The sequence below is a fragment of the Ictalurus furcatus genome, chromosome 3 (assembly GCF_023375685.1).
Source record: "Ictalurus furcatus strain D&B chromosome 3, Billie_1.0, whole genome shotgun sequence".
NCBI lineage: Eukaryota > Metazoa > Chordata > Actinopteri > Siluriformes > Ictaluridae > Ictalurus > Ictalurus furcatus.
This window is the reverse complement of record NC_071257.1, coordinates 30,437,892-30,561,180: the sequence shown is the minus strand read 5'-3', so window position 1 is coordinate 30,561,180 and position 123,289 is coordinate 30,437,892. Positions and strand designations below refer to the sequence as shown.

Here is a 123,289-nt window from a genome sequence, read left to right as displayed (position 1 = left end):
TTTTACTTAAATGGAAATTCTCTCCTGAAATATATTGATCCATGAGTGAATGCATTAAAACAAGGAAGCATTTTTTCACCTTCTCTTACTCTAGGTATAAATATATTTAAAGCATTTGTTTGTTGACCACCACAAACTATTTAAGCACATGTATCCACATATAGGAACTTGATACCTAAATATCATTCTATGATTCATTACCCATCTTCAATAAGGAAAATTGGCCCATTATTACATGTGTGGTGTATGAGGTTCAAAGCCAAACACAATCTGTTTAAAGCTTATTCTAAAAATGTCAAAAACATAACCAAATCGCTTGCTAAAAAGCATCACCATTGTTTATCAGTGGGAAACATTCACCCTCAAAGAAAAAGAGTACGGGCCAATTAAATCTTTTTCCCTCAGAGATGAGAATGTGGTCAACAGTGAAATGCGTGAAATGATCTTGTCAAATGTTTTCTCAACTAGTTGGCTGAAAGTTGATGGTGTAGAGTATAAAGCTGGACTGCAGTGCAGTGGGAGAGGACATGCCAGTCTTTGGTCAAATAAGTCACATACTTTTGGTTGAAGATCACTTTTTTTTATTGACAAACAAGCTATTCATAGAGAATTTTGATGACGATCATCATGTTTTCAGAGTATTACGAAGTGAGGAAAGGTAGATCCATCCATCCATCCATCTTCTATACCGCTTATCCTTTTCAGGGTCATGGGGAAACCTGGAGCCTATCCCAGGGAGCATTGGGCACAAGGCGGAGTACACCCTGGACAGGGTGCCAATCCATCGCAGGGCACAATCACATACATATTGCGAGGAAAGGTGTATAATAAAAATGTCTGAGCTTAGATTTCATAAACCGTTTGATATTCAGAGCGCATACAACATTTCAGATGAAAGTTTGTACATTATACCTTCATTCACACTGTTTTAATTGTATGTATAATAACTGCTAGGGTGAAAAGGCAAAAAAAAATTTTTTTGAAAAATAATAATAAAGAAGTGTGCATTATAGCTGACACCTTGATGAACACTTTACAGTTGGTTATATGACTGTAAGTCATTCCCTTCAAATGCTATTGAAGTTAGAATCGTGTTTAACAATTTCGTATGTAACTTTAGAGACGGTCCCTTAATTTCCGCATTTCTGCGAATATCGAACGTCCAACTTCAAACCAACTTTATTCCAGAACCAGTCTGCTCTCATTCAGTCTAATACTGTCAGACGTCCTGCAGGGGGCGCTGTGGAGACTACTACGTTTATATTCAAATTATTATAATAGAAATTATTATTTTGTATTAGTGTTAGTATTGTTTTATAATTAACGCAAATTAAAAACGTAAAATAATTATGTTTTTAAATAATGATTAATATATATCATTATACTTTAACTGCATTGTTTTATTTTATGGAAACAATATTGGTAAATATAAGTAATTTTAATATTATACGGCAATAAAAATATAATATAATATAATGTAATAAAATAATATCCGGGGTTGGGGGTTCGATTCCCGTCTCCGCCCTGTGTGCGTGGAGTTTGCATTTTCTCCCTGTACTTCGAGGGCTGCCTCCAGGTACTCTGGTTTCCTCCCCATGTCTAAAGGGGAGACATGAACTGTAGACTGATTGGCAGTTCCATATTATCCATAGTGTGTGTGTGATTGTGCTCTGCGATGGGTTGGCATCTCGGCTTGTGTCCCGAATACCTTAGGATAGGCTCCAGGCTCCCCTGTGACCCAGTGTAGGATAAGCGGTATGGAAAATGGATGGATGAATCATATCATGGATCATATCATATGGGTGGCACAGTGGTGCAGTGCATTGCCGCCTCACAGCTCCAGGGTCCTCTGGTTGATCCTGAGCTTGGTTTACTGTCTGGGTGGAGTTTTGCATGTTCTCCCCATGTACATCTGGGTTTCCTATCGGTTATCCAGGTTCTGTCCAAAAACATGTAGGTAGACGGATTGGCTACACTGAATTACTCCCAGGTTAGAATGAGTGTATGTACGTGTGTGTGTGTGTGTGTGTGTGTGTGTGTGGGGGGGGGGGGGGGGGGGGGGGGGGGGGGGGATAGTCTCCAAATTCACTGTGACCCTAAACCAGGACAAAGTGCTTACTGAAGAACTAATGAATGAATAATGCAATAGGATCTAATATAAGAATCAACTTATTAAATGATAAATTATATTTAAAAAAATAAAGCATAATAATTAGTCAAGTATTATTCTACTTATTATCCTATAATATTTTTATTTGCATTTACCAACATCCCAAATCGTTCAAATAGCATAAAAAAAACCTTTTCACTGATTTACTGTAAGTCAGAGAAATCCTAGAATCTAGCCCCTTAATTTAAAGAGGCCTTGCATGCTAAAATAATATTAAATGATTGTGCATGGGTTTCATTGGCTGCTAAATATTTTTCCAGTGCAGTGATTGGAAGATAGTCGGTTGTCCCGCCTCTGTGGGTGTGGCTAATCGTTGGCGCATACAGTAGCTCGAGCTCTTCTCGCCATTTGAGTTTGTACATAACGGCGATTAACATTGTGTGCTCCGGATTGAGCGTGTAGGTGAGTTTATTTATTCTTTATTTGATTCGGGATTTAACAGGAAGGATGTGATTATAGGAAAACCGTGTGTGTAGCGTTAAAGCTGATATCTGTTGTGGTATTTTTTTTTTAAACCATGTTCGGTGTTTATTAGTATCAGGTGAAAGAGCTCAGCCATTAGTGTAGCAGGAGATTATTACAGTTTTATTAGCTGCTGAATTTAAATACTGGGATATTTCTGCTCTTTTAAATTGTACTTAAGTATCTGGTACGTTAATAAACACGGGTTAGAACAGAAACAGTGGTAGTGGTTTATGGGAAAAATAATAATAAACGAGTTTGCTAATAGCTTAGCTGTAGCCGGAGTGTTGCGTCATGCGGTTTGTTATTGTGTCTCCTTCAGATATAAAGACGCTCTCTTTTTAATTTGTTTAACATTTTATCATGTTTTATCAGGAATATTTAGCATTGGTTGTGTGAATACTACTACTACTACTACTACTAATAATAATAATAATAATGGTGTTGTGGTTAGAGGTGAATGAAGGGGTTGGATAGAAGAAGGCGGGGCAGCTCCTGGCCTCCTATAGAGAGAAGAGGCGGTGTACTGTACATACACACACACACACACACACACACCCCTCTCTCACTGTGCTGCGAGTTTGCGTCAGCCACACAAAGTTTTTCCAGTTGACACATGAAAGAAATGTCTCTCTACATGGCCAAAAGTTTGTGGACACCTCACCATCACACTCATTTACATATACTGTGTATAGGTTCTTTCAGAGTGCCACAAGGTCGGGACCGAACATCTCTATGCTGTGTGTGTGTGTGTATATATATATATATATATATATATATATATATATATATATATATATATATATATATATATATAATATATTTCCCTTCAGTGGTACAAAGAGGTCCAAACCTGTTCCCTTACCGTTGTGCACAAAGCGAGCCCCATGAAGACATGGTTTGCCAAGGTTGGAGTAGAAGATCTCGAGTGTTCTTCACACAACCCTGACCTTAACCCCACTGAACTCATTTGGGATGTCATGCAGTGCACCCCAGTACCTGACCTCAGTAATGCTCTTGAATGAATGAATGAATGAATGAACGCGAATCCCCACAGCCATGCTCCATAGATCTAGCTGAAAGTCTTCACAGAAGTGTGGAGGTTATGATGACGTTCAGATCTGGAATGGGATGTTTAATAAGCACATGTGAGTGTTACGGTCAGGTGTCCACGAACTTTTGGCCATTTATTTATTTATTTATTTATTTATCTATCCTTTATTTAACTAGGAGGATCCCATCGAGATATCACAATCTCTTTTTCCAGGGAGACCTGGTCAAGACGGAGGCACGTAGAGTTTCACACAGAGATAATCATACAAAACAGTACCCACCGATAGAAAACAATTCATAAGAGTCAAATCAAGAAAAGCACTTACAAGACTCCTTTAACACCGTTTGCAAAAGCCGTTTAAAAGTACTCTGAGGTGGTAGTATCTCTAGGTTAGCTATATTTTGCGGATAGTTCCAGGCCTAGGGAGCATAAAAAGAAAAAGCATGTTTGCCAGATTCTGAGAATACCTTTGGAACTTTTAACCGAATGTGTGATTGTGATCTAGTACAGTAACCATTTGTATAAAAAGTGAAGAGATTAGAAAAATAAAAGGGCAATTTACCTAGAAGTGCCTTAGCAATGAACATATACATATGCAGTTTCCTTTTATGATGCACAAATGTCCATGCCAATGATTTGTGTGTATGTATGTGTGTGTATATATATATATATATATATATATATATATATATATATATATATATATATATATATATATATATATATATATATATAAAAAATGTATTTATTTTAGGGGTGTCACGAGAACCGATACTTCGGTACCAAGTCGGTACCAACATTCTTAAAACGTGACGGTACTTGTTTTTCTGCAGTAGCGTAGGTACCGTTATTAATGAAGGTTCCGAGGTTGCAAGTCTTCCGGAACTGAAGGGAGCAACAAATACGCGCAAGTGTTTTAGTCAGTCCACAAGTGGTAAAGAAGAAGAAAAACGCCAACAAGCACACGGGAAAAACTACAGACGTTTAGCTCCGCCCTGACTCGTTAAGAGGCAGAGAGAGGAAAGCTCGTTGAGAGGAAAGGTAGCGTCGGTTTCCGGTGTGTAACCGATGCTATCGTTCATTTCAAACAAAGCGAGGAAACACCTGGAATTTGGCGAAGTATCTGAAAGACGGTCCTATATTATACTTGTTTGAGGCAGCTGGCATTGTGGCCATGAAACCAGCTAACGTTATGCTCCATGTAATGTTTGCGATAGCCAGTTATTTGTTAACGACACTAACGCATTGCAGTGTTATGAACTACCTCCAAATGGTCCACCATGCATCGCCATTCAGCCGTGTCCTGTCAGCAACATGTAACCTAATGTCACTAATAATTATTCAAATGTTCATGCTTTTAATAAATCTTTTTGGCCTGCCACCATATCAGTGAATTTAAACTAATGCTTGCATTCAGAGTATAAGGGGGGTGTGTGTTTGAGTGTGTGTGCGCGCGTTTAGGAGTGCACCTTAGCACTTGTTATTAGCACGTAGCACTGTTTTATTAGTCATTGTCAGACAGTGTTTGATAACTAAAATATCCCTCTCTCTCTCTCTCTCTCTATTTTTTGCCAGTATTAGCCAGAGGAGGATGTCCTCCAGAAGTTTTTAATAAAATGTTTTATTTTTATTTAAAAAAAAATTTTAAACCACACCGTGGTATCGACTTTGCTATTGAGTACTGTGTACTTTTGGTGGTATCGGTACCGACTACTAGATTTTTGGTATCGTGACATCCCTTTTATATATATATATATATATCTCATGGTACTCGAAGACATGGTGTCTACAGCTCCAAAGTCCCAGATTCGGTCCTGGACAATGTCTGTGTGGAGTTTCTATGCATGTTCATGCATGCCCATGTGGGACTCCTCCAGGTTTCCTCTCACCTTTCAGAAATGTGGCGGTCGGTAGATTGGTTTCTCTCGATTCCTGGGATAGGTTTAAGACCCACCATGACCCTGATCGTGATAAAGCGGTTACTGAAAAGTGAGTCATACTTTAAGACGTTTCCAAGGCTTTAGAGCTCTTTAGCTGTGTTCTGATTTTGTGTGTTGACATATTTCCTTCTGAAATAGGACGTCAGAGTAACGTCGTGTTGAAGCGCTCGACGGATTTACAAAGCCAACGAGTGAAGAGGAAAAAATTAACCAGAGTTTTTTACTCAGACTTAATCACGGTGAAGCCCTGAGGGCGTATGAAGAAGAAATTGAAGAGTACCATGTTGATAAATCTCTGTCAAGAAGTCATGTAAACGGAACCTCGTACGAATTCCTCCCTGTTGAAAGGGAATGAAATCCATCCGTTATAGTTCATGGTTTTCGCTGAGCATTTTAAAAACACCCACGCCATAATAACGAACATAAAAATTCATGATGAAATCTTTGTATTTCTCTGCGCACAGCTTGTGTATGTGACCGAAAGTTCAAATCCCTTAATCGTGTCTTTCTTAGAAAGGTGTTATTGAGTCTGTATTTATCACATTGTCATTATAAGCTGAAAGAGAGAGGGGCTGAGGTGGAAAGGTGGTGTGCTTGGCCAAAAAATAAATAAATAAAATAACTAGTATGGCAGTGTGCAGGGCTTATCCAAAAGGGCAGCAATGCCTTGTTGTTCTTTGTGTTTGATAGCGGTCATGTGAGATAAAGTTAGGAACATAGCAGAGGTATCAGTGTCACTTGTTTACAAGTAGCAGGTTAAAGGGTTTTCAGTGTAGTCACGCCGGCTGTACAGAGAAACGGAGGTTGCTGTGGTATGATTTGGGGCCAGAGGAAAGAGGTTGGGAAATGTTTGTGGAGTCGTAGCCAGACACTAAAGGAATGAGAACCAGTGGAGTAAGGAACTGAGGAGAAGGTAATAGACAGGAATGCATTTTGACACTAACTAACGTCAGTACGTTTACATGGACAACAATAATCCGATATTAACCGATTAAGACGATACTCTGATTAAGAAACTAGCATATAAACAGTGATTATTGATGACCTTAATCCGACTAAAGTCATACTCGAAGTAAACACAAATCGAATTATGATGTGTGGAGTATTCCTGTTTCCGTCACATTATCGACGTGTATTACAGACATGTACACACCTTAATCATACTATCAACGTCGTGTGAGAGTTTTCACCGCATTTTGCGACAGGACACGTACACACACGGCAGCGCTCAACTGTTTGATGGCAAACAAGAGAGCATGGCTGCGTCCCAAACCATGTACTTACCTGCTATATAGTAGGAGAAATACATGCATCTGAGCTACTATATAGACGGTAAGTACGCGGTTTCAGACGCAGCCCACGGCTTCAAGCAGTCATCTATTTGCACGTATAGCACGACAAATAATTAACTGCACTTGAAGCGTTCGTAAAAATTAAAAATAAAAACACTCAAAACTGTATACGGTACCATAATGAAGACCAACTGTATGTCGATACGTGAAATTCTGGAGGGAACGTCGGACGGCGTGGCGCGGTGACGTAATGACGTGTGCCGTTAATCGATCTATGTTCTATAACATGTAAAACATGAACATGAAAGGAATATTCTAAAAGCAACTCGTGTAAACACCTTAATCACAATATTGTCTTATTCAGAATAAGGTCAATAATTAGATTACTGCTGTCCATGTAAACGTAGTCACTGATATTTTTCACCTTGCTGATGGCTTTTAAGGCTTTAGCTCAGTGAAGTAAAGTGAAGCATGGTGAAGTGTACAGGTTGCATCATTTGTGTGCCAAGAACATGCCATAAGTCTCATTTAGGCTTGCATTTATATATAAGCATATTGAAGAAGTGAATGCCAGTTGTTACTTTAAAGAGTCTGGAGTTCTTACTGAGGACTAGATATCGGTGATATGGCCTTCAGAAAAATATTCAGAACGATATTTTCTAACAATATGTAAAACACTTTGAAAACATTTACGTCAAAACTCTAGGTTACTGATAAGAAGGTCGGGGGTTCAAGCCCTTGAGCAAGACCCTTAACCCTCTCTTCTCCAGGGGGGCCGTATCATGGCTGACCCTGTGCTCTGACCCCAGCTTCCTAACAAGCTGGGATATGCGAAAAAAGAATTTCACTGTGTTGTTATGTTTACGTGACAAATAAAGGCTTCTTCAGTAATTTCATTCTACTGCTTGTTTTGGCTTTTTCTGTCCTATGGTGTTTAACTCACGAAAGGTTAAGCTATGCTTGTCTGGGTTAATTTGTTGTTTAATGTTGACTGACATTCATGTTGGAGTTTGACCTTCTAGCTGAACCTCCTCCAGTTAACAATAATGTAACTTGTCCTTCAAAGATGAATTTATCCTCAGTGTGTATCCTCAGGGACTACTAGAAGTGTCTCTGAAAAATAAAAACTGCACATTTTTTTTTATCTAAAAATCATCAGACCTCCCTTTCAGGCCTGTATGCCTGGCTCAGTTCATTTGTTTACATCTTTTTAAACTGTAGGGTTTTTTTTTTCTTTTTCAGGAAGCTCGTGGATTTTTTCAGGAGACCGTGAGCTACGTTCTGCTGCCGCGTCTGGATCACTAGTATTTAAAAGAGCTTATTTGGACCGTTCCTTATTTCACAGTCTGTTCCTGAGCTATGTCCATGGCGGTTCTCGTGCAGCTGGCCTCGCATGGCGGGTCGCGCGTGTGCCGCAGGATGGTTCTAAACAGAGTTCGTTTTATTCAGGACAAGCTGGTGCGATCGCTGCACAGCCCGTCAGGCACCCGTGCCAGCAATTCGCGCTTTGACCCGGACAGCAGTGGACGCCCCACCACCTGGGACTCGTTCGGCATTTGGGACAATCGCATCGACGAGCCGATTCTGCTGCCATCCAGCATCCGCTACGGCAAACTCATCCCCAAAGTCAGCTTGTCCAAGGTGGGCTACGCTTCGCAGATCGGCCAGCGCAAAGAGAACGAGGACCGTTATCAGGTGTCACAAATGACCAATGACATCCTTTATTTCGCGGTGTTCGATGGCCACAGCGGCGCTCAGGCTGCTGACTTTTGCCATAAGTACATGGAGCAGTATATTAAGTGAGTGTTCCCACTGAGGTATCAGACACAAATCTCAAAACTCTGTTCCCTGCCTGTGATTGAATATTTTAGAGCTGCAACAACTAATCTATACAAACATCAGGTCGTGCTTCAGTGCCACAGAAAACTCCGCTTTATGAAGTTTGTTCTTCGCGGTGTTTATTATAGAATGCTCACTTCCTCAGTCATTTGACTATTACGCCTCAGTCTGATGGTGACTGAGGTCATGTTGGGAATAAAAGGTAACGCTGACAGAAACAGTAAACTGAAGAAAGTCATTGTCGTTGACTCCGGATGTCTGCTAAAGCTAGCGGCGTCACATTGTCATGTGCCGTCGACTGGGAAGCGGCTTATACTTCCGGTTAGTAAAATAAACGCTAGTTTTTGAGATGATATTACCGTTCTAAAATACATACACTAGATGGTAGACTACATAGTGCATAGTGTAAGTGTACAGTACGTCATTTGGGACACTACTTTAGTATTTACTCTCCAATGTGTGTTTTCGGAACAGAAGTAACGTACTGAGTAAATGTACCCCATGCCTAGGGCAGACCGACTAATCGATAATGAGATTCGTTGACAACGATTTTCATAATCGATTATTATCAATTAGTTGTTATAGCTCTAATACAGACCTGAATAACCTCTTTTCAGTAGATCAGTCATTGTTTTTTTATATATATATATATATATATATATATATATATATATATATATATATATATATATATATATATATATATATATAAACAAAGTAAGTATGTATATATGTGTGTGTGTGTGTGTGTGTGTGTGTGTGTGTGTGTATGTATGACCTGAAGCACTGTGTTGATGTAGACTCATAGTACTGTGTTTAATTCACTTGTTTACAGAGAGCTCGTGGTAAAAGAGGACAACCTAGAGGTCGTCCTGACAAACGCGTTTCTAAACGTGGACAAAGCATTAGAGAAGCACCTTAACTTCAGTGCAGATGGTAGGTAACCTCACTGCTGTTTAATCTGCTGGAGTGGGATTTCAGGTTGAGAGATTAGTGTGGATAGTGTAGTTAACCAGTTTAGGTCTCCTGCTTAATACTGTGCTATATAGATGCACCTCGTTATGCCGTAGGAGTTCATTTACTACATTTACAGTCAGTTTCATAAATGTTTGGACACAGATGAAGTTTTTTTTTATTTATTTTAACTGTCTACCACAGTATATAGAAGTTAAAATTAAATAATGAAGAAAATTGCAGACTTTCAGATTTAATTTGGGGGTATGTACATCCAAATCAGGTGAACACTATAGAAATTACCATGCTTTATATATGTTGTTTTTTTTTTTAAGAACTATTGCTTGGACAGTTGGCTTTTCAGCTGTTTCCATGGCTATGGGTATGTTATTCCTTCATTATTTCACCTACAAGTAAGCAGAAAACATCAGGGAGACAGCAAAAACATCATTAGGTGTTGCCAATCTGGTACATTCTTTTAAAAGAAAGAATGCACTAGTGAGCTCAGGAACACCAAAAGGCCCGGATGACCACAGAAAACAGTTGTGGTGAATGAGAGAAGAATTATTTCCCGTTTGAAGAAAACTTCCTTCATAACAGTTGGCTATATCAAGAACACCCTCCAGGAGGTAGGCATATCTGTGTCAAAGCCAACAATCAAATGAAGAGTTCACCCGAGTAAATACTGAGAGTTTAACACAAGCTCTAAACAAGCCTCAAAAAAGGAAGGCCAGATTAGAAAACAAAACAACATACAATATACCATTCTGGAACAACACCCTATGAACAGATCAGATAAAGATCAACTTGTCCCAGAATGATGGGAAGAGAAGTGTATGGAGAAGGGAAGGAACTGCTCATGATCCAAAGCATACCACCTCATCTTATGGCATGGGTGTGTACGGCTGCCGAAGGAATTGGTTCCCTTTTGTGTATTGATGCTGTGACTGCTGACAAAAGCAGCAGAGCAAACTCTACCGTGTATAGGGCTATATTATCTGCTCAGATTTAGTTAAATGCTTCAAAACTCATTGGATGGCGCTTCACAGTGCAATACGATGACCCGAAGCAGAGTTTGAAAGCAACCCGAGACATATTTAAGGCAAAAAAGTGAAATGTCCCGCAATGGCCAAGACCTGAACCCAGTTGAGCATGCAATTCACAAATAGCCCGAGATAAGCAGTAAAGGCCTGAAAGAACATCACTCGGGCAGAAACCCAGTGTCTGGTGATGTCTATGGGTTCCAGACTTCAGGCAGGGATTGACTGCAAAGGATTTGTAACAAGTATTTAAAATAACAATTTAATTTCTGGTTGAGAGTTTATCTAATTACTTTTGGTCCCATAAAATGGAGGACAACATAAATAAAGTGCAGTAACTCCTACACCGTTCACCCAGTTCGGATGTAAATACCCTCAAAGCTGAAAGTCTTTAATCAATAAACAATCATTATTGAATTGCAACTCCTGTATACGGTAGACAGCTGAAATAACACCTTGTAAGTGTCCATATATTTATGGACCTGGCTGTAGATTCCCTGACGCGATGGCCGAAGAAATTTCGTGACCCTAATAATGTAGTGTGTACTGTATATGTCAATGTATCTAGTGTCTATTTATATGTGACTTGCCTAAAAATCTCCATAAAAGTATTTTTATATTGAGTTTAACATGGCATTTTTAAAATTCTGATTAGACAACAACAACAAAAAGCCACCTATACTTCTACCCTAATCAAGAAATCCAAATTTGCATATTAAAACATGATGGTAACGACATCTGGCAAAGCATACTGTTACAGGATGATAATAATGTCATATTCAAGTTAAGTATTTATTATTATTATTATTATTATTAAAATGAGTAATAAATATTAAAGTTATGGGAAATATTTTCCCATAACAGCATGTGTTGTTTGGAAGTCTTTTATTTCTCTTATACCACAGCAAATTGTGATGATTTTTAATGAATACAAAAGTGGACACTGTGTGTGTGTGTGTGTGTGTGTGTGTATATATATACACACATATAATCTGTTCATAGTTAGTATAGTCATTTAATTATGTGGAACATCAACAAGTTATTACCTGTTATCACTTGTGATATGGCAGCTGTAAACAGTTTACACCTTCTGTTGGTCGTCTCCCCCCAACCCCCAGTCTTGAAATTGAAAAATTTGCAGCTTATTCATTGTTACAGAGAAACTGTAAAGCCCTCTATACTGAGGACTCTCCTGTATATGACAGCTTAAGAAGAACGTAAGGGAACAGCTTTACCACTGACACTGGAGACTCCTTCCATAAAATCGAAATAAACCTTTGTATATCAGCCAGAACTACAATACCGTTGTTAAACCTTCTGACCAATCAGATTTGAGAATTCAACAGCGCTGTGGTATAAGACTTATAAAAAACACCTGAACGCCGTCATGTGTTCAACTCCGATTTCTTCACTGACCAATTCAGTGGCAATTTTCAACCAGTCTCACTTGGAGTAATTCCCACCAGAAGGGTTTAATGAATGAATGCACTAGTTTTATAGTTAAACAGTAGTTGAATTGGTACACCCTGAAAAGAAATAAAAAAGCCTGCTCAGTGATGCATAGGCAAAGCTTCTGCTTTTGCTGTTTGGGTTCACACTGTTGTCCTTTCTCACAAATGCTGTGAAGGCTATGTTTAGAATAGTGTATATATAGTGTAGAATAGTGTACTGTGTGGCCCGATCATGGCCTTGGTGCCTGCAATGTACAACCTTGCCCTTTGTGTGTGTGTGCGTGTTATGACAGCTTCGGACCCAGCTAAGAACCCATAAGAGCGGCAGCTCCGCGCTACCTTTTTGGAAGGCGAGGAGCTAGATTGGTCCAGCGGGTCCTTGCGTGGGCTTCTGGAAGGTTCCTCAACTTTCTCTCCCTTTCTTTCTGAATCTCTCTCTTCCTCCAAGTCTCTCCTAGCTACTTCCTTTTTGTCCACACATAACTGGAAAACACAAAAACGACTAAAGCGCTGACTAAAGATGTGTTAAGGGTTTGTTGTGTTTGTCAACACACAATGGATACTGAAGAAAGAAACTGCACTTACTTGTTAGTTTATTAGATACATTTAGGCTATACAATAGATATAAAAAGTCTACACACCCCTCTTAGAATTGCAGGTTTTTGTGAGAAAACATCTGAAATCATGTCAGACCTTTATTTTTTCCCACTTTGGATGCGAAATAGAAACCATCGAAACTCAAATGAAAAGCAAATAGAAACGGTTTAGGCAGGAAAAAAGAAAAAATTGAAATAACCTGGTTGCACACCCGTTTATAATGGGGCATGTGACCGTGCTCCGAATTAACCAATCACATTCAAACACATGTTCAAAATCAGAAGTAATTATCATACACCTGTCATCAATGAAGTGATCCTGATTAACCCCAAATAAAGGTCAGCTGTTTCTGTACGATTTTCTAAACATCTTGGGTTCATCTGAGTGCTGAAGACATGGGACACAAAGAGCTTATAAAGCCTGTATGGGATCTCATTGTTGGGTTTGAAATTAAAAGGTGAACATGAGTCAATAGATCGGATCAGCTTTCATTTCCTGATATTTACATGTAGAACATGGCACCTTTTTGTTTGAACCCATCCATTTTTTTTTTAAGTCATCAGAAATATCAGGAAACGTGACTGACCGGTGTTTCTTGTTGCCCAAGTGTGCGCTGTTCGATTGATTGTTTACTACTGTTTACTATTGTCTACTCTTGGTTTGAGCCCTGGGTTTCTCCTGTGATGACTGCATTTGTTGTTAAAAAGGATAAACCGACATGAAGTCCAGAGAGCTGTCTATGGTAGAAAAGCAAGTGATTCTGAAGCTGAGAAAAGAAGGAAAATCAATCCGAGTACAAGCGTTGGGCATAACCAATACTGTAGTTTTAAATGTGTCAAAATCTTGGATCTTTTAATGGGACCATTCAGACCTTTCACATTCCAACTTAGGAATCTGATCGAGCTTCGGGTATTTTCCATCAATTTAGATTAATACAGAATGGAGTACAGAGAGGTTGATATCAATAGGAAAGGGGGGGGGGGGACACAGCATCCCTCCCCGCCTCCCACCCCACCCTCTCCACTCTGAACATCAGTTAACTTCTCTCCATTCCCAAACAATGTAGGCAGAACCCTACAACACTGGAACATCCGATACTTGTAAACCATACCTATTCTTGTTGTGTGAAGTCACTCCCGAGCATAAAAGGTGCCACACTGACCATGTATCTCAGACAACCTATAGATTCACATGGAAACTGATATAGTTGCCCATACCTGCGTAGTTTTACAGTCACATTACAGGTATTAATAAATTGGTTAACTGTCATGTAGGCAGATTAAGATGGAGGATACCGTTCATTAAACCATAGTTGCGCTTCTTGGGGACAGTCGAATTGCAGCCGAATCACCGAGGTCTATCCGAAGGCAAGCAGGGTATCTTAGAGAAAACCGCACATTTCTCTCACGCAAGCTGTTTGTCACCGCAGCGAAGGCCGTCCTCCCCTTAGCGACGCTAGAGTTGATGTCAGGAAAGATGAAGACCTTACGGCCCTGATGGAAAAGTCGATTCCAATTCCCGCGTCGAACAACTTTTTCTCTGTCATGAAAGTAGTGAAACCGCACAATCATCACTCTGGGCCTTTGATTCTCTCGCTCCTCTGAGGGCGCTGGGTCAATACGGTGCGCTCTATCCAGCAATGGAGCGGTCGGAAAGATTTCTGAGCGGATGACATCCCAGAAAAATTTTGACATAAACGTTACCGGATCACTCCCTTCTTCTCGTTCCGGAATACCGACGACCCGGGGATTGCAGCGCCGTGAGCGGGACTCCAGGTCCTCCATTTTATCGGTGAGTTGTTTGTTAGCCGAAGTTAGCTTTAGCACCGTCTGTTCCAGTGCTACAATGCGGCCACTGTAATTATTCAGGTGCTGGTCAAGCACGCCCTTGTGATTCAATGCCCGATTTAAAACTCTCAAAAGCCGCAACAACCGGTAGCTTGTCGCCATGACTCGTCATGCTCGGTGAAGATTTAGGTTTCCGTAGTCTTTCAGAAGCCATAAGTCCTTTCTGGTTATAATTGTAGACCGAGTAATTAAAAATGAACGCACCAAATGTCTTAGAAAAGATTCAGGTTGCCTGAAAAGCACAATTAAGAGATAAAATGCTCGGGAGCTCACTCCACGCGTGCCTTCTCACTCACATGCTCAGCCGGACTCCCGGGCAAAACCAATACTAACAATTTGGAATGTCCTGAAAAAGAAAGAAACCACTGGTGTACTAACAATTAGCCATCCAGCAGGTCGGCCAAGGAAAACAACAGCAGCTGATGACAAACACCAACTGTGAAGAAAAACCCCAAAACAACAGTCAGTGTCATCACCAACAACCTCCACAGGGCAGGCGTGAATGTATCACAATCCACCATTTGACTAAGACTTCAAGAGCAGAAATATTGAGGCCATACCACAAGATGCAAACCACTCATCAGCAGTAAGAATCAGAAAGCCAGACTGGAATTTGCAAAGAAATAGAGAGATGACTTACACGTTTAGTAACAGAGATTAACGTCTATGAAAGTGATGGAAAGACTAAACTGTGGCGAAAGAAAGGATCTGCTCATGATCCAAAATATACAAGCTCATCTGTGAAACATGGTGGAGGTAGTGTCATGGCTTGGGCTTGCATGGCTGCTTCTGGAACAGCCTCACTAGTCTTTATTGATGATGTACCTCATGATGGTAGCAGCAGAATGAATTCAGAGGTTTACAGAAATAATCTGTCTGACAATTTACAGAGAAATTCACCCAGTCTAATTGGGAGGAACTTTATCATGCAGGGGGAAGAAATGTAAGGTTTTAGATTGGACAAAGTCAGTCACCAGACCGTGACCCAGTTGAGCAGCATTTCACTTCCTGAAGAGAAGACTGAAGGGAGAAAATGCCCGAAACACACAACAACTGAAGAAATATGCAACAGTTTGGTGATGTCAGTGAGTCACCAGCTTGCTGGAGTTATAGCGCTCTGTTACTATTATTTTGCTCAGCTTAAAATTGGATGCTCAGGAAATCAGGAAATGAGAGTGATCGTCTCATATTCATCTTATGATCTCAAACCCAAATGTTTTCGGTGTATAACAAAAACAAAAGAATTGGCCTGCTGTTCTAATACTTTCTAATACGTACGTACACACCCATACGTATGGACACCCCTCCTAACTATTGAGATCAGGTATTTCAGCCACACCCATTGCTAACAAGTGCATAAAAACCAGCACGTAGCCAGTTCCCTACCGAAACCTCAAAAAGTGCAAATGTTTATATTAAAACAAACCCCACTGCCCTTGAAAGTGCATTAGCCTGTAAGACTTCGTCAGCTAATAGCTCACCTTACATAATTTATGCCGTATTATGTTGAACTTGTTTCACTACTCATTGCTTTTTTTTTTTTCCATCACGCTTACAAGGTCACTTATTGTGTTAGGTAAAGAGCAGGAAATTTAAATAGATCATTTTCTACTACAGCTGCCACGTTTATTGATCGAGTAAGAAACTCTCATTTGTCCTCTCAAACCCTCGTTCCTCTGCAGTTTGGCATGCTATACTTGCATTCATGTTCTTTTCTTTCTCTCTCATTCATTTGCTCTACCAAAGATACTGTTTTATCCTGCATGTGTAATGTTTTTTTTTTTTTTTCCCCCCCATCCTCTCTTTTGGAAGTATCCCTGAACACTTCCTCTCTAGTATTTTTCTATGGAGTTCATCAAAGCTGTGTGTGAGCGAGAGTAGCGACCTGTGTGAATACAACAGTGTGTGTAAATACAACAGTGTTGTTGATGTGTGTTTGTATGTGTCTACACTGCAGTAACACTCAGTGAGTGCATGGTTTTTTACATCATGCCGTGTTCAGTGCAACGTTATTGTGTGTCCCACCGTCTCGGGTTTAACTCTTGGGCTCTCTCTTTGGTGCGTTACAGCCTCTGTGCTAAGCGCAGGCACTACGGCTACGGTGGCGCTGCTGCGGGACGGCATCGAACTGGTGGTGGCCAGCGTGGGAGACAGTCGTGCCATGCTCTGCCGGAAGGGCAAAGCACTTAAACTCACCGTGGACCACACACCTGAGAGGAAGGATGAGAAAGAGAGGTGAGGGATGGCCACCGATGCCACATGCGAAAGTTCATTCCATTATAAAGGCAATTTTTATTCACCTTTTTAATAGTATATACAGTGCTGCACTCTTATAAACAAATCCACCATTTCCCCACTTACAACTTGTGTCTAAGATCTGTAAAACCTGTAAATAGCCTAACATTAAACAGTGACACGTAGACCTATAGTACAAATCAATTTAACCTAATATCAAACATGACAGTTTTTCCTAATCTACCCTATCACTCTGTGTATATTAGGGGTGTAGCACAATTCCTGTATATGTTTAGTGTTGCAAATATCCATATTTGCACCTCCTATACATACATGCACTTGTATTTGTTTCAAACACACTATATTACTATATGAATAATTTATTTGGTAGGTGGAGCTAAAACAGTTTATACCCAAGTCTCACACTTGCGTCAGTGAATAAGATCATTTGGATACTGTATGTGCCTATGAACTACTGCTGCAGCCATGAGACTATCCTGTGCTCATCCCAGGACTCTTGCATATCTCAGGAGTCACCTAATTTCAATTAGGCTACACCGTTACTATCCTACAGACTATTGCGTCTTAGCTGCTGAAATAACGTGTTTATTTGTTTTTACTTGACTAAGCAGATGCAATTTAGGAGGGTGCATCTTGTACTTGAAAATACAATAATATTCTGTTTAAATATTTTACTACTTGTCCTGATTTGCATTTTGTAATAACACAACATCTCCTGATGAAGAAGCCTTTCAGTGCTTTTTATGATTATTATAGTAACTTTTTTGAATGATTGCCCATGTGTGGTAGGATCCGTAAGAGTGGAGGTTTCGTGACGTGGAACAGTCTGGGCCAACCTCACGTAAACGGGCGACTGGCCATGACGCGGAGCATCGGAGACTTTGACCTGAAAAACGCCGGCGTCATCGCGAAACCAGAGACCAAGCGGATTTCAGTGAGTGAAATTTACTGCAGAAATCGTTTAATGATGAAATGCATCAGCTGAAGTGCGTGTTTAACTGAGCGACTGTACTGCTCTGTGCAGTTACATCACGTACACGACGCCTTCCTCGCACTCACCACAGACGGCATCAACTTCATCATGAACAGCCAGGAGATCTGTGACGTCATCAACCAGTGCCACGACCCAAAAGAGGCAGCACAGCGTCTCTCTGAACAGGTACGGGCCTGAGGACAGAGAGAGGAATCAGTGTTCACAGCACTGTCTGTTCATCTAATGCATTACTTCTCACTTGAGCCAGATTTGGTATGTGACAGTAGCTGCCATGAAAAACCTAGAAAAACCTTCACAGATGTCACCTCTGATCGGTTACTAAACAGAGTAAGATGCATTTACCATTTTAGGGACACATTTACCATATCTATTGTAAATGGAAGATTTAATCATGCGTTCATCCTTAGTAAGTGCTTTATCTTGGTCATGAAAACTGGGGTTTAATTGATGAAGTTCATATTTTTGGAAACACTAAGTTCATTACAAAATATTACTGGTGGCGACAATAACTGAGCAGGCGAGATTGGTCAGAATTCCTTACTGAATGGGGTGTTTTGGTCAGTATTCCTTCTAGAGCTAGTGGGTTTGGTCAGTATTCCTCCTCGGGTGGGTGGAATTGGTCGGAATTCCTCCTGGAGCACGCAGGATCGGTCGGACTTCCTTCGGGAGTGGGCGGGATTCCTTTGGGAGGGGGCAGGATCGTCGGAGTTCCTCCTGGAGCGGGCGGGAGCAGTCGGAGTTCCTTCGGGAGTGGGCAGGATTCCTTCGGGAGCGGGCGGGATCGGTCGGGAGCGGTCGGAGTTCCTTCTGGAGCGGGCGGGAGCAGTCAGAATTCCTTCAGGAGCGATCAGAATTCCTTCGGGAGCGGGCGGGTGCGGTTGGAGTTCCTTCAGGAGTGGGCGGAATTCCTTCGGGAGCGGGCGAGATTGGTCAGAGTCGTCATAGTAGACTAGCTGCTGAGTTGATATCCCTACAGCAATGAGTAACGAGTGTGTTAATCAACTTGCCTATGCAACCCCTAAGGCCACTATAAGTTAATACTAGTCTCTCCATTAATTGTTTACAAATAAATTCAAAGTAATATTTTCTTTCTTATCTTATTCATACCTTATCAGATATTTCTGCTGAAGCCAGATTTTCTATGGTGTCTGAATTTTTCGGACATTTAAGACACTAAAAAGCTTTTTCAATGTTTGTATTATGTTTTAGTCACACAGCTTTCTCAAACTAACTGTTACTGGAAACACCAGATATCTAATGTTGTATCAACACCATGGCTTCCCCCCTCTCCCTCTCTCTCTCTCAGGCCTTGCAGTACGGTGCAGAGGACAACAGCACGGTCATCGTGGTGCCGTTCGGCGCGTGGGGTAAACACAAGAGCTCAGACGCGAGCTTCTCCTTCAGCCGCAGCTTTGTGTCCAGCGGCCGCTGGGCATGAGTGACTAAAGGACAGACTGAAAGGGAGAGAGGGAGGAGGAGGAGGAGATGGGGGTGTTTGAACAAATCGGTGGACCAGGTGGGAGGAGGATCCCAGAGTTCAACAATTCGAGGGTGTTATGGGAACAGAAAGAAAAGACTAACGTTTAGACAAGGACCCGGTTCATAACTTCGTAGTTCTGATGAGAGACATTGAAGCAATTTGTGTGAACAATACCGTATTAGGAATATTCCAGTGTACAGCAGATCTGCTTCCCTGAAGAAAAGCAGCGCTTTAGTGTCCAGTATGTGCACCCTAATCAGTGTTTCTAAAACCGAACAAGACCAGTAACGGCACGTGGCCCGTCGTTTGCCGTATCAACGGTTGTCTAGTTTTACCTCGGAATATTGTAAAGTGTGTATATTTTATAACTGTGAATAGAAGGTAGTTTTTTGACTTGCAAGCATGTTTGATGGGTCAAGTACACTTGCACTTTGTCACGCTGATTCTCGGTAGCTCTCGCTTCCATGGCTTAAAGTGCTTCTCTGTCATTTCGAAGCTTCGATTGTCCGGACATATTAGACGCGCTAGTGGCCGTGACCTTGAGTTATTTTTTTTATAAATGAGTTATGTCAGTAGCACTACTCTGTACAAACCTGTTACAGCATTCCTTCAATAATAAGATTTTGTTTTTTAAAGAGCCCAGCTATAACACTGTACTAGGATACTAGTAAACCAAACAAAAACGTAGATGCTCCTGTATCTGCATCACAGCCGTTAAATTCACGTAGACCCCTCCGTGACGTTTTATTCACACTGAACATTTCTTGCTGAGCGAATAGGTACAAACAGCGTGATGTTGCACTTATCCAGAGGCAGCTGCTAAACGTTTGATCATCTTAAAGGTGCAGGCAGCTGTTTTTGGTTTTTTGGGGGTTTTTTTTTAAGCATTTCATATTCTCACATTTCCGCAGCTGTCACTTTGTTATCCGTTAGTCGGAGCTCGAAGTGCTTGATGTACGCAAACACGACGGTGAAATGAAAAAGATCATTTTTAATTTAAAAAAAAATCCCCAACTTCCACCAGGATTCAGATGTTTTAGCCAAGATTGAGTGCACATGTGGTTTTGGGGGCGTGGTTTTGCAGGCAACTTGGGTAGCTCCTGCTACCTTCTGACAGAATCGCTCAACTTTTCAAAACTGTTCCGTCTCACAATAAAGTTAATCTGGACCACTGTTAGCACAACGTTCTACTCATCTAGTGCCTTTTTGTTTCAATGGTTAACTTTCCCCATGCAAGCACAGTGATTTGATAGTTTAAAACACTAATATAGACTCGTTGCAATACTTTGGCTTGAGCTCATACACAAACACTTTTGTAAGAGAATGGTCCTCATAAGCGTATTTGGTACAGGTTTGTTTTTTACTGTATGTTTTGTATATAATAATATTTATATATTTTGATGTTCAAGAAATATATATATATATATATATATATATATATATATATGTATATATATATATATATAATATATACACACACTGTTGTATAGATGTGAAGATGTGTCTGACTTTATTAAATTGTAATAGACTGTAACAGTGACTCAGTTCTGGATTGGGACCCTCTTATATGTTTTGGTACAAAAAAAAAAAAGCTTCACCCCGGAATCTGCATACACAATATTTTACAAACAGATATTTATTTTTGGTGTCCATTTTTTTTTTGTTGTTGTTTTCTTATATACAGGTCATTTATGATGTCTAGAAATAGACGACGAATGCGAATGGATTTGATGTTTAATCCAAAACTGACCAGCTACCTTCTGCCAAAACACAGTCTGAGCTGGACAGACTAACCAACTGATTAGTTACTTTTCAGTTTGCTTATTATGTCACTAAAACGATCAATACATGTTTTAGATTGCTCAAGAGGTGCACCAGAAAAGGGCTCAATCTCTTGTTAGGAGATCGTGAGCTGGAATCCAGAGGCTGACGTGGCCTCTCTGTGGCCAGGTGTCCAAGAGAGCACAGTTGGATGGTGTAAATCAGAAGGACACTAGTCAGTCAGTCATGGGCATCTGTGAGCTCATGCATGCAGAAGAGGGCGGATAGCGCTTTCCTCCTCTGAATGTGTTGCGCTGCCCTGTGACCCAGCAGTTCAGAAGGAATCTTGGAGGAAGCATGTGTTTGTGTTTCACCTTCCCCGGGTTGTAGCTGTTCTATGATAGGGAAGAGCTGGCTAGTGACTGCGAATTGGACAAGACCAATTAGGTAGAAAGGAGCGGGGGGGGGGGGGGCATCAGTATCAGAAAGTTCAAACTTCATAAGTGTTTCCTTTCTACAAATACTTAGCAGCCAGCACAGACGGTCTACCAGTGTTTTGGCAGCTGGTAGCTTTTCAGACCAAGCTTGTTTGTTATGTCTTCGTGTTTTTCCACCATTTTACTGTTCCTGCTTCCTCTCGGAGCCCTCGGTACTAAACATACATCCGCTCTATACATTTAATGCACAGTCTAACTGGTAGAGAGAGTGTTTAATGCGATGCCCGCTCTACTATTGATTTTGGGAAGCTTCGTCCAGTTCCGATCGATCTCAAACCCTTTCGATTTTAACTGATTGTTTTAGATCAGGGGGAAATGTGTGGAAATCAACTCATCATCCCTACAAGTGATGTATCACTCTGTCATCGTTATCATCACTCCATGTTCTGTTGAAATAAAATATGAACATTTGAAGAAAAGTGTGAGACAGTCACTGTGCCTTTTACTGTTCTGCTGTTGTATGGACGTGTTTCTTACTTATACTGCAAAAACTGTGTTTGTGCAGCTTTATTTACTTGTGAATAAAGTTTCAGCAGAAACAGGAATGTAACATTTATTGCTGACTTTAAGTGTTTTTAAAAATTTATTTCACATTTTAGTTCAATTCCGTTTTATTTGTATATGACCGTGGGTCATTCCGGTTTGGGTCCAGCAGGGTGCGCTGTTGCAGACTTTAATCTGTTAATATGACCACATTAAAGCAGGCTCCAAATCCTGCAGAAACTCATTTCTCTCTATAGTGAGCAGTTCAGTGTTTGTTTAAACTGAGGAATTAACCAGAGTCTCTGTTTTGTAAGAAACATTAATCATCTGTGTCTAATAAAGTGAAATATTCAGTGAAATTTTGCTTCACGTAGTGTTAATGAGCTCAAAACTCGACGTCAGAGGTTATTTAATCGGTTTCATAACTTCCTGTGTGGGAGGCGTGAAAATGAAGATGGCGTGGTTCCTTCCTCGTGAACTTTATTTACATTCCTTTAACCGGTTGTATGTGTACATAAAGCAAGAATGGACCACGCCAAGCACTCACACGCATAAGTCTTCAGACATTCCAACCCGTCCTTAAACTGTCAGCTGTTGTGATGATGATGATGATGATGCCAGGATAATGAAGAAGAGACTGCGATTACAGGTTCCAGGTGTGTACATCTTTTTCTTCTGTAACTTGATGTTTCTAGAGGTCTCTAGATGGAGATTAATTTTTGAGATTTATGAAGGGGGGGGGCGGAAAAACTGATATACACACTCAGGCTTGCTTTTATTACTGATCATTTGTAGACTGACTTTTTTTTTTAATTATATTTGTTACATAAGCATAACTTGTGAAGTCTGTATAATTAGTGTATATCTGTATATGGGTCAAAGACTGAAATATCTATTTTTAGTACAAAGATTAATTCTGTACATTTATTACTCTTTCTACTTTTATTCTTTTGGAGAAATAATGTTAGACTGGTAATGCAGATCATTATTCTGATATTATTTTGCTTTGGAGAACTTATTGTTTCTACTGTTAATATAGATTTTATCATATAAATTTCTATATTTAATATAGATTTTTTTTTCCTTTTATAGCATCTTAATCTTAGACCAGTGGTGGCTCAGCGATTAAGGCCCCCGACCTGTTCAAGCCCCAGAGCCTTAATCATTGAGCCACCACTGCTGGCCACTGTTGGGCCCTTGAGCAAAGCCCTTAACCCTATCTGCTCCAGAGGTGCATTATCATTGCTGACCCTGTGCTCATTGTGCTGTAATGTATAGGTGACAAATAAAGGCAGGGAAAAAGACGGCAGGGAAATGGGAGCGGCATGATATTTAGACACATTAATAGTTTTCTACAAAATTAACAGATTTAAAAAGTATTTGGAGTCATTTGATCTTTCTTGCTTTTTTATATACAGCATATAAAAAAAACTTATACCCTCTAAAATGGATTCAAATAATTTCTTTAAATTTAAATCATGTTAATAATATGAATAATTTTGTTTGAGTACTTTAACACTGTTTAGATAGATAGCCAGACGGATTGTGTAATTGGGGTATAACAATGTGGTCTGTAATGCTGAATAGTTCTACACAACTTGCTTGAGCTGTAACACATGAAATATCTGAACAGGCTAGGGGCAGATTTCTGAGAAAGCAGGTTGTGAAAAACCCTCGAGTGACTGCAAAAGACCTGCAGCGAGACTTGGTGGCAACAGCACTGAGGTTTCAGTGAGCACAGTAAGGTGTGGATTATACATAATACATTATTATTATTATTATTGTTATTATAAAACAAAAATAAAATAGCTCAATAACTAAATATTTTACTTACTTTTATACAAAATTTATGCCAAGGAATATTAAATAATGAAAAAAAAAAAAAGGTAATCGCAGTGGTACAAAGTGGGCTTGTGATGGTAACTTGCATATGTCAAAAGCAGAGTACATGCTGCTCACCTCCAAATAGAAGAGTGATGTCAATCTCTTCCAATCGTCATTAATACTGATGACAATCAACGTTGTTTAATGTGGAATGCGGTCTGTGGTTTGCATGATTTCCTCCCTCTGCAGGCTCTTCATATATAAGTGCTTCTGTTCAGAGTCGCCAGAGTTCATTAACACAGCCTGCAGGAGCCACCTGGGATTAGCTGAAGTGTTCACAGATCAAAGCAAGAAACACTGAAGGAAGGTGAGCACGATTTATTCTCTCCTCTTTTAATTCTTTTATATCCGTTGGGTCTGTGATTATATTTTTATTCGTTTTAGCATCACTCCACTGGCTATGAAATATTATTACTAGTTATTACAATCTCTTAATAACATGAAGCCTTCATACGTCTCTGAATGCCTGATCATCTACATTCCAAATCCTGTGCTAAGTATATCTAGTGTTAACCTTCTACATGTTCCACGTAGGAAACATTAAAAAGAGTGATGAAACAGCATTTTGTTTGTATATATATTTTGGGGCCAAGCTGCACCTGCAAGATAAGGGTTAACATACGTAATGGTGTTCTGGGACAGCTAACTCTAAACATATTGGTGTCTCGGTCATCCTGACCCTAAGAAAACCGTATAAATAGAAGAGCTTCAGCTCTGGTTTTTGAGATCGCATTTTGGGACGTCTCAAACTGTGGGGATCTCATGTGGTGGAACGGAACGAATAAACCTGGACCCTTGCTTCTTCTCACTCACGACTGGTGTCTTATTTTACTTGCTCCAATTGAATATGTGAGTATCTGTTTCTATGTTAAGTGTCTTCAGGTAATAGGCAAAATTTGAGCCAGCAGCACACTAAAGATGTGGAACGTTATCATTGAATATTTGTCAGAACATATTTATTAATTTCAGCTTTTAACTAGTTTTTATTTTAGTTTCCTTACTTTTACTGGCACATTACATTTACCTTTATGTTTATATTATTTGAATTATTGCACTTGTATTCTTTTTTTTTTTTTTTTTTACACATTTTTATAATAATTTTATCATTTATATAATTCGTATAACATATAATTTAGTTTAGTCTTTTTTCCGCGAAATTAATTAATTGATTGATTGAATGATTTCAGTGTTATATTTTATTACTAGTTCTTATAGTTATCAGCCTGTTTGACTGGTCATTTGAATTGAATGAGTTTAATGAAAACCTCGATAACTCAAAAACAAGTACAATGTTGCACCTATTGTGTTCGGAAATAAAAGCGCGCCATCGTTCAATCGTACAACAAATTACTGCAGCACACATTTGAATAATAACCTTTTTTCCGTTGATGATCTCTCTGTGTTTTGTTTGAATCGTCTTAATATGCACGGCATGGAGAATGTGCTCTGTAGCGACCTTTCTCCGAGATGAAAGAGTCTTCCCCCGTCATTTTTAGACATCCGAAGCACATTGATTAACACAGTGCATCTCGCAAATAACGCCACATAAACCAACTGTGTCTGATTGATTGTAGCGACTCCATCCTCAGTGTAGTGTAAGCTATGGGAAGCCAAACAACTCAAAAGCTGGTCCAAACTGAGCTACACAGAAATAAATACACGTTTATTTTGAGTTGTTTGGCTTCCCATAGTAAGCAGCACATAAAACAGTAAATAGTTTGGTTTCAGTGCATTTCTTTGTGTAATACATCCATCCATCCATCCATCTTCTATACCGCTTATCCTTCCTTTCAGGGTCACGGGAAAACCTGGAGCCTATCCCAGGGAGCATCAGGCACAAGGCGGGGTACACCCTGGACAGGGTGCCAGTCCATCACAGAGCACAATCATTGTGTAATACAGTTGAGTGCAAAATTTAGCATGTGCTGTGTTTGTGAAAAAAGGCAGGTGTACCTATATTTTACAGTTTAACTTGTAAAAAAAAGAAGAAGAAGAACTCAAAAACACAGTTAACAATTTTAGTTTACCAGAAGATTTTTCAAACTTTTGTTTACATCTGTAAATTTTCTAACAACATTGTGCAAAATGTTTACTTATAGCAATGCTTACACGTTGTATAACTGATTTTAGACTTACTGGAAGCATTGCATGAGTAATGTCCTTATATCACCTTCAAGCAAACCGGTATAACAGCAACCTTTGAACATTGCATGAAGGGTATTTCTGGAATGTTACAGCATAAGGGTGCTTTCAAAAGTCAGGAGAATTTGAGTTGCTTATGCAAACTGAATGCAGCACGCAATAGGTCAAGAGAGATCATCTTGTACTGGTGGATGGTGTTATTTTTAATGATATTGCATCTTTGAAATATTGGCAATGAAATATTTTCAATTCGATTTGGCGTAGAAATTTCCACTTCCCATTGGATTACATGTAAAAGATGCATTAGTGTTTGGAAAATTGTGAATAAACTGTGGAAGCAGCTTAACTAATGTTCTGATGATGTTTGTTGTTAGCTGCGAAAGAAATGTGACGTGACGACAGTTCAAAACCAAAGGCCGAATTAACAGAAAAATAGGAAGTCAGGAAAAATAGTAATTGAGGCGATCTGAATGATCAGAGGATACAAGAAATGTTGGAAGGCATTATGAAGTTAATCAGGGGGTACAAACTTCTAACATCATTTATTTTTTCCCTCTTATTATGGATCTTAAAATCCCACCTCCCGTGTGTGTGGAGGTTGTATGTTCTCCCAGTGTTTCATGGGTTTCCTCCCCCAGTCCAAAGACATGCGTTGTACTCTGGTTGGCATTTCCAAATCGTCCATAGTGTTCTTGATTGTGTGTGCGATTGTGCCCTGCGATAGGTTAGCACCCCATCCAGGGTGTCCCCCGCCTTGTTCTCCGACTCCCCTAGGATAGGCCCCATGCACCATTTGACCATTTTTTGTTACCTGTAATAATGCAGGAACCTCCATGAAACCTAACTCTAAATATCTTCTTAAAGTAAATTGCTTTAAAGTCTTTTTCAGTTTGTCCTAAGGGTGCGCAAACTTTTGCACTCTGAGGAACTCAGTCTATGATCTATTATCGTGCTTGATTATCATATCCATTAACCACTACTTTTTTTTTAAACTATAGATATATTTATGCAGAGTGAAAACCTCATGAGATGGAGGGTCAAGAGAATCATATCCGCATTCACATGATTGAGGACGTGGGCCACGTGAATGGGACGTCTAGACAAAGAGTCATCACCAAAGATCCGGTCGCACGGCAGCACGGAGCCACTGTGAGCTTCCACAACATCCAGTACAGTGTGACGATAAAGAGTAGCTCCTGTAAGAAGAAGAGCGTCACTAAGGACATCTTGGTGGACCTGAAGTGAGTCTAATCTCATGCTCATCTCATTTAGACTGAGTAGTAGTAATAATAATAATGCATGTAATAGAAAGGGTGACTGAGCATTCATTATACACACAATAATGTAAACACAAAGGTGTGCGGTCACTCCACACCTTAAACAAGCAGGTGAAAAGCCATTGCTGTTCTGCCCTGGTTAGGTAACGTGTTTACACCACAGTACAGAGGAAAACACATGACCTGTCACAGCTGATCTGATCTCTGTGTGATGCTGCACTCTGCCCACATCTGATTAGATCGACTCCAGTTGGCATACGATTGGCATTTCTTTAACTATTAAGATAACATCTTTCATCTGGAAGAATATACCACAGCAGTACAGCTCCAGTTTTATCCTCACAACTGTATACAGTTCAATCCTGAGCTCAGTTTAATGTCTGTGAGGAGTATCGATTGATTGTTCTTCCATGTCAGCATGGATTTACTCTGGGCTCTTCAATTTCCTCCCACCTTCCTACAGTCAGTAATTGTACACCTACAACATGATTTACATAGTAGGTTTACCTAATAAAGCTGGAATAAACACCACACTATATGGCCAAAAGTTTGTGGACACCTCACCATTACACCCATATGTGCTTGTTGAACATCCCAGTCCAGATTTAGTCTCCACTTTGCTGTTATAATAAGCTCCGCTCTTCTGGGAAGGCTTTCCACTAGATTGTGGAGAGTAGCTGTGGGGATCTGTGTTCATTCAGCTACAAGACCATTAGTGAGGTCAGGTACTGATGTTGGGATGTTGAGGAGGTCTGAGGTGCAGTTGGTATTCTAGTTCATGCCAAAGGTGTTGTGGGGTTGAAGGTCAGGGTTCTGTGCAGACCCCTTGAGTTCTTCTACTCCAACCTTGGCAAACTATGTCTTCATGGAGCTTGCTTTGTGCACAGGGGTGTTGTCATGCTGGAACAGGTTTGGGCATCTTAGAGATCCAGTAAAATGAAATTATAATGCTTCAGCATACAAAGACATTCTACACAATTGGGTGCTTCAAACTTTGTGGAAACAGTTTGGGGAAGACCCACATATGGGTGTGATGGTCACAAACCTTTAGCCATCATCCAGTCAACTCTTCCCTTCAGTCCCTCGTTCACGTTTTAATACCAAAGGTGACCAGGCTTTCTCAGTAGCTGCTCCCAGGCTCTGGAATAGTCTCCCTTTTCATATTAGATCTTCCCCCTCTATTGCTATGTTTAGACCCACTTCTATACAATATCTTTTAATTCAATCTTAGGGTGTAGAATTTTCATTTGTCCATTGGTATTTGATACTATTAAATGCTTGTTTATAAATCTGTTTTGTAATACTTGTACAGCACTTTGATTTCAACTTCTGTTGTTTTTAAATGTGCTTTATAAATAAATAAACTAACTAAATGCGCTTAGTGGTTAGCACGTTTGCCTCACACCTCCAGGGTCGGGGGTTCGATTCCCACCGTGGCCCTGTGTGTGCGGAGTTTGCATGTTCTCCCCGTGCTGCGGGGGTTTCCTCCGGGTACTCCGGTTTCCTTCCCGAGTCCAAAGACATGCATGGTAGGCTGATTGGCATGTCCAAAGTGTCCGTAATGTATGAATGGGTGTGTGAGTGTGTATGTGATTGTGCCCTGCGATGGATTGGCACCCTGTCCAGGGTGTGCCCCGCCTTGTGCCCGATGCTCCCTGGGATAGACTCCAGGTTTCACCATGACCCTGAAAAGGATAAAGCGGTATAGAAGATGGATGGATGGATGGAAACTAACTAAATCATATAGGGTATAAGGCAGTTTTCTCATACTGTATGTAGTCTGTCACACAAAGTGGCCTCAGGGACAAACTTGGCTCCATAAAACTAAAAATGCAACTTCACATATTCCTGATAAATATGTTCCTGGCACTTCAGCAAATTCCTCTAAAATGAGTGAATGACTGTGATCTGTTTCTCCACAGCGGAATTATGAAACCTGGTTTAAATGCCATTTTAGGCCCTACTGGAAGTGGCAAATCTTCGTGAGTACCAATATGACTCTCTCTTTCAAGTTCAGCTGAAATTACGTGCTTGGAATGGAAAAATTGTCCCTAGAAGTTTGATTTATTCCAACTAAGATCACAATCTTTAGCTATTTAGATGCAGTTGAGGGCAAACATTTGCATCCCCATGTTTTTATATTTAGAAAAGGTAATATGTAACTTGAATTCCAGTTATAAAGTTTGGTCATATAGGTTATCAGAAAATATTTATATTACGTTTAGAAAGGGATATATATATATATATATATATATATATATATATATATATATATATATATATATATATATATAATTTTTTTCCCTTAAATTTATACAAACCTTTGTACTGGACTGTATACTGTATAAAGCCCCTTCATCCTACTCCAGAGCTGATATTGTTCAAAAATGTGTTTTATTTGAAAGGTACTGTATGTGGTGATCATTTCTGCCATCTCATTTTCAGGTTTTTGGATGTGCTTGCAGCAAGGAAGGACCCCTCGGGTCTTTCTGGTGAAGTCCTGATCGATGGAGCTCCACAGCCATCCAATTTCAAATGTCTCTCGGGCTATGTTGTACAGGTACAACAACACACATGAGCTTCACTGGAAAAAAGAAAAGAGGGAATAGTTTAAAATGAGATGAATTTATCGAACATTTCTCATTGTGAGGTTACAATAAAACAAATCTAAGATAATTAAGCCAGTTTTTACTTGCCTAGAAAATTTCACGGTTGAAACGGTCTTAACGTATTTGGTAGTTTAGCTTCTTTCTAAAAAATAAATGAGTTGAAATTAGTAAAAATATCTAGAAATAGTCTAGATAAGTCAAGACAACTTTATTTATAAAGCACATTTAAAACAATACACGGGCTGCCAAAGTGCTATACAATAGAATTAATAACTCTACAAATGATTCCATAGGGATAAGACCGAATAACATTAACCAACACAATAAGACAAGATAAAAGTTAATAAACCCACAAAATCAAGAGAATGGTCTAATACAGGAGTGTCCAATCTTATCCAGTAAGGGCAGGTATGGGCGCAGGTTTTCATTCCAACCAAGCAGGAGCCACACCTGAGACTATTGAAAGCCAAGCTTTGATTAAACAGGTGGAATCAGGTGTGGCTCCTGCTTGAGTGGAATGAAAACCGGATAGGTTTGTAGATAAGTTTGGACACCCCTGGTCTAATAAAATTAGGTACCTGTAACTCAGGTGGTAGAGCGGGTTGTTCACTAATCGTAGGGTTGGAGGTTCAATTCCCGGCCCACGTGACTCCACATGCCGAAGTGTCCTTGGGAAAGACACTGAACCCCAAGTTGCTCCCGATGACAAGTTAGTGCCTTGCATGGCAGCTCTGCTACCATTGGTGTGCTTTGGAACCGCTAAGGTTAAAAAAAAGTGCTATATAAGTGCAGACCATTTACCAAAATAAGATTAAAATAGAATAAAACATTAAAAGAGAATAAAATAATCTTCTGTTAACAGGCTTGGGGGTAACAGAATACATGTAACGGCGTTATGTAATCAGGATACAAAAAACTGGTAACTGTAATCCGTGAAAGTTATGTCAAAAACAAAGTAATCAGATTACAGGTGCATTTTGTAAAAAATGGGAACACGATCAGGATAAAAAAAAAATAATTCATTTAAAAGCAAAGAAATGAATAACACAATATAGACAGCTGCTTGATTATAGTTCTGGTTCTCTTTTGCCAGTCGTGGCTCACATGAGCAACACATTTTGCGCAAAGTTAATCTGGTAGAAATGAACACAAATTGTTCTGTGAAATGCTTTTGTTAGGGTGACCATACGTCCTCTTTTTCCCGGACATGTTCTTAAAAAAAAAATCGTCCGGCCGGGATTTCTAGATTTGAGAAAATGTCTGGGATTCAGCTTTAGTTTCATTATGATGTGCTTATGGTCTAATACTGCATCATGTGTGTGCATGTTTGCATTGCTTTAACCCCTCTCTGTAATTCCCGCCTTCTCGCACACCAATTGGTCGAATATAAAAGGCTTGTAGCGACTATCGCTTAAATTCTTGCATCTCAGCCATTAGCGTAGTCTCAGTGAATGCTTGAAGGTGAAGCGCTGTTGTGTACAGCGTCAAACAGTTCATCAAACGCCAGCTGTCCTGAGTCGAAACAATGCCCATGACCATATAAGGTCATTTTTATTTCATGTTATCACATTGCTTCATATCACATGGTCATTCAAATGTGTAAATGATGGTAGAAGGTTCACTCATGGCATCTGATATTTTATTTTATTCCATGGACATTCAAAAGAATGTAGGAAAAAATGTAATATGTGGGCAGAGTGAAAACTATTTTATTATATATATATTTATGTGACGCTAATCGTGTGTATTTTTCAGTGTATTAAAGCCTGCATTCATAGTAACACTGTTTTGAACACTAAGACCCCCCCCCCATGTTTTTAATCTCTAAAATAAACTCTAAATAAAAGTATTTTAGATCGTATTGCTTTTCTCTTGACTTTATTTAAATATGTGACCTCAAAGTAATCTAACAATATTCAGATTACATTACTTTCATATTGGATTACGTTACTGATTAAATTTTTTATGAAGTAATTTATAACTGTAACTGAATGCATTTTTACAGTAACTCTCCCAACCCTATCTGTTAAATAATAAAATAATCAACAATGGCAAATATTTCCATTAACATCACATCCCAAAGCATTTTATTCCTCTTATACCACAGCAGCAATATTGTATTCATTTTAAAAGAACGTCATGTTGAACTTTTTTTTTTTTTTAAATCAGTTTATAGTTGTGTTTAATGTTATGGAATGTCCATGAAACAAGTTAATTCCTGTTATCACTTACGTTCTATCAGTTATAATCAGTCGTTCCATCAACAGCCTCTCTCTTTCTCTCTGCAAACTTGTTGCCTCAAAAATACAACACTCCCTTTGTAAGATGTTACTACAGAAACAACAACTTATTTGAATGAGCGCATTCATTTAAACCTGTGATTTACCTTACAGCCAGAACTACTGCCTCAGCGGCTCTTATAAAAAATTAGTCAATACCTTCTGACCAATCCAATTCAAGAGTTATGTGGTATAATGAGAAATTCCCGATAGATTAGACCAGGGGTTCCCAAACTTTTCCAGGGCAAGGCCCCCCAAATGGCATTAACATTTGACAGAGGCTCCCCTTTTGCAAGATGTTTTTAAAACACATTAAAAAATACAGACTTCTGAATATATCCCCCCCTTTTTTTTATTAATAATCTTACATCTTTACATTACATTAGATTAGGAATTGATTGTGTGTGTATGTGGTTGTCTGAGAGTGAGAAAGAGAAAGGCCCCCCCCGGCGGCCTCCACTTTGAAAACCACTACTTTAGACTATATTCCAAGGTATTTTCACATGCTAAGGTATATATGCTGTACTTTGAGGATGAGTGTTACTGTATGTGAATCTTTGTTGTTTGTGTGCATAGGATGACGTGGTGATGGGCACTCTGACCGTGCGAGAGAATCTGTGTTTCTCGGCTGCACTTCGTCTTTCATCCACTGTAAAACAGAAAGAAAAGGAGGACAGAGTTAATCGTCTCATTTCCGAGTTAGGCCTCAGTAAAGTGGCAGACAGAAGGGTACTTGCACACATGCAAACAGACACCTGCACTTTACATCTAGCCACGCTCAACAGAACTGTGCAAATAGTATGAAAATGAATCAGGCTAATTGTTTTTTGTTGTTGTTAATCTATTCACTAAAACAAGCACATTCTTGTAAAGCTTTAAAAAACTCTTTAAATGTAGAGGTTAGTCTGAAAGTATCTAAAACATTCCTTCTAACATCTGGATAATCCTGACATACTTTCCTTAGGTGATAAATAAATCCCATTCCTTACCAGTGTTTGGTTTAGCAAAGATAACTGTTTTACTGCAGAATGGCAAATTAATATATTGTATTTATTGCACAGCATGCATTGTGATTTACAATATCATGCTTTTGGTCGTTCAGGTGGGCACTCAGCTGATTCGCGGCATCTCTGGAGGTGAACGAAAGAGGACCAGCATTGGCATGGAGATGATCATTGACCCCTCTGTACTGTTCCTGGATGAACCCACTACAGGCCTGGATGCCAGCACCGCCAACTCTGTTCTACTGCTGCTTAAACGGTCAGTGGTCATGCTGCTTCTCCTTGCTGCTAAGAGAAAACAAGGCCACCTACCAGAAACACAGTAGAATAATAAACATCTTTAGGTTCACTGTAATCCTACGTTCTCTGTTTCGTGATTGATTTGTTAGTGTTTTATACCACAGCGCTACTCAATTCTCAATTTTGATTGATAAAATTTCTATAACTGGAAGGCAAATTTCTCAGGCTGCAAGGCAAATCACATTGTATATTAATCCATTTGCTCCAATACATTATCGTTTCTACAGTAACAACATACACTGATGAGCCAAAATATTATGACCTTTAACAGTTGAAGTGAATAGCATTTGATTATCTCATAACAACAGGACAAGTCAAGGTCAGGGAATATATATATATATATGTGTGTGTGTGTGTATATATATATATATATATATATATATATATATATATATATATATATATATATATATATATATATATAGCAAACAGGTCAGTTCTCGTAGTCGACGCGTTGGATGCAGGACAAATGAGCCAGATCGTTATGGCCAGATAGCTGAGTTGGAGCATCATACTAACAGTCAGAGGTAAAACTGTAACTAAGTTTTCTAACATGTGGAAAGTCTTCAGGACAGAGGACTTGACAAGTAACAGGACAAGCTGCATTTTTTTTTGTCTTATTAACTTCAAGAAAATGTGAGGGAACAACTGGTTATAGCTATTATACCTTGATCAGTGCTGTGGTAATTTAGTGGTTAAGACAGCTGGGCTACAGATCGGAAGGTCGTGATTTCAAATCCCAGCACCACCAACGTGCCACTGTTGGGCCCTTGAGCAAGATCCTTCAACTGCTTAGGTGTATCCTGTATCAATTTTACTTTGGATAAAAACATTGTTAAATTTGCACACAAAAAAAAGCCAAATTGCTGTGGTATAAAGAGGAATAAAACATTGCTGACATGCTGTTATAGGAAAATAATCACAATAATGCTGCTAAGTTGGATAATTAACACCTATTAAGTGTTGTTTGATTAGTTAAGCGGGTAGTGTTTAATGTTTTCCTGTCTTCAGAATGGCCAATAATGGACATACCATTATCATGTCCATCCACCAGCCACGCTACTCCATCTACCAGCTCTTTGACAACCTCACACTGCTGGTCAGCGGCAAACAAGTCTACCATGGACCGGCCCACAATGCACTGGACTACTTCGCCAACATTGGTACACTAAGAAATACACATGCCTTCAAAACACATGGAGTAAATAAACTAATAAGGGGTCAATCAATTTGCATTAGTAAGGGGGGCAATATCATAACTATAAGGCAGTCTGGGAAAGCCATTCACATGGTGAAATTTTGCCATTTTCTACTATGAATAGTTCTGAAATATGAGAAAATTGCACTTAAACGTCCATTTGGAAAGATTAGTCCATTTTTTTTTCAAGATTAGCTCTCTGATGGTTAACACACACACACACACACACACATACACACAAACCCCACTCATGCTTCCAAATCTCTGCCCCCAAATTATCTACAATGACCTGTAGAGTGTCTATAAAATGAATAATGGGAAGTCCATCCAAACACAAGCAGAAGTCAGTTTTCCAAATGGTATTCTCAGCTAAATAATACTTTTGTCCTAAGATGATTTGTGTAACCCATTGTTTTTTTTTTTTATCATGTTCTACAAACTTTGTACATGTACGGAAAAAAAACAACAACTATTGGTAAAAGGTGTGGAGTAAATGATAATCTTACAGTACACTTGGACCCTCCCATTTATGATGTTTGCTTTTGATATTGTGTTCCAGGTTATGAATGTGAAACCCATAACAACCCAGCAGATTTCTTCCTGGATGTCATTAATGGAGACTCCATAGCTGCGTCTATGGCCAAGCTGCAGACTGCAGAAGCAGAAGGTATTCATTTACATTTCTCAGATGCTTTTCCCCAGTGTGACCTTGCATCTACAGAAAACAACACTATTGGATAGCTTGTTTCGGGGCACAGCGCCAATAGCCAGGAATTTAAATCATATACAAAACCCATGACATCTTGAATTTTAGCCAAATTTGCCTGTGGCCTACCACCACCATTTTCACTTTCACACTCTTCATTGCTTTAATGTCAGGTTCTGGAATCCTTTGGAAGTGATCAAAGACAGAATTAATCCCAAATGCTTGATTTAATTAGATTATTGATTATTGTGAAAGGCTTTTCATGTCTAGCCATATCTAAGGCTCATGTAACTGTCACTATTTTCAAATATGTAGAGCTTTGGAACTATAAAATAGTGTATTGTAATAATCTGACTGTTTGTAATGGTGGGCCAGTGCTTGTACGTGGATTAACCATAGGCCTCTGTGATATCTAGTAATTTGCTTTGCATAAACTTGCAAATTTATGATCAGAATTTATATAACATCATTATTCCAGTGCTGTTCATGTATAGGTATAGTGAGAGGACTATTCTTCATTTTGCATCTTCCATCCATTGTTGCCAACTTAGTGACTTTGTCAATAAATGTGGTGACCATTTAGATCCCTTTAGCATAGTTATTTTGCCTAACAACAAATATGGTGACTTTTGAGCACACTTTAGCCATAGTAAAACCTGACTGACTTGCACTTGTCTGAGCCAATGTTCCCAATGACCAATCACTGATCACCATCGTTCCCAATGACCAATCACTGATCACATCGTTCCCAATGACCAATCACTCATCACCATCGTTCCCAATGACCAATCACTTATCACCATCATTCCCAACGACCAATCACTGACCACCATCAAATCCCAATGACCAATCACTCATCTTCCTGGCAATATTTATAAATAAAAGTAATAACCACTGCTTCTTTTTATCTGCAGTCTTGATAGAAATTCTAATATTTTATGAATATATAAATAGTTTCTTGTGCCATGACCAAAGGCTTCTTTTTTGGTATAATCTTTTCATTTCTATTTGGATCATTCTCTACTGTATTCTGTTCTGCCCTCAAAGTCTTTTGAAAATCTTCCTCCTTCATATAACACATTTTGATATTTAAATGATCATGACAAAAAAAAAAAAAAACCACGTCATCATCAGGTGACTTCTAGCAACTTTGGAGAATGCCTTTGGCTAATTTCCCCTGAAAAGAATTGGCATCTGAAGTTTTGTGAATCTTGATTTCTCACTTCATGTGTAGATATTCCTGAGTAAATGTGACCCTCTCAGTGAGTCAGACTGGTTTACTTGTACATTTAGTAGCAAATTTATCTTCTAAAATCCTGCATGATCCTGTGATGCAGATATAGAACTTGAAGAGCCTGGAAGCACAAGGCAGAGCATTGAAGAGCATCTGGTGGAGGAATACACGAAAAGCAGCTATGCTCAGGAAACCAAGGCTGAACTGGAGCGTATCATGAGGGGCAAAGAGTACAGCACCAAACCCAAGTCCCGCACCATCACCTACAACTGCGGTTTCTTCCACCAGCTAAACTGGGTCGTGAAGAGAACTTTCCGGAACCTGATGCTGAACCCTCAGACCTCCATTGCACAGGTTTGGGCATTCATGATGTGGCTAATTGCTAAAAGTAGGTTTATGATGTTGCACACTAGGGGCCATATTCAGAGTTTCCAAATGAAGTCCAAAAGCTACACCAACATTTACATTTACAGAAATGTAGTCTGGGTACATACCGTACATATACATGCTTAAGTTGATTTTCTGGGCTCCTCATTCAGATAACCCATGTGTGTCAAGTCAAAGTGGTGAGATTTTCAAAAGCATCTAGACCACCACTTTTAAGCACAAGCACTAGCCTTAGAAAAAAAAATCAAGTATAGAAGAAGGACTGAAGAAGGACGAAGCACTGAAATCTAATAGGAGTCTAGTATATTGCCAATATATTGCTGTGTGAACAGTCTCAGTATGGATTCTTTATGCTTTTTAAGTTATTATGGAGGATATATATATATATATATATATATATATATATATATATATATATTTGCATTTTTATTAAGAAGTTTACCAAAATAAATCAGTTCATGAACATTCATCAAAAAATTTACCTCAGTTCCTGGTATTGCAATCTCATTTAAATTTGAAGTAACAGATTAATCTGTTTTGGTACAAACATGGAAACTTTATCCATCAGAGATATTTATTACATATTCTCTTTTACCAGCGACATTCCTAGCATCTTAAACCCATTCAGTCCGCATACCATTTTCTTCCATACAGGGACATTACACGCTCATTACCTGCCAAATGCACCACTGAAACCTCACTTTAAGAATTATTAACACTTAACCAGCCCCAGCTAATTGAGGCTAATACCCCAAGCTAAGGGGCCAGCTTAGCTAAGCGGATTGCCTCGTTCTTGCCTAAAGTGATACAATGAGTGAGAGTGGGAGGAAGAATAGCTGGAGAAAAGCTAGACAGAGCTGGCCCGCTTATCACCTGACTGTGTGGCTCCCACATACAGAGAAGAATGCCTCTTTGGTCCTATTTGCTCAATTAGCTTAGCCTTTCACACTGGGAATGCTTTTGTGCCACCAAGTCACCTGTCAGCATCTATACTTATTTAGGAGATTACTGCTCCAAACTCAGAAGGTCTCACAGCCTTATTCTCACACTGTCATTTTATATACTAGTCCTAATGTGCAGGGATTTACTATTCTCACACTATGAAACATACCTTATAAGAATAAAAATGTGCATATATATATATATATATATATATATATATGTATATATATATATATATATATATATATATATACATACATGTATATATAAAATCAGTATAACTACATACAGTATTTATGCCTTTTCACCCCAAGCCTATTCCGCACACTTTTTAATCATGATTGACATGCCTGATTTTCCTGTGAGTTGAATAGTGAGGCTTGACATTGACCCTTGTGCACACCCTACAGTTGGCAGTGACCATCTTCTTGGCACTCATTGTTGGCGCCATTTTCTTTGGAGTGAAATACGACCAAAGTGGCATACAGAACAGGTAAGTGAGGTCATGCTGACACCTGCAATCACAATCACTCACTACACTGGCAACCTTTAGCAATGGTGACTCTAAGGTGATGAAGGTCTAGGAGTCCAAGGGCCCTGAGTAGACTGGAAACCCAAGGAGAACCTACTGAATAACAATTGGACAGAGAAAATTGTCTACAGCTATGGCCCAAATTTCTTAGTGGCACTATAATCCTCAAGGACCTGGTTAGACTGTAATGTTACAAAAATGGTGTCATTGAGAACTTTGCAAGGGAAAATGTCATCTGGTTATTGTACAGTATATATAGACTATTAAATGGTATATGCTGCCAATTCAAACACAGTTAGTTTCTTTGTATAACCGAGTGCAGCATTACCATACTAATTTAGACCATATAAGGTTTTATAAAGAATCATAGGTTTGGCAATGACAACAGAATGCTACTCAGGAATCCAGCCAGCCACTACCACATGCGCCCACAGCCTATGAACCACAGTGAACTTAATCGTAATTGGTCTGCACTTATATAGCGCTTTTCTCCAAAGCGCTTTACACTGTGTCTCATTCACCCATTCACACACACACTCCCACACCGATGGTAGCAGAGCTGCCATGCAAGGCGCTAACTTGCCATCTGGAGCGACTTCGGGTTCAGTGTCTTGCCCAAGAACACTTCGGCATGTGGGCCAGGAATTGAACTGCCAATCCTATGATTAGTGGACAACCTGCTCTACCACCTGAGCCACAGCCGCCAACTTAACCGGCTGTAATGCCAAATACCAAGGAATAATCCATGCATTGGCATCCTTCATGCTGTGGATCCTCTGAAGGTCATCACTCATTGAATGATCTTCTCGTGGGGGGCTTGGTCCAGTTTCAGCAATCACTTGGATTCTAATAGTCTCGGGCGAAGGTAAAGAAGTGGACCCCCTTCCTCCAGCGTTGTGGAGCGGAAGCACCGGCAGTGTCCCTCCAGAGACCCACTTGAACACTGCTCTCTGGACTGCCAGATAATCCAGCTGGCACTCGGGCGGCAGTCTGTGTACTGCCAGCTGGGTTTCTCCCATCAGGAGGGCTTTAATCAGAACCCCCTTCAAGGCAGTGGCCTTGAATGTGTCCAGGCATGCATTTGCATCATTTGACTTTGAGAGCTTAATGACAGGCTTGCAGGAAAGGGCAAAGATACATTTCAGCGTGGCTTAATCTGCAACCTGCTTGTTCACTATTTGGGTGAATATGTCCTGATGTTTCCATTGCAGATTAACAAGAGCCTGATGTTGCTGCTCCTGCATTTGGGCCAATGACTGGACTATTTGTGTGAAAACTCTGCTCCATTTTGCATCTCTTGTGGTCTGAGTAGCTTTTGGTTTTCGGCACTAGTATTGCAGTGACAAAGGAATTGCTACTCAGGAATCCAGCAGACTTGGGGTGATTGCACACGTGAGCTTTTATTTGAGTGCATGCTGTGGCACTATACTTCAGAAACAGGAACAAAAAGAAAGCAAAAGAAAGAAGAAAGTAAATGGTGCTTTGATCCACTGAAACTTGAAGCTTGGCTGCTTCAAGTGCTATGGAATTACCTCATCATACTCATGAACAAAACACCCACACACAGCTCGCTGACAGAGAGAGAGTGAGCGATAAATAGCATTATGTTCACAGCTCTGAGGACCCAGGTTCGATCCTGAGCTTGGTTTTCTCTCTGTGTATTAGCGTGTCATGCTGAAGTGTTCCTGGGATAGGTGATAAATCGGAATAACAAAACCTGACTTGACTGTACTGCACCTCTGATAATTCCTGCAGTGATTAGTAGACATGCAACATACATTTTAGACTTTGTTTGTATCTCCATTACTACCTACCTATACATGAACAGCTGTGTGCACGTTAGGCTGTGCCAGGTACTGTACCTTTAAATTATAAGCTAAAAGAGACCCATGTGAAGTTCTAGCACCTGATAATGCTGATGTAACTTGTGGAGACTCCAGCCCTTTATGGTTCACATATATTTCGTGTATTGTTTTGAAATAACTACATGACCAACATACACTTGATGAGCACTTTGTTAGGAACACTATACTGATAGTAGGTAGGGCCTCCCTTTTGCTCTTAAAACAACCTCAATTCTTCATGGCATGGATTCCACAAGATGTTGGAAACAGTCCTTTGAGATTCTGGTTCATGTTGACATGATTGCATCACACAATTTCTGCAGATTTTTCAGGTGCATTTTCATGCTGTGAATCTCCCATTCTACCACATTCCCAAAAGTGTTGTATTGGCTTCAGACCTGGTGAATGGGGAGGCCTCTGAAGAAGACTGAACTCATTGTCATGTTCATGAAACCACTTTGAGACTTTTGCTGTATCACACACGGCACTATCATGCTGTAAGTAACAATTAGAAGATGGGTAAATTGTGGCCATGAATGGGGTGCACATGGTCAGCAACAATACTCAATAGGCTGTAGCATTCAAGCGATGACTGATTGATTTGGTATTAACGGGCCCAAAGTGTGCCAAGAATACATTCCCCACACCATTACACCACATCCACCAGTCTGGACTGTTGACACATGGCATGTTAGGTCCAGGGATTCATGCTGGTGCCACTAGATCCTGACCCTACCATCTGTGTTCCTCAGCAGAAATCAAGACTCATCAGACCAGGCTACTGTCCAGGTTTGGTGAGCCTGTACCCACTGCAACTTCAGGTTAATGTTCTTGGTTGACAGTGTAACTAGACATGGTCTTCTGCAGTTGTCCCCCAAGGGGCGGCTGTGGTTCAGTTGGTAGAGCGGGTTGTCCACTAATCGTAGATTTGGAGGTTCGATTCCCGGCGCACATGACTCCACATGCCGAAGTGTCCTTGGGCAAGACACTGAACCCCAAGTAGCTCCGGATGGCAAGTTAGTGCCTTGCATGGCAGCTCTGCTACCATTGGTGTGTGTGTGTGTGTGTGTGTGTGTGTGTGTGAATGGGTGAATGAGACACAGTGTAAAGCGCTTTGGACAAAAGTGCAGCATTTACCATCCGCCTCAAGGTTTTGTGTTGTGCATTCTGAGATGCTTTTCTGCTCACCACAATTGTAAAGAGTAGTTATCTGAATTACTGTAGCCTTTATGTCAGCTCGAACCAGTCTGGCCATTCTCCGTTGACCCTCTCTCATCAACAGGGTGTTTCCGTCCTTCCATTTTTTCTTTATTGCACCATTCCGAGTAAACTCTAGAGACTGTTGCGCATAAAAAATCCCAGGAGATCAGCAGTTATATAAATACTCAAACCCGCCTGTCTGGCACCAATAATCATGCTAGCCCGTATCTGCATGATTTGATTCACTGCACTGCTGCCACATGATTGGCTGATTAGATAATTGCATGAATGACTAGGTGAACAGGTGTTCCTAATAAAGTGCTCAGCGAGTCTACATGGATTACATGCCAGTAATAAAATAAACATATGTGTAATTATGTGAAGTTTTGCTTTCAGGTTCGGAGCTCTGTTCTTTATCACGACAAATCAGTGTTTCAGTACACTGTCAGCTGCTGAGCTTTTCATCACTGAGAGGAAGCTCTTCATGTACGTGCGATGCTCACCATACACCATTTGGGTGCATTTGTTTGCATGTTTCAGCTATCATTTATCTAACCGAGATACAATCCTGCCATTCTTCCATTCATTCCTTCAGACATGAGTACACCAGCGGCTACTACAGCGTGTCTGTATACTTCCTGTCTAAGATCCTGTCTGACATAATCACTCTGCGCACGATTCCCGCTGTAGTCTTCACCTGTATTGTCTACTTTATGATTGGTGAGAAATACAGCTTAATATCATAATGCATAATAACGTTAGATTTTGATGTCGGTCGCTTTTTAAACGCAGAACCTATATTATTGAATGTCTTCTCACAGCAGCATGATGTGTGTGTGTGTGTGTGTGTGTGTGTGTGTGTGTGTGTGTGTGTGTGTAGGATTCAAGCTCACACCAGCAGCATTCTTCATATTCCTGTTCACAGTGATTCTAGTGGCGTACACAGCCACAGCTATGACCATGGCCATCTCTGTTGGTCAGTCTGTTGTGGCTGTCGCAAACATCCTCCTGACCGTGGCCTTTGTCTTTATGATGGTAAGTTGGTGTAGTTTAAGAAGGTTTACAAAGTGTAAAGGTGTGTGCCAGATATTTAGTTTTAATACAGACTTATGAAACTGTTTATGTACAAACGGTATTAATGAGCCAGACTAATCAAACCTTTTTTACTCACTTGCATGAGAGCTTTATTTCATCCCTTTAGTTGGCACGTGGTGGGGCACAGTGGCTTAGTGGTTAGCACGTTTGCTTCGCAGCTCCAGGGTTGGGCTTCGATTCCTTCCTCTGCCCTGTGCATGCAGAGCTTGCGTGTTCTCCCTGTGCTTCGGGGGTTTCCTCCAGGTACTCCGGTTTCCTTCCCCAGTCCAAAGATATGCGTTGTAGGCTGACTGGCATTTCTACATTGTCCGCAGTCTGTGAATGTGTGTGCGATTGTGCCCTGCACTGGGTGTACCCCCCTGCCTTGTTCCCCAAGTCCCCTGGGATAGGCTCCAGGCTCCCCGCGACCCTGTGTAGGATAAGTGGTATAGAAAATGGATGGATGGATAGTTGGTATGTTTGTTACATCTTTTATTTGGCTCTTCCTTCAGTAAGAGCTTTTTGCATAGAGCAGTTGTCTAACTGTAAGAAATTGGTTATTTGTAGATCTTCTCAGGTCTGCTGGTGAATCTGGAAAGCGTCATGGCCTGGCTCGCCTGGCTTAAGTACTTGAGCATCCCGCATTACGGACTCACGGTAACAATCGCTCACAACGTAACATACAGAGAACATTTATATACAGCAGAAATCAATGCTACATATTTACCTTCACTGCGTCACACTGGTGCTAGTGTCAGCTTCATATGCTCCGCCCCCTGGGGTTCAAAGTAAATTATATCTATTGTACACTTTTCTGGCCACACGCTTCAGGATCTTGCAGGCTGCAATCTGATTGGCTGTTCTCACTTGCATGTACAGGATATGCACTTCCATTTCACAATAAAACCCCTATTTCCTACTCAAACAATTTCAAACACTACATTTGTCTATAATCACATATTTGTCATTAGACAGCTTCAGGTCGATCTAAATTCCTACCAAATCTAGACTTTAATAGATGGGACAGCGAGAATGAAACGCGTACAGGTACAAGCAAAAGTCTGTGGGTAGTCATCAACTATATCAGGCAGATTGCCTCTTCCTGTGAAAGTAGGCATTTTATGGACATGTTTATTGACGAAATGTACCAGACTCTCTAGTGAAGCTACACTTACGATGACAAATGCGTAGTTTAAAAACATCTACTAGCAAACCTAACATACTTCAGTCTTTATTTTCTAATCGTCATTTGCCAGAATGTTCTTTCAAAATATACGTTCAAAGACAGAAATGTTGGACCTTTGCATTAAGACGTGCAGCATGATGATTGTGGTGTGTCTCAACAGGCTTTGGAGATTGTAGAGTTTGTGGGACTGAAATTCTGTGGGAATCTCTCTGATGAACTAATATCCAACACCACTCAGGGAATCATGTATGTAAACTACACACACACACTTACTCAGTACTTAAAGCCAGTTTCCATGTGACTGAGTGCTGTAATAGCCTTTAAAATATGAATGTTGCACCACCCACTGGCTGAGATTTGTCAGCTTCGACATGTCCAGACAAACAAAAATTTATTCGCATCCACCAGTAGCACTGCCTTATTTTACAGCATCAATAGTTTGTGCACACAGATGAATGTAACGTTGTGATCATGTCCAAGCAGAACACAACACAACACTGGCACTGGCACAGATCCATACAGATTAAAGTATTTTTAATCATATTAATACCTTTAGTAATAAGTCATGGGAATACACACGTTTACCCTTCTCTGATTACAGCCACCCCCTCATGTATGGCTTATGACTGTGGCTGTGGCTGTGACTGGACAGTGATTGCATTTCAGTGCAACACAACTCCGTCATGCTGATTAAACTGGAACGCAATGCAACTGGGAATTACAGTCACTTCTGACTCAGATTCCGTGTTTATTTCTTTAAAAAAAAAAAGAAGCAACCCTCTTCTGATTGTATTTCACTTAATGCGAGACATAATGTGACGTAAGGTTTTGTTTTTCAGCGTGACACGAATGTAATATACTGTAATAATGTTAAAACTACTTTCCCCCTAATCAAATAATTGGACATTTATACTGCTTCGATGTTTTATACACTACCAGTTAAAAGTTTGGGGACACTCGACGGAAATGTTTCTCATGATCATAAAATCCTTTTGATCTGAAGGTGTGTGATTAAATCTTTTAAATCGGTGTGGTAGACAAAAATATTATCGTTCCGACGTATTCATTTCTTTCATTAGAAAACTAACATTTTATTTACAAATTTTTTTTTTTTAACGGATGACTCGGAGCGAAATATTCCGAAAAGCAGCCGATAAAAGTCCAGCGTAGGTGGGAAATCCTTTAATACTGTTTAAAAAGCATCTCAGGGAAATTCCTCAAGAAATCGGTCGAGAAAACGCAAGAATACATTTCTGGAAATTCTAGGCAAAAAGTGCATCTACTTTGAAGATGCTAAAATACTAAATTATTTTGATTTATTTTGGATTTTTTATCACAACATAATTCCCATAATTCCATTTGTGTTACTCCAGAGTTTTGATGACTTTATTACTATTATAAAACGGGTGGGGGGGATACAGAATGAGTGTGTCTAAACTTTTGACTGCAACTGTACGTTTTTAATGTAATCCTTCTTGAAAATGTAAGAAAAATTATGAACATGGGAAAAATTTTTTTTTTTTTTTTTCCTCTCAGCTGCACAGGTGAGCAACATCTCAAGGCCCAAGGAATCGACTACTCTACATGGGGATTATGGCAGAACCACATGGCCCTGATAATTATGACCATCATATTCCTCATCATCGCCTACATCAAGCTCAGGTTCATGCGCAAGTTCTCCTGAGTGCTGAGACGCCTGTTCTGTTGACTTGTCTTTCCTGCAGATTCGCTGCGTTCTTTTCTTTTCGGCGGGATTTTTGAAGATTTCAGGAGTAACAAGAACACTTGTTTCCATGTTGCGGCCTACAGCTTGAAAGGTTCTGAATTTGGTCAAATTGCCACAAGTTGATTGTAATGATGAAGGATATTTATTCTAAATGACGTAACGTCACGTAAATAATACCTTGTGGCCAGTTGTCTACACAGTTAGCAGCTAAATTCTCAGTATTTATTTTGAAGTTATGAAACAAAGTATTTAGAGTTGTGCTTTTTCTGTGTAGATTCTTAATAATGTTTTTTTTTTTTTAAAAATTATTATTATTTTAGTCCAATTAACATAATTGTAAATAGTGAAAATGATACAGGTTTTATACTTTGTGGCTTTTATTTTTTTAATGTTGTAATTCGTGTTGACAATTCTATTTTAAACACATATACATTAAATGAAGCATCGCTCAACTTGCACACACAATGTTTGGTTGAACCTCAGATTTGTGTTTTATTCCTGATTTTGTGTTCCTCGATGTTTTGAAAGGAGTGTTACTTCATACTGAACAGGTCTACTTTTAACAGTGTTAAATCAATTTTGATCAATTTCTCTGAATTCCAGTCACTAATAACAATCCCTGCTGCATCTCCTAATTTGACATCTTCTAGATTTACAAAACATAACATTATTATTAACTATTATTGTAGTTTTTGAGTTACATCGATACAATCTTTCATTAGCGTAAAACTCATGTAAATAGCTGAACAAAACTAATTAACGTTATTAAACTCTGCTCAAACTCAGGATCGAACCTGGAGCAGGGCCAGTGAGCCACCCTTATACGAGACATCACGTAGCTTAATTATTTGACGTTCTGCACAAGTCTTATATTGACAGTTTCTATAAAACACGATACTCGCAGGACACAAATACTTCAAATACTTGGGATTTGTAAACGTGACAGCACAGTCCAGACCTAACTGATTTAATCCTGCACTTCAAAGCAGACTAATCTGTTTTAATATGGCCTAATTCCTCACTACACATCAGTCACACTGGAGATCACCTCAGCCTCACACAGACACACATTTTCACACAAAATCCAGCAATAATAGCTGCCTAAATCTGCTCCTCACTGTGCCTAAGGTACACCAATCAAATCTGCTGAGGTGATTGTTGACCCTTGTTAATCATGGGTATCATTTATGACTTGGCCCTCTATTCCTAGCTCGTCTTCATTGAAGTATTTGACTGCCTGCACTGTTGTGTGTGTGTGTGTGTGTGTGTGTGTGTGTAATAGGAATATCATAGACTAGTCACCGTTGTGAAGATGTCTACTAGTTTGGGTGGTGGGAAAAACCAGTAAGGCTGATGGTAAAGAAAGCAGACTAAATGTACCCTGAGATGGCAGCCGTGGTGTTTTGGTGCTCCGTCTTTATATATTTTAGTCTTGATGAATCCAATTCCACATTCAACCACAAACTGTACAACTTAGTTTTTTTTAAATGTTCTTTTTAGTGTAACCGTTTCATATCACTTTCTATGAAATGTAGAGGTGTGCATTCAACTGCGCCTCCCAGTCACTGCTGTATACATCATATTCTCCATCCACAGAAGGCCAGTCATTGAGATGTACTGTAAGCAGGGCTTGGATAATGGACATCAGCTTCCATGCTGCGCGCTCTCAGTTCCAGAATCAAATATTTGAGCTGAGCTAAGTGCATTTTAAGCTATAGTATTAAGATTGTGTAACATTTACATTGATGGCATATGGCAGACGCCCTTATCCAGAGCGACTTACATTTATCTCGTTTATACAACTGAGCCATTGAGGGTTAAGGGCATTGCTCAGGGGTCCAGCAGTGGAAGTTTGGTGGTCCTGGGATTTGAACTCATGACCTTCTGATCAGAAGTCCAACATCTTAACTGCTGAGCACTGAAAATAGCACTGAAGTTGGAAATGTCATTTGTAGGTATGTGTGGCTGTTAATTGAAGTGTGGTTTGATTTGCTGCATTCTTTGCTGTTTTTCATTTTAACTATGGAAAAGATGACTAGTAACTGTTTCTCTGCAGCACTGTCTGTCTCTCCATGTAACTGAGATTAGCTCCCATTTTCTATCCAGCTGCTGGTTCTGTTCAGTTGACACAGCTTTTTTTATTTTATTTATTTTTACCAACGTTATTCTTGGATTGGTGTCTGCCTCCCCCGTTCTTCTAACTCACCTTCCTGATTCATAATCTCACCTGGATACTGTAGACTTCTATCTTACTCTCTCACTATCCAGTGTCATGGTTCAGCGCAACGTACATGGTTTTCTATCCCTGTGGAAAAACACCCAGCACTGTGACTATGTGCAAATATTTTATTCTCAAAACAATGCAGATATTAAAACAGTAATACTGATTAAAAACATTCAGAAATACAGACCCAAATCTCCAGAGCTGTTTGCTGATAGAAATTCTGCTCTCACTGGAATGAGCACACATTATACATATTGTAAGGGAAATAGCCCGGGGAAGGGCGGAGCACAGATACGCAGGAGACTGGTTGTAGTGATATAGTGATTAAGGTTTTATTTTTCTTACTCGGTGCTGTCTGCAGTGAGGAGGCATGTGTGGGTGAGTGTGAGAGGTTTTGTGGGGGTGTGGCTGGTGTTGCGACACTCTCGAGGGTGTGTCGGGATTCCCAGGAAGTGTGTGGGGGTTTCCCGTGCCGTCATCCACCGTCGTGTGTGATCTCACCAGCTGGCGTCTTCGTCCACACCCGAACCTTCGGGAAGACAATGAGAGAGAGAGAGATTAGAGAAATTATGTTGCAGTGTCTCAGGTCGGAATACCTTTATGCAGCAAAAGGACGCGCACGTGGTCTGTGAGTTAGTACTCTTCCTTGCACGGGCGGAAGAGCGTCCTCTTATACTCTTCCTCCATTGCCTGAGTGGTGGAATTCTCCCGACTGACTCCCCAATCGCCGGCCGGTGTAGTGCCGGCGGTTCCGCCCCACCGTGACGGTCCTTCCAGCTGATGGTGTGTTTGGCACGAGGCTGTCTGCTTCGTGCCTGCACGGCAGTTGGGGAAGGAGCGACTTTCTTATCATGCGCGCTGGCTGTCGGTCCGTCGCGACAGTACCCCCCCCCCCCAGCTCCGAGCCTACTGCCGCTGGGTGGCGGGCCCAGAGCATGTCTCGCCGCGAGAGCCCATCTGCATTCCCATGTTGGGCCCCCGCCCGGTGTTGGACCTGATATGAGAAGTCCTGTAAGGTGAGGAACCAGCGGGATACCCTGGCGTTCGTGTCTTTGGCCTTGGCCATCCACTGTAAGGGGGCGTGGTCCGTTACTAGGACGAAGTGCCGGCCAGCCAGGTAGTACCGCAGCTCCTCGATGGCCCACTTTATTGCCAGGGCCACTTCCGGCTGATATAGAGGACTGGGTGTTCTTCTCCGTCAAAGGTTTGTGAGAGAACTGCGCCAAGCCCAGCTTCGGATGCATCAGTGTGCACCATGAATGGGAGGGCGAAGTCCGGGTTGCGCAGTACCGGCGCGCTGGTGAGGGCACATTTCAGGGCTTGGAAGGCCCTCTCCGCTTCGGCTGACCACTTAACCCGGTCCGGCTGGCCCTTCTTTGTGAGATCTGAGGGGGGAAGCTACAGCAGAGAAATTAGGCACAAACCTCCGGTAGTACCCCGCCAACCCCAAGAAGGCACGTACCTGTTTCTTTGATGTGGGTCGAGGGTAGTCCTTTACAGCTTCGATTTTCTTTGTTTGTGGCTTCAGCATCCCCCGGCCAATGCGATATCCCAGGTACTGGGCCTCGGTCAGCCCTAGGTGGCATTTCTTGGGGTTGGCTGTCAGGCGGGCCTCCCGGAGCGCCTTCAGGACCTCCCCCAGATGAAACAGGTGGTCCGGCCATGTGGAGGAGTGGATGACTACGTCGTCCAGGTAGGCAGCTGCAAACGTGTGGTGGGGCCGCAGGAGGATGTCCATCAACCTCTGGAACGTTGCAGGTGCCCCGTGTAGCCCAAAGGGGAGAACCCGGTACTGTCAGTGGCCGGTGGCCTTGTTAAAGGCCGTCTTGGGCCTTGCGTCCGGCGCTAGCGTGACTTGCCAGTAACCTTTGGTCAGGTCCAGGGTAGATATGAACCAGGCCCTCCCCAGTCGCTCCATGAGGTTGTCCACTCGGGGGTTAGGGGATAGCTATCGAACTCCAATACCTGGTTCAGCTTCCGGAAGTCATTGCAAAGCCGCGTACTCCCATCCGGCTTCGGTTCGACGACAATGGGGCTGGACCAGGGGCTGCTGGACTCCTCTATGATGCGATCCCGCAGCATTCGGCTAATTTCTTCATCGATGGCTTTGCGCCGGGCCTCTGGAACACGGTAGGATCTTTGTCTTACCACTACGCTGGGAGGAGTTTTGATCTCGTGGTGGACCAGCTGTGTCATCCCTGGGGAGGTAGAAAACACATCGGAGAATTGGTCCACCAACTCGGTGAGCTCCTGTTTCTGGGCGGGGGTAAGGTCCTCCCCCAAATCGACCAAGGTATGCTTGCCGTTATCTGTGTCCCGGGCCGCATACGCCGACACTACCGGTGCCGGTTCCACCCACTTCTTCAGAAGGTTCACGTGGTAGAGCTTCTCCTCCACGCGCTTACCAGGCTGTTGCAGGCGGTTGTTGACGGGGCCTCGGCGCTCGAGGATTGTATACGGGCCTTGCCACCGGGCCAGGAATTTACAGGCGCTGCTGGGTATTAGTAGGAGGACTTGATCCCCCGGTTGGAATTCCCGGGGCTGCGCCGGGCGAGTGTATACCCTTCGATGTTCCACCTGCGCGGCGCGCATGTGCTCCTGGACTACTGGGGCTACCCGGTCAATCTTTGCTTGCATTTCCTGCGCATATTCGATAACTGAGCCAAATGGGGACGGTTGCTCCTCCCAGGCTTCGTGGGCCACGTCCAAAAAGGAGCCTAAAGGGGGTGAAGCCCGTGTACGCCTGGGGGCACTCTCAGATGGCAAAGAGCACGTAGGGAAGGAGGAGGTCCCAATTCCTCCCTTCCTCGTCCACCACCCAGCGTAGCATCTGTTTGAGCATCTGGTTGAATCGCTCGACCAGCCCGTCGGTTTGCGGGTGATAGACAGATGTCTTAAGGTGCTTCACCTGTAACAGTCGACACAGATCGGACATTAGCTTGGATACAAAAGGCGTACCTTGGTCGGTCAACACATCCTTTGGGATCCCCACCCGACTGAACAGGAGTACCAGCTCCCTGGCGATGTTGTGGGAGGTGGCTTTGCACAGCGGCACCGCCTCGGGGTACTGGGTGTTGTAGTCGACAATGACCAGGATGTACTCATGGCCCCGGGCAGACTTGGGAAGGGGGCCCATGAGGTCCATGCCCACTCGCTCGAAGAGAACGCCGATAATGGGCAGAGGGATAAGGGGCGCCGGCGGGGGCCTCCGTGGGGCGGTGCGCTGGCACTGAGGGCATTGCTGGCAGAAGCCCCGGACCTCCGCGTCCATCCCGGGCCACACAAAGCGATCCCTCGGCTTCTCCAAGGTGTTTCGTGGCCCCAGGTGGCCGCCGAGGGGATGGGTGTGGGCCAGATGCATTACTGTTTGGGTCTTTGATTTGGGTACCACCAGGAGGTCCACCTGCTCCCCGCGCCGGCAGGCCCGTTGATAGAGGAGACTGCTTCAGACGAGGAAGTACGAGGTAAGGAGTCTCAGGTCAGGGCTCTGGTCGACTCCCTCTATCACTCGCACCTGGGCCCAGCAGTGGTTCAGGCGGTCATCTTCCTTCTGTTCCCGTCCAAACTTCCCCTCCCGGTTCACCTGGTGAAAGACAGAAGACAGAGGATTAGTGTGTAGGGGGGCCTTACCTTCCGTGGTGGCGTCTCCGTCGTCCTGGGCCAGGTAGGCCTGCCGGGCCCGGGTCCTCTTCGTGCGTTGCCGCGGCCTGCCAGATTCGATCGCCGGGCCCATCGGGAATCCTGGCCAGTCCCTTCCAAGGAGCAGGGGTACGGGGAGCTCGGGGATCATGCCCACCTGGAGGGGCCAGACCCCGGCTTTACCCCGAATCTGGACCTCGGCTGCTGAAACTTCCTGGGTGTCCCCATGGATACAGGTTACGGTGAGAACCCCCCCCCCCAGGCAAAGTCCTTTGGGTAGAATGGATGGTTGGGCGAGGGTCACCGTGCTCCCGGTGTCCAGCAGGGCGGTTACCGGGCTCCCCTTGACCCACACTGTCAGGGTGGGGCCATCCGGTGGCTGCCGTAAATGGAGGGCGCACCCCGCTAACCACGGCTTCTGGGTCGGCCTGACTGTTCCATCTCCGGCTCCATGGGCATGGGCTCGTCCACGGGGGTTACACAGACGGGTGACCTCCGGCGGGTCCTCCAGGTGCCAGGACGGTGTTGGCGGTCGGGCCGGGGGCCAGAGGCATCAAGGGGTGTGTCAGGGAGCTGCTGTTCACCTTGGCCAAGCTCAAGGGTGGCCATTGTTCGCTCGAGGGCAGTTAGGAGCTCCTGGGGCGTTGCCGGTGCTTGCATCCCTACGGACTGGCGTTCTGTGCGGGGCAACGCCCTCAGGAAACGGTCTACGGCCACTTTTTCCGCCACCTCCATGATGGTATGCCGGTCCGGTTGGAGCCACCTTTTGGTTATCCGGACGAGGGTGTTCAGCTGTCCGCGTGGTTGGGCCCCCGGCCAATAGGCCCAGTGATGGAACTCCGTCGCTGCCTGGTAGGGGGTTCGCCCACACCACGCCAGGACTCCCTCCTTCATCGTCCCGTAGTCAGCAGCCTCCTCCGGCTCGAGGGCATAGTAGGCCGTGCGTGCCTCTCCCGTGAGCAGTGGGCCGAGGGCGCGGGACCAGTCGTCCCGGTCCCATCCCTCTCGGCGGGCAATACTCTCAAAGGCCTCGAAGTATGCCTCGAAGTATGCCTCGAGATCTTCCTCGGGGTAGAGGGGGGGAAGCAGGTGGCGGATCTCACGTCCCGGATCGGGGAGGGGCGTGGAGGCAGCGGGGGTCTCGGTCCTCAGGGCAACCAGCATCTGGGTCGCGACCTGGAGGCTTTCAGCGAGCTGCTGTGTAATGGTTTGCTGCTGGATGCTAGTTTCCAGCAGGCGTTTCAGTGCGGGGTCCATGTTTCTTTCTTTCTCTCTTTTTTTTTCTATCTTTCTCTCTCTCTTTTTTTGTTGTTGTTGTTGGCGGGTCTGTGCTCTATGCCCGCATTCTACACCAGTGTAAGGGAAATAGCCCGGGGAAGGGCGGAGCACAGATACGCAGGAGACTGGTTGTAGTGATACAGTGATTAAGGTTTTATTTTTCTTACTTGGTGCAGTGAGGAGGCATGTGTGTGTGAGTGTGAGAGGTTTTGTGGGGGTGTGGCTAGCGTTGCGACGCTCTCGAGGGCGTGTTCCCAGGAAGTGTGTGGGGGTTTCCCGTGCCGTCATCCACCGTCGTGTGTGATCTCACCAGCTGGCGTCTTCGTCCACACCCGAACCTTCGGGAAGACAATGAGAGAGAGAGAGATTAGAGAAATTATGTTGCCGTGTCTGAGGTCGGAATACCTTTATGCAGCAAAATGACGCGCACGTGGTCTGTGAGTTAGTACTTTTCCTCGCACGGGCGGAAGAGCTTCCTCTTATACTCTTCCCCTGTCGCCTGAGTGGTGGAATTCTCCCGACTGACCCCCCAATCGCCGGCGGGTGTAGTGTCGGCGGTTCCGCCCCACCGTGACGGTCCTTCCAGCTGATGGTGTGTTTGGTGCGAGGCTGTCCGCTTCGTGCCTGCGCGGCAGTCGGGGAAGGAGCGACTTTCTTATCATGCGCGCCGGCTGTCGGTCCGTCGCGACAATATACATTGGCAAATATAAAAATATAGCTCCATACTGAGTCATACTGAATATCAGCCTTAATAAAGGAATATAAAATACAAAAAACAAAACAAATACAGTATCCAAAAGCAGTGTGGAGAAGAGGTGTGTCAAAAAAATATGCATCTTGAGATTAAAGTTTGAACAAAATTACCGACACACACACACAAATATTTTAAAATCTTGGTAAAGATAACGAAATTGGTACAGAAATTGTAACATAGGAGTTCAGTATTATAAAAGTACTGACAATGAATTTCTGAATTTCTGGTGAGGCAAAACTAATATCAGTGAAAAACTTTGCAACTTCAGCTATACGAGTCAAATAACACACGATAAGCTTCCTATGAAAGCAGATGCACTCCGAATCGAAGTTTGTTTCAAGTTACATTAGGCATAAAATTGAAGAAAAAAAAAGACATTAATAAGTAATACATCACCTGGAATAGGTTTACATGACAAAGCATGCTGCCCATGCAAGTATATTAACTGAAAGCAGCTACAAATGTGTGAGAAAAGTCTATCTAACTGACATGGTCGAATTAAGAAAAGCTTCGTACTGAGAAAATCATTGTGCTTTAAATAGAAATACAAAGTACTTTGTGACCTTTATGAGTCCCTATATAAATTAATTCAGATTACTGGAATTGAAAACGAGGGACATTCATTGTATGATGCATTCATTTAAATTAGTAACTAAATGCAGAAATAACAAATGTGTGTGTGTGTGTGTGTGTGTGTGTGTGTGTGTGTGTGTGTTTGTGTATAAAATCCTTCATCTTTTTCTTGGACTGTTTGAATGCAGATTGATTTTAGTTAGATTTTTAAAAAAAAAAAAAAAAGCCTTAAAGTATGACTATCATCATGTGTTCTAAACGAACTTTTTATAAGAAAAGGGTTTTTTTTTGGGGGGGGGGGTGTATTACATTTATGATATTTAATTTTCATATATTTTTGTAATTAGCCAATGTATTGAATTTGTAATGAAATATAAAACCCAGCATATTTAAATAGTTTATTTCCAGTAGGCACTTACTCGCTTTTCAAACTGGTGTTCCATTGGGCTTTTAATGCACTACAATGCCATCATGTTATGCCCTATGTAGTGAAGATATATAGTGCATAGAAAGCCATTTGGTCTAACTATGTGTTGGAGTTGTTTTCATCCATAAATATTTAAATAAATTTAATTTTAAATAAAAAAAAATCTTTTTTATTATTATTCTGATTGCTCAGATTTGCATGAAAAGTCATATGCATTTTCATTTCAACTAAAAATCTGTTTTATTGTAAAGGTTAGTGAACTGTCCATGTATAAGGACACTATGTATTAAAGAATTACATACAAAAAAAAATTCTGAAGATGAGTTAGGATGGCACATTTTCACTTGTATTCTTGGTGGCAATGGAGATGTAACACTAGCAAAATTTTACAAACATAGCAAGCATTACTGTAGGTAAAGAAATCCCAAACATTAAAGTTTATGATTGATGATAGTGTGATCGTGATTTTCTATGTTTAAGAAAGCAACATATATCAATATACAGTGTATTTCTGATGCAAATGTCTGTGGCAGTATAGACGTATAGTCTCATAAATATTCAAATGCATTTGAATATGAAATATTTTAGGTTATTAAAACCATCTCATTCCAATTTAATTGTTATAGAAAACTAAGAGTGTGATTAAATAATTTCATGCTAAAATTGACCTCATGAAAATAATAAATAAATTACTTATTTAAATATATATACACATGTGTGCATGAAAAGAAAAAAAAAAATCCAATACCTTGCATCATTTTGTCAAAAATGACCTTTATGCATGAACTTAGACCTACTTTGCTTAGTGCCTGGTCTAAAGCTGATTAAAGTTAGTGCCACTGTACCTTAGTTAATGTTCAGAATACACTCCTGCTTAATAATCGATGTACCATTTTATATATATATTTATATACAGAGTGCATAAAATAAAGGAAAATGCTGACATAAGGTGATCATTTAGTGTTGGAATACTTAATAAGGCCATGGGGGTAGTAGAAGAGGTCTTACACGTGTCCACCTCCATTGCCTCCGGTGTCTGGGTCCTCAGTGGACAGTGAGGAGGTGGGGGCGGATGCTGCGTGGGCGGGGTTGAGCTCCTGGACCAACAGGAGTAGCCTGCTGATGGCTGACCTGAGAGATGGCGTCATCCAACTCCCAACGTTCAAGCTCCTCTCGCACCAGCCGCTCCATCTGCTCCCTGTGAGCCTCCTAATCGCTTCCCATCCTTTCATCCTGAGAGAGAGACATATAATATGAAGGAGTGAAAATGCAAAAATTTTTATGAATGTGCACATAAGAACATTTGGATATAAGTTGCAAAAATTCTAAACAAAAATATCTAAATTAATCTGGGCTCTCTGAAACCAACCACATGACTACAGCTCCTCGGCTCTCTGGAGCCAACCACATGACTACAGCCCCTAAGCTCCCTGGAGCCAACCACATGACTACAGCCCCTCAGCTCCCTGGAGCCAACCACATGACTACAGCCCCTCAGCTCCCTGGACCCAACCACATGACTACAGCCTAGGGCTGCACAATTAATCAGATATCGATCGCGATTACGATTTTGACTGCCCACGATTAAATGAGCATGATCGACTGCAATATTGACGTTTAAAGTTCGTCCTCCGCTCATAGAAAACTCCACTGCAGATCAAATCAAGCGCTTCCTAAACTTACAGCCAATCACATAGTGCGGCACAGGGATGACGTCATTTTGTAATGCCAAAACCCCGTAAAGGGATTAGCATTTTAGCGCTCGAGCTGCCAGTTTCACTGCGAGCTCCAGCGCTTGCGTGAGGGGAAATCATGACACTAGCATGATGCTAAATAACACTACAGAGGTTGTCAGGGATGTTAAATGTCATCACGCTTCATCACAGATAAACTCAGGGCTCTACAGTGCAACCATTTCACTCACATTTGCGACTGAACAGTACTTTGTGCGACTGTGAATAAATATTTATTCGCACCGGTGCGAGTGACCTGTTCGGCGTTGTATAATACAATCAGAATAAAAACTACAGGAAGTCCAAAATGCTACACCGAGCAACAGTTACTTTCCCACTGCTTTTCATCTCCTCAGTCAACTGAACAAGTGTGTAAATACTGCAGAGAAGCCATTATGATGACACGTAAGTCTGTACATCATCTGCTTCTCTCAACTTCCCGATCTCACAACCGCCATCTTTTATTGATCCCGCAAAATTACCCGAACTTTCACCTGCTCGTGTAGACACAGCGGTGTCAGGCGGAGTAAATTTATAATAATGCTAACGCTACACAAGGTGGGTTTAATTCAAACTTCTTTATTAAATAATTCCTCACCAATCATAATCAAGATTAGCAACTGTTCAGAAGGAGTACGCTGCTGCTCTCCTTCACGCTCTTCACTAACTCAAATACATAGCATATTCACTTCATTTAAACTTAGGTTTGCCAGATATCACTAGAAAAGTTTCCATGTTTTGGTTTTATCCCCCAAAAAACAATATTATCAGCAGACATGGCAACACTGTACTGGGGAACCGATCTAAAAGGAACAAATGATAAACAAACATACAGAAAATTAATTTAAATGTAAAGACAGAAAATGTGCTTAGTTGTAAATAAATAATTTAATATTTAAAAAATAGATATTATAATAACTTCATAAAATATAAATAAAGTGAGAAATGAAATAATATTTAATTACTATGGGTTGCATATAATATCAATTTGACATTAAACTTAGTTCGCTACTTCCTTAGAAGGCTATTAGCCTTTTTCCTAATATAGATCATGCCTGTGTTAGTCTACTTTTAATTAGGACTATTGTTTAACATATTCAAAAATAAATATTTTATGCTTTTTTATTTATCAATTAACCAACAGTATTTCTCATTGCTATTATTTTAATTCAATTAACAGTGACCATGAGCAGAGATCTTACATTTAACTGTTTATGACAGACCTCCTGATTAAAGCTTAAACAAAAAAAGATCATTATCTGGATCGGTTTCGGTCGTAAAAATCCTGATCGGTGCATCCCTAATGAACACCATTAAACTAAAACGCTTTGCATCTGACTGGTAACTGAACTCACCAAGTCACATCCTATATGAGATTATTCCGATATATACACAATATACACAGAGAGGTTCGAGAATTGGCTCCAGCCCAGAACCATGACAGTTACATTTAGTTTATCAGAAGGTGAATTAATGTGTCATGGCTCACACTATGTTCCTAAATTCTGTCATAATTGACCAGCTCAAGTTTTCTCATGCCTACTTGTGTGTTATATTGTGGCACATTAATGGTACCATCTCTAAAAAAAAAAATAATATTAATACATTTTTAAAAAACCCTCAACTTCAACTGTGCTCCTAAATTTTTGTAATTAAAAGAACTTGTCTTGTGTCTCTCCTCTTGTAAACACTGTTATTGCCTTTTCTGTATACGCCTGAATTGTTTTCATTTGGTTGCGTATTGTTATATTTGATGCATATTTCATTTGGTTGACGGCATTTTTATTTTTACTCATCCTATATTTTGGGTACAATTTTATTTATATTTAGCTTCTATGAGATGATGCACTTTAAGGATCAATCTAATTTGATGCAAAGATTTGTACATTAGCAGGAATGTAGCACAAAATGGAGGTGAAAGCAGCGGTCTGTTTATTTAAATGTGAAAGTACAATAAAAATATGTTGTCCCTAAAATCAATGAATAATCATGACAAATAATCAAGATCTCAATACTGATCAAAATAATCGGGATTATCATTTTGGCCATAATGGTGCAGCCCTACTAGAAGTGCCTTAGCAATGAACATATACATATGCAATTTCCTCTTATGATGCAAAGATGTCCAAGCCAATGATTTTATACACACACACACACACACACACACACACACATATATATATATATATATATATATATATATATATATATGTATGTGTGTGTGTGTGTGTGTGTGTGTGTATAAAATATATATTTTTATATATATATATATATATATATATATATATATATATATATATATATATATATATATATATAAAGAGGTGTCACGAAAACCAATACTTGGGTACCAACATTCTTAAAACGTGATGGTACTTGTTTTTCTGCAGTAGCATAGGTACCGTTGTTAATGAAGTTACCGTGGTTGCAAGTCTTCCAGAACTGAAGGGGGCAGCAAATACGCGCAAGTGTTTTAGTCGATCCACAAGTGGTAAAGAAGAAGAAAAATGCCAACAAGCACATGGGAAAAACTACAGAAGTTTAGCTCTGCCCTGACTCGTTAAGAGGCAGAGAGAGGAACGCTCGTTGAGAGGAGCATCGGCCGGTTGCCGGTGTGTAACCGATGCTATCGTTCATTTCAAACAAAGCGAGGAAACACCTGGAATTTGACGAAGCACCTGAAAGACGGTCCCTATATTATGTTTGTTTGGGGCAGCTGACATTGTGGCTGTGAAACCAGCTAACGTTATGCCCCATGTATTGTTAGCGATAGCCAGTTATTTGTTAACGACGCTAACGAATTGCAGTGTTATAAACTACCTCCTAATGGACCACCATGCGTCGCCATTCAGCCCGTGTCCTGTCAGCTGAATGTAGCCTAATGTCACTAATAATTATTCAAATGTTCATGCTTTTAATAAATCTTTTTGGCCTGCCTCCATATCAGTGAACTTAAACTAATGCTTGCATTCAGATTATAAGGGGTGTGTGTTTGTGCGTGTGTGCACGCGTTTAGGAGTGCACCTTAGCACTTGTTATTAGCACATAGCACTGTTTTATTAGTCATTGTCAGACAGTGTTTGATAACTAAAATATCCCTCTCTCTCTCTCTCTCTCTCTCTCTTATTTTGCCAGTATTAGCCAGAGGATGATGTCCTCCAGGAGTTTTTAATTTAATTTTTAATCTTTATTTAAATTTTTTTTTAAAACCACACCATGGTATCAACTTTGGTATGGAGTATTTTTGGTGGTATCGGTACCGACTACTAGATTTTTGGTATCATGACATCCCTTATATATATATATATATATATATATATATATATATATATATATGTGTGTGTGTGTGTGTGTGTGTGTGTGTGTGTGTGTGTATATATATCATGGTACTCGAAGATATGGTGTCTACAGCTCCAAAGTCCCAGATTCGGTCCTGGACACTGTCTGTGTGGAGTTTCTATGCATGTTCATACGTGCCCATGTGGGACTCCTCCAGGTTTCCTCTCACCTCTCAGAAACATGGTGGTCGGCAGATTGGTTTCTCTCGATCGTCTACATGTGTGCCTAGTGTTCCTGGGATAGGTTTCGGATCCACCATGACCCTGATCATGATAAAGTGGTTACTGAAAATTGAGTGATACTTTAAGACGTTTCCAAGGCTTTAGAGCTCTTTAGTTGATTCTGTGTGTTGACGTATTTCCTTCTGAAATAGGACGTCGGAGTAAGGTCGTGTTGAAGCGCTCGACTGATTTACAGAGTCAGCGAGTGAAGAGAATAGATTAACCAGAGTTTTTTTTACTCACACTTACTCATGGTGAAGCCCTGAGGGCGTATGAAGAAGAAATTGAAGAGTACCATGTTGATAAACCTCTGTCAAGAAGCCACGTAAACGCGACGTCATACGGATTCCTCCCTGTTGAAAGGGAATGAAATCCAGCCGTTACAGTTCATGGTTTGCATTGAGCATTTTAAAAACACACATGCCATAATAACGAACGTAAAAATTCATGATGAAATCTTTGTATTTCTCTGCGCACATCTTGTGCATGTGACCGAAAGATCGAATCCCTTAATCGTGTCTTTCTTAGAAGGGTGTTATTGATTCGGAATTCGGAATCCGATGGAGTAGGACGCAAAGTTGGGGGCTCCTGCTGATTTCGATTAAAATTGTAATAAATTTGCGCTTTTTGGTCATACAATATATTTTGACTTATTCTACTCCGTTTCCTTATTTGCACTTTTAACTTTGTGGCACGTTAAAATGCCTGGAAAGAACACGAAAACCCATGGTAGCATTCAGACACAACTGAGGCCTAGTGTGCGCGCCTTGAACGAGCCCCCTTCTCCCCCTGAATCCACGTTGCCGAGCGGTGACCCTGATTTCGCTGCACTCAGGCTTGAGTTGCTGGCTTTAGTGAGGAAGGACATCGCCGATATTTTTAAAAAGGATCTCCAGAAGCTCCAGAAGACTCTCAGGGGTGCTCTGTCTACTATCCAGCTTGACCTGCAGGCCATGAAAACACAGCTGGCTAGTGATAAAGTTGCTACCGAGGCTACCATATCAACACTGAAAGGTACTGTTGGGGAAATGGAGCACGCTCTCTCCGGTTGCACCGATGGCATAGCTCATATGAAGACTTCTATTGAGTAGCTCACTGCGACCGTGACTCAATTAGAGAAAAATGTGAGGATTTGGAGTCGAGGTCACGGCATAATAACATTAGGATAGTTGGAGTTCCAGAGGGCACTGACACATGTACAACTGCTGCTGTTGCGGCCTTGTTAAAAGAGGCGTTTGGTCTGGAGAAGGAGCCGGTTTTGGACTGGTCCCACCGGACCCTTCAGCCGAAGCCCAAGCCTGGTGAACGACCACGAGCTATTGTGTGCAGATTCCACCATCACAGTGACTGTGTTGACATTTTACGCCGTGCGAGAGAGCTCCAGCGGATTAAAACGAGGGATTTGACCATCTCCGTTTTCCCTGACTACACAGCCAAGATAGCCCGGGCCTGCATTTAATGAGGTTCGGCATCAACTTCGTGGTATTGAGAGCGCTCGCTATGGAATACTTCACCCAGCTCGGCTTCACGTTACATATAACGGTATCCAGAAGGACTTTATTTCAGCGGAGGAAGCAGAAGACTATGTTAAACTCTTGATATCGGGGTGAACTGCATCACCTACACAGCGGCGTCTTTTTCACTCTTCTATTATTTTTATTTTCTTGCACTCGGCCTTCCAGCTCTGCAGTATTCGGATTTTTGAAGATATTGTCGTTGCATTACTTCACCTAGATTTTGTGGACTTACTCCTCTTAAAATTTACTTCTGTATTAATGTGCTTATCTGTTTAGATGCTCTGACCGGGTTAGAGTTTCTGTTTATTTAATTGTATTAGTGGTTTTTTTCCTTGGCTTTACGTGCTACACTGTTGTACTATTTGTTACAAGTCTTTAAAAGGTAAGGACATTATATTTATCATTGTGTGCAGACTGTTTATCAGACTTGAAGTCAGTAGGAGCTTTTTCTCTTACTGGAACTTTTTGTCTTGGTAATTTTTTGGTTAGTTCAGCTTGCTCGCCGAGTTGTTTTCACATTGTGGACAACGTTCGGTTTTTGTAGGATACACTGCTGTCTCATTTGTTTATGGAGACTTTGGGTGTGTGGGTGTTTGGTGGATTGTGAGAGTAAGCAGAACATGCCCATGCTATGAAGGATGTGAATTGGAAAAGAGTAATGTTATTTAATTGCGAATCTGTTTTTAGAGGATTTAAACCTAACATGGTGAACAAATTATATTATAGAATTCAGGCAATTTTACTGGGGTTATCTCATACAGTGTAGTAAGTATTATTCTGGAAAGACCTTTGTAATATTACAGTCTAAAACTGGATTTAAAGAGTAGCAAATCAGTAAATGAATCATACGTAAATGAATCACATGAAAATGAATCACATGAAAATGAATCATACTTAAAGGAATCACATGAAAATGAATCACATGAAAATGAATCACATGAAAATGAATCACATGAAAATGAATCATATGTAAATGAATAAAATTAATTAAAGACAAAAAAAAAAAGAAAGGTGTTATTGAGTCTGTATTTATCACGTCATCATTACAAGCTGAAAGAGAGAGGGGCTGAGGTGGAAAGGTGGTGTGCTTGGCCAAAAAATAAATAAATAAAATAACTAGTATGGCAGTGTGCAGAGCTTATCCAAAAGGTCAGCAATGCCTTGTTGTTCTTTGTGTTTGATAGCAGTCATATGAGATAAATTTAGGAACATAGCAGAGGTATCAGTGTCACTTGTTTACAAGTAGCAGGTTAAAGGGTTTTCAGTGTAGTCGCGCCGGCTGTACAGAGAAACGGAGGTTGCTGTGGTATGATTTAGGTCCAGAGGAAAGAGGTTGGGAAATCTTTGTGGCATGAAATCAAGACTCACCCGGGAGTGGTGGTGCAGCAGCAGCCCTATCGAGTCCTGGAGGCCCACCGTAGGGCTATCGAGGAGGAGGTCAGCCGGATGCTGCGAGACAACATCATAGAGGAGTCCAACAGCCCATGGTCCAGCCCTATCGTAGTTGTACCAACGCCCGATGGCAGTATGCGCCTCTGCAACGACTTCCGGAAGCTAAACCAGGTCTCGGAGTTTGACAGCTATCCCCTCCCCTGGGTGGATGACCTAGTGGAGCGATTGGGAGGGCTCGGTTCATCTCCACCCTAGACCTAACAAAGGGGTACTGGCAAGTGGCGCTGGCCCCAGAGGTGAGACCGAACACGGCCTTCAGCATGGCGAACGGCCACTGGCAGTACCGGGTTCTCCCCTTCGGGCTACATGGAGCACCTGCGACGTTCCAGTGGCTGATGAACATTGTCCTGCGACCCCATCGTGCCTTCGCGGCCGCCAACCTGGACGATGTGGTCATCCACTCTTCCACTTGGTCGGATCACCTGTTCCACCTGTGGGAGGTCCTGAAGGAGCTCCAGAAGGCCGGGCTGAAGAATTTAGGCACAGTACCTCAGGTACCGTATTGGCCGGGGCTTACTCAAGCCCCAGACAAAGGAAACTGAGGCAGTGACCTACGTCAAAAAAACAGGTACGTGCCTTCTTGGGGTTGGCGGTGTACTACCGTCAGTTGTGTTTTTTTCCGACGAGACCGATGTGATCGGAGACCCCACCCCCTGACTGCACCCACGGCACTGCCTGATGAAAAAAAAAGGATCCCCACCACTCGGGAAAACCCCAGCACAATGCCGGCAGCTCCACGAAGACTGAGCACTTAATCTCATGGCCACCCTTGCACACACACATACACACACACTCTCACGGACTTTTGTAAATAAAATTCCCCACGTGTTCACCCGAGGCAGCCTCCTGTGTGTCTGTGTTCTGCCCACCGCTGACTAAATTCCCTTATATATATATATATATATATATATATATATATCTGTTCATAGTTAGTATAGTCATTTAATTATGTGGAACTTCGCCAAAACAAATTATTACCTGTTATCACTTGTGATATGACAGCTGTATACAGTTTACACCTTCTTCTGTTGGTTTTTTTACCCCTCAGTCTTGAAGTTGAAAAATTTGCAGCTTATTCATTGTTACAGAGAAACTGTAAAGCCCTCTATACTGAGGACTCTCCTGTATATGACAGCTTAAGAAGAACGTAAGGGAACAGCTTTACCACTGACACTGGAGACTCCTTCCATAAAATCGAAATAAACCTTTGTATAGCAGCCAGAACTACAATACCGTTGTTAAGCCTTCTGACAAGTCAGATTCGAGAATTCAACAGTGCTGTGGTATAAGACTTATAAAAACACCTGAACGCTGATTTCTTCACTGACCAATTCAGTGGCAATTTTCAACCAGTCTCACTTGGAGTAATTCGCACCAGAAGGGTTTAATGAATGAATGCACTAATTTTATAATTAAACAGTAGTTGAATTGGTACATCCTGAAAAGAAATTTTAAAAAAGCCTGCTCAGTGATGCATAGGCAAAGCTTCTGCTTTTGCTGTTTGGGTTCACACAGTTGTCCTTTCTCACGAATGCTGTGAACACTATGTTTAGAATAGTGTATTTGTAATATTAAACATTCTACCTTAAAGAGTGAAGGTGTATACTTTTTCATTATTGATTTAGCCAGTTAGTTTCAAAAGCTATAAAATAGACCTACACAAGCCCTGCAAATCGAAACGTTAGGTATAATTAACCCCCACTATGTCACTCTTGTACTGTGTGGCCCGATCATGGCCTTGGTGCCTGCAATGTACAACCTTGCCCTTTGTGTGTGTGTGCGTGTTATGACAGCTTCGGACTCAGCTAAGAACCCATAAGAGCGGCAGCTCCGCACTACCTTTCTGGAAGGCCAGGAGCTAAATTGGTCCAGCGGGACCTTGCGTGGCTTCCTCAACTTTCTCTCCCTTTCTTTCTGAATCTCTCTCTTCCTCCAAGTCTCTCCTAGCTACTTCCTTTTTGTCCTCACATAACTGGAAAACACAAAAACGACTAAAGTGCTGACTAAAGATGTGTTAAGGGTTTGTTGTGTTTGTCACACAATGGATACTGAAGAAAGAAACTGCACTTACTTGTTAGTTTATTAGATACATTTAGGCTATACAATAGATATAAAAGTCTACACACCCCTCTTAGAATTGCAGGTTTTTGTGAGAAAACATCTGAAATCATGTCCGACCTTTTTTTTCCCCACTTTGTATGCGAAATAGAAACCATCGAAACTCAAATGAAAAGCAAATAGAACTAGGTTTAGGCAGGAAAAAAAGAAAAAATTGCAATAACCTGGTTGCACAAGTGTGCACACCCATTTATAATGGAGCATGTGACTGTGCTCATGTAACTGGTTGTAGTCTAGGAAAGGAAAAATACTCAGACAAACAGACAGCCACAACGGTAACACATCTCCTTTTGTGTAATTCTACACATTAAATTTATGGAATTTTTTCCATACCTGTTACACTCAGAATTAACCAATCACATTCAAACACATGTTCAGCAATCACATTCAACACATGTTCGTTCCTCTGCAGTTTGGCATGCTGTACTTGCAATCATGTTCTTTTCTTTCTCTCTTAGTAATTTTCTCTACCTAAGATATTATTTTATCCTGCATGTGTAATGTTTTTTTTTTTTCTTTCCCCATACTCTCTTTTGGAAGTATCCCTGAACACTTCCTCTCTCCTAGTATTTTTCTATGGAGTTCATCAAAGCTGCGTGTGAGCGAGCGTAGCGACCTGTGTGAATACAACAGTGTGTGCAAACACAACAGTGTTGTTGATGTGTGTTTGTGTGTATCTACGGCTATGGTGGCGCTGCTGTGGGACGGCATTGAACTGGTGGTGGCCAGTGTGGGAGACAGTTGTGCCATGCTCTGATGGAAGGGCAAGGCACTTAAACTCACCGTGGACCACACACCTGAGAGGAAGGATGAGAAAGAGAGGTGAGGGATGGCCACCGATACCACATGCGATAGTTCATTCCATTATAAAGGCAATTTTTATTCACCTTTTAATAGTATATGCAGTGCTACATTCTTATAAACAAATCCACCATTTCCCCACTTACAACTTGTGTCTAAAATCTGTAAAGCCTGTAAATATCCTAACATTAAACAGTGACACAGAGACCTATAGTCCCAATCAATTTAACCTAACATCAAACATAACAGTTTTTCCTATTCTAGCCTATCACTCTGTGAATATTAGGGGTGTAACACAATTCCTGTATTTGTTTAGTGTTGCAAATATCCATATTTGCATCTGTATTCAGAATTGGGTGTTGCCTAAAGCAAAAGGGGTTTTGTTTTGCTAATCACTCTGCCCCCGGAAACACTGGGAAAAACCCAGAGGGGGGAGATGCCATGACGGTTAGTATGATATGTACATTTTTGGCTCTGGGACAGTTCTACAACCTCTTCATTTTAATCATGCAAGCACAGTTATGTTTGTTTGTACCTGCCCGAAATATACTCTAGTAGCCTAGTTGGTTCTATTCCCCAAAGTATACACAAACTAATAGCCTAATTGAAACCACTGTGACCTTGACCAAGCATTTACTAAGGATGATTGAAGACTGTAAATGCATGTTAATGAACATGAGGTGTGGGGGGGAAGGGGTGGGGAGGTGGGGGGGGGGGTGTAGAGCACCTCCTATTCATACATGCACTTGTATTTGTTTCGAACACACTATATTACTATATGAATAATTTATTTGATAGGTGGAGCTAAAACAGTTTATACCCAAGTCTCACCCTTGCGTCAGTGAATAAGATCAATCGGATACTGTATGTACCTATGAACTACTGCTGCAACCATGAGACTATCCTGTGCTCATCCCAGGACTCTTGCATATCTCAGGAGTCACCTCATTTGAATTAGGCTACACTGTTACTATCCTATAGACTATTGCGTCTTAGCTGCTGAAATAACGTGTATATTGTTTATTTGTTTTTACTTGACTAAGCAGATGCAATTTAGGAGGGTGCATCTTGTACTTGAAAATACAATAATATTCTGTTTAAATATTTTACTACTTGTCCTGATTTGCATTTTGTAATAGCACAACATCTCCTGATGAAGAAGCCTTTCAGTGCAGACCACAGCTTTTTATGATTATTATAGTAACTTTTTTGAATGATTGCCCGTTTGGACTCGCTAGTGGCCATGACTTCATTATCTCATTCCCACGCGCACGTAGTCCGTATCTTAGCCGTCCTCCTCGCACGGGCGGAAGAGCGTCCTTTTATACTCTTCCGCCGTCGCCTGAGTGATGGAATTTCCCAATCGCCGGCCGGTGTAGCGTCGACGGTCCCGCCTCACCGTGACGGTCCTTCCGGCTGATGGTGTGTTTGGCACGAGGCTGTCCGCTTCGTGCCTGCGCGGCAGTCGGGGAAGGAGCGACTTTCTTATTATGCGCGCCGGCCGTCAGTCCGTCGCGACAATATATATATATATTTAGGCATACAATAAAAGTTAATAAACAAATTAGGAAGAAATGACTTGTACACTGCTGCTGCGGATATTAAGTCAAACCATTTTGTTCAAACTTCAGCATGACCCATAGAGAAGCAGAAACTTATGGCACCTTATGAATACCATGTGAAGGATTAAGTTGACTCGTCACTTACAGTTACAAGGACATGTCCTTGTGCAGGATCACCTTCGCACCAGCATCGATCCCCTCTTCTCCCATTTCAACGTATAAGGAAAGGCAAAAAGTAATATAAGATATATAAGAATATATTTATAAAATATAACACATTATGAGGAAGAAACATAAAATATTGTTTAACAAGGTCTGCCATTCAGCCCTCTTAACTGTAAGAGCATTATCAGTATTGTACAGCAGTTGGGGACAGTAGTTAGCTTTCAGATGTCAGATATAAAACAACTTTTTGAGTCACAGTGCCAAACTACTGGTATTATATTTTGATCCTTCTTTTTCAGCATGAAGGACTGGCATTTGTTTAATAGACAGATGGTACAGCCATATACTTGGTCAGAGGATTTAGGAATTTCTTTGAGAAAGGTTCATTGTTTTTGTTCTTTTATCATAGCTTCAGTTTGTATACTTACTTTGGTTAGTGACTTAAACTTAAACACCGTCTTTAAAAAAGGTTTTTTCACCCTTAAAATAACCTGGTTAGAAGGTAGGATATGTAATACATATTTTCATTTTCTTCAGACATACTGTCACTTCAGTCTCCACAACGAATAACACCGATGGTTTTGACCTTTCTTTCAGTAAAAGAGAACAACGACATCATACAGCCTTGAAGGACTGTAGAAATGTTTTACACATCACAATGTTTTTCTCAACAACGTAGCCAATAAATAGTTCAATTATTTCACAAACCTCAGTCTGTTCATTTCTTGACAGAAGGATTACACATAGATCATACACATAGGGAGCTACACATGCATAACATGTCCAAAATTCTAATACATCTACCACATTCAGTCACCAGGTCTAGTATTTTCTGATAGATTAGTTACACAAACTGATAATTACCACAGAAGTAATTTCAGAAACAAAGATTCACTTAAACCACAAATGTACACATTGGTAGGGATCGTAAAACCCTGAAACACACGACTCGTCCCTTAATTCATTAACATAGACACACTGTAAGCATACACATACACTTCAGACACTGTCACCAGAGCTCATAAATGTAAAATTTACACTATCTACAGAACTGTCACCCCGGGAAAACACATGTGTAGGACAGTGTGTATAGGCCTACAAGACATCGCCCGAAAAATGTGTCTTCTAGTTTAAACAAAACTCTCGATTCTTTTAAGCAACACTTTAAACATTTTACATCCTAAAGGGTTAGGTTTAGAAGGCATGTAATACGCGCGTTTCTTATAAAACACCGTCTTTAAAACGTTTACCTCCTAAAGGGACCTATTTAGAAGGTATGTAAAAACTTTTTTTGTTTGTTTGTTTTTTTTACATTTCTTCGGGTATATCAATGTTTTAGAGTATTTATTTCAGTAAATTTTTATTCAAACCCATGCCAATTTCTCCAAAGTGCAATCAATAAAGTTTCATTTATTTCACAAGCTTACATTCTGCTCATTTATGTTCACATTCAACCATCATGTATTTTCTAACAGCGGAGCTATACAAAACAGACCCCCACAATCTAAATTTAATGTGTGGTTGCAAGATAAAAATTCTAATTTATTGAATTAATTAAATATTTAAAGTTGTACACATTATTTTGATGAGTTGTGTTGACATAATAATGTTGATAATTACATCAACTTAATATTGTGTGTAATTTCTGCATTAATTGATTTAAAACAAAATTTACGTTGTAGTACATTTACATTTATTCATTTAATGAATGAGTGTTAGAGGACCTGTAGACTGAACAAATACTAAGGACATTACAATGTGAGTATCATTTCACTTACAATTAAATTCTACTAAAGCAATGAATTTGGGGCATGTTCTCAATTGTGATATGACCAATAGTGGACTCGTGTATAGGCTACACCTGCTAATACATTTGATGGACTATTTTGCACTACTACACATAGCTAATGCTAGTCATATTTAGCAGTAGTAGACACAGAGTGTTTCTTTTTTGTCTATATTGCTCATTTCATTCAGTGCTTTAACGTCTATAAATCCTGCAGAGATGTTACGTATGAGATTTGTAATGTAAATCATACTGGATTTTACTTACTATTGTTATACAACTTAAAGGCAGTAATTTTTCCTGGTTTAAAAGACTGCATTCTACTGCAGACAATCTAAATGGAGAAACGTAATTTTAAAAATGATTGTCAACTTAACAACTTGTGTTCATAATTATGGTAATTTAGTACATAACACTTAAATTCCTTTTAAATAATGTGAAAATAAAGTGTGTTTGTGTGTGTCATATTTTTGTTTGGATGTGTGTGTGTAATACACATGGCCATACCATGTATGGTAACATTTGTGTCTGGAATGTATGGGAACCCGATTTAACATAACTATATTTTTTTATGATCTACCTCAGAGTGTTAGAAAGAACATGTGTGCAACGTGTGTCTGTGTTTATCCGTAACGGAAGGGAACCTACATGGCCATTCCCTGTATAGTAACATTTGTGTCAGGAATGGATGGGAACCCGATTTAACATAAATAGTAACGTTTGTGTCAGGTATAGATGGGAACCCGATTTAACATAACTATATATATTTTTATGACCTACCTCAGAGTGTTAGAAAGAACGTGTGCAACGTGTGTGGGTGTCTGGAATACATATGGCCGTACCAGGTATGGTAACGCTTGTGTCAGGAATGTATGTGGTCCCGATTTAACATAACTATATATATTTTTATGACCTACCTCAGAGTGTTTCATATTCTATGTGAAAAGAAAGAACATGTGTGCAACGTGCGTGGGTGTCTGGAATACATATGGCCGTACCATGTATGGTAACGCTTGTGTCAGGAATGTATGTGATCCCGATTTAACATAACTATAAATATATTTTATGATCATGACCTTTGACCTAGATATAGAGAGTAAGAATATGTATCTTTTTGACCTTTGACCTATACCTGTCAAAAATAAGGTTACATTATATACAAACTATTTCTCTCTAGTGTCTGACTTTATTAAATTGTAATAGACTGTAACAGTGACTCAGTTCTGGATTGGTACCCTTGTATCTGTAAACTGATGTTTTGGTACAAAAAAAAAGCTTCACCCTGGAATCTGCATACACAGTGTTTTACAAACAAATATTTATTTTTGTTGTCCATTTTTTGTTGTTTTCTTATATACCGATCATTTATGATGTCTAGAAATAGACGACGAATGCGAATGGATTTGATGTTTAATCCAAAACTGACCAGCTACCTTCTGCCAAAACACAGTCTGAGCTGGACAGACTAACCAACTGATTAGTTACTTTTCAGTTTGCTTATTATGTTACTAAACCGATCAATACATGTTTTAGATTGCTCAAGAAGCACACCAGAAAAGCGCTCAATCTCTTGTTAGGAGATCGTGAGTTGGAATTCAGAATCTGTGGCCAGGTGCCCAAGAGAGTACAGTTGGATGGTGTCAATCAGAAGGGCACTAGTCAGTCAGTCATGGGCATCTGTGAGCTCATGTATGCAGAAGAGGGTGGATAGCGCTTTCCTCCTCCGAATGTGTTGCACTGCCCTGTGACGCAGCAGTTCAGAAGGAAGCTTGGAGGAAGCATGTGTTAGTGTTTCACCTTCCCCGGGTTGTAGCTGTTCTATGGTAGAGAAGAGCTGGCTAGTGACTGCGAATTGGACAAGACCAAATTAGGTAGAAAGGACCGGGGGGGGGGGGGGGGTGACGACTGATGATGAAGGATCAGTATCAGAACGTTCAAACTTCAAAAGTGTTTCCTTTCTACAAATACATAACAGCCGGCACAGATGGTCTACCAGTGTTTTGGCAACTGGTAACTTTTGAGACCAAGCTTGTTTGTTATATGTCTTCGTGTTTTTCCTCCATTTTACTGTTCCTGCTTCCTCTCAGAGCCCTCGGTACTAAACATACGTCCGCTCTATACATTTAATGCACAGTCTAACTGGTAGAGAGAGTGTTTAATGCAGTGCTCAATCTCAATCCCTTTCGATTTTAACTGATTGTTTTAGATCAGGGGGAAATGTGCAGGAATCAACTCATCGTCCTGTTGTGGATAAAAATGACATGAAATAAACACGAGGGAGACCTAGTATGAGTAATATGTAATTTTATTGAAAATTCACAGGACTGGTGGGTGTGTAATCCTGAGGAGAGCGGTGGGGGTAAGAAAATGGGGTGCGTCCTGGGGACATGGGATAGCTAGCAAGGGTGAAATAAGGAGAATACTGAGAGTATGGCGGACTGACAGGTGAGAAGAGGGAAGAATGGTCAGAGCCCAGATCAGAGAAGGTGACATCATCCTCAGACTGAAAGCTGGAGGGAGGGTCAGGCAGAGGGTCTGTTTGTGTAGAGGTGTTAATACACACATTCGCGGGGTGGATTCTGTGGATTCTGTATCTGAGGGGGGGGGGGAACCCCGCATTTCCATTTCCAGAGGGGGTGCTGCGAAGAACGTCAAGTAGCACCATGATGTCAGCAGTGAGATGCGCGAGCTGATAGTGAGAGTTCAGATCCAAATCCAGCCCCTCCAGTAAAGGAGAGAAGGAAAAATGACGACGGGCACCTAGACACACAGAAGCGGTATTAGGCGGATATTTATGAATTGGATTCACACTTTAAGATCTTTAAGAGTAACACACTATGGTTTATTAGTCACAGAGAAATATAAGAGCTGAGGAGTGCAGGCTGAGAAACACACACACTCTCGTACAGTCAACGGCAGGCGTGCAGACATAACACACACACACACACACACACAGAGGCCTGTGCCGCCAGAAGGAAAGCAGAACATTATAACTTTATAAGAATAATAAAAGGATATATAAGAACATTAATAAAAGAAATAAAATAAATGAACACTATAACTTTATAAGAATAATAAAAGGAGTATTAAGATATTATAAGGATAATATAATGATATTATGAAGTATGGAGTAGAGTAAAACACTTGCAAGCAGTATAACCATATATGAAACAGAAAGGTAGAGCAAATAAATTATAAACCAGAAATACAGAAAAATGTGAAAGAAACTTACTCATAATATACTTGGAAGTGGGGAAGAGTCTTGTCTCACAGGAAAAAGTCAGGAGTAATACAGACGAAGGCCTTAATTTTTAAGAGAAAACCAAGAGGAGCCATTTATAAGGGTAGCTGCGTCAAGTTGCCCCCCCCCCCCCCCCCCCGCGACATAATAGTGAGACCAAGGTCTCTCTAAATTGTTTTCTCTCTCTCCCACTTTCAATCCTAATGGTAGTCAGAAAGTCCTCTTACAAAACATCATGGTAAATTTGATAAGCCTCTTTCAAAACATCATGGTAAATTTGATAAGCCTTTTTTTTAAACATCATGGTAATGTAGATGAGCTCTTTTTAACCCTATTGGTATTGATATCATAGTCATTCTAAAATATATTGGTTATTTACTGTGTAAATACAGTATAAATAATGGAGCTTGAGCTCCAGGTGTCAGATCACTGACACCTGGAATCAGAGAATTCTCATCGGTGAGGATCTCGTGTGGTGGAACGGAACCAATAAATCTGGAACCTTGCTTCTTCTCACTCACAGCTGGTGTCTTATTTTTCTATCTCCAACTGGGTTTGCAGATGTGAGTATTTGCTTCTATGTTGAATTTTTAAGTGTCTTCAGGTAATAGGCTAAATTTGAGCCAGCAGTCCCTACAAGTGATGTATCACTCTGTCATCGTTATCATCACTCCATGCTCTGTTGAAATAAAATGTGAACATTTGAAGAAAAGTGTAAGACAGTCACTGTGCCTTTTACTGTCTCTGTTTTGTAAGAAACATTAATCATCTGTGTCTAATAAAATGAAATATTCAGTGAAATCTTGCTTCACGTGGTATTAATGACCTCAAAACTTGACCTCAGAGGTTATTTAATCAGTTTCATAGCTTCCTGTGTGAGAGGCATGAAAATGAAGATTATGTGGTTCCTTCCTCCTGAACTTTATTTACAGTCCGTTAACTGGTCGTATGTGTACATTAAGCAAGAATGGACCACGCCAATAACTCGCACTCGCATGTCGCAAGTCTTCAGACATTCCAACCCATTCTTAAACTGTCAGCTGTGATGATGATGATGATGATGATGACGCCAGGATAATGAAGAAGAAACTGTGATTACAGGTTCCAGGTGTGTACAACTTTTTCTCCTGTAACTTGATATTTCTAGATGTCTCTAGATGGAGATTAATTTTTGAGATTTATGAAGGGGGACAAAACTGATATACACACTCAGGATTGCTTTTATTACTGATCATTTGTAGACTTTGACTTTTTTTTTTATTATATTTGTTACATAAGCATAACTTGTGAAATCTGTATAATTAATAATTACTGTATATCTATATGGGTCAAAGACTAAAATATCTATTGTTGTATATAAAATATACATGAAATAAACATGAGGGAGACCTAGTATGAGTAATATGTAATTTTATTCAGAATTCACTGGGCTAGTGGACTATAAGAACAGATGTTCACCTAAGACACAACACACAGATAACCAGGGGGATAACAATACATGTATTTGATTAGTGCGGCAGGCCTCAGAGCGTAGGTGGAGTACGTCTGCACGCAGGCAGAAGGTCAACACACAAGAGACATACACACACACTGGACTGGTGTGTATGCAGAAAACAGAAATTAATCTGTTTCATATTCTGTTTCATATTCTGTTTCATAAAAAACTATTATAGGGTAATGTACATGCAAGCACTATAAAAAAAAAAAAGAAAAAAAAAGAAATGTAGAACGAACATAAAACTTACTCATAATGTAGAGATGGTGTGTTTGAAAGTGTCCTTTTTCAAGGAAAATCCAGTCAGGAGGCGACACAAACAAGGTCAGGTTATTTTTAAAGAGTGAAACAAGGCAAAATATATTTTGGAGCCAAGCTGCACCTGTGAGATAAGGGTTAACATACATAATGTTCCGGGACAGGTAACTCTAAACATATTGGTCTCTGGTTCATCCTGACCATAAGAAAACCGTATAAATAGAAGAGCTTCAGCTCTGGTTTTTTTAGATCACCCTTGGGACATCTCAACTGTGTGATCTCATGCAACAATAAACTTGGACCCTTGCCTCTCACTCACGGGCCCGGTGTCTTACTTTCGTCCTTCAACTGGTTAATGTATGTGAGTATCTGTTTCTATGTTAAATATTAATTGTTTGGGTAACAGGCAAATTTTGATACAACACTATTTTTGGTACAAAGATTAATTTTGTACTTTTATTCTGACATCCTTTGGAGAAATAATGTTAGACTGGTAATGCAGATCATTATTCTGATATTATTTTGCTTTGGAGAACTTATTATTTCTACCGTTAATGCAGATTTTACCATATAAATTTTATATTTAATATAGATTTTTTTTCCTTTAATAGCATCTTAATCTTAGGCCAGTGGTGGCTCAGCGATTAAGGCTCTGGGGTTTGAACCCCCAACCTGTTCAAGCCCCAGAGCCTTAATCGTTGAGCCACCACTGCTGGCCACAATTGGGCCCTTGAGCAAGGCCCTTAACCCTATCTGCTCCAGAGGTTCATTATCATGGCTGACCCTGTGCTCATTGTGCTGTAATGTATATGTGACAAATAAAGCCTTCTTAATGAGATGGCAGGAAAACAGGAGCGGCATGATATTTATACACATTAATAGTTTCCTACAAAGTTAACAGATTTAAAAAGTATGTGGAGCCATTTGATCGTTCTTGCTTTTTATTTATTTATTTTTATTTATTTTTTCTCTCTACACTCTACACTCTAAAATGATACAAATAATTTTTTTTTAATTTAAATCATTTTAATAATATGAATAATTTCATTCGGGTACTTTAACACTGTTGAGAGATAGCTAGACAGATTGTGTAATTGGGGTGTAACAATGTGGTCTGTAATGGTAATAATTTTTGACCATTTTCTTTAAAAAAAAAAAAAACAACTAAAATAAACTTTAAAAAATAAAATAACTGTATTTTCATAATTTTATTGACTTTTTTTCTCACTTAAAAAAGATACAGTTGCAATCAAAATGATTTAACCCCCATTGCAAATCAGGTTTATTGTCAAAATTTACAGACTTTCAGCTGTTTGCAATGAACAGATCAAAGAAAAGCAATTGAAATAGTTCAACACAAGTTGCTTGAGCTGTAACACATGAAATACCTGAACTGGCTAGGGGTAGAAAATACATGAAATACCTGGACAGAGCAGAAAATACATGAAATACCTGAACTGGTTAGGGGCAGAAAATTCATCAAATACCTAGATAGAGCTGAAAAAGGAAGCTATTAACGGCTGCAAGCAGATTTCTTAGAAGGCAGGTTGTGAAAAACCTTCGAGTGACTGCAAAAGACCTGCAGCGAGACTTGGTGGCAACAGTACTGAGGTTTCAGTGAGCACAGTAAGGCGTGCATTATACATAATATATTATTATTATTATTATTATTATTATTATTATTATTATTATTAAACAAAAATAAAATAGCTGAATAATTAAATATTTTACTTATTTTATACAACATTTATGCAAAGGAATATTAAATAATGAAAAAAAAGGTAATTGCAGTGGTACAAAGTGGGCTTGTGATGGTAACTTGCATATGTCAAAAGCAGAGTACATGCTGCTCACCTCCAAATAGAAGAATGACGTCAATCTCTTCCAATCGTCATTAATACTGATGAGAATCAACATTGTTTAATGTGGAATGCTGTTTGCGGTTTGCAGGAGCGACCTGAGATTAGCTGAAGTGTTCACAGATCATAGCAAGAAACACTAAAGGAAGGTGATTTATTCGATTTATTCTCCTCAATTATAAAATAACTATCATTTGTTAGTCATATGGAAGACATATGACATCAGGAACGACCTTGTCTTTAACCTTTATCTCTCCTCTTTTAATTCAGATGTGTTCTTTTATATCTGTTGGGTCTGTGATTATATTTTTATTCGTTTTAGCATCATTCCACTGGCTATGAAATATTATTTACTAGTTATTACAATCTCTTAATAACATGAAGCCTTCATACGTCTCTGAATGCCTGATCATCTGTGTTCCAAATCATGTGCTAATTATCTCTAGTGTTCCATGTAGGAAACATTAAAAAGAGTGATGAAACAGCATTTTGTTTGTGCACATGTGGAAGATGTGGAACGTTATCATTGAATTGTCAGAACATATTTATTAATTTCAGCTTTTAACTAGTTTTTAGTTTATTTTCCTTACTTTTACTGGCACATTACATTTACCGTTATGTTTATATATTATTTGAATTATTGCACTTGTATTCTTTTTTTTTTTTTTTTACACATTTTTATAATAATTTTATCATTTATATAATTCATATAACATATAATTTAGTTTAGTCTTTTTTCTGTGAAATTAATTAATTGATTGATTGAATGATTTCAGTGTTATATTTTATTACTAGTTCTTATAGTTATCAGCCTGTTTGACTGGTCATTTGAATTGAATGAGTTTAATGAAAACCTCGATAACTCAAAAAAACTACAAGGTGCACCTATTGTGTTCAGGAATAAAACACGCCATCGTTCCAACAAATTACTGTGGCACACATCTGAATAATAATCTTTTTCTGTTGATGATCTCTCTGTGTCTGGACGGTGTCATTAGTCTTGTTTGAATCGTCTTAATATGCACGGCATGGTAGAATTTGAGTTGCTTATGCAAACTGAATGTAGCACGCAATAGGTCAAGAGAGATGCTACATCACGTACTGGTGGACGGTGTTATTTTTAATGATATTGCATCTTTGAAATATTGGCAATGAAATATTTTCAATTCAATTTGTCATAGAAATTTCCACTTCCCATTGGATTACATGTAAAAGATGCCTTGATGGTTGGAAAATTGTGAATAAAGTGTGGAAGCAGCTTAACTAATGTTCTGATAATGTTTGTTGTTAGCTGCGAAAGAAATGTGGCATGACGACAGTTCAAAACCAAAGGCCGATTTAACAGAAAAATAGGAAGTCAGGAAAAATAGTAATTGAGGCGATCTGAATGATCAGAGGATACAAGACATGTTGGAAGGCATTATGAAGTTAATCAGGGGGTACAAACTTCTAACATCATTTATTTTTTCCCTCTTATTATGGATCTTAAAATCCCACCTCCCTTGTGTGTGGAGTTTGTATGTTCTCCCGGTGTTTCATGGGTTTCCTACCCCAGTCCAAAGACATGCATTGTAGGCTGGTTGGCATTTCCAAATCGTCCATAGTGTTCTTGATTGTGTGTGCGATTGTGCCCTGCGATAGGTTAGCACCCCATCCAGGGTGTCCCCCGCCTTCTGCCCCGACTCCCCAAGGATAGGCTCCATGCACCATTTGACCATTTTTTGTTACCTGTAATAATGAAGAAACCTCCATGAAACCTAACTCTAAATATCTTCTAAAGTAAATTGCTTTAAAGTCTTTTTCAGTTTGTCCTAAGGGTGTGCAAACTTTTGCACTCTGAGGAACTAAGTCTCTATGATCTATTATCATGCTTGATTATCATATCCGTTAACACTACCTTTTTTTAAACTATATATATATATTTATGCAGAGTGAAAGCCTCATGAGATGGAGGCTCAAGAGAATCATATCCGCATTCACGTGACTGAGGACGTGGGCCATGTGAATGGGACGTCTAGACAAAGAGTCATCACCAAAGATCCGGTCGCACGGCAGCACGGAGCCACTGTGAGCTTCCACAACATCCAGTACAGTGTGACGATAAAGAGTAGCTCCTGTAAGAAGAAGAACGTCACTAAGGACATCTTGGTGGACCTGAAGTGAGTCTAATCTCATGCTCATCTCATTTAGATTGAGTAGTAGTAATAATAATAATAATGCATGTAATAGAAAGTGTGACTGAGCATTCATTACACTACACACAATAATGTAAACACAAAGGTGTGCTGTCACTCCACACCTTAAACAAGCAGGTGAAAAGCCATTGCTGTTCTGCCCTGGTTAGGTAACGTGTTTACACCACAGTACAGAGGAAAACACATGACCTGTCACAGCCGATCTGATCTCTGTGTGATGCTGCACTCTGCCCACATCTGATTAGATCGACTCCAGTTGACATACGATTGGCATTTCTTTAACTATTAAGAGAACATCTTTCATCTGGAAGAAGATACTACAGCAGTACAGCTCCAGTTTTATCCTCACAACTGTATACAGTTCAATCCTGAGCTCAGTTTAATGTCTGTGAGGAGTATCAATTGATTGTTATTCCATGTCAGCATTGGTTTACTCTGGGCTCTTCAATTTCCTCCCACCTTCCTACAGTCAGTAATTGTACACCTACAACATGATTTACATAGTAGGTTTACCTAATAAAGCTGGAATAAACACCACACTATACGGCCAGAAGTTTGTGGACACCTCACTATTACACCCATATGTGCTTGTTGAACATCCCAGTCCAGATTTAGTCTCCACTTTGCCGTTATAATAAGTCTTATATATAAGAGCTCCGCTCTTCTGGGAAGGCTTTCCACTAGATTGTGGAGAGTAGCTGTGGGGATCTGTGTTCATTCAGCTACAAGACCATTAGTGAGGTCAGGTACTGATGTTGGGATGTTGAGGAGGTCTAATGTGCAGTTGGTATTCTAGTTCATGCCAAAGGTGTTGTGGGGTTGAAGGTCAGGGTTCTGTGCAGACCCCTTGAGTTCTTCTACTCCAATCTTGGCAAACTATGTCTTCATGGAGCTCGCTTTGTGCACAGGGGTGTTGTCATGCTGGACAGGTTTGGGCATCTTAGAGATCAGTAAAATGAAATTATAATGCTTCAGCATACAAAGACATTCTACACAATTGGGTGCTTCAAAGTTCGTGGCAACAGTTTGGGGAAGACCCACATATGGGTGTGATGGTCACAAACCTTTAGCCATCATCCAGTCAACTCTTCCTTTCAGTCCCTCGTTCACGTTTTAATATCAAAGGTACTAAGAGCGTAACTTTTAACGAGAGTGACTGGAAAAAGTTCCGAAAATGGTGCAAGGATTTTGACTACATTGTTAGAATGGACTTCTTTTCCCCCGATGCATACAGACATAACCAAAATTGTGTGGTATCAAACACACTCCGTCCCTGGAAAAAATTCAAGGTATCGCTGAAGCCATCGTGTGTGAATGGCGAGACGAGCCTCACATCAAAACCATGCTGAACGAGGTCAAGGAGAAAACCAACGACATTTTCAACCAGCAGGTGTACGAAGACATTGTGGACTACTGGACCTTTCACTCATCTCTGGAACCCGCTGACCCGCCGCATACATGGGAAACTTCAAAACATGCCACGTCTATTCTGACTGAGAGAAAAGCCTGAAGCCAAACAAAAAAAATGCTGAAGACATTCGTAAATAACATGTGTCCTTAACACATTTGTGTGTATCAAGTTTTATCTTACATGTATTGCTCAAACGTTTGAATGTAAAACTAATCATGTGTCTACACTCGCGTTTGATCATTCTTGTCTTGACACTCGAAACGACTGAACGACTGACGAAGAATATATATTATACGCCATCAGAACCTTGTTCATATGGTGGCGTTGAGAGTTTGCAAAGAGCTATTGTTGAGAAAATAGGTAATAGTTAAAAGAGCTAATGATAGTGAGATAAAAAAAACTGGTTAGCAGAGCAGGATGCGTACAGTCTACATAAACCAGTATCTACAAAGTTTAAAAGAAACAAGGTTTTTGTAAAGAACATCGATGAACAATGGCAAGCTGATTTAGTCGATATGAGCAACCTGTCAGAGAGTAATGACAACGCGAAATTTATGATCACGTTTATAGATATTTTAACCAAATATGCTTGGGTACGTGTTTTACGAAACAAGACCAGACTCAAGGTAACTAAAGCCTTTGATTCCATTCTAAAGGAAGGTAGAGTCCCCAAAAAACTACAAACTGACCAAGGGAAGGAGTTTTTTAACAAAAAATTTCAAACATTAATGAAAAAACATGACATTGTTCACTTTGTTATGGGTACAGGGAAAAAAGCATCGGTGTGTGAAAGGTTCAACAGAACTCTAAAGACCAGGATGTGGAGATATTTTACCACTTTTAACACGAAAAAATACACCGATATAGTCCAGGATTTGATTCAAGCGTACAATCACAATTACCATTCCAGCATCAAAATGAAACCTGCCGAGGTCAACGAAGCCAATTCCTTCAGTGTATTTAAAACCCTCTATGGACTGTTCTCACCTGAATTAAAAAAACTAAAATTCAAGTTTAAAGTCGGTGATATCGTTAGAATTTCCCGTTTAAAAAGACAGTTTGAAAAAGGATACAAGCAAAACTTTACAGATGAATATTTTACAATCTCCGAACAGATACAGAGAGATCCCCCAGTATATAAATTACAAGACTATGATGGTGAAAAAATTGAGGGAACAGTTTATGAACCCAAGTTACAAAAGATCATTATCGGGAAGGACAAGATGTTTAAAATTGAGAAAATCTTGTCTGAAAAGACCCGAAACTGGAAAAAAGTTTGCCTGGTGAAATGTGTGGCGTGACCCGATAAATTTAAATCCTGGGTTCCGGTCGAAGACGTAGATAACATAACAAAAGGATCGTCGTGAACAAAGCTATAATCTATATTCATTAAACCATGGAAGAGTGTGGATTCTTTGTGGCCCTTCCAAGCAATGCGTCGTTGGATTTTTACCCTAATAATAAGATCGCGCATTACACTACTAAATTCGTCAAACCAATCGATTTGAACAGAATATGGGAAGTCTCGCTCGCAGAGGTTCAATATATCCAGAGTTGGTACTCATTAACAGAGGAAGACTGTCCGTGTCATATTATCCAGAGGGATGGAAAGAAAACACAAAACAGTTACTGTAATATCACTCAAGGATTTTGTAAAAGTATCGAAGAACTGGTTAGTGAAATCAACAAAAACATGAAGAAATTGGAACTTGGAATAGAGATAACCCTATAACCCTATGAAAAATAAAATACACATCGTGTCCCCAAAACATTCTGTGTTCAAAACTATTGGAAAATTAGCACATATGCTCAGTATGAACCCCGGTGTTCCGATAACGACCCGAGAACCAGACGCGCCTAACCCCGCTGATATAAACACAGGCTTTTACACGATGTATGTATATACAGACGTCATCGAGTATCAACGAGTTGGTGACAGTTTTGCCCCGTTACTGAGATGCGTACATATAATGGGTGAAAACAACAAAGTCGTCACAATTACTTATGATAAGCTGCATTACGTACCTCTCACCAAGAACTACATTACTGATATAGTAATCGAAGTCCAAACGGATCAGAACAAGCCTATACCTTTTAGTTATGGGAAATTTATAGCTAAACTACACTTTAGACCCGCTAAACATTCGTTCCGTATGTAAAATGATGTATAGGGGCTACGTTCATCCGCAAATCTACGTGGATTATTATGTCCATCAGGCTGGAAATGGCCTTCCGGGGTTTCAAGGCACCCCCACCATGTATGGGTCGGGGCTAGGAGATCTGTTCAAGGGTCTTTTTAGAATGGTGGTTCCTTTCCTCAAAAGGGGATTTGCTATTGCAAAACCTCATTTAAAAACAGCGACTAAAGGTTTCGTAAGCGACGTAGTGAGCAACATTATGAGCAAGACACAAAATCAAGACGGGTCGGGCCTTGCATTGATTGCGCATAAAAAATCTAAAAGGCTCCCAGGGTGTCGACACGTGATTCCAAATAAAAGACGTAAGGTTGCTAAACTCAAGACCAGTGTGAAAAAGACAGAGCAGAGAGGCAACAGGCATCCTTCCATCTCTCACAAGAGAAAGCGGCTGAACATTTTCTAACATCATGGCTTTCTTACACAGTCTATCCTCAGAGTGTACCAAGACAGAATTGGATATTTTGACATTACCTTATACCCAAACGAATATCGAAAAGTACACTTATGTCGAAATATCTCCACTTTCCGCTCTTACGGACAACGGGCCCCTGGAGTTCTACAGTACGTGGCTGGAAACGGGGAGGATTACCTCGACTTGAACAACATTTTTTAAATCTGGCCTGTAAAATCGTGAACCCCGACAGTTCCAATATAGCTAACCATGCAAAGGTTGGGGTCGTTAACTATCCCGTAGCCTCACTTTTTTCACAAGTGGATGTCATGCTCGGGGATCGTCTTAATTCTCAATCTAGCAGTACATACCCATACCGCACTACCTTTGAAAGTCTTGTCAACTATGGAAAAGATAGTTTGGAAACTATATTCTGGAAACACAATTTTGCACCGGGCTATTCTACAAAGACACAGCTGGGCATATGGACGCCACAGACCCAGACGGCCGAAACGAAGGTCTCAAAAAAAGGGCCAGTTTCAGTGCTGAAAGCAACACCTTTGACCTGATTGGACACATTCACTCGGATATATTTTTTCAGGATAAACTTTTACTGAACGGTATCGATTTGAGGATTAAAATGGTTTGCAGCAAAGCTGAATTCTGCTTGATGAAGGAAGGAAATGTTAATTTCATTCTGAAAATACTCAATGCTTCTCTGTTTGTGAAGAAAGTAACCGTCTCACCGTCTGTAAAAATCGATCACGGGCAAGTACTTCTCAGTGCCACAGCCAAGTACCCGATCGAAAGAGTCTGTTTGAAGACCTTCAGTCTCGCTGCAGGGAGCCGCATTTGTTCACAAGAGAACCTTTTCTTCGGCCCTTTACCTAAAACCATTATCTTTGGGATGGTAGACAAAGATGTCTTCAGCCGGTTGTACAATAAAAACCCTTTTAATTTTAAACATTACAATGCAGAGTTCATTGCGCTCTATGTAGATGGTACTCAATATCCTGCAAAACCGTTTCAGCCTGTTTTTCAGTCCGGTAACGTGGTCCATGAATTCCATTCTTTAATTTTAGGATCAGGGAAGCAGCTGAAAGATCAGGCTTTGTCAATAAACAGAGAAGAGTACCAGAACGGCAGAAATTAAATTGTTAGCAATTTCAATCATACTGTTTAAAATCTCTAAAACATAATTATAAAAATCTGCAAAGCTGTCGACATTAGCGATCGAAGAAAAATTCACTCTTCTCCTAATCTCAGTGTTGTTGAATCTTTCACGATTAATTATTCTAATATTAGGATCCAACCCATCCCCATCCTGCGAACCTTGGATATTAGGATCTAGCCCCCCATCATCTTGCTCAACTTGGATATCAGGCGATTGCATGTTTTCCATTTGAGAATCTTGGATATCGGGCAATTGCATGTTTTCCATTGGACAGTTGTACTCATTACTCGTTGTGTTCCTGATAAAAATGTTCCTGGCACTACAGCAAATTCCTCTAAAATGAGTGAATGACTGTGATCTGTTTCTCCACAGCGGAATTATGAAACCTGGTTTAAATGCCATTTTAGGCCCTACTGGATGTGGCAAATCTTCGTGAGTACCAATATGACTCTCTCTTTCAAGTTCAGCTGAAATTACGTTCTTGAAATGGAAAAATTGTCCCTAGAAGTTTGATTTATTCCAACTAAGATCACAATCTTTAGCTATTTATATGCAATTGAGGGCAAACATTTGCATCCCCATGTTTTTATATTTAGAAAAGGTCATATGTAACTTGAATTACAGTTATAAAGTTTGGTCATATAGGTTATCAGAAAATATTTATATTACATTTAGAAAGAGAAATATATATACAAATACACACACACACACACACACACACACACACACACACACACATATATATATATATATATATATATATATATATATATATATATATATATATATATATATATATGTGTGTGTGTGTGTGTGTGTGTGTGTGTAAAAAAAAAAAATCCATATCTTGAAACAGACTATTTGGTCATTTGTCTTTAAATGACATTTACTATAAATGACATTATTTTATCTGTTTTATTTTTCCTTAAATTTATACAAACCTTTGTACTGGACTGTATACTCTATAAAGCCCCTTCATCCTACTCCAGAGCTGATATTGTTCAAAAATGTGTTTTATTTGAAACGTACTGTATGTGGTGATCATTTCTGCCATCTCATTTTCAGGTTTTTGGATGTGCTTGCAGCAAGGAAGGACCCCTCGGGTCTTTCTGGTGAAGTCCTGATCGATGGAGCTCCACAGCCATCCAATTTCAAATGTCTCTCGGGCTATGTTGTACAGGTACAACAACACACATGAGCTTCACTGGAAAAAAGAAAAGAGGAAATAGTTTAAAATGAGTTGAATTTATCGAACATTTCTCATTGTGAGGTTACAATAAAATAAATCTAAGATAAACAAGCTAGTTTTTACTTGCCTAGAAAATTTCACGGTTGAAACGGTCTTAATGTATTTGGTAGTTTATTTAGCTTCTTTCTAAAAAATAAATGAGTTGAAATTAGTCAAAATATCTAGAAATAGTCTAGATAAGTCAAGACAACTTTATTTATAAAGCACATTTAAAACACTACAAGGGCTGCCAAAGTGCTGTACAACAGAATTAATAACTCTACAAATGATTCCATAGGGATAAGACCGAATAACATTAACCAACACAATAAGACAAGATAAAAGTTAATAAACCCACAAAATCAAGAGAATGGTCTAATACTAATGCAATCTTATAAAGAAAGGCCCAGTGTGGGTGCAGTTTTTCATTCTAATCAAGCAGAAGCCACACCTGAGTCTATTGAAAGTCAAGCTCTGATTAAACAGGTGGAATCAGGTGTGGCTCCTGCTTGAGTGGAATGAAAACTGAACAGTTTTGCAGTTTGGACACCCCTGGTCTAAGAAAATTAGGTAGCTGTGGATCAGGTGGTAGAGCGGGTTGTTCACTAATCGTAGGGTTGGTGGTTCAACTCCTGGCCCATATGAGTCCACATGCCAAAGTGTCCTTGGGCAAGACACTGAACCCCAAGTTGCTCCCGATGGCAAGTTAGCACCTTGCATGGCAGCTCTGCTACCATTGGTGCGCTTTGGAACTGCTAAGGTTAAAAAAAGTGCTATATAAGTGCAGACCATTTACCAAAATAAGATTAAAATAGAATAAAACATTAAAAGAGAATAAAATAATCTTCTGTTAACAGGCTTGGGGGTAACAGAATACATGTAACGGCGTTACATGTATTCTGTACGTTACATTATATATATATAATATATATATATTTTTGCTGTACTTTGAGGATGAGTGTTACTGTTACTGTATGTGACCTTTGTTGATTGTGTGGATAGGATGACGTGGTGATGGGCACTCTGACCGTGCGAGAGAATCTGTGTTTCTCGGCTGCCCTTCGTCTTTCATCTGCTATAAAAATGAAAGAAAAGGAGAACAGAGTTAATCGTCTCATTTCCGAGTTAGGCCTCAGTAAAGTGGCAGACAGAAGGGTACTTGCACACATGCAAACAGACACCTGCACTTTACATCTAGCCACGCTCAACAGAACTGTGCAAATAGTATGAAAATGAATCAGACTAATTGTTTTTTGTTGTTGTTAATCTATACACTAAAACAAGCACATTCTTGTAAAGCTTTAAAAAACTCTTTAAATGTAGAGGTTAGTCTGAAAGTATCTAAAACATTCCTTCTAACATCTGGATAATCCTGACATACTTTCCTTAGGTGATAAATAAATCCCATTCCTTACCAGTGTTTGGTTTAGCAAAGATAATTGTTTTACTGCAGAATGGCAAATTAATATATTGTATTTATTGCACAGCATGCATTGTGATTTACAATATCATGCTTTTGGTCGTTCAGGTGGGCACTCAGCTGATTCGCGGCATCTCTGGAGGTGAACGAAAGAGGACCAGCATTGGCATGGAGATGATCATTGACCCCTCTGTACTGTTCCTGGATGAACCCACTACAGGCCTGGATGCCAGCACCGCCAACTCTGTTCTACTGCTGCTTAAACGGTCAGTGGTCATGCTGCTTCTCCTTGCTGCTAAGAGAAAACAAGGCCACCTGCCAGAAACACAGTAGAATAATAAACATCTTTAGGTTCACTGTAATCCTACGTTCTCTGTTTCGTGATTGATTTGTTAGTGTTTTATACCACAGCGCTACTCAATTCTCAATTTTGATTCTATAACTGCAATGCTGACTTTAGTTCAGGCTGCAAGGCAAATCACATAGTATATTAATCCATTCGCTCCAATACATTATCGTTTCTATATTAACAACAGTATCTCAAAACAATGTTGAGGCCTACAGCTTGAAAGGTTCTGCATTTGGTCAAATTGCCACAAGTTGCTTGTAATGATGAAGGATATTTATTCTAAATGACGTAACGTCACGTAAATAATACCTTGAGGCCAGTTGTCTACACAGTTGGCAGCTAAATTCTCAGTATTTATTTTGAAGTTATGAAACAAAGTATTTAGAGTTGTGCTTTTTCTGTGTAGATTCTTAATAATTTGTTTTATTATTATTTTAGTCCAATTAGCATAATCGTAAATAGTGAAAATGATTCAGGTTTTATACTTTGTAGCTTCTATTTTTTTATGTTGTAATTCGTGTTGACAATTCTATTTTAAACACATACAGTATCTCACAAAAGTGAGTGCACCCCTCATATTTTTGTAAATATTTGATTATAACTTTTCATGTGCAGCACTGAAGAAATGAACTTTGCTACAATGAAAAGTAGTGACTGTACAGCTTGTGTAACAGTGTAAATTTGCTGTCCCCTCAAAATAACTCAACACACAGCCATTAATGTTTAAACAGCTGGCAACAAAAGTGAGTACACCCCTAAGTGAAAATGTCCTTAGGTGTATCCTGTATCAATTTTACTTTGGATAAAAACATTGTTAAATTTGCACAAAAAAATGCCAAATTGCTGTGGTATAAAGATGAATAAAACATTGTTGACATGCTGTTAAAGGAAAATAATCACAATAATGCTGTTAAGTTGGATAATTAACACCTAATTAAGTGTTGTTTGATTAGTTATGCGGGTAGTGTTTAATGTTTTCCTGTCTTCAGAATGGCCAATAATGGACATACCATTATCATGTCCATCCACCAGCCACGCTACTCCATCTACCAGCTCTTTGACAACCTCACACTGCTGGTCAGTGGCATACAAGTCTACCATGGACCGGCCCACAATGCACTGGACTACTTCGCCAACATTGGTACACTCAGAAATACACATGCCCGCAAAACACATGGAGTATATAAACTAATAAGGGGTCAATCAATTAGCACTAGTAAGGGGGACAATATCATAACTATACGGCAGTCTGGGAAAGCCATTCACATGGTGAAATTTTGCCGTTTTCTACTATGAACAGTTCTGAAATATGAGAAAATTGCACTTAAAAGTCCATTTGGAAAGATTAGTCCATTTTTTTTTTCAAGATTAGCTCTCTGATTGTTAACACACACATGGTTAACACACACACACATACACACAAACCCCACCCATGCTTCCAAATCTCTGCCCCCAAATTATCTACAATCACCTGTAGAGTGTCTATAAAATGAATAATGATACTCTTACAGTATACATGGAGCCTCCCATTTATGATGTTTGCTTTTGATATTGTGTTCCAGGTTATAAATGTGAAACCCATAACAACCCAGCAGATTTCTTCCTGGATGTCATTAATGGAGACTCCATAGCTGTGTCTATGGCCAAGCTGCAGACTACAGAAGGTATTCATTTACATTTCTCAGATGCTTTTCCCCAGTGTGACCTTGCATCTACAGAAAACAACACTATTGGATAGCTTGTTTCGGGGCACAGCGCCAATAGCCAGGAGTTTAAATCATATACAAAACCCATGGCATCTTGAATTTTAGCCAAATTTTCCTGTGGCCTACCACCACCATTTTCACTTTCACACTCTTCATTGCTTTAATGTCAGGTTCTGGAATCCTTCGGAAGTGATCAAAGACAGAATTAATCAAAAATGCTTGATTTAATTAGATTATTGATTATTGTGAAGGGCTTTTCATGCCTAGCCATAGCTAAGGCTCGTGTAACTGTCACTATTTTCAAATATGTAGAGCTTTGGAACTATAAGATAGTGTATTGTAATAATCTGACTGTTTGTAATGGTGGGCCAGTGCTTGTACATGGATTAACCATAGGCATCTGTGATATCTAGTAATTTGCTTTGCATAAACGTGCAAATTTATGATTAGCATTTATATAACATCATTATTCCAGTGCTGTTTATGTATAGGTATAGTGAGAGGGCTATTCTTCATTTTGCATCTTCCATCCAGTGTTGCCAACTTAGTGACTAAATGTGGTGACCATTTAGATCCCTTTAGCATAGTTATTTTGCCTAACAACAAATATGGTGACTTTTGAGCACACTTTAGCTATAGTAAAACCTAACTGACTTGCACTTGTCTGAGCCAATGTTCCCAATGACCAATCACTGATCACCACCGTTCCCAATGACCAATCACTCATCACCATCGTTCCCAATGACCAATCACTTATCACCATCATTCCCAATGACCAATCACTGACTACCATCAAATCCCAATGACCAATCACTCATCTTCCTGGCAGTATTTATAAATAAAAGTAATAACCACTGCTTCTTTTTATCTGCAGTCTTGATAGAAATTCTAATATTTTATGAATATATAAATAGTTTCTTGTGCCATGACCAAAGGCTTCTTTTTTGGTATAATCTTTTCATTTCTATTTGGATCATTCTCTACTGTATTCTGTTCTGTCCTCAAAGTCTTTTGAAAATCTTCCTCCTTCATATAACACATTTTGATATTTAAATGATCATGACAAAAAAAAAAAAAAAAAAAAAAAAACACATCATCATCAGGTGACTTCTAGCAACTTTGGAGAATGCCTTGGCTAATTTCCCCTGAAAAGAATTGACATCTGAAGTTTTGTGAATCTTGATTTCTCACTTCATGTGTAGATATTCCTGAGTAAATGTGACCCTCTCAGTGAGTCAGACTGGATTACTTGTACATTTAGTAGCAAATATATCTTCTAAAATCCTGCATAATCCTGTGATGCAGATATAGAACTTGAAGAGCCTGGAAGCACAAGGCAGAGCATTGAAGAGCATCTGGTGGAGGAATACAAGAAAAGCAGCTATGCTCAGGAAACCAAGGCTGAAGTGGAGCGTATCATAAGGGGCAAAGAGTACAGCACCAAACCCAAGTCCCGCACAATCACCTACAACTGCGGTTTCTTCCACCAGCTAAACTGGGTCGTGAAGAGAGCTTTCCAGAACCTGATACTGAACCCTCAGTCTTCCATTGCACAGGTTTGGGCATTCATGATGTGGCTAATTGCTAAAAGTAGGTTTATGATGTTGCACACTAGGGGCCATATGTAGAGTTTTTAAATTAAGTCCAAAAGCTACATCAATATTTACATTTACAGAAATGTAGTCTGGGTACTGGGTACATACATATACATGCTTAAGTTGATTTTCTGGGCTCCCCATTCAGAAAACCCATGTGTGTCAAGTCAATGTGGTGAGATTTTCAAAAGCATCTAGACCACCACTTTTAAGCACAAGCACTAGCCTTTAGGTCTGAGAAAAAAATCAAGCATAGAAGAAGGACTGAAGAAGGACATAATGTTCTCTTTTTTTCTCTCTTTGCTGTGGAATATAATTCATGTAGCACAAAATTAAAAAAAAAAAAAAAAAAAAAAAATCCAAATAAAATGATATATGAATGAGAAGATTTTAAGCACTGAAATCTAATAGGACTCTAGTATATTGCCAATATATTGCTGCATGAATAGTCTCAGTACGGATTCTTTATGCTTTTTAAGTTATTATGTATGATAGATTTTTTTTGCACTTTTATTAAGAAGTTTAACAAAATAAATCAGTTCATAAACATCCTGATCAGGTCTTTACAAGAATGGCCTCTTATGTTGCATAAGCACATTTAAAAATTGACCTCAGTTCCTGGTATTGCAATCTCATTTAAATTCAAAGTAACAGATTAATCTGTTTTGCTACAAACATGGAAACTTTATCCATCAGAGATATTTATTACATATTCTCTTTTACCAGCGACATTCCTAGCATCTTAAACCAATTCAGTCTGCATACCCTTTTCTTCCATACAGGGACATTACACGCTCATTAGCTGCCAAATGCACCACTGAAACCTCACTTTAAGAATTATTAACATTTAACCAGCCCCAGCTAATTGAGGCTAATACCCCAAGCTAAGGGGCAAGCTAAGCTAAGCGGATTGCCTCGTTCTTGCCTGAAGTGATACAATGAGTGAGAGTGGGAGGAAGAATAGCTGGAGAAAAGCTAGACAGAGCTGGCCCGCTTATCACCTGACTGTGTGGCTCCCACATACAGAGAAGAATGCCTCTTTGGTCCTATTTGCTCAATTAGCTTAGCCTTTCACCTTTCACACTGCAAATGCTTTTGTGCCACCAAGTCACCTGTCAGCATCTATACTTATTTAGGAGATTACTGCTCCAAACTCAGAAGGTCTCACAGCCTTATTCTCACACTGTCATTTTATATACTAGTCCTAATGTACAGGGATTTACTATTCTCACACTGTGAAACATACCTTGTAAGAATAAAAATGTGCATATATATATATATATATATATATATATATATATATATATATATATATATATATATATATATATATCTCAAACCTATTCTACATACTTGCCTGATTTTCCTGTGAGTTGAATAGTGAAGCTTGACATTGACCCTTGCGCACACCCTACAGTTTGCAGTGACCACCTTCTTGGCATTCACTGTTGGCGCCATTTTCTTTGGAGTGAAATACGACCAAAGTGGCATACAGAACAGGTAAGTGAGGTCATGCTGACACCTACAGTGCATCAGGAAAGTATGCACAGCGCTGCACTTTTTCCACATTTTGTTATGTTACAGCCTTATTCCAAAATGGATTAAATTAATTATTTTCCTCAAAATTCTACAAACAATACCCCATAATGACAAAGTGAAAGAAGATTGAAATCTTTGCAAATTTATTAAAAATAAAAAAACAAAAAAAAGAACATGTACATAAGTATTCACAGCCTTCGCCATGACACTCAAAATTGAGCTCAGTTGCATCCTGTTTCCACTGATCATCCTTGAGATGTTTCTACAACTTGATTGGAGTCCACCTATGGTAAATTCAGTTGATTGGACATGATTTGGAAAGTCACACACCTGTCTATATAAGGTCCCACAGTTAACAATGCATGTCAAAGCACAAACCAAGCCCTGAAGTCCAAGGAACTGTCTGTAGACCTCTGAGACAGGATTGTATTGAGGCACAGATCTGGGGAAGGGTACAGAAACATTTCTGCAGCATTGAAGGTCCCAATGAGCACAGTGGCCTCCATCATCCATAAATGGAAGAAGTTTGGAACCAGCAGGACTCTTCCTAGAGCTGGCCGCCCGGCCAAATTGAGCGATCGGGGGAGAAGGGCCTTAGTCAGGGATGTGACCAAAAACCCGATGGTCACTCTGTGTCTCTGTGGAGAGAGGAGAACCTTCCAGAAGAACAACCATCTCTGCAGCACTCCAATAATAAGGCCTGTATGGTAGAGTGGCCAGACGGAAGCCACAGCTGAAGGACTGAAGGACCCACCTGAAGGACTCTCAGACCATGAGAAACAAAATTCTCTGGTCTGATGAAACAAAGATTGAACTCTTTGGCCTGAATGGCAAGCGTCATGTCTGAAGGAAACCAGGCACCAGTCATCACCTGGCCAATACCATCCCTACAGTAAAGCATGGTGGTGGAAGCATAATGCTTTGGGGATGTTTTTCAGCGGCAGGAACTGGGAGACTAGTCAGGATCGAGGGAAAGACGAATGCAGCAATGTACAGAGACATCCTTGATGAAAACCTGCTCCAGAGCGCTCTGGACCTCAGACTGAGGCGAAGGTTCATTCACACACACACTCACACACCAATGGTAGCAGAGCTGCCATACAAGGCACTAACTTGCCATCGGGAGCAACTTGGGGTTCAGTGTCTTGCCCAAGGACACTTTGGCATGTGTAGTCATGTGGGCTGGGAATCGAACCACCAACCCTATGATTGAAGTGGACAACCCGCTCTACCAACTGAGCCACAGCCACCAACTTAACCGGCTGTAATGCCAAATACCAAGGAATAATCCATGCATTGTCATCCTTCATGCTGTGGATCCTCTGAAGGTCATCACCCATTTAATGATCTTCTCGTGGTGGGCTGGGTCCAGTTTCAGCCATCGCTTTGAGTCTAACAGTCTCGGGAGAAGGTAAAGGAGTGGACCCCCTTCCTCCAGCGTCGTGGAGTGAAAGCACCGGCAGTGTCCCTCCAGAGACCCATTTGAACCCTGCTCTCTGGACTGTCAGATAATCCAGCTGGCACTCGGGCGGCAGTCTGTGTGCTGCCAGCTGGGTTTCTCCCATCAGAAGGGCTTTAATCAGAAGCCCCTTCACTGCTTGGCCAACCACAGGCCGAGACAGTGGCCTTGAATGTGTCCAGGTATGCATCATTTGAGTTTGAGAACTTAACGACAGGCTTGCAGGAAAGGGTGAAGAGACATTTCAGGGCAGTTTAATTTGCAACCTGCTTGTTCATTATTTGGGTGAACATGTCTTGATGTTTCCGTTGCAGTTTGACAAGAGCCTGATGTTGCTGCTCCTGCATTTGGGCCAATGACTGCACTATTTGTGCGAAAACTCTGCTCCATTTCGCATCTGTTGTGGTCTGAGTAGCTTTTGGTTTTCGGCACTAGTGTTGCAGTGACAAAGGAATTGCTACTCAGGAATCCAGCAGACTCGGGGTGATTGCACACGTGAGCTTTTATTTGAGTGCATGCTTTGGCACTATACTTCAGAAACAGGAACAAAAAGAAAGCAAAAGAAAGAAGAAAGTAAATGGTGCTTTGGTCCACTGAAACTTGAATCTTATCTGCTTCCAGTGCTATGGAATTACCTCATCATACTCATGAACAAAACTGACAGAGAGAGCGAGAGTGATAAATAGCCTTATGTTGGGTAAATAGCATTGACACCTCACAGCTCTGAGGACCCAGGTTCGATCCTGAGCTTGGTTTTCTCTCTGTGTATTAGCGTGTCATGCTGGAGTGTTCCTGGCATAGGTGTTAAATCAGAATAACAAAACCTGACTTGACTGAACTGCACCTCCAATACTTCCTGCAGTGATTAGCAGACATGTAGCATACATTTTAGACTTTGTTTGTATCTCCATTACGATCTACCAGTACATGAACAGCTGCATGCAAGTTAGGCTGTGCCAGGTACTGTAACTTTAAATTATACACAAGATAAGCTAAAAGAGACCCACGTGAAGTTCTAGCACCTTATCTAGGTCTTTATCATTGATGATGCTGATGTAACTTATGGAGACTCCAGCCCTTTATGGTTCACATATATTTCATGTACTGTGTTTGAAATAACTACATGACCGACATACACTTGCTGAGCACTTTATTAGGAACACTATACTGATAGTAGGTAGGGCCTCCATTTTGCTCTCAAAACAGCCTCAATTCTTCATGGCATGGATTCCACAAGATGTTGGAAACATTCCTTGTTGAGATGTTGAGATGATTGCATCACACAATTTCTGCAGATTTTTCAGGTGCATTTTCATGCTGTGACTCTCCCGTTCTACCACATTCCCAAAAGTGTTGTATTGGCTTCAGATCTGGTGAATGGGGAGACCTCTGAAGAACACTGAACTCATTGTCATGTTCATGAAACCACTTTGAGACTTTTGTTGTATGATACGCGGCACTATCATGCTGGAAGTAGCAATTAGAAGATGGGTAAATTGTGGCCATGAATGGGGTGCACATGGTCGGCAACAATACTCAAATAGGCTGTAGCATTCAAGCGATGATTGATTGCTTGGTATTAACGGGCACAAAGTGTGCCAAGAAAACATTCCCCACACCATTACACCACATCCACCAGTCTGGACTGTTGACACATGGCATGTTGGGTCCAGGGATTCATGCTAATGGCACTATATCCTGACCCTATCATCTGTGTTCCTCAGAAGAAATCAAGACTCATCAGACCAGGCTACTGTCCAGGTTTGGTGAGCCTGTACCCAGTGCAACCTCAGTTTTCTGTTCTTGGTTGACAGTGTAACTAGACGTGGTCTTCTGCTGTTGTAGACCATCCGCCTCAAGTTTTTGTGTTGTGCATTCTGAGATGCTTTTCTGCTCACCACAACTGTACAGAGTAGTTATCTGAATTACTGTAGCCTTTCTGTCAGCTCAAACCAGTCTGGCCATTCTCCGTTGACCCTCTCTCATCAACAAGGTGTTTCCGTCCTTTCTGTTTTTTCTTTATTGCACCATTCTGAGTAAACTCTAGAGACTCTAGAGATCAGCAGTTATATAAATACTCAAACCAGCCTGTCTGGCACAAACAATCGTGTTGGCCCGTATCTGCATGATTTGATGCACTGAACTGCTGCCACATGATTGGCTGATTAGATAATTGCATGAATGACTAGGTGAACAGGTGTTCCTAATAAAGTGCTCAGCGAGTCTACATGCATTACATACCAGTAATAAGATAAACATATCTGTGTAATTATGTGAGGTTTTGCTTTACAGGTTCGGGGCTCTGTTCTTTATCGTGACAAATCAGTGTTTCAGTACACTGTCAGCTGCTGAGCTTTTCATCACTGAGAGGAAGCTCTTCATGTACGTGCGATGCTCACCATACTTTCGGGTGCATTTCTGTAACTGTGTTTGCATCTTTCAGCTATCATTTATCTAATTGAGATACAATCGTGCCATTCTTCCATTCCTTCCTTCAGACATGAATACACCAGCGGCTACTACAGCGTGTCTGTATACTTCCTGTCTAAGATCCTGTCTGACATAATCACTCTGCGCACGATTCCTTCTATAGTCTTAACCTGTATCATCTACTTTATGATTGGTGAGAAATAGAGCTGGTACATAATAGCGTTAGATTTTGATGTTGGTCGCTTTTTAAATGCAGAACCCATATTATTGAATGTCTTCTCACAGCGGCATTGTGTGTGTGTGTGTGTGTGTGTGTGTGTGTGTGTGTGTGTGTGTGTGTGTGTGTGTAGGATTCAAGCTCACACCAGCAGCATTCCTCATATTCCTGTTCACAGTGATTCTAGTGGTGTACACAGCCACAGCTATGACCATAGCCGTCGCTGTTCATCAGTCTGATGTGGCCATCGCAAACATGCTTCAGAACCTGGCCTTTGTCTGTATGATGGTAAGTTGGTGTAGTTTAAGAAGGTTTACAAAGTGTAAAGGTGTGTGCCAGATATTTAATTTTAATATAGACTTATGAAACTGTTTATGCACAAAACATATTACTGAGCCAGAATAATCAAACTTTTTTTACTCACTTGCATAAGCACTTTATTTTATCCCTTTAGTTGGCACGGGGGGGCAAGGTGGCTTAGTGGTTAGCACGTTTGCTTCGCAGCTCCAGGGTTGGGCTTCGATTCCTGCCTCTGCCCTGTGCATGCAGAGCTTGCGTGTTCTCCCTGTGCTTCGGGGGTTTCCTCCAGGTACTCCGGTTTCCTTCCCCAGTCCAAAGATATGCGTTGTAGGCTGATTGGCATCTCTAAATTGTCCGCAGTCTGTGAATGTGTGTGCGATTGTGCCCTGCACTGGGTGTCCCCCCCTGCCTTGTTCCCCGAGTCCCCTGGGATAGGCTCCAGGCTCCCCGCGACCCTGTGTAGGATAAGCAGTATAGAAAATGGATGGATGGATAGTTGGCATGTTTGTTACATCTTTTATTTGGCTCTTCCTTCAGTAAGAGCTTTTTGCATAGAGCAGTTGTCTAACTGTAAGAAATTGGTTATTTGTAGATCTTCTCAGGTCTGCTGGTGAATCTGGAAAGCATCATGGCCTGGCTCGCCTGGCTTAAGTACTTGAGCATCCCGCATTATGGACTCACGGTAACAATCGCTCACAACCTAACATACAGAGAACATTTATATACAGCAGAAATCAATGCTACATATTTACCTTCACTGCGTCACACTGGTGCTAGTGTCAGCTTCATATGCTCCGCCCCCTGGGGTTCAAAGTAAATTATATCTATTGTACACTTTTCTGGCCACACGCTTCAGGATCTTGCAGGCTGCAATCTGATTGGCTGTTCTCACTTGCATGTACAGGATATGCACTTCCATTTCACAATAAAACCCCTATTTCCTACTCAAACAATTTCAAACACTACATTTGTCTATAATCACATATTTGTCATTAGACAGCTTCAGGTCGATCTAAATTCCTACCAAATCTAGACTTTAATAGATGGGACAGCGAGAATGAAACGCGTACAGGTACAAGCAAAAGTCTGTGGGTAGTCATCAACTATGTCAGTCAGATTGCCTCTTCCTGTGAAAGTAGGCGTTTTATGGACACGTTTATTGACGAAATGTACCAGACTCTCTAGTGAAGCTACACTTATGATGACAAATGCGTAGTTTAAAAACATCTACTAGCATACCTAACATACTTCAGTCTTTATTTTCTAATCGTCATTTGCCAGAATGTTCTTTCAAAATATATGTTCAAAGACAGAAATGTTGGACCTTTGCATTAAGACGTGCAGCATGATGATTGTGGTGTGTCTCAACAGGCTTTGGAGATCGTCGAGTTTGTGGGACTGAAATTCTGTGGGAATCTCTCTGATGAACTAATATCAAACACCACTCAGGGAATCATGTATGTAAACTACACACACACACACACACACACACACACACACACACACTTACTCAGTACTTAAAGCCAGTTTCCATGTGACTGAGTGCTGTAATAGCCTTTGAAATATGAATGTTGCACCACCCACTGGCTGAGATTTGTCAGCTTCGACATGTCCAGACAAACAAAAATTCATTCACATCCACCAGTAGCACTGCCTTATTTTACAGCGTCAATAGTTTGTGCACCCAGATGAATGTAATATTGTGATCATGTCCAAGCAGAACACAACACTGGCACTCCTAGATCCCAGGATAAAAGTATTTTTAATCTTATTAATACCTTTAGTAATAAGTCATGGGAATACACACGTTTCCCCTTCTCTGATTACAGCCACCCCCTCATGTATGGCTTATGACTGTGACTATGGCTGTGACTGGACAGTGATTGCATTTCAGGGCAGCACAACTCCGTCATGCTGATTAAACTGAAACGCAATGCAACTGGGAATTACAGTCACTTCTGACTCAGATTCCGTGTTTATTTCTTAAAAAAAAAAAAGCAACCCTCTTCTGATTGTATTTCACTTAATGCGAGACATAATGTGACATAAGGTTTTGTTTTTCAGCGTGACACGAATGTAATATACTGTAATAATGTTAAAACTACTTTCCCCCTAATCAAATAATTGGACATTTATACTGCTTCCATGTTATATACACTACCGGTCAAAATATTGTAGACACTCGATGGAAATGTTTCTCGTGATCATAAAATCCTTTTGATCTGAAGGTGTACGATTAAATGTGTGAAATCGGTGTTGTAGACAAAAATATAATCCTTCCGACGTATTCATTTCTTTCGTTAGAAAACTAACATTTTATTTGCAAAATTTTTTTTTTAAAACGGACGACTCGGAGAGAAATATTCCGAAAAGCAGCCAATAAAAGTCCAGCGTAGGTGGGAACTCCTTTAATACTGTTTAAAAAGCATCTCAGGGAAATTCCTCAAGAAATCGGTCGAGAAAATGCTAAAAATAGATTTCTGGAAATTCTAAGCAAAAAGGGCATCTACTTTGAAGATGCTAAAATACTAAATTATTTTGATTTATTTTGGATTTTTTTTTGGGGGGGGGGGATAAAAAATACAGAATGAGTGTGTCTAAACTTTTGACCGCAACTGTACTTTTTTAATGTAATCCTTCTTGAAAATGTAAGCAAAATTATGAACATGGGAAAAAAATATATATATATTTTTTCCTCTCAGCTGCACAGGTGAGCAACATCTCCAGGCCCAAGGAATCGACTACTCTACATGGGGATTATGGCAGAACCACATAGTCCTGATAATTATGACCATCATATTCCTCATCATCGCCTATATCAAGCTCAGGTTCATGTGCAAGTTCTCCTGAGTGCTGAGACGCCTGTTCTGTTGACTTGTCTTTCCTGCAGATTCGCTACGTTCTTTTCTTTTCGGCAGGATTTTTGAAGATTTCAGGAATAACAACAACACTTAGAGTTCCCATGCTGAGGCCTACAGCTTGAAAGGTTCTGCATTTGGTCAAATTGCCACAAGTTGATTGTAATGATGAAGGATATTTATTCTAAATGACGTAACGACACGTAAATAATATCATGTGGCCAGTTGCCTACACAGTTAGCAGCTAAATTCTCAGTATTTATTTCGAAGTTATGAAACAAAGTACTTAGAGTTGTGCTTTTTCTGTGTAGATTCTTAATAATGTTTTTTTTTATTATTATTTTAGTCCAATTAGCATAATCGTAAATAGTGAAAATGATTCAGGTTTTATACTATGTAGCTTCTATTTTTTTAATGTTGTAATTCATGTTCACAATTCTATTTTAAACACATACAGTATCTCACAAAAGTGAGTACACCCCTCACATTTTTGTAAATATTTGATTATAACTTTTTCATGTGACAACACTGAAGAAATGACACTTTGCTACAATGTAAAGTAGTGAGTGTACAGCTTGTGTAACAGTGTAAATTTGCTGTCCCCTCAAAATAACTCAACACACAGCCATTAATGTCTAAACCGCTGGCAACAAAAGTGAGTATATCCCTAAGTGAAAATGTCCAAATTGGGCCCAATAAGCCATTTTCCCTTCCCGGTGTCATGTGAGTTGTTAGTGTTACAAGGTCTCAGGTGTGAATGGGGAACAGGTGTGTTAAATTTGGTGTCATCGCTCTCACACTCCCTCATACTGGTCACTGGAAGTTCAACATGGCACCTCATGGCAAAGAACTCTCTGAGGATCTGAAAAAAAGAATTGTTGCTCTACATAAAGATGGCCTGATGACCTGCAGCACGGTGGCCAAGACCATACAGCGGTTTAACAGGACAGGTTCCACTCAGAACAGGCTTCGCCATGGTCGACCAAAGAAGTTGAGTGCACATGCTCAGTGTCATATCCAGAGGTTGTCTTTGGGAAATAGACATATGAGTGCTGCAAGCATTGCTACAGAGGTTGAAGGGGTGGGGGGTCAGCCTGTCAGTGCTCAGACCATATGCCACACACTGCATCAAATTGGTCTGCATGGCTGTCGTCCCAGAAGGAAGCCTCTTCTAAAGATGATGCACAAAAAAGCCCATAAACAGTTTGCTAATCCCATGGATTACTGGAACCATGTCCTGTGGTCTGATGAGACCAAGATAAACTTATTTGGTTCAGATGGTGTCAAGCGTGTGTGGTGGCAACCAGGTGAGGAGTACAAAGACAAGTGTGTCTTGCCTACAGTCAAGCATGGTGGTGGGAGTGTCATGGTCTGGGGCTGCATGAGTGCTGCTGGCACTGGGGAGCTACAGTTCATTGAGAGAACCTTGAATGCCAACATGTACTATGACATACTGAAGCACAGCATGATCAGTATGCAGTATTCCAGCATGATAACGACCCCAAACGCACCTCCAAGACGACCACTGCCTTGCTAAAGAAGCTGAGGGTGAAGGTGATGGACTGGCCAAGCATGTCTCCAGACCTAAACCCTATTGAGTATCTGTGGGGCATCCTCAAACGGAAGGTGGAGGAGCACAAGGTCTCTAACATCCACCAGCTCCGTGATGTCGTCATGGAGGAGTGGAAGAGGACTCTAGTGGCAAGATAGCAAATTTACAGTGTTATACAAGCTGTACATTCACTGCTTTACATTGTAGCAAAGTGTCATTTCTTCAGTGTTGTCACATGAAAAGATATAATCAAATATTTACAAAAATGTTAGGGGTGTACTCACTTTTATGAGATACTGTACATTAAATGAAGCATCGCTCAAGTTGCACACACAATGTTTGGTTGAACCTCAGACTTGTTTTATTCCTGATTTTGTGTTCCTCTATGTTTTGAAAGGAGTGTTACTTCATACTGAACAGGTCTACTTTTAACAGTGTTAAATCAATTTTGATCAATTTCTCTGAATTCCAGTCACTAATAACAATCCCTGCTGCATCTCCCTTTAATTTGACATCTTCTAGATTTAAACAGAACATTATTATTAACTATTACTGTAGTTTGAGTTACATCGATACAATCTTTAATGCTTTCATTAACGTAAAACTCATGTAAATAGCTGAACAAAACTAATTATTGTTATTAAACTCTGCTCAAACTCAGGTTCGAACCTGGAGCAGTGCCAGTGAGCCGCCCTTATACATCACACAGCTTAATTATTTGACGTTCTGCACAGATCTTACATTGACAGTTTCAACAAAACACGATACTCGCAGGACACAAATACTTCACGTGGGATTTGTAAACGTGAGAGCACAGTCCAGACCTAACCTATTTAATCCTGCACTTCAAAGCAGACTAATCTGTTTTAATGTGGCCTAATTCCTCACTACACATCAGTCACACTGGAAATCATCTCAGCCTAACACAGACACACATTTTCACACAAAATCCAGCAATAATAGCTGCCTAAACCTGCTCCTCACTGTGCCTAAGGTACACCAATCAAATCTGCTGAGGTGATCGTTGACCCTTGTTGATCATGGGTATCATTTATGACTTGGCCCTCTATTCCTAGCTCGTCCATTGACTTATTTGACTGCCTGCACTGTTGTGTGTGTGTGTAATAGGAATATCATAGACTAGTCACCGTTGTGAAGATGTCCACTAGTTTGGGTGGTGGGAAAAACCAGTAAGGCTGACGGTAAAGAAAGCAGGCTAAATGTACACTGAGATGGAAGCCGTGGTGTTATGGTGCTCCGTCTTTATATATTTCAGTCTTGATGAATCCAATTCCACATTCAACTACAAACTGTACAACTTAGTTTTTTTTTTATGTTCTTTTTAGTGCAACCGTTTCATATCACTTTGTATGAAATGTAGAGGTGTGCACTTGACTGCACCTCCCAGTCACTGCTGTAGACATCATATTCTCCATCCACAGAAGGCCAGTCATTGAGATGTACTGTAAGCAGGGCTTGGATAATGGACATGAGCTTCCATGCTGCACGCTCTCAGTTCCAGAATCAAATATTTGAGCTGAGCTAAGTGCATTTTAAGTTATAGTATTAAGATTGTGTAACATTTACATTGATGACACATGGCAGACGCCCTTATCCAGAGCGACTTACATTTATCTCGTTTATACAACTGAGCCATTGAGGGTTAAGGGCATTGCTCAGGGGTTCAGCAGTGAAAGTTTGGTGGTCCTGGGATTTGAACTCATGACCTTCTGATCAGAAGTCCAACATCTTAACTGCTGAGCACTGAAAATAGCACTGAAGTTGGAAATGTCATTTGTAGGCATGTGTGGCTGTTAATTGAAGTGTGGTTTGATTTGCTGCATTCTTTGCTGTTTTTGTTTTAACTATAGAAAAGATGACTAGTAACTGTTTATCTGCAGCACTGTCTGTCTCTCCATGTAACTGAGATTGGCTCCCATTTTCTATCCAGCCGCTGGTTCTGTTCAGTTGACACAGCTTTTTTTATTTCATTTATTTTTACCAATGTTATTCTTGGATTGGTGTCTGCCTCCCCCGTTCTTCTAACTCACCTTCCTGATTCATAATCTCACCTGGATACTGTAGACTTCTATCTTACTCTCTCACTATCCAGTGTCATGGTTCATGGTTTTCTATCCCTGTGGAAAAACACCCAGCACTGTGACTATGTGCAAATATTTTATTCTCAAAACAATGCAGATATTAAAACAGTAATACTGATTAAAAACATTCAGAAATACAGAGCCAAATCTCCAGAGCTGTTTGCTGATAGAAGTTCTGCTCTCACTGGAATAAGAGCACACATTATACATATACGTTGGCAAATAGAAAAATATAGCTCCATACTGAATCATACTGAAAATCAGCCTTAATAAAGGAATATAAAATACAAAAAACAAAATAAATGCAGTATCCAAAAGCAGTGTGGAGAAGAGGTGTGTCAAAAAATATGCATCTTGAGATTACAGTTTGAACAAAATTACCGACACACACACAAAAAAAATATTTTAAAATCTTGGTAAAGATAATGAAATTGGTACAGAAATTGTAACATAGGAGTTCAGTATTATAAAAGTACTGACAATGAATTTCTGAATTTCTGGTGAGGCAAAACTAATATCAGCGAAAAACTTTGCAACTTCAGCTATACGAGTCAAATAACACACGATAAACTTCCCATGAAAGCAGATGCACTCCGAATCGAAGTTTGTTTCAAGTTACATTAGGCATAAAATTGAAGAAAAAAAAAAGACATTAATAAGGAATACATCACCTGGTATAGGTTTACATGACAAAGCATGCTGCCCGTGCAAGTATATTAACTGAAAGCAGCTACAAATGTGTGAGAAAAGTCTATCTAACTGACATGGTCGAATTAAGAAAAGCTTTGTACTGAGAAAATCATTGTGCTTTAAATAGAAATACAAAGTACTTTGTCACCTTTATGAGTCCCTATATAAATTAATTCAGATTACTGGAATTGAAAACGAGGGACATTCATTGTATGATGCATTCATTTAAATTAGTAACTAAATGCAGAAATAACAAATGTGTGTGTGTGTTTGTGTATAAAATCCTTCATCTTTTTCTTGGACTGTTTGAATGCAGATTGATTTTAGTTAGATTTAAATAAAAAAAAAAAAAAAAAAACCTTAAAGTATGACTATCATCATGTGTTCTAAATGAACTTTTTATAGGAAAAGGGTTTTTTTTTTTTTTGGGGGGGGGGGGGTTACATTTATGATATTTAATTTTCATATATTTTTGTAATTAGCCGATGTATTGAATTTGTAATGAAATATAAAAACCAGCATATTTAAATAGTTTATTTCCAATAGGCACTTACTCGCTTTTCAAACTGGTGTTCCATTGATCTTTTAATGCACTACAATGCCATCATGTTATGCCCTATGTAGTGAAGAAATATAGTGCATAGAAAGCCATTTGGTCTAACTATGTGTTGGAGTTGTTTTCATCCATAAATATTTAAATAAATTTAAATTTAAATTTTATTTAAATAATCCCATAAAAAATCTTTTTTATTATTATTCTAATTGCTCAGATTTGCATGAAAAGTCATATGCATTTTCATTTCAACTAAAAATCTGTTTTATTGTAAAGGTTAGTGAACTGTCCATGTATAAGGACACTATGTATTAAAGAATTACATTTAAAAAAAAAATTCTGAAGATGAGTTAGGATGGCACATTTTCACTTGTATTCTTGGTGGCAATGGAAATGTAACACTAGCAAGATTTTACAAACATAGCAAGCATTGCTGTAGGTAAAGAAATCCCAAACATTAAAGTTTATGATTGATGATAGTGTGCTCGTGATTTTCTATGTTTAAGAAAGCAACATATATCAATATACAGTGTATTTCTGATGCAAATGTCTGTGGCAGTATAGACGTATAGTCTCATATATATTCAAATGCATTTGAATGTGAAATATTTTAGGTTATTAAAACCATCTCATTCCAATTTAATTGGTATAGAAAACTAAGAGTGTGATTAAATAATTTCATGCTAAAATTGACCTCATGAAAATAATAAATAAATTACTTATTTAAATATATATACACGTGTGTGCATGAAAAGAAAAAAAAAATCCAATACCTTGCATCATTTTGTCAAAAATGACCTTTATGCATGAACTTAGACCTACTTTGCTTAGTGCCTGGTCTAAAGCTGATTAAAGTTAGTGCCACTGTACCTTAGTTAATGTTCAGAATATACTCCTGCTTAATAATCAATGTACCATTTTATATATATATATAGTGTATATATATTAGTGTTGGAATACTTAATAAGGCCATGGGGGTAGTAGAAGAGGTCTTACACGTGTCCACCTCCATTGCCTCCGGTGTCTGGGTCCTGTTGTGGATAAAAAATGTCATAAAATAAACATAAGGGAGACCTAGCATCCAGCAAAGGGGAGAAGAAGAAAAGACGGGCACCTAGACACATAGAAGCGGGATTAGGCGGACATTGACAAATTGGAATTACACTTTAAAGATCTTTAAGAGCAGTAATAGTCAAAAAAAGTCAAAAAGAGGTATACGAGCTGAGCTGAGGAGGGCTAAAACACACACACACACACACACACCCTCGTACAGTCAAGGGCGGGCAAGTAGACATAACACACACACACACCATCTCTCTCACACATACTATTATAACTTTATAAGAATAATAAAAAGGAATATTAAGATATTATAAGGGTAATGTCTTATAATAAAAAGTATATATATATATATACTTTTTATAAAAATGCTATTAAGAAGTAGGAAGTACAGTAAACCGGTTTTTCAAGCAGCATATATAATAAGAGATATAGAGTAAATCTGAAAATAAAAACTAGAAATACAGGAAAATATAATTTACTCATGATTCAGATGGTGAAGATTCTCGTCTCGCAAGGAAGGCCTTAATTTTGAAAGAACCATGAGGAGCCATTTATAAGGGTGGCTGAGTCAAGCTGCCCCCCCCCCCGCGAGATAACAGTAAGACCAAGGTCACTCTAGATTGTTTAGTCTTGTCCACTTTCTATTTTACGGGTTATTCAAACTCTCTGGTTTCGATTCCCTAGGTAAATGAAAAACGAAGTTTCTGATGCCCTAGGTAACTGAAAACTCTGGTTTCTGATTCTCTGTGTAATTCAAAACTCTGGGTTTTTATTTTCTGGGTTATTAGAAATGCCTGGGTTCTGATTTTATGTGTAAATTAAAACCCCTGGTTTCAATTCTATGTGTAAGTGAAATAGCCCTTTTCTGGAACATAAGAGTAAGGTAAATGAGCTCTTTTTTAACCCTATTGGTAGTGAGATCATAGTCTTCTTGAAACATCTGGGTTATTTAGTGTGTAAATACAGTATAAATACTGGAGCTTAAGCTCAGGGTATTGGGATCACCTCTGAGAATTCTCATCGGTGTGGATCTCGTGTGGTGGAACGGAACAATAAAGCTGGACCCTTGCTTCTTCTCACTCACGGCTGGTGTATTTTTTCTATCTCCAACTGGGCTCAGAGGTAGATGTGAGTATTGGCTTCTAAGTTGAATTTTAAATGTTTTTGGGTAATAGGCTAAATTTGAGCCAACAGTCCTCAGGGGACAGTGAGGAGGGGGGGGGGGGATGCTGCGTGGGCGGGGCTGAGCTCCTGGACCAACAGGAGTAGCCTGCTGATGGCTGACCTGAGAGATGGCGTCATCCGACTCCCAACGTTCAAGCTCCTCTCGCACCAGCCGCTCCATCTGCTCCCTGTGAGCCTCCTAATCGCTTCCCATCCTTTCATCCTGAGAGAGAAACATATAATATGAAGGAGTGAAAATGCAAAAATTTTTATGAATGTGCACATAAGAACATTTGGATATAAGTTGCAAAAATTCTAAACAAAAATATCTAAATTAATCTGGGCTCTCTGAAACCAACCACATGACTACAGCTCCTCGACTCTCTGGAGCCAACCACATGACTACAGCCCCTCAGCTCCCTGGAGCCAACCACATGACTACAGCCCCTCAGCTCCCTGGAGCCAACCACATGACTACAGCCCCTCAGCTCCCTGGACCCAACCACATGACTACAGCCTAGGGCTGCACAATTAATCAGATATCGATCGCGATTACGATTTTGACTGCCCACGATTAAATGAGCATGATCGACTGCAATATTGACGTTTAAAGTTCGTCCTCCACTCATAGAAAACTCCACTGCAGATCAAATCAAGTGCTTCCTAAACTTACAGCCAATCACATAGTGTGGCACAGGGATGATGTCATTTTGTAATGCCAAAACCCCGAAAAGGGATTAGCATTTTAGCGCTCGAGCTGCCAGTTTCACTGCGAGCTCCAGCGCTTGCGTGAGGGGAAATCATGACACTAGCATGATGCTAAATGGCACTACAGAGGTTGTCAGGGACGTTAAATGTCATCACGCTTCATCACAGATAAACTCAGGGCTCTACAGTGCAACCATTTCACTCACATTTGCGACTGAACAGACTGTGAATAAATATTTATTCGCACCGGTGCGAGTGACCTGTTCGGCATTGTATAATACAATCGGAATAAAAACTACAGGAAGTCCAAAATGCTACACCGAGCAACAGTTACTTTCCCACTGCTTTTCATCTCCTCAGTCAACTGAACAAGTGTGTAAATACTGCAGAGAAGCCATTATGATGACACGTAAGTCTGTACATCATCTGCTTCTCTCAACTTCCCGATCTCACAACCGCCATCTTTTATTGATCCCGCAAAATTACCCGAACTTTCACCTGCTCGTGTAGACACAGCGGTGTCAGGCGGAGTAAATTTATAATAATGCTAACGCTACACAAGGTGGGTTTAATTCAAACTTCTTTATTAAATAATTCCTCACCAATCATAATCAAGATTAGCAACTGTTCAGAAGGAGTGCGCTGCTGTTCTCCTTCACGCTCTTCACTAACTCAAATACATAGCATATTCACTTCATTTAAACTTAGGGTTGCCAGATATCACTAGAAAAGTTTCCATGTTTTGGTTTTATCCCCCAAAAAACAATATTATCAGCAGACATGGCAACACTACTGGGGAACCGATCTAAAAGGAACAAATGATAAACAAACAAACAGAAAATTAATGTAAATGTAAAGACAGAAAATGTGCTTAGTTGTAAATAAATAATTTAATATTTAAAAAATAGATATTATAATAACCATAAAATATAAATAAAATGAGAAATGAAATAATATTTAATTACTATGGGTTGCATATAATATCAATCTGACATTAAGCTTAGTTCGCTACTTCCTTAGAAGGCTATTAGCCTTTTTCCTAATATAGATCATGCCTGTGTTAGTCTACTTTTAATTAGGACTATTGTTTAAGATATTCAAAAATAAATATTTTATGCTTGTTTATTTATCAATTAACCAACAGTATTTCTCATTGCTATTATTTTAATTCAATTAACAGTGACCATGAGCAGAGATCTTACATTTAACTGTTTATGACAGACCTACTGATTAAAGCTTAAACAAAAAAAGATCGTTATCTGGATCGGTTTTGGTCGTAAAAATCCTGATCGGTGCATCCCTAATGAACACCATTAAACTAAAACGCTTTGCATCTGACTGGTAACCGAACTCACCAAATCACATCCTATATGAGATTATTCCGATATATACACAATATACACAGAGAGGTTCGAGAATTGGCTCCAGCCCAGAACCATGACAGTTACATTTAGTTTATCAGAAGGTAAATTAATGTGTCATGGCTCACACTATGTTCCTAAATTCTGTCATAATTGACCAGCTCAAGTTTTCTCATGCCTACTTGTGTGTTATATTGTGGCACATTAATGGTACCATCTCTAAAAAAAAAAATAATATTAATACATTTTTAAAAAACCCTCAACTTCAACTGTGCTCCTAAATTTTTGTAATTAAAAGAAATTGTCTTGTGTCTCTCCTCTTGTAAACACTGTTATTGCCTTTTCTGTATACGCCTGAATTGTTTTCATTTGGTTGCGTATTGTTATATTTGATGCATATTTCATTTGGTTGACGGCATTTTTATTTTTACTCATCCTATATTTTGGGTACAATTTTATTTACATTTAGCTTCTATGAGATGATGCACTTTAAGGATCAGTCTAATTTGATGCAAAGATTTGTACATTAGCAGGAATGTAGCACAACATGGAGGTGAAAGCAGCGGTCTGTTTATTTAAATGTGAAAGTACAATAAAAATATGTTGTCCCTAAAATAAATGAATAATCATGACAATTAATCAAGATCTCAATACTGATCAAAATAATCGGGATTATCATTTTGGCCATAATCGTGCAGCCCTACTAGAAGTGCCTTAGCAATGAACATATATATATGCAATTTCCTCTTATGATGCAAAGATGTCCAAGCCAATGATTTTATACACACACACACACATATATATATATATATATATATATATATATATATATATATATATATATATATATATATATAAAGAGGTGTCACGAAAACCAATACTTCGGTACCAACATTCTTAAAACGTGATGGTACTTGTTTTTCTGCAGTAGCATAGGTACCATTATTAATGAAGTTACCGTGGTTGCTATTCTTCCAGAACTGAAGGGGGCAGCAAATACGTGCAAGTGTTTTAGTCGATCCACAAGTGGTAAAGAAGAAGAAAAACGCTAACAAGCACATGGGAAAAACTACAGAAGTTTAGCTCTGCCCTGACTCGTTAAGAGGCAGAGAGAGGAACGCTCGTTGAGAGGAGCATCGGCCGGTTGCCGGTGTGTAACCGATGCTATCGTTCATTTCAAACAAAGTGAGGAAACACCTGGAATTTGACGAAGCACCTGAAAGACGGTCCCTATATTATGTTTGTTTGGTGCAGCTGACATTGTGGCTGTGAAACCAGCTAACGTTATGCTCCATGTATTGTTAGCGATAGCCAGTTATTTGTTAACGACGCTAACGAATTGCAGTGTTATAAACTACCTCCTAATGGACCACCATGCGTCGCCATTCAGCCCGTGTCCTGTCAGCTGAATGTAGCCTAATGTCACTAATAATTATTCAAATGTTCATGCTTTTAATAAATCTTTTTGGCCTGCCTCCATATCAGTGAATTTAAACTAATGCTTGCATTCAGATTATAAGGGGTGTGTGTTTGTGTGTGTGTGCACGCGTTTAGGAGTGCACCTTAGCACTTTTTATTAGCACATAGCACTGTTTTATTAGTCATTGTCAGACAGTGTTTGATAACTAAAATATCCCTCTCTCTCTCGCTCTTATTTTGCCAGTATTAGCCAGAGGATGATGTCCTCCAGGAGTTTTTAATTTAATTTTTAATCTTTATTTAAATTTTTTTTTTAAACCACACCATGGTATCGACTTTGGTATGGAGTATTTTTGGTGGTATCGGTACTGACTACTAGATTTTTGGTATCATGACATCCCTTATATATATATATATATATATATATATATATATATATATATACATACATACATACATACATACATATATTATGTATGTGTGTGTGTATATATATATATATATATATATATATATATATATATATATATATATATATATTGTCGCGACGGACCGACAGCCGGCGCGCAGGAGAAGAAAGTGGCTCCTTCCCCAACTGCTGCACCGGCACGAAGCGGACAGCCTCGGGCCAAACACGCCATCAGCCGGAAGGACCGTCACGGTGGGGCGGGACCGTTGACGCTACACCAGCCGGCGATTGGGGAATTCGTCGGGAAGATTCCACCACTCAGGCGACGAAGGAGGAGGATAAAAGGACGCGCTTCCGGCCGTACGAGAGAGAAGGAAACGACGGCGGAGAGACAGACTCCATGCGAGCTCTTCAGCGGCATACAGGCGCGCTAACATTGAGCACGACGGCAAGATTGACTCACTCCGACCGCTAATCTCTCTCTCTCTCTCTCTCTCTCTCTCTCTCTCTCTCTCTCTCTCTCTCTCCCCTTCTCTCTCCGAAGGTCCGAGCGCGGACGAGACCGCCGGCTGGTGAGAACGCACGCACCGGTGGATGACGGCACGGGAGACCCACACCCTCGTCTCAGGAACCCCGACACGCCCCCGAGAAGGTCACACGACAGCCACACCCCCACGACACCCCCACGCACTCACACACCCCCGCCCCCTCACGACGGACAGCTCACACTAAGATAAATAAAACCACCCATTGTGACTGCAATCTGTCTTTTGTGGGTCTGTGCTCTGCCCTTCCCCCGAGCTAACTCCCTACACTGGTGGAGGATGCGGGCACTAGAGTACAGACTCGCCTACAAATAAGCACAAAAAAAAAAAAAAGAAGAAAAAAAAAACCCTGAGAGAGAGAAAAAAAAAAAAAAAAAGGGGAAAAGCAACCCATGGATCCCACACTGCAACACCTGCTGGAGACCAGCATCCAGCAGCAAGCCGTGACGCAACAGCTCGCCGAGAGCCTTCAGGTCGCAACCCAGGCGCTGATTGGCCTGAGGACTGAGACCCCCGCAGCCTCCGTGCCCCTCCCCGACCCGGCCCGTGAGATCTGCCGCCTGCTGCCCCCCCTAGGCCCCGAAGAAGATCTTGAGGCGTACTTCGAGGCCTTCGAGGGTATTGCCCTCTTCCACCGCGAAGATCATCGTCTCTGGACCTCTTCCCACATACAGACGTGGAGCAGAAAAGTTCAGTAGACTTCTAGCATTAAATGATTGGTTAGTCTCTTGGTGTAATGAGCAGAATCTGGTGTTTGTCAATAACTGGAATCTGTTCTGGGAGCGTCCTAGGTTGTTTCGTCCTGATGGCCTGCACCCCAGCAGCCTTGGAGCGGAACTGCTATCAGACAACATTTCCAAGGCGCTACACTCCAAGTGACTGCCTAGCGTAAGTACATCTTCCAATAATAACAACATTCAGTATAATCAATGTTCAATTAAAAATCCGGCACCGGTAATACATACTATAGAGACTGTGTCTGTTCCCCGAGCTATACAAATATATAGAAAATCTCGGAAAGTCTATCTTCGTAACCTAATTAACATAAAATTAAATCATATTGAATGCACAGCCAGCACTTTTGATCTGAAGCTAGGACTATTAAACATTAGATCTCTTGCGTCTAAGGCTCTTATTGTTAACGACATCATTACTGATCAGGAATGTAATTTAATGTGTTTAACAGAAACTTGGATTAAACCAAACGAGTACATAGCATTAAATGAAGTCAGTCCTCCTGGATACAGTTATGTACATCAGCCTCGTTCAACTGGTAGAGGAGGAGGTGTTGGTCTCATCCATAGTAAAAATCTAGTCGTCACACAAAAACCTAAGCATAAATTTAATTCTTTTGAAATTCTTTATACCAGTATAAGTTATGTAGCCACAAAAAATAAGTCAATTCCTCTAATTATTATTTACAGACCCCCAGGGCCATATACTGAATTTCTTAGTGAATTTGCAGACTTTGTCTCAAACCTGGTTGTGTCTGTAGATAAAGCATTAATCGTCGGAGACTTTAATATTCATTTTGATAACCTGGAAGACCCTCTAAGATTAGCGGTTGTGTCCATCTTAGATTCAGTAGGGATTAATCAGAACGTAATCGGGCCTACTCATAATGGTGGTCACACTCTTGACCTCATACTAACATACGGACTAAGTATAGAAAATATTATCATTCTTCCGCAGTCTGAAGTTGTCTCAGACCATTATCTTATCTCGTTCATAATACGAATTGATCATAATATTTCCACCTCGCCTCGCTACCACGTAAAACGTACCTACACATAAGCTACTGCACCGAGCTTCATAAATAACCTCGCAGAAACATCAATTAGATTTGGATCACCGATCACATAGAACTCGATCAGGCGACTGAAAGCTTGGAGTCAACACTCCGCTACACGCTAGATAGAGTGGCTCCACTCAAAAGGAAAATAATTAGAGAAAAAAAATTAGCACCCTGGTATAACGATCAAACGCGAACCTTAAAACAGACAACTCGACAATTAGAACGTAAATGGCGTCATACCAAACTGGTGATATTTCAAACAGCATGGAAGGATAGCCTACTGAAATATAGGAAATCTCTTGGCGATGCTAGAAAAATCTATTTCTCCACCTTAATAGGAGACAACAAAAACAATTCTAGATTCCTTTTCAACACAGTAGCAAAATTAACTAGGAATAAAACCACTACAGAGAGAAACACTCAATCATTACATAGCAGTGAAGATTTTATGAAATTTTTCATCGATAAGCTTGAAAATATTAGACGTGAAATACAGGCCATTAAATTAAAACCGGACAGTACTGTAACAAACCCATTACATGACAATGTAGCAATATCAGATCAATGTTTAGAGTATTTTGCTCCGCTTAGAGAGACCGAACTAGCTACATTAATCTCTTCAGCCAATTCATCAACTTGCATACTAGATCCCGTACCTACATGTTTGTTTAAACAGATTTGTCCAAGAGTAATTGAACCACTTCTAAATATAATCAATTCTTCCCTAAGCACTGGCTATGTACCTAAATCACTTAAATTAGCAGTTATTAAACCCTTGATTAAAAAACCTGATCTTGACCCGTCTCAATTGTCCAGCTATAGACCAATATCAAATCTCCCCTTCATCTCTAAGATTTTAGAAAAGGTTGTAGCAAAGCAGTTATGCTCGTACTTGGATAGGAATAACATTCATGAAATGTATCAGTCAGGGTTTAGACCTCATCATAGCACAGACAGCATTAGTTAAAGTAGTAAATGACCTTCTACTGACCTACAATCAGGGTTGTGTCTCTCTGCTTGTGTTACTCGACCTTAGTGCAGCTTTTGATACTATAGATCACACTATTCTCCTTGATAGATTAGAAAATGTTGTTGGTATTAAGGGAACAGTCCTCTCCTGGCTCAGGTCTTATCTGACCGATCGTTATCAGTTCGTAGATGTAAATGGTGAATTCTCCATGCGTACTGAGGTTACTTTTGGAGTTCCACAGGGTTCTGTTTTAGGCCCACTGCTCTTTACTTTATATATGCTACCCCTAGGTCAAATTATTCGTAAACATGGAATTAGCTTCCACTGTTATGCTGATGATACACAGTTGTATGTTTCAGCGAAGCCAGAGGACAGACAGAAGCTTAGTAAAGTTGAGGATTGTGTAAAGGACATTAGACATTGGATGTTAACTAACTTCCTTCTACTTAATTCTGATAAAACAGAAATACTTTTATTAGGCCCACGTGTAGCTAGAAGTAATCTTTCTGATCACATGGTTACTCTGGATGGTCTTTCTGTTTCATCATGTGCAGCAGTTAAAGACCTTGGAGTGATTATTGACTCCAGCCTATCATTTGATGCTCATGTAGATAATATTACTAGGATAGCCTTCTTTCATCTCAGAAATATTTCTAAAATAAGAAACATATTGTCACTACATGATGCGGAAATACTAGTTCATGCATTCGTCACCTCTAGATTAGATTACTGTAATGCCTTACTGTCTGGATGTTCCAGTGGGAATATAAATAAGCTCCAGTTAGTCCAGAATGCAGCTGCTAGAGTCCTAACTAGAACTAAAAGGTACGACCATATCACACCGATATTATCAATACTGCATTGGCTTCCAGTAAAATCTCGCATTAACTATAAAATACTTTTATTAACCTATAAAGCACTAAATGGTCTCGCCCACAATATCTAAGCGACCTTTTGGTTTTATATAATCCGCCACGCCTACTTAGATCAAAAGATGCAGGCTATTTGACGGTACCTCGAATAGTGAAGGCTACAGCAGGGGGAAGAGCTTTCTCTTATAGAGCCCCACAGTTATGGAACAGTCTTCCTATTAGTGTTCGGGACTCAGACACAGTCTCAGTGTTTAAGTCTAGGCTTAAAACGTATTTGTTTACTCAAGCCTACCCTGACTAGATTCTGTTCTACTACTTCGCAGTCATAATTATCTTTTTTCTCCCTCTCTCCTTTCGCCGAGCCCCACATGAATTTATGGAGATACTAGAGACCCAGATCCTTTCTGCTTCTGGATGGAGCTCAAATCTTCTCTAATTCCAGACTGCTGGGACTACGGCTGCTCCTAAGGCCATACAGACTTCATATAAATCCATAATGAACTTTTTCACACTATCTGTTGTTACCCAGATGAGGATGGGTTCCCTTCTGAGTCGGGTTCCTCTCAAGGTTTCTTCCTCTTAAAACATCTTAGGAAGTTTTTCCTTGCCACCGTCGCCACTCAGTGGCTTGCTCAGTTGGGATAAATTCGCACCTTTAATATCTGTATACCATGTTGATATTTCTGTAAAGCTGCTTTGAGACAATGTCTATTGTAAAAAGCGCTATACAAATAAAATTGAATTGAATTGAATTGAATTGAATTGCCCGCCGGGAGGGATGGGATCGTGACGACTGGCCTCGCGCCCTCGGCCCACTGCTCACGGGAGAGGCACGGGCGGCCTACTATGCCCTTGAGCCAGAGGAAGCTGCCGACTACACGGCAATGAAGGAGGGAGTCCTGGCATGGTGTAGGTGAACCCCCTACCAGGCGGCGACAGAGTTCCATCACTGGGCTTATCGACCGGGGGCCCGACCACGCGGCCAGCTAAACACCCTCATCCGGATAACCAAAAGGTGGCTCCGGCCGGATCAGCATACTGCCGCGGAGGTGGCGGAAAAAGTGGCTGTCGACCGTTTTCTGAGGGCATTACCCTGGACAGAACGTCAGGCCGTGGGGGCGCACGCACCGACTATGCCCCAGGAGCTCCTAACAGCCCTGGAGCGAACCATGGCCACCCTGGAGCTCGGCCGAGATGAGCAGCAGCCCCGCGACCGGCCCCTTGGGGCCCCTGGGCCCCGGGCCGACCGCCCGTCCCGCCCCCGCACCTGGAGGACTCGCCAAAGGTCGCCCGTTGGTGGAACCCCCCTGGATGAGCCCATGCCTACGGAGCCGGAGAGGGAACCTGCCCGGCCGCCTTCGAAGCCATGGTTAGCGGGCTGCGCCCTCCATCTACAACAGCCGCCGGAGGCCCCCTCCCTGACGGTGTGGGTCGAGGGGAACCCGGTAACCGCCCTGCTGGACACCGGGAGCACGGTGACCCTCGCCCGGCCCTCCATTCTACCCAAGGGGCGTCGCCTGGGGGGGGTTCTCACCGTAACCTGCGTCCATGGGGACACCCGGGAAGTTCCCGCAGCCGAGGTCCAGATCCAGGGCGAAGCCGGGGTCTGGCCCCTCCAGGTGGGCCTGATCCCCGAGCTCCTGGTGCCCCTGCTCCTTGGACGGGACTGGCCAGGATTCCCGATGGGACCGACAGCCGAGCCCCAGAGGCCGCGGCAACGCACGAAGAGGAGAGGATGGCGGAGAGACCTCCACGGAAGGTAAGACCCCCCAACCCACTAATCCTCTGTGGTCTGTCTTTTCCCAGGTGAACCGGGAGGGGAAGTTCGGACGGGAGCAGAAGGAGGACGACCGTCTGAAGCACTGCTGGGCCCAGGTGCGACTGATAGAGGAGTCCAGCAGCCCCTGGTCCAGCCCCATCGTCGTCGTGCCAAAGCCGGACGGGAGCATGCGGCTGTGCACCGACTTCCGGAGACTGAACCAGGTGTCCGAGTTCGACAGCTACCCCCTCCCCAGAGTGGACGACCTCGTCGAAAGGCTGGGGAGGGCCCGGTTCATTTCCACCTTGGACCTGACCAAGGGCTACTGGCAAGTTGCGCTGGCGCCAGAGGCCAGACCCAAGACGGCCTTCAGCACGGCCACCGGCCACTGGCAGTACCGGGTTCTCCCCTTTGGGCTACACGGGGCACCCGCCATGTTCCAGCGGTTGATGGACATCCTCCTGCGGCCCCACCGCACGTTTGCCGCTGCCTACCTGGACGACGTAGTCATCCACTCCTCCACATGGGCCGGCCACCTGTTCCATCTTAGGGAGGTCCTGAAGGCGCTCCGGGAGGCCGGCCTGACGGCCAACCCCAAGAAGTGCCACCTAGGGCTGACTGAGGCCCAGTACCTGGGGTACCGCATCGGCCGGGGAATGCTGAAACCACAGGCGAAGAAAATCGAGGCCGTAAAGGACTACCCTCGTCCCACTTCAAAGAAACAGGTACGGGCCTTCTTGGGGTTGGCGGGGTACTACCGGAGGTTTGTGCCTAACTTCTCTGCTGTAGCTTCCCCCCTCTCAGATCTCACCAAGAAGGGCCAGCCAGACCGGGTCAGGTGGTCAGCCGACGCAGAGAGGGCCTTCCAGGCCCTGAAAGGGGCCCTCACCAGCGCGCCGGTACTGCGTAATCCGGACTTCGACCTCCCATTCACCGTGCACACTGATGCGTCCGAGACCGGGCTTGGCGCCATCCTCTCGCAAATCTTCGACGGGGAAGAACATCCGGTCCTCTACATCAGCCGGAAGTTATCCCCCGCAGAGAAGAAATACGAAGCCGTCGAGCGAGAGGCCCTGGCGATAAAGTGGGCCATCGAGGAGCTGCGGTACTACCTGGCTGGCCGGCACTTCGTCCTCGTAACTGACCATGCCCCCCTGCAGTGGATGGCCAAAGCCAAGGACACAAACACCCGGGTAACACGCTGGTTTCTCGCCTTGCAAGATTTCCCGTTCCAGGTTAAGCACTGGGCGGGGGCCCAGCATGGCAACGCAGATGGGCTCTCTCGACGAGACGCACTCTGGGCCCACCACCGAGCGGCAGTAGGCTCGGAGCTGAGGGGGGGGTACTGTCGCAACGGACCGACAGCCGGCGCGCAGGAGAAGAAAGTCGCTCCTTCCCCAGCTGCCGCACCGGCACGAAGCGGACAGCCTCGGGCCAAACACGCCATCAGCCGGAAGGACCGTCACGGTGGGGCAGGACCGTTGACGCTACACCGGCCGGCGATTGGGGAATTCGTCGGGAAGATTCCACCACTCAGGCGAAGAAGGAGGAGGATAAAAGGACGCGCTTCCGGCCGTACGAGAGAGAAGGAAACGACGGCGAAGAGACAGACTCCATGCGAGCTCTTCAGCGGCATACAGGCGCGCTAACATTGAGCACGACGGCAAGATTGACTCACTCCGACCGCTAATCTCTCTCTCTCTCTCTCTCTCTCTCTCTCTCTCTCTCTCTCTCTCTCTCCCCTTCTCTCTCCGAAGGTGCGAGCGCGGACGAGACCGCCGGCTGGTGAGAACGCACGCACCGGTGGATGACGGCACGGGAGACCCACACCCTCGTCTCAGGAACCCCGACACGCCCCCGAGAAGGTCACACGACAGCCACACCCCCACGACACCCCCACACACTCACACACCCCCGCCCCCTCACGACGGACAGCTCACACTAAGATAAATAAAACCACCCATTGTGACTGCAATCTGTCTCTTGTGGGTCTGTGCTCTGCCCTTCCCCCGAGCTAACTCCCTACACTATATATATATATATATGTGTGTGTGTGTGTGTGTGTGTGTGTGTGTGTGTGTATATATATATGTATATACACAGCTCCAAAAGTCCCAGATTCGGTCCTGGACACTGTCTGTGTAGAGTTTCTATGCATGTTCATACGTGCCCATGTGGGACTCCTCCAGGTTTCCTCTCACCTCTCAGAAACATGGTGGTCGGCAGATTGGTTTCTCTCGATCATCTACATGTGTGCCTAGTGTTCCTGGGATAGGTTTCGGATCCACCATGACCCTGATCATGATAAAGTGGTTACTGAAAATTGAGTGATACTTTAAGACGTTTCCAAGGCTTTAGAGCTCTTTAGTTGATTCTGTGTGTTGACATATTTCCTTCTGAAACAGGACGTCGGAGTAAGGTCGTGTTGAAGCGCTCGACTGATTTACAAAGTCAGCGAGTGAAGAGAATAGATTAACCAGAGTTTTTTTACTCACACTTACTCATGGTGAAGCCCTGAGGGCGTATGAAGAAGAAATTGAAGAGTACCATGTTGATAAACCTCTGTCAAGAAGCCACGTAAACGCGACGTCGTACTCCCTGTTGAAAGGGAATGAAATCCAGCCGTTACAGTTCATGGTTTTCATTGAGCATTTTAAAAACACACACGCCATAATAACGAACATAAAAATTCATGATGAAATCTTTGTATTTCTCTGCGCACATCTTGTGCATGTGACCGAAAGATCGAATCCCTTAATCGTGTCTTTCTTAGAAGGGTGTTATTGATTCGGAATTCGGAATCCGATGGAGTAGGACGCAAAGTTGGAGGCTCCTGCTGATTTCGATTAAAATTGTAATAAATTTGCACTTTTTGGTCATACAATATATTTTGACTTATTCTACTCTGTTTCCTTATTTGCACTTTTAACTTTGTGGCACGTTAAAATGCCTGGAAAGAACACGAAAACCCGTGGTAGCATTCAGACACAACTGAGGCCTAGTGTGCGCGCCTTGAACGAGCCCCCTTCTCCCCCTGAATCCACGTTGCCGAGCGGTGACCCTGATTTCGCTGCACTCAGGCTTGAGTTGCTGGCTTTACTGAGGAAGGACATCGCCGATATTTTTAAAAAGGATCTCCAGAAGCTCCAGGAGACTCTCGGGGGTGCTCTGTCTACTATCCAGCTTGACCTGCAGGCCATGAAAACATATCAACACTGAAAGATACTGTTGGGGAAATGGAGCACGCTCTCTCCGGTTGATTAGAGAATAAATGTGAGGATTTGGAGTCAAGGTCACGGCATAATAACATTAGGATAGTTGGAGTTCCAGAGGGCACTGACACATGTACAACTGTTAAAAGAGGCGTTTGGTCTGGAGAAGGAGCCGGTTTTGGACCGGTCCCACCGGACCCTTCAGCCAAAGCCCAAGCCTGGTGAACGACCACGAGCTATTGTGTGCAGATTCCACCATCACAGTGACTGTGTTGACATTTTACGCCGTGCGAGAGAGCTCCAGCGGATTAAAACGAGGGATTTGACCATCTCCGTTTTCCCTGACTACACAGCCAAGATAGCCCAGGCCTGCATTTAATGAGGTTCGGCATCAACTTCGTGGTATTGAGGGCGCTCGCTATGGAATACTTCACCCAGCTCGGCTTCACGTTACATATATCGGTGTCCAGAAGGACTTTATTTTAGCGGAGGAAGCAGGAGACTATGTTAAACTCGTGATATCGGGGTGAACTGCATCACCTACACAGCGGCGTCTTTTTCGCTCTTCTATTATTTTTATTTTCTTGCACTCGGCGTTCCAGCTCTACAGTATTCGGATTTTGATTGAAGATATTGTCATTGCATTACTTCACCTAGATTTTGTGGACTTACTAGCAAATCAGCAAATGAATCACATGAAAATGAATCACATGAAAATGAATCACATGAAAATGAATCACATGAAAATGAATCACATGAAAATGAATCACATGAAAATGAATAAAATTAATTAAAGACAAAAAAAAAAGAAAGGTGTTATTGAGTCTGTATTTATCACGTCATCATTACAAGCTGAAAGAGAGAGGGGCTGAGGGGGAAAGGTGGAGTGCTTGGCCAAAAAATAAATAAATAAAATAACTAGTATGGCAGTGTGCAGGGCTTATCCAAAAGGTCAGCAATGCCTTGTTGTTCTTTGTGTTTGATAGCGGTCATATGAGATAAATTTAGGAACATAGCAGAGGTATCAGTGTCACTTGTTTACAAGTAGCAGGTTAAAGGGTTTTCAGTGTAGTCGCGCCGGCTGTACAGAGAAACGGAGGTTGCTGTGGTATGATTTAGGTCCAGAGGAAAGAGGTTGGGAAATGTTTGTGGCATGAAATCAAGACTCACCCGGGAGTGGTGGTGCAGCAGCAGCCCTATCGAGTCCTGGAGGCCCACCGTAGGGCTATCGAGGAGGAGGTCAGCCGGATGCTGCGAGACAACATCATAGAGGAGTCCAACAGCCCATGGTCCAGCCCTATCGTAGTTGTACCAAAGCCCGACGGCAGTATGCGCCTCTGCAACTACTTCCGGAAGCTAAACCAGGTCTCGGAGTTTGACAGCTATCCCCTCCCCTGGGTGGATGACCTAGTGGAGCGATTGGGAGGGCTCGGTTCATCTCCACCCTAGACCTAACAAAGGGGTACTGGCAAGTGGCGCTGGCCCCAGAGGTGAGACCGAACACGGCCTTCAGCATGGCGAACGGCCACTGGCAGTACCGGGTTCTCCCCTTCGGGCTACATGGACCACCTGCGACGTTCCAGTGGCTGATGAACATTGTCCTGCGACCCCATCGTGCCTTCGCGGCCGCCAACCTGGACGATGTGGTCATCCACTCCTCCACTTGGTCGGATCACCTGTTCCACCTGTGGGAGGTCCTGAAGAATCTAGGCACAGTACCTCAGGTACCGTATTGGCCGGGGCTTACTCAAGCCCCAGACAAAGGAAACTGAGGCAGTGACCTACGTCAAAAAAACAGGTACGTGCCTTCTTGGGGTTGGCGGTGTACTACCGTCAGTTGTGTTTTTTTCCGACGAGACCGATGTGATCGGAGACCCCGCCCCCTGACTGCACCCACGGCACTGCCTGATGAAAAAAAAAGGATCCCCACCACTCGGGAAAACCCCAGCACAATGCCGGCAGCTCCACGAAGACTGAGCACTTAATCTCATGGCCACCCTTGTGCACACACACATACACACACACTCTCACGGACTTTTGTAAATAAAATTCCCCACGTGTTCACCCGAGGCAGCCTCCTGTGTGTCTGTGTTCTGCCCACCGCTGACTAAATTCCCTTATATATATATATATATATATAATCTGTTCATAGTTAGTATAGTCATTTAATTATGTGGAACATCGCCAAAACAAGTTATTACCTGTTATCACTTGTGATATGACAGCTGTATACAGTTTACACCTTCTTCTGTTGGTTTTTTTACCCCTCAGTCTTGAAGTTGAAAAATTTGCAGCTTATTCATTGTTACAGAGAAACTGTAAAGCCCTCTATACTGAGGACTCTCCTGTATATGACAGCTTAAGAAGAACGTAAGGGAACAGCTTTACCACTGACACTGGAGACTCCTTCCATAAAATCGAAATAAACCTTTGTATAGCAGCCAGAACTACAATACCGTTGTTAAGCCTTCTGACAAGTCAGATTCGAGAATTCAACAGTGCTGTGGTATAAGACTTATAAAAACACCTGAACGCTGATTTCTTCACTGACCAATTCAGTGGCAATTTTCAACCAGTCTCACTTGGAGTAATTCGCACCAGAAGGGTTTAATGAATGAATGCACTAATTTTATAATTAAACAGTAGTTGAATTGGTACATCCTGAAAAGAAATTTTAAAAAAGCCTGCTCAGTGATGCATAGGCAAAGCTTCTGCTTTTGCTGTTTGGGTTCACACAGTTGTCCTTTCTCACGAATGCTGTGAACACTATGTTTAGAATAGTGTATTTGTAATATTAAACATTCTACCTTAAAGAGTGAAGGTGTATACTTTTTCATTATTGATTTAGCCAGTTAGTTTCAAAAGCTATAAAATAGACCTACACAAGCCCTGCAAATTGAAACATTAGGTATAATTAACTCTCACTATGTCACTCTTGTACTGTGTGGCCCGATCATGGCCTTGGTGCCTGCAATGTACAACCTTGCCCTTTGTGTGTGTGTGTGTGCGTGTTATGACAGCTTCGGACTCAGCTAAGAACCCATAAGAGCGGCAGCTCCGCGCTACCTTTCTGGAAGGCAAGGAGCTAGATTGGTCCAGCGGGTCCTTGCGTGGCTTCCTCAACTTTCTCTCCCTTTCTTTCTGAATCTCTCTCTTCCTCCAAGTCTCTCCTAGCTACTTCCTTTTTGTCCTCACATAACTGGAAAACACAAAAACGACTAAAGTGCTGACTAAAGATGTGTTAAGGGTTTGTTGTGTTTGTCACACAATGGATACTGAAGAAAGAAACTGCACTTACTTGTTAGTTTATTAGATACATTTAGGCTATACAATAGATATAAAAGTCTACACACCCCTCTTAGAATTGCAGGTTTTTGTGAGAAAACAGCTGAAATCATGTCCGACCTTTTTTTTTCCCACTTTGTATGCGAAATAGAAACCATCGAAACTCAAATGAAAAGCAAATAGAACTAGGTTTAGGCAGGAAAAAAAGAAAAAATTGCAATAACCTGGTTGCACAAGTGTGCACACCCATTTATAATGGAGCATGTGACTGTGCTCATGTAACTGGTTGTAGTCTAGGAAAGGAAAAATACTCAGACAAACAGACAGCCACAACGGTAACACATCTCCTTTTGTGTAATTCTACACATTAAATTTATGGAATTTTTTCCATACCTGTTACACTCAGAATTAACCAATCACATTCAAACACATGTTCAGCAATCACATTCAACACATGTTCGTTCCTCTGCAGTTTGGCATGCTGTACTTGCAATCATGTTCTTTTCTTTCTCTCTTAGTAATTTTCTCTACCTAAGATATTATTTTATCCTGCATGTGTAATGTTTTTTTTTTTTTCTTTCCCCATACTCTCTTTTGGAAGTATCCCTGAACACTTCCTCTCTCCTAGTATTTTTCTATGGAGTTCATCAAAGCTGTGTGTGAGCGAGCGTAGCGACCTGTGTGAATACAACAGTGTGTGCAAACACAACAGTGTTGTTGATGTGTGTTTGTGTGTATCTACGGCTATGGTGGCACTGCTGTGGGACGGCATTGAACTGGTGGTGGCCAGTGTGGGAGACAGTTGTGCCATGCTCTGCTGGAAGGGCAAGGCACTTAAACTCACCGTGGACCACACACCTGAGAGGAAGGATGAGAAAGAGAGGTGAGGGATGGCCACCGATACCACATGCGATAGTTCATTCCATTATAAAGGCAATTTTTATTCACCTTTTAATAGTATATGCAGTGCTACATTCTTATAAACAAATCCACCATTTCTCCACTTACAACTTGTGTCTAAAATCTGTAAAGCCTGTAAATATCCTAACATTAAACAGTGACACAGAGCACTTGTATTTGTTTCGAACACACTATATTACTATATGAATAATTTATTTGATAGGTGGAGCTAAAACAGTTTATACCCAAGTCTCACCCTTGCGTCAGTGAATAAGATCAATCGGATACTGTATGTACCTGTGAACTACTGCTGCAACCATGAGACTATCCTGTGCTCATCCCAGGACTCTTGCATATCTCAGGAGTCACCTCATTTGAATT

The 123,289-nt window shown here is 41.0% G+C and overlaps 4 protein-coding genes across 10 annotated transcripts; all 4 read left to right on the top strand.

The window, feature by feature from the left end:
- The first annotated feature begins 2,448 nt into the window (after window positions 1–2,448).
- On the top strand, window positions 2,449–20,779 carry ppm1kb (protein phosphatase, Mg2+/Mn2+ dependent 1Kb). Of its 2 annotated transcripts, none has more exons than XM_053622001.1 (7): window positions 2,449–2,568; window positions 8,161–8,717; window positions 9,593–9,693; window positions 16,716–16,881; window positions 17,692–17,836; window positions 17,927–18,061; window positions 19,203–20,779. In XM_053622001.1, the coding sequence occupies exons 2-7, from the start codon at window positions 8,278–8,280 to the stop codon at window positions 19,332–19,334; spliced, it is 1,119 nt and encodes a 372-aa protein (XP_053477976.1). In that variant the 5' UTR covers window positions 2,449–2,568; window positions 8,161–8,277; the 3' UTR covers window positions 19,335–20,779. The 2 variants fall into 2 exon arrangements, with proteins under 2 accessions (XP_053477976.1, XP_053477975.1); XM_053622000.1 differs by having other exon boundaries at window positions 2,449–2,572.
- A 1,860-nt stretch (window positions 20,780–22,639) lies between these two features.
- Window positions 22,640–96,768, top strand: LOC128606035 (broad substrate specificity ATP-binding cassette transporter ABCG2-like). Of its 6 annotated transcripts, XM_053621996.1 has the most exons (19): window positions 22,645–22,773; window positions 23,751–23,862; window positions 24,191–24,308; window positions 25,796–25,902; window positions 27,142–27,384; window positions 29,343–29,402; window positions 29,866–29,980; window positions 32,885–33,037; window positions 33,411–33,568; window positions 34,621–34,772; window positions 35,367–35,474; window positions 36,851–37,101; window positions 38,487–38,569; window positions 42,049–42,138; window positions 42,248–42,372; window positions 42,533–42,687; window positions 43,294–43,383; window positions 44,073–44,158; window positions 45,449–45,934. In XM_053621996.1, the coding sequence occupies exons 5-19, from the start codon at window positions 27,173–27,175 to the stop codon at window positions 45,594–45,596; spliced, it is 1,986 nt and encodes a 661-aa protein (XP_053477971.1). In that variant the 5' UTR covers window positions 22,645–22,773; window positions 23,751–23,862; window positions 24,191–24,308; window positions 25,796–25,902; window positions 27,142–27,172; the 3' UTR covers window positions 45,597–45,934. The 6 variants fall into 6 exon arrangements, with proteins under 6 accessions (XP_053477972.1, XP_053477973.1, XP_053477971.1 ...); XM_053621993.1 differs by lacking the exon at window positions 25,796–25,902; XM_053621995.1 differs by lacking the exons at window positions 23,751–23,862; window positions 25,796–25,902 and having other exon boundaries at window positions 24,220–24,308.
- On the top strand, window positions 77,676–88,447 carry LOC128606036 (broad substrate specificity ATP-binding cassette transporter ABCG2-like). The gene is made up of 7 exons (XM_053621999.1): window positions 77,676–78,239; window positions 83,822–83,881; window positions 84,515–84,629; window positions 85,680–85,832; window positions 86,206–86,363; window positions 87,436–87,587; window positions 88,009–88,447. Exons 1-7 carry the CDS (start codon window positions 78,028–78,030, stop codon window positions 88,182–88,184), a joined length of 1,026 nt encoding a protein of 341 aa, XP_053477974.1. The 5' UTR covers window positions 77,676–78,027; the 3' UTR covers window positions 88,185–88,447.
- Window positions 96,769–114,651: 17,883 nt separating the features above from the next.
- LOC128606034 (uncharacterized) lies at window positions 114,652–117,575 on the top strand. The gene is made up of 2 exons (XM_053621992.1): window positions 114,652–115,511; window positions 117,269–117,575. Exons 1-2 carry the CDS (start codon window positions 114,886–114,888, stop codon window positions 117,459–117,461), a joined length of 819 nt encoding a protein of 272 aa, XP_053477967.1. The 5' UTR covers window positions 114,652–114,885; the 3' UTR covers window positions 117,462–117,575.
- Window positions 117,576–123,289: the final 5,714 nt, after the last annotated feature.

Bases quoted from the DNA above. Each gene is read 5' to 3' on its own strand.
- ppm1kb (XM_053622001.1), top strand. From the start codon at position 8,278: ATGTCCATGGCGGTTCTCGTGCAGCTGGCCTCGCATGGCGGGTCGCGC. The intron at 8,718-9,592 runs GTGAGTGTTCCC...ACTTGTTTACAG, and splicing joins TACATGGAGCAGTATATTAA to AGAGCTCGTGGTAAAAGAGG. The intron at 16,882-17,691 runs GTGAGGGATGGC...CATGTGTGGTAG, and splicing joins AGGAAGGATGAGAAAGAGAG to GATCCGTAAGAGTGGAGGTT.
- LOC128606035 (XM_053621995.1), top strand. From the start codon at position 27,173: ATGGAGGGTCAAGAGAATCATATCCGCATTCACATGATTGAGGACGTG. The intron at 29,981-32,884 runs GTACAACAACAC...TTGTGTGCATAG, and splicing joins TCTCGGGCTATGTTGTACAG to GATGACGTGGTGATGGGCAC. The intron at 33,569-34,620 runs GTCAGTGGTCAT...TCCTGTCTTCAG, and splicing joins GTTCTACTGCTGCTTAAACG to AATGGCCAATAATGGACATA.
- LOC128606036 (XM_053621999.1), top strand. From the start codon at position 78,028: ATGGAGGCTCAAGAGAATCATATCCGCATTCACGTGACTGAGGACGTG. The intron at 84,630-85,679 runs GTACAACAACAC...TTGTGTGGATAG, and splicing joins TCTCGGGCTATGTTGTACAG to GATGACGTGGTGATGGGCAC. The intron at 85,833-86,205 runs GTACTTGCACAC...TTGGTCGTTCAG, and splicing joins GTAAAGTGGCAGACAGAAGG to GTGGGCACTCAGCTGATTCG.
- LOC128606034 (XM_053621992.1), top strand. From the start codon at position 114,886: ATGCCCCAGGAGCTCCTAACAGCCCTGGAGCGAACCATGGCCACCCTG. The intron at 115,512-117,268 runs GTAAGACCCCCC...CTCTCTCCGAAG, and splicing joins CGGAGAGACCTCCACGGAAG to GTGCGAGCGCGGACGAGACC.